General features: G+C 40.0%; 1 protein-coding gene, 3 long non-coding RNA genes, 1 pseudogene and 14 gene segments (V, D, J or C); all 19 read right to left on the reverse strand.

Moving 5' to 3' along the window:
• Window positions 1-9,058: 9,058 nt before the first annotated feature.
• Window positions 9,059-9,738, reverse strand: LOC132979609 (T cell receptor alpha variable 13-2-like). The segment is given in 2 exon segments: window positions 9,059-9,454; window positions 9,630-9,738. Coding segments are annotated over 2 exon segments (423 nt in total).
• A 150-nt stretch (window positions 9,739-9,888) lies between these two features.
• Window positions 9,889-10,781, reverse strand: LOC132979614 (T cell receptor alpha variable 12-3-like). The segment is given in 2 exon segments: window positions 9,889-10,267; window positions 10,514-10,781. Coding segments are annotated over 2 exon segments (411 nt in total).
• Window positions 10,782-20,711: 9,930 nt separating this feature from the next.
• Window positions 20,712-21,404, reverse strand: LOC132979603 (uncharacterized). Its single transcript, XR_009674071.1, has 2 exons — window positions 20,978-21,404; window positions 20,712-20,883 (listed from the first exon to the last, which is right to left on the reverse strand). It is a non-coding gene; the product is annotated as an uncharacterized LOC132979603 (long non-coding RNA).
• Window positions 21,405-32,064: 10,660 nt separating this feature from the next.
• On the reverse strand, window positions 32,065-35,313 carry LOC132978557 (uncharacterized; annotated as a pseudogene).
• Window positions 35,314-39,853: 4,540 nt separating this feature from the next.
• On the reverse strand, window positions 39,854-40,731 carry LOC132979604 (T cell receptor alpha variable 12-3-like). The segment is given in 2 exon segments: window positions 39,854-40,277; window positions 40,524-40,731. Coding segments are annotated over 2 exon segments (411 nt in total).
• Window positions 40,732-47,462: 6,731 nt separating this feature from the next.
• Window positions 47,463-48,264, reverse strand: LOC132979605 (T cell receptor alpha variable 38-1-like). The segment is given in 2 exon segments: window positions 47,463-47,929; window positions 48,015-48,264. Coding segments are annotated over 2 exon segments (435 nt in total).
• A 33-nt stretch (window positions 48,265-48,297) lies between these two features.
• Window positions 48,298-49,064, reverse strand: LOC132979606 (T cell receptor alpha variable 13-2-like). The segment is given in 2 exon segments: window positions 48,298-48,698; window positions 48,873-49,064. Coding segments are annotated over 2 exon segments (423 nt in total).
• Window positions 49,065-54,686: 5,622 nt separating this feature from the next.
• Window positions 54,687-55,380, reverse strand: LOC132979610 (T cell receptor alpha variable 41-like). The segment is given in 2 exon segments: window positions 54,687-55,072; window positions 55,317-55,380. Coding segments are annotated over 2 exon segments (426 nt in total).
• Window positions 55,381-56,106: 726 nt separating this feature from the next.
• Window positions 56,107-57,580, reverse strand: LOC132979613 (T cell receptor alpha variable 12-3-like). The segment is given in 2 exon segments: window positions 56,107-56,745; window positions 56,992-57,580. Coding segments are annotated over 2 exon segments (411 nt in total).
• Window positions 57,581-66,839: 9,259 nt separating this feature from the next.
• LOC132979611 (T cell receptor alpha variable 26-2-like) lies at window positions 66,840-67,768 on the reverse strand. The segment is given in 2 exon segments: window positions 66,840-67,262; window positions 67,459-67,768. Coding segments are annotated over 2 exon segments (420 nt in total).
• Window positions 67,769-72,871: 5,103 nt separating this feature from the next.
• On the reverse strand, window positions 72,872-73,875 carry LOC132979620 (T cell receptor alpha variable 9-2-like). The segment is given in 2 exon segments: window positions 72,872-73,399; window positions 73,644-73,875. Coding segments are annotated over 2 exon segments (543 nt in total).
• Window positions 73,876-78,202: 4,327 nt separating this feature from the next.
• LOC132979616 (T cell receptor alpha variable 9-1-like) lies at window positions 78,203-79,235 on the reverse strand. The segment is given in 2 exon segments: window positions 78,203-78,974; window positions 79,111-79,235. Coding segments are annotated over 2 exon segments (423 nt in total).
• A 4,300-nt stretch (window positions 79,236-83,535) lies between these two features.
• Window positions 83,536-84,445, reverse strand: LOC132979617 (T cell receptor alpha variable 12-3-like). The segment is given in 2 exon segments: window positions 83,536-83,921; window positions 84,168-84,445. Coding segments are annotated over 2 exon segments (411 nt in total).
• A 26-nt stretch (window positions 84,446-84,471) lies between these two features.
• LOC132979618 (immunoglobulin kappa variable 1-39-like) lies at window positions 84,472-85,373 on the reverse strand. The segment is given in 2 exon segments: window positions 84,472-85,187; window positions 85,306-85,373. Coding segments are annotated over 2 exon segments (444 nt in total).
• A 731-nt stretch (window positions 85,374-86,104) lies between these two features.
• LOC132979619 (T cell receptor alpha variable 38-1-like) lies at window positions 86,105-87,102 on the reverse strand. The segment is given in 2 exon segments: window positions 86,105-86,871; window positions 87,007-87,102. Coding segments are annotated over 2 exon segments (423 nt in total).
• Window positions 87,103-92,000: 4,898 nt separating this feature from the next.
• On the reverse strand, window positions 92,001-93,295 carry LOC132978504 (uncharacterized). The gene is made up of 3 exons (XM_061043709.1): window positions 93,153-93,295; window positions 92,718-93,055; window positions 92,001-92,494 (listed from the first exon to the last, which is right to left on the reverse strand). Exons 1-3 carry the CDS (start codon window positions 93,196-93,198, stop codon window positions 92,024-92,026), a joined length of 855 nt encoding a protein of 284 aa, XP_060899692.1. The 5' UTR covers window positions 93,199-93,295; the 3' UTR covers window positions 92,001-92,023.
• Window positions 93,296-110,904: 17,609 nt separating this feature from the next.
• LOC132979621 (uncharacterized) lies at window positions 110,905-112,112 on the reverse strand. The gene is made up of 2 exons (XR_009674075.1): window positions 111,171-112,112; window positions 110,905-111,076 (listed from the first exon to the last, which is right to left on the reverse strand). It is a non-coding gene; the product is annotated as an uncharacterized LOC132979621 (long non-coding RNA).
• An 8,402-nt stretch (window positions 112,113-120,514) lies between these two features.
• On the reverse strand, window positions 120,515-123,580 carry LOC132979622 (uncharacterized). The gene is made up of 3 exons (XR_009674076.1): window positions 123,310-123,580; window positions 121,163-123,135; window positions 120,515-120,983 (listed from the first exon to the last, which is right to left on the reverse strand). It is a non-coding gene; the product is annotated as an uncharacterized LOC132979622 (long non-coding RNA).
• A 5,544-nt stretch (window positions 123,581-129,124) lies between these two features.
• On the reverse strand, window positions 129,125-129,990 carry LOC132979624 (T cell receptor alpha variable 12-3-like). The segment is given in 2 exon segments: window positions 129,125-129,540; window positions 129,787-129,990. Coding segments are annotated over 2 exon segments (411 nt in total).
• Window positions 129,991-131,238: the final 1,248 nt, after the last annotated feature.

Consider the following 131,238-nt stretch of genomic DNA (forward strand, 5'->3'; position numbering starts at 1 on the left):
CAGTGCAGCAGAGGAGATCTCCAGATGAAACTCATTAGACTGTTTGTCGTGTCTTGTAGACAACTTCTCTGTTTTCTCTGAATATCCTCCTATGAGAAGTTGTGGAGATGAACCTGATTTCTGCTGATACCAGTAGAGGTTGGTGACAGAGCCTGAATAGTTGCAGGAGAGTCACATTTTCTCCATCAACAGCCATTATTACCTCTCTGAATGGTGTCACTAATTCCTCAGAGGATCCTAAAGAGAAATACATATATTTCACTGTGACTGTAGTTGTCTATCTGGACACACATGTTTATGTCTTAGATCTTACTAAGTCTTTTCAGTACTTACCAGTATGAAAGAATACTATCATCATCCAAACCAAAGGAAGCTGCATTGTTGTTCCTGTGATAAATGAACAGTAGAGAGAACACAGCAGCTCTTCTGTTCCAAAGTGACACTGTTCATATTCATTTGTGTAGCTCCTCCTCTTAACACTTACATCTCAAATGTAGTAACATAGGGGCATCTATGACTGGATTTAGATAAGATCTGATCATCAATAACAACAATTAAGAAACTAGACTAATTTATTTTAAATCAAATTCAACTTGGAAATAAAAAGGCCTTGCCTAGAACTAAACCCTGTTGTACACCGCGAGAAAGAACTTCCTCATCAAAGACAGAAATTGACTTTGAATTTTGTCGTGCCAACTGTTCATGATGGTGCTTTATTCTAATGATTTGATCCAGATTAAATATGATGACAAACCATCACATCATATTAACTTTTTGTATATTAAGAGCTTCATTTAAATCTGTAGTTTGCAAACTAAATTCATGTTACATTCAAACAGTTCTAGATATGTGGAGAGCGCCTGTCAGAGATCTTCTTTATCATCACTACAAAACAGTCAAGCCTACATCTCCATACCTACAGTTGAAGTTTATCAGTGTGTGACTCCCTCTAGTGGATGTTGTGGAGTATTGTGTTGTCTTCTCTCCAGAGGTTTTTGTACAGAGTTGTGGTGTTTCCTGTCACTGTGGGCTGCAGAGCACAGTAGTACACAGCAGAGTCAGTCAGCTGAAGCTTCTGGATCATCAGGGGAACTGATTTCCCGTTGATTGTTGCATTAAATCTGTCTTCTGAGATCCCAAGAGCATTTTGTGACAATCCTGCATAGCTTTTCCACAGGTACTTTGGGAAATCACCCATTTCTTGTCTGTACCAGAACAAATAGAGGGTCGTTGAAATGGTCTCAACTTTACAGTCAAGTGTGACTGTGTCTCCTTCTGAAGCAAAGACATCTTCTGTTGGCTGGATCACTTTGTCTTCTCCTTTACACTCTGAGAAGAGAACAGAAAGAGGAAGAGATACATTTTTGACAAAAATACTTACTAGGTCAGAAAAGTTACGTAGCTAGAGAATCAGACAGACAAACATGTACAGAGTAATCAGAATATGTTCTTTGTCTCTCACCTAATAAAAGAGCAGCCAGAATAATCCACAGCCAAAGTTCCATCTCTACAACAAGATTTAAACCAACAGGAGGAACTCTCTGATGTTCAACATTCAGAGTGAGAAAAGTTCTCTTCCTTGCAGCAGTTTGTATTGATAGAAAGGTTGAACTCAGTGCAGAGGTGATGAACCTCCTACCTGATAATGTCGCCCTCAAGTGGAGGAAAAACATTAAATAGATCAGATCAGTTCTTCTGCAGTGAGCCTGCTGGTTCTGTATGCTTACATAATGCATCAACCTACAACTATGATGCAAATGTGCAGAAGTGTGTCCCAGACCCACCGTCCATCCTTCACCTCTGGGAGAGACTTCCAAGTTTCCAAGCAGTCTTCTTTCCTCTGCCAGCACATACAGAAACAGTACCATTAAATCTATGTGTCATCCTGTCGCTCCTGGTTGAGGTCCGTTGTGGATCCGGAGAAGGTCTTCTTCCAGGGATGCATAGCCACTATTACAGGTTGGTTGGTTGATCTGAGTGGACTCTATAAAGATTCATCTGTTAATACATGACAGGGGACACAAATGTTCCAGTTGATGCTGTGGGGTGGCTTGGATTGTTTGGATGTAGAGGTCTAGGTCTGATCTATCAGGATATGTCACTTTTAAAGGGTTGTGACAAAAACACCATCGCAGGAGAGGATTCTGAAAAAGATGCAGATGAAATCAACCCAGCACCAACCACCATACCACATTTAACTAGAGTATCATCTTGAAGGGGTCATTAACGGACAAACCATGCTGATTTTTTTAATGGATTTCACATACCAAAATCCTTTGGGGTTTCATACACATTCATTGGTTTTAAAGTTGTTAGGACAAAATGAAAACGTCCTTCCTCAACATCACTTCATTAGGCTGTATTTAATATAATTGAAGGGTGCTGTGAATTCTGATGACATCACCGGTGGCCATATTCAAACTCATTAACTCTTAAGAACAGTTTAAGTAAATGATTGTACAGAACTAGAGTTCAGTCAGGACCACTTTGTCAAGACAAAAATACTTTATTGCAATTATTTATATTTAGCGGTTGTTCTGGGATCTCCCTGCCCGTCCACATCTTTACATGGAAAGCATTAGGCAGGAACAGCACACATTCCTGCCCTCCCCGTGCATACAAGGAAAGCTTAAGGCAGGGAGAGAAGCAGCACACCCAAACAGAGCAGGCATCAATGACAACAGCATGACACTGATTAAGTCAGAACAGAATAAAAGGAGGAGCTGGGGTGGAGGAGGTTTGTAAATGTAGCTTGCAGAGGGAGCAGCAAAGAGTAGGCAGTCTAGAGCAGTTATAATAAGGCGGCATAAGTACTATTTGGCCAATAGGATGCTTTGAAGCAAATCAGCTGATGAAGTTTGCTTGAGATCAGCTGTTACCAAAATCTCTGGCATAAAAGAAGAGCGTGACTCTGTGGCCTGCCTGAACTAATGCTACGCTACATTTTTGTGATATCTCCAATACAGAAAACCACAACAATTAGCTAGGTGGCTTTAGCATTATTTCATAAACATAATAGTAGCTGTATACTTTGATACACACAACCACACCCAAAAAATACTACTAATAATAATAATAATAAATTAGATTCATATAGCGCTTTTCTAAATACTCAAAGACGCTTTGACAGGAAACAACAAAAAAAACAACTAAGCAAAAACTAAGAACAATACAAAATAGAAATAGTGTCAAGGGAAGAGGATGAGAGTCAGTGGTTGTAGGCGGTGATGAAAAGATGAGTTTTTAGGGATTTCTTGTAGGAGGTGAGTGTGGGGGAGTATCTGATATTTTTAGGGAGAGTTCCAGAGGGTGGGAGCTGCAATGGAGAAGGCCCTATCCCCCCAGGACCGAAGGTTGGTCCTGCAGGGGGGGGACAGGAGGTTTGCATCTGCAGACCTGAGAGTGCGGGTGGGAGTGTGTCGGTGGAGGAGCTCAGACAGGTAGGGGGGAGCCAGGTTGTGGAGGGCTTTGTAGGTGAGGATGAGGAGTTTGAAGTGGATACGCTGGGGGATGGGGAGCCAGTGGAGGTCATGAAGGACGGGGGTGATGTGGTCTAGGGGATGGGGAGCCAGTGGAGGTCATGAAGGACGGGGGTGATGTGGTCTAGGGGATGGGGAGCCAGTGGAGGTCATGAAGGACGGGGGTGATGTGGTCTAGGGGATGGGGAGCCAGTGGAGGTCATGAAGGACGGGGGTGATGTGGTCTAGGGGATGGGGAGCCAGTGGAGGTCATGAAGGACGGGGGTGATGTGGTCTAGGGGATGGGGAGCCAGTGGAGGTCATGAAGGACGGGGGTGATGTGGTCTAGGGGATGGGGAGCCAGTGGAGGTCATGAAGGACGGGGGTGATGTGGTCTAGGGGATGGGGAGCCAGTGGAGGTCATGAAGGACGGGGGTGATGTGGTCTAGGGGATGGGGAGCCAGTGGAGGTCATGAAGGACGGGAGTGATGTGGTCTAGGGGATGGGGAGCCAGTGGAGGTCATGAAGAACGGGGGTGATGTGGTCTAGGGTATGGGGAGCCAGTGGAGGTCATGAAGAACGGGGGTGATGTGGTCTAGGGGATGGGGAGCCAGTGGAGGTCATGAAGGACGGGAGTGATGTGGTCTAGGGGATGGGGAGCCAGTGGAGGTCATGAAGGACGGGAGTGATGTGGTCTAGGGGATGGGGAGCCAGTGGAGGTCATGAAGAACGGGGGTGATGTGGTCTAGGGCAGTGATTCTTAACCATGGGGCCGCGGCCCACACTTGGGCCGCGAGCGCCACCTAGAGGGCCGCAAAAAACTTTCCGTTTTGCACCTGTGGGCCGCGGGGGCCGCGGCACCGCACCGCAAACCGCAGGTTGTCCATCAGATGCTCAGTTACAATACCGCTTCCCACCACTTGGTGGCGGTAATGCGCCAGTCAGTTGTTTAACAAGCTCCAATAAGCAGAAGAAGACACTCGGTGAGCCGTTAGCCTGTAGTGAAGTCAGAAAGTGATGGAGAAGTTTTTGAAAAGAAAAAATGAAGAGGAAAGTGGTGCCAAACCCCCCACAAAGGCAAGAATATTGCGCAGGTACAATCCGGACTTTATAAAGTACGGATTTGTGAACGGAGGTACCGAGGCAACTCCAAGAGCTCAGTGTGTTGAGTGTGGACTTGCGCTATCAAACGAAGCACTAAAGCCTTCAAAATTAAAGCGGCATCTTGAAACCAAACATCCAACGCTCGTGGGAAAGCCGGTGGAATTTTTCAAGAGAAAAGAGTAAAAAGAGATTATTGTTGTGACTGTTGTTATTGTTCATTTGTCAACTATATGAAGAGCAAGTTCTGGTTCTGCAATGCAAAAATGAAGACAGCTGAAGCAATTGTCAAATTATTTAGCAGTTTTAAAGCTATATTTTCGTTTGCACTTTATTTCAATTTCATTTACAGTTTATTTATTTATTTAATATTAAACTTTTATTGTTTGAATTTATTTATTTTATTACCACATGATTTTATTTATCAAATTTCCTATTTTTATTTTTATCAGTAGTAAAATCTAAAATCTAATTCTAAATTATTTTTGTGTTTTTGTGTTAATAAGCCTGACGTTAGCCTTGTTAATTGTGTTGTGAATTGTTGGCCTGTTCGTCATCTTGTTGTATGTAGAGATTGACACTACACATTACAAATAAATGTCTTTGTGATGATCACATTGTATAATGTAATTTATTTCACAAGCTTTTAGTTTGTTAAACTGTAAATTGATTTGATTTAGTTATTGAATACGAATCAAACCAAGAGTGAGGTCAATTATTATACCAATACAGTTTTAATATTTGAATGGGCCCTGGGCCACTTTGTACTGGAAAAGTTGGGCCCCGAGGTCAAAAAGGTTAAGAACCCCTGGTCTAGGGTATGGGGAGCCAGTGGAGGTCATGAAGGACGGGGGTGATGTGGTCTAGGGTATGGGGAGCCAGTGGAGGTCATGAAGGACAGGGGTGATGTGGTCTAGGGTATGGGGAGCCAGTGGAGGTCATGAAGAACGGGGGTGATGTGGTCTAGGGGACGGGGAGCCAGTGGAGGTCATGAAGGACAGGGGTGATGTGGTCTAGGGGACGGGGAGCCAGTGGAGGTCATGAAGGACGGGGGTGATGTGGTCTAGGGAATGGGGAGCCAGTGGAGGTCATGAAGGACAGGGGTGATGTGGTCTAGGGTATGGGGAGCCAGTGGAGGTCATGAAGAACGGGGGTGATGTGGTCTCTGGTGAGGGAGTGTGTGAGGAGACGAGCAGCGGAGTTCTGAATGTATTGAAGTTCTTGAGTGAGTGTGATGGTGATCTGTAGAGGAGACTGTTGCAATAGTCTAATCTGGAGGTGATGAATGCGTGGGTGAGGGTCTCTGCAGCTGAGAATGAGAGTGATGGGCAGAGGCGGGCGATGTTTCTGAGGTGGACAAAGACTGTTTTGGTGATTTGTTTAATGTGTTTGTCGTAGGAGAGGGTTTGGTCAAAGATGACACCAAGGTTACGGATGTGGGGGGAAGGGAGCACTGTGGAGCCATCGATGGTGAGGGAGAAGTTGTTGGTGGATTTGATGAGGGATTTTGGGCTGATGATAATGACTTCTGATTTGTCGTAGTTGAGTTTGAGAAAGTTGGTTTGAAGCCAGGATTTTATTTCTGTGATGCAGTCAGTGAGGATTGAGTGAGTGGCAGGAGTGATGACTTTGGTGGCGATGTGGAGCTGGATGTCGTCGGCAAAGCAGTGAAACTGGAGACCATGGCGGCGGATGATGTGACCAAGGCGGAGCATTTACATGATGAAGAGGAGGGGACCTAGTACAGAACCTTGGGGAACACCTTGGGAGAGAGGAGCAGTGGGGGATTTGCAGTGGTTGATGCTGATGAACTGGTATCTGTCAGAGAGGTAGGATTTGAGCCAGGAGAGTGCAGTGCCGGTGATGTTGAATGTGGTTTCAAGGTGGGAGAGAAGGATGGAATGGTTGATGGTGTCAAAAGCTGCGCTTAGGTCCAGTAGGATGAGGATGTTGAGGTTTCCGGCATCAGAGGAGAGGAGAAGGTTGTTGGTGATCTTGAGGAGAGCTGTTTCGGTGCTGTGGTGGGAACGGAAACCAGATTGGAATGATTCATAGAGGTCATTGGCAGAGAGGTGGATTTTGAGTTGTGAAGCAACAGCACGTTCCAGAAGTTTTGAGAGAAAGTGGAGGTTGGAGATGGGTATGTAGTTGTTTGGGATGTCGGGATTGAGTCCAGGTTTTTTTTAAATGGGGGTGACAGCAGCAAGTTTGAGGGATAGTGGAACGGCCCCAGTGGAGAGGGAGGAGTTTACTGTTGAGATGATGAGTGGGGATAGGGTGGGAAGGCAGGCCTTGACAAGACTGGTGGGGATGGGGTCCAGAAGGCAGGTGGAGGTTTTCATTCCCGTGATGAGGTCGGAGAGCTCTGCAGGGGAGACAGGGGAGAAGACAGACATTTTGTCCATGAGGGCAGATGATAGAGCGGAAGGAGAAACAGTGTTGAGTTTGCGGAAGTGGATTGAGCGTTTTTGTTTTGGCAGGGGGGTGGGAATGTCAATGTTTATGTTAATAGCTAGGTGGTCGGAGATGGTAAGATCCATGCCTGAGAGGTGATTTATGGAGAGACCAGTGGAACAGACTGGATCCAGGATGTGACCGCGGTTGTGGGTGGGGAAGTTGACATGTTGAGTTAAGTTGAAGCAGTTCAGTATTTCGATGAATTCAGTGGTTATTGTTGAGTTTGTGGAGTCCAAGTGTATGTTAAAATCACCAAGCAGGAGGATGGAGGGAGAGAGAGCACAAAGCTGGGTCAGGAAATACATGTTTAACTCTGTGAGAAACATGTATTAGCTAGTTCTAATTGACTTCACAGAGGGATTAGCTTGCTACCGGGCTAGTTACATTAGCTACCTAACTTTCAAGCATTATCTACTTTGTGATTCATTTTGAGTAGTTATTTGATGGCACTTTGAAAATATGCAGATTATCTTAATATAACATCGAGTAAGGTCTCGACCTGCTCTTTTGTAAAGTGTCTTGAGATGACACTTGTTATGATTTGGTGCTATACAAAATGTGTAGTTAGTAGCTGAGTATTTAATTCCCTCAGTGTCTCATCAGCAGCTGTAACCACAGAGACTCTGATCAAACAGGAATCATCACAATCCATCTGACATGAAGCTGTGGTTTGAATCCCACTTCCCTCCTCTTTGAAGAGTAGTCAGATATCTGTGTTCAGGTTTTTGTACAGCCTCTTCTACACTTTGTATCACTGTGTTTCTAAAGCACAGTAGTAGAGAGCTGTGTCTTCAGGGGTTAGCTTTCTAATGGTCAGTTCAGTTGAGCTGCGTGATGTTTGAGATTCATATCGTTTATCTGGAATATATTGACTGCCACTCCATGATCTGGCTCCTTTCCCGAGTATAAACTGAGGTGCCTGGAGGTCAGAATGATGTCTGTACCAGTAGAGGGAAACATAATCTGATGTTGTCTCATAGTTACATCTGAGTGTGACAGATTCTCCTTCTGTTCCACTGACTTCATCCACTGTAGGAGAGATTTTGTCTCCAGCTGTTGGTCCTGTAAAACGTAGAGAAAATGAAGCCATTAGATTAAATATTGTTCAAGAGACTGAGAAGATGAGACAGTGGAAAATACCAGTTGTTCAGTCTTACTGCAAGAACAAAATAATTCAAATGTTCATAGATTTCTGCTCAGAACTTAAAAACACTGAAGACAAGTTGTGCTTTATATCTTACCAAAGAAAAGAGCAGCCAGAATAATCCAAAGCCAAATTTCCATTTCTAAAACCAGGTTTAAACCAACAGGAGGAACTCTCTGATGTTCAATGTTCACTGTGTTGAAGTGTTCTCTTTACAGCAGCAGCTGGTATTAATATAATGTTTGAACACAGTAGTTCATTACCTGCTCAATAATGTCTCCCCCTGGAGGAATTGTAAAAATGTAGTGCAGGAATTCTAGAAGTGACATCCTGGAACGCGTCTCTGAACTGCATACTGGAACACATTTAAAATGTTCTGAACCTGATGCACATGTTAATGAATTTATATAGAATCCATTCTTACTATTATTACACAAATGAAAATAGATCAAATCATTTTTAAAATATCAAAGTCAACACATAAAGAAGAAATGAGGACACAGGGTTGAACCATGTGGTACACAGTAATCAATCATGTGTTTCTAGATGTTTACAGGGATCATTTATTCAGAAATTTGATACCAAACTATCGATGAATTGCCCTAAAGAATTAAGATGAAAAAGCAACATATCAGACGTACTGTTCAGATATTTTATATTTATGTCAAGAATTGTTTGGATATTTAGAAATACTTTAATCCTGGACAGTTCTGGAAATGTAGAAGGTGCCAAGAAAACAGTGGGTAACAAAATAACTAGTCCATAGATTTAAGCATACATTTCCATAGATATGAAGATTTTGTGTTGTATGAAAATGTAGTCTTTTTTTTTCCATTTTATGTTTCTATCCAATTTGCGAATAATCTAGACTGCGTCAACACGTGCATATAGAGTTTATCAGTGTGTGACTCCCTCTAGTGGATGTTGTGGAGTATTGTGTTGTCTTCTCTCCAGAGGTTTTTGTACAGAGTTGTGGTGTTTCCTGTCACTGTGGGCTTCACAGCACAGTAGTACACAGCAGAGTCAGTCAGTGCAGCAGAGGAGATCTGTAGATCCAGATGTTTTTTATCCTCTCTCACTGTAACAGACAGTCCAGAGACTGGATCTGATATAAGTTGTCCTGTTCCTGTGAGAGAGATGATGAACTGTGGTTGTTTTCCTGGATACTGTCGATACCAGAAGAAATAATCATTGCCATCAGCTTGTTTGGAGTAACTGTAGGACAGAGTGACGGTGCTGTCTTCTAAACTGTGCTCTTCATTCTTAACTGGAGTGAGTTCTTCACAGTTGACACCTAAAAAAAGATGAAGCCAAAGAAATTATTCAAAGTCACATGTCATTGAATCTTTTAATAAACAAACATAAATCTACATCTAACATATTTAATGTTATAATGACAGCTGTTGTCCAAACTGAAATACTCTTTATTTTCAAAATCACAACACACTGTCCATTTATTACATACATACCTATGAGAGCTGAGAAGAACAAAATAACAGTGAGTTGTTCCATGTTTGTAGAGGTGAGATGCTGTAACTGAATGTTCAGTATGATTCAGTTTTGTGAGTAGAGTTTGGTCTGATGTTCACAGCTGGAATCAAACAGTTCTCTGTCATCAAACACCTCTGCAGTCATTGGGAGGAGACTCATCTGTTGAACTAGTTTCATTTCTGAATTGAGAAACATCAAGCCTTCATCATGACATACCATAGAAGTTTATCAGTGTGTGACTCCCTCTAGTGGATGTTGTGGAGTATTGTGTTGTCTTCTCTCCAGAGGTTTTTGTACAGAGTTGTGGTGTTTCCTGTCACTGTGGGCCTCAGAGCACAGTAGTACACAGCAGAGTCAGTCAGTGCAGCAGAGGAGATCTCCAGATTTACTCGTTTCTCCGTTTTGTTAATGTAAGCTGAGAAATCAGAATCTGTTGGATGAATCGATCCTCCCTCTGTGATGTAGAGCAGGAACTCTGGTCTGGATCTCTGGTTTTCTCTGTACCACTGGATGTTCTGGATTGGACCATCATATGTACAGGTCAGGTTGATGTTTCCTCCCTCTTCAACATTTTCTTCAGTTCTTTCTGGGTTTATGCTGTTCATGGAGCCCAGGGCTGCAAAATAAGTATTATACATGTCTGTTAGTCTGCAAGAGATTCAGACATCAAGAGACTGAAAATCAGTCCTTTACTTCATCAGTCATCTTTGATCATTTTGAGATTCATGAAGAAAACAAAAGTCTTTTTCTATCAGTGGAATTTGTAGCTCCCACAGATAAACATCTACTTTGAAATAGTTGTTCAGATATCTGGTCTAAACAGCAGGTGAAATTAGAGTTTGATGTGTGTTGTAACACTCACCTATAAAGTGAGAGCAAAGTAAAAAGAGGTAAAGCAGCATGTTTTTGGAGTTGTTGAAGACAAACAGACAGCAGATGAGTAATGTTCTTCTAAACTAAACAGCCTCTGTGCTGCACAGATGTTCTCCTCTACTTTGACATGGTTTTAATTTGACTTCCTCAAACTTTTCTGCTCTGGAGATATATACAATCTCATTGGTTTGCCTCAGTGGGCGGGGCCAGAGGAACACCTTATTTAGAACTTGAACTTGTTTTTAACTGGAGGCCATTGTGAGTTTTCAGGGGCCCTGTCCGAATAGCCACAGTTCAGTAGTCAGTACTTTTCAGTGTACTGAACTCTCGTGGTCATTCAGTGGTCATTTTTTGGGTCCACCTCAGTATACTGAACATTTCAGTATGGATATTAACTTCCGGGTTTCATGCAGTATGGATCGGATGCGTGCTTTCAGGAAATGAATTGTATTTTACCCACAATGCTGTGCGAAATTAAACGTAAATCGTCACTTTACGTGCGCCTCCAAATCAAAACAAACGAGCGTGGATTAATTTAATCTATTTTTAATCTAGAGTTAAAGTCACGACTGAAATCACTACTTTAAATTAACAACAGAAAATAAAACAAATATCTACATTATTATAAAACCTTTCTCCCTCTATTTAAATAATGATTTCACTATTTAAATGAGTCTTTATTGGTTTATTTTATATTCTGTATATTACTGTCTTTCATTTGTTCTTTATGTACTGTATGTTATTTAGTTATTTAATCTTTTACTTGATTTACATTGTGATATTGTTTTTTGTTTACCTGACTTTAGATGAGCATTACTCTTCTTGAATAAAGATAAACAAAAAAAACAAAAAACGGGTGAATGCGGCCGGTTCAGGTAACGTAAATGACGTCACTTCCATACTGAATGAATCAGACGAAGTAGGAACAAATATCTGCCTACTGTGTGCGCATACTAAACAGTATACAGCAGGTAGTAGGTACTAAACAGTATACAACAGATAGTAGATACTAAACAGTAAACAGCAGATAGTAGATACTGAACAGTATACAGCAGATAGTAGGTACTAAACAGTAAACAGCAGATAGTACGTACTAAACAGTAGACAGCAGATAGTACGTACTAAACAGTATACAGCAGATAGTACGTACTAAACAGTATACAGCAGATAGTACGTACTAAACAGTATACAACAGATAGTAGATACTAAACAGTAAACAGCAGATAGTAGATACTAAACAGTATACAACAGATAGTAGATACTAAACAGTATATAGTAGATACTAAACAGTAAACAGCAGATAGTAGGTACTAAACAGTATACAGCAGATAGTAGATACTAAACAGTAAACAGCAGATAGTACGTACTAAACAGTAAACAGCAGATAGTACGTACTAAACAGTAAACAGCAGATAGTACGTACTAAACAGTATACAGCAGATAGTAGATACTAAACAGTAAACAGCAGATAGTAGGTACTAAACAGTATACAGCAGATAGTAGGTACTAAACAGTAAACAGCAGATAGTAGGTACTAAACAGTATACAGCAGATAGTAGGTACTAAACAGTAAACAGCAGATAGTACGTACTAAACAGTATACAACAGATAGTACGTACTAAACAGTATACAACAGCTAGTAGATACTAAACAGTAAACAGCAGATAGTACGTACTAAACAGTAAACAGCAGATAGTACGTACTAAACAGTATACAACAGATAGTAGATACTAAACAGTAAACAGCAGATAGTAGGTACTAAACAGTATACAGCAGATAGTAGATACTAAACAGTAAACAGCAGATAGTACGTACTAAACAGTATACAGCAGATAGTAGATACTAAACAGTAAACAGCAGATAGTACGTACTAAACAGTAAACAGCAGATAGTACGTACTAAACAGTAAACAGCAGATAGTACGTACTAAACAGTAAACAGCAGATAGTACGTACTAAACAGTATACAGCAGATAGTAGGTACTAAACAGTATACAGCAGATAGTAGGTACTAAACAGTATACAGCAGATAGTAGGTACTAAACAGTAAACAGCAGATAGTACGTACTAAACAGTATAAAACAGATAGTACGTACTAAACATTATACAACAGCTAGTAGATACTAAACAGTAAACAGCAGATAGTACGTACTAAACAGTAAACAGCAGATAGTACGTACTAAACAGTATACAACAGATAGTAGATACTAAACAGTAAACAGCAGATAGTAGGTACTAAACAGTATACAACAGATAGTAGATACTAAACAGTAAACAGCAGATAGTACGTACTAAACAGTATACAGCAGATAGTAGATACTAAACAGTAAACAGCAGATAGTACGTACTAAACAGTAAACAGCAGATAGTACGTACTAAACAGTAAACAGCAGATAGTACGTACTAAACAGTATACAACAGATAGTACGTACTAAACAGTATACAACAGCTAGTAGATACTAAACAGTAAACAGCAGATAGTACGTACTAAACAGTAAACAGCACATAGTAGATACTAAACAGTATACAGCAGATAGTAGATACTAAACAGTAAACAGCAGATAGTAGATACTAAACAGTATACAGCAGATAGTAGATACTAAACAGTAAACAGCAGATAGTAGATACTAAACAGTATACAGCAGATAGTAGATACTAAACAGTATACAACAGATAGTAGATACTAAACAGTATACAGCAGATAGTAGATACTAAACAGTATACAGCAGATAGTAGATACTAAACAGTATACAGCAGATAGTAGATACTAAACAGTAAACAGCAGATAGTAGATACTAAACAGTAAACAGCAGATAGTAGGTACTAAACAGTATACAGCAGATAGTAGATACTAAACAGTAAACAGCAGATAGTAGATACTAAACAGTAAACAGCAGATAGTAGATACTAAACAGTAAACAGCAGATAGTAGGTACTAAACAGTATACAGCAGATAGTAGATACTAAACAGTAAACAGCAGATAGTAGATACTAAACAGTAAACAGCAGATAGTACGTACTAAACAGTATACAACAGATAGTACGTACTAAACAGTATACAGCAGATAGTACGTACTAAACAGTAAACAGCAGATAGTACGTACTAAACAGTAAACAGCAGATAGTACGTACTAAACAGTAAACAGCAGATAGTACGTACTAAACAGTAAACAGCAGATAGTACGTACTAAACAGTATACAACAGATAGTAGATACTAAACAGTAAACAGCAGATAGTACGTACTAAACAGTAAACAGCACATAGTAGATACTAAACAGTATACAGCAGATAGTAGATACTAAACAGTAAACAGCAGATAGTAGATACTAAACAGTATACAGCAGATAGTAGATACTAAACAGTATACAGCAGATAGTACGTACTAAACAGTAAACAGCAGATAGTACGTACTAAACAGTAAACAGCAGATAGTACGTACTAAACAGTATACAACAGATAGTAGATACTAAACAGTAAACAGCAGATAGTACGTACTAAACAGTAAACAGCAGGTAGTACGTACTAAACAGTAAACAGCAGATAGTACGTACTAAACAGTAAACAGCAGATAGTACGTACTAAACAGTAAACAGCAGATAGTACGTACTAAACAGTATACAACAGATAGTAGATACTAAACAGTAAACAGCAGATAGTACGTACTAAACAGTAAACAGCACATAGTAGATACTAAACAGTATACAGCAGATAGTAGATACTAAACAGTAAACAGCAGATAGTAGATACTAAACAGTATACAGCAGATAGTAGATACTAAACAGTATACAGCAGATAGTAGATACTAAACAGTAAACAGCAGATAGTAGATACTAAACAGTATACAGCAGATAGTAGATACTAAACAGTATACAGCAGATAGTAGATACTAAACAGTATACAACAGATAGTAGATACTAAACAGTATATAGTAGATACTAAACAGTATACAGCAGATAGTAGATACTAAACAGTATACAACAGATAGTAGATACTAAACAGTAAACAGCAGATAGTAGATACTAAACAGTAAACAGCAGATAGTAGATACTAAACAGTAAACAGCAGATAGTAGGTACTAAACAGTATACAGCAGATAGTAGATACTAAACAGTATACAGCAGATAGTAGATACTAAACAGTAAACAGCAGATAGTAGATACTAAACAGTAAACAGCAGATAGTAGATACTAAACAGTAAACAGCAGATAGTAGATACTAAACAGTATACAGCAGATAGTAGATACTAAACAGTATACAACAGATAGTAGATACTAAACAGTATATAGTAGATACTAAACAGTATACAGCAGATAGTAGATACTAAACAGTATACAACAGATAGTAGATACTAAACAGTAAACAGCAGATAGTAGATACTAAACAGTAAACAGCAGATAGTAGATACTAAACAGTAAACAGCAGATAGTAGGTACTAAACAGTATACAGCAGATAGTAGATACTAAACAGTATACAGCAGATAGTAGATACTAAACAGTATACAGCAGATAGTAGATACTAAACAGTATACAACAGATAGTAGATACTAAACAGTAAACAGCAGATAGTAGATACTAAACAGTAAACAGCAGATAGTAGATACTAAACAGTAAACAGCAGATAGTAGATACTAAACAGTAAACAGCACGGATAGTAGGTACTGTTTACTGCCTACTGACAGATTGAGTAGGTACTTGGCAATTCGGATACAGCCACGGATTTACAGAAGTGAGGTGCTCTAAAGGAAGAACTAGTTTGAGTTGGTGCTGAGTTGTTTCAGTCTAATGTTCCCTCTAGTGGATGTTGTGGAGTATTGTGTTGTCTTCTCTCCAGAGGTTTTTGTACAGAGTTGTGGTGTTTTCTGTCCAACGAACAAAGAAGTGCTTCTGATTCAAAATCATCTTTTTTAATGAATAAAGCTCTGATATTCTTAATGACCTACCTGTTAATGTGAGCAGTAACAAAGTCACAAACTGACTCAAATATACTGAAAGCATCTTTAAACATAAAGAGTCTCCTCTTGTATAAACCACATTTGTGAAAGTTTGTCTTTTTGGTCGTTGAGTCACAGTTTGACTCCTCCCTTTAACCCCTCCCTCCACTCAACTCTACAGTCATCTTTGTTTGTCTCTTATGTAGGACTGTACTGTAGTGAGGAATCAAACCACCCTGCAACAGATCAAGAGATTTCCATTTGGAGAGACAGGACTCAAATTCAGAATTGATTCTAAAGTCAAAAATGCATATTCCCAGAAAGAGAGAGAGAAAAGTGACTGAATATATGTACTAATTTAGTTGATATGCTGTAAATTTGCATGGTTCATGTATCTGCTGCACATTTGCTGTTTATGCATTTGTCATGTCTCTCTGTTGCACAGTTTTAGATATGTTTTTAACATGTATATGTTACAGGTCTCAAAATGAGATCCCATAAGCAGATGAGAATTTCTGTATAAACAGAAGAAAAGAATGAGACAGGCAACTGTGCTTCTATTCAGTTCAGCTTCACTCGGTAGAATCTTTATGAAACAGTATTCAAAATAAATGCTTCTTTTTCTGACACTTTGTGTTTTGTTTTCTGTATTCTAATAGTGCATCATTAATACAGAATTCACAACATCACAAATAATCACAATACAAACTGTCGATCAATTCCATATCTGGTTTTCAAGATAAAACTTATATTTACGGTTTCTACAAAATAATCCTATATGCTACGGGTGTTTAACGACATAAACACACATTTAATCAGCTCTATAACTGAACTAGAGTTTACTTTTACTCTAAAACTACTTGAGGACAATATTAACCTCAGCTGTATAATTTCCCGGGCTATTAAAAGGTAATTGAATGTAACCTCACTCACAGATGTAAATAAAGGGAGACTAGCATGTTGCTCCTAGTACAATAGCTGAAGACTGACAAATATAACTCCTTATAACATTGAAACCGTACACATATGACAATAACAACAATATCCATAACCTTCAGAACACTTAATCACACTGTTAATATAATATCTGTTTTGAAATGAGATGTGCAGGAGCTCATTTAAATCAACACAAAAGACACGACGATCGCCGGCGCCATCTTGGCCCGCACGCGGTAACCTTAGCATAGTATCTACTAGTTCATAAACACATAAAGTTCAACTACCTTTACAAATGTGATGTAGCATGTTTCCTTTGTGTTTATCAATATTTATATGCATTTACACATGTGTTTTAACCATACAAACCTGTATAAACAGAAGAAAAGAATGAGACAGGCAACTGTGCTTCTATTCAGTTCAGCTTCACTCGGTAGAATGAGGAAGAAACGAGAGTCCCGTAACAAAGACAGTCCATGCATGGGAGAAGCCCAGCGCCCCACTGCCTCCTGCTGGTGACACTGAAGTGTACTGTTATCTGGCTATTATAGCACATATTAGTTGCTTTCCTGGCAATATTATTCCAAAATAAAAACATAGACACATTACATGACAACATATACTTTCTGATACGTGTGACAGCGTCTGGTGTTGGCTTCTTTTTCAGACCTGCACAATGAAAGCGATACTACCTACAGATGCATCAAACTCATTCTTCATTACACAGACTAATGAAGGCAACATTCAACAAATAATTAATCTAATACCTCTCAGGCTAAAGATATGTTTGGATTAGATACTGAATTCATAAATAAGCATTCTCCACTTGTAAAGCCCCTAACACACATCACAGGTGACGGTAAAGTTTTGGGAGCAGTATTTCTAGACCTGAAAGAGGCCTTTGATACTGTAAACCGTGACTTGATTTATAATACTCAAAAAAATCTACATTTCTGTAATCAAGCTCTCAGGTGATTTAAGTCATGTCTGGAATTTTGAAAGCAATGAGTTAAAATCAATAGTTCAATATCATCCCCTCAACACTGTAATGTTGGCGTACCACAAGGCTCCATTCTGGGGCCGCTGCTCTTTTGCCTATACATTAACCAACTACCAGACAGCTGTGAAGATGTTTGTTGCCAGTTGTATGTCGACAATCATCCACGTGTCATCAAAGACCCCATGACAGGCTGCTGAGTTGTTAAATAGGCAATTGGTCAGTGTGTCATAACAGCTAAAAAGTGACGTTTTAACTCTAAACTGTGCTCCTCCTTGAAATGTAAGAAAAGCTCAAGTTTTGATATTTCAATCAGACTATGAACAGTATGTTTGAACAGTGACTCCCTCTAGTGGATGTTTTTGAGTATTGTGTTCTCCAGAGGTTTTTGTACAGAGTTGTGGTGTTTCCTGTCACTGTGGGCCTCAGAGCACAGTAGTACACAGCAGAGTCAGTCAGCTGAAGCTTCTGGATCTTCAGAGGAACTGATGTACCATTTTTTGCAGCTTTAAATCTGTCATCTGAGATCCCAGGAGCATTTCCTGAAAAACTTCCATAGCTTTTCCACAGGTACTTTGGGAAATCACCCATTTCTTGTCTGTACCAGAACAAAGAGGGGGTTGTGTCAGTTGTCTCAAATTTACAATCAAGTGTGACTGTGTCTCCTTCAGAAGCAAAGACATCTTCTGTTGGCTGGATCACTCTGTCTTCTCCTTTACACTCTGAGAAAAACAGAACATGAGGAGGGAGAGATTAATTGTTGTCAAAAATACTTACTAGGTCAGAAAAGTTACGTAGCTAGAGAATCAGACACACAAACATGTACAGAGTAATCAGAATATGTTCTTTGTCTCTCACCTAATAAAAGAGCAGCCAGAATAATCCACAGCCAAAGTTCCATCTCTACAACAAGGTTTAAACCAACAGGAGGAACTCTCTGATGTTCAACATTCAGAGTGAGAAAAGTTCTCTTCCTTGCAGCAGTTTGTATTGACAGAAAGGTTGAACTCAGTGCAGAGGTGATGAACCTCCTACCTGATAATGTCGCCCTCAAGTGGAGGAAAAACATTAAATAGATCAGATCAGTTCTTCTGCAGTGAGCCTGCTGGTTCTGTATGCTTACATAATGCATCAACCTACAACTATGATGCAAATGTGCAGAAGTGTGTCCCAGACCCACCGTCCATCCTTCACCTCTGGGAGAGACTTCCAAGTTTCCAAGCAGTCTTCTTTCCTCTGCCAGCACATACAGACACAGTACCATTAAATCTATGTGTCATCCTGTCGCTCCTGGTTGAGGTCCGTTGTGGATCCGGAGAAGGTCTTCTTCCAGGGATGCATAGCCACTATTACAGGTTGGTTGGTTGATCTGAGTGGACTCTATAAAGATTCATCTGTTAATACATGACAGGGGACACAAATGTTCCAGTTGATGCTGTGGGGTGGCTTGGATTGCTTGGATGTAGAGGTCTAGGTCTGATCTATCAGGATATGTCACTTTTAAAGAGTTGTGACAAAAACACCATCGCAGGAGAGGATTCTGAAAAAGATGCAGATGAAATCAACCCAGCACCAACCACCATACCACATTTAACTAGAGTATCATCTTGAAGGGGTCATTAACGGACAAACCATGCTGATTTTTTTAATGGATTTCACATACCAAAATCCTTTGGGTTTCATACACATTCATTGGTTTTAAAGTTGTTAGGACAAGATGAAAACGTCCTTCCTCAACATCACTTCATTAGGCTGTATTTAATATAATTGAAGGGTGCTGTAAATTCTGATGACATCACCGGTGGACATATTCAAACTCATTAACTCTTAAGAACAGTTTAAAGGCTTTATATGTGATTTTTCACACTTAAATGTATCAGAAATCAAGTATGTCCATTGTATATAACTCTCTGAGTCATGACTGTTTCCAATGAGTGAGGACCTGCAGTCCCACTGGCTTTGTTGATATAGAAGCAATGTTTATCTAGCCGGCCCGGCCACCCCCTTCTTTAGGCCGCCCCCTTTCACTAATCTAAATAATGCTATCAGCTTGGCACTCATTATGCAGAAATCACATTAGGCTAAGTTTCGCAATGCTTTTGTTGTTGCTGTCATCATGTGATAAATACTTTACATTCTCTACAATACAGATGCATGAAAACAATGTTTTGGCTGGGGAGATCAAACTTACTGTTTCTAAGGATAATTGAATTCATGTGTGCTGTTATTTCTTTCAGATTTGAAAAGGGTCCTGCAGGTCACGATTGTGTCGAGGAGGCTCTGTTCAGGAGCAGGGATGCCCCTGAACAGGGAACAGCGTCCAGACGACCCTCGGAAGCTTGGACCATTGGCACCCATTCCCCCCCCAACCCACTGCAGAACTTGCTGAGAAACAACTCAGACCAGGTCTTGGTATGTAATTCATAAAAATGTGAATTAACTGAAGAGTATTAGATGTGAATATTTGAATTAAATTTATAATAATTTACTTACAATTTGATATTTTTGGTCCCCATTTGCAGATCCAGCACAGCCAGACAACAAGAGCTGCTGTGAAAGCACAACCTCCTTTTGTACGAACATTCATCTGCAGTTTCTGGCTACAAGTACAGCTGCTGTAATATAGGAGGACCGCATGCTGTGGTAAAACCAGCAATTTGCTCCCCACATCAAAACAAAAGTGCCTTTTGCTACGACCCTCGAACCAATCACTTCAAACGCACCTTTTTTTTTTATGCACTATGACTTTATGGACTTTGTCAAACAAATATCCATTTTGCACCAATGGTGCTGTTTTATCACAGGCTGCTTCAATAATATCAGCATGGTCTATTTTTTTATTTTCAAGATGTACGAACACATTTAGCATTTTTTGTCTAAATGTTCAGAGCATTATTTCAATAAATAAATACTTATCAACAGCTTTTTAATTGTTTTTTTCTGTAAATTGGTTGGCTTATTTAGTCTGTATCTGTAAATGATGATCTTTTATTTTTAGAAGACTGCTTCAAATGTTTTTAATCTTTGTCCCCCCAAATATTGAACTCAATTACAGTATGATAGTCACATGCTGTAATGACTATACTTGTCTGTGTAGACATGTCAAAAATATGCATACATGCTTCTGCTTTGTAAATATTAACAGCTCACTGTCATGTAATTATAAGCAAGAACACTGTGGCTTACTTCTGTGTTTTCACTAGCTAATGCATAGAAGAGGAAACCTTTTACTTCCTACTAGAAAATGTGTATGTGGTTTTCACAGATCATGATGAGGATGTTACGGTTTGTATCCAGACCCAAAAGCAGACACGGCAGCAAAGTTGAAGGGTTTGAGGTTTTATTGCAGGGTTTGGGAAAGGTGGATGGCTGACTGGCTGGCTGGTAATGACGGCGTGGAGGAGACTATGGAGTAGCTGGTTCTGTAGGCAGGCGGGTGATTGGTTGAGTTGTCTGAGAGGAGAGCAGACTGGAGGAGAAGACACTGGTGAGAATCTGGACAACAGGGGAGAAAAATCAGTTAGGATCCACTAGTAAAACACTAGGAACAAAACTCTAACAAATGTTAGGAGCAGCCGATAGTATCTACCACTTCAGTAGACTCAATAATCTGGCAATGAGTCGAGTTGAGCCCAGGGCTTTTAGCTTGAGACAGATGAGCAGATGAGCTGCAGGTGTGAGTAGTCACCCGGTGTTGATTGCAGCCACACCCTCCAGAGACACACACACAGACAGACAGAGGGGGAGGGGACACAAAGGATACACAGAAACAGGATCACAGCCAGAGCCGTAACAGAGGATATGCAAATACAATTGATCAGACCTTTTACATCAATAAATTAGATTTATTTAAAAAAATGCAACATTAAATAATTCTAACGGAATACAAAGCACTTCAAACAAACAAGTTGATGTTGGCATTTGATGCCCAAATTGTGCATGTAGCCAAATGTAAAAGAAGTTTTGCTAGTGGCCAGGAATATATCCGGTATACTGAGCATAGGGATCAGGCCACCCCTAATCCTCCACACACAGCAGCTGGGAATTACCAACCGGTTTCCAATATATAAAGCTTCAGTATGTAGCAAAGCGGTACTCCCGGTTGTCTTGCGCTGGCTCCCTTGCCCTGCCAAGTTGAGTGATGTGGACCCGCAAAACACCTGCATCAAGGCAGTAAAGGGCGAATGATGCCAAACGGCTGAAGCAATGGCCTCGGACACTCGACCGGCCCCGCGACCGGCCCCTCTTCAGGAGCCATACCGACATCCGACTGTAAAGAAATGACAAACATTCAGAGGGATTCAAGTGAGAACACTTATTCATTGCTGTTTCTAGCATTTTACAATCACCGAAATTATTCTAATGGTAAAAGATGGCTAACTAGCAGTAGCAGTGCAAACTGCAAGCTACAAATTACTTTGGCCTACTCCGGAGTAGAAAATAAAATAGCTCCTAACACAGGTGAATATCTTCGGGATATAAAAAATAACGCTTAAACAATGACATTACTAAAAACGTCTTACTTACCTCGTCACTTCACATTTTTCCATAAGAAAGCTTTTACAAGGGAAATGTTATCCACCGCTGGAGCTTGACTACTTACGAACGCGAGTTGAGCGGGGGGGACTCGGAGGTGTGTTGCTGGAGTAGAGACGGAGGCTACAGCATGGAGGAGGCGTGGCCAAACAGCCATCTGGTTTGATTTCATGCTGGTGCTCAAGGGCGACATCTACTGGATCAAAACATCACATATAAAGACTTTAAAGAAAATGATTGTACAGAACTGGAGTTCAGTCAGGACCACTTTGTCAAGACAAAAATACTTTATTATTTGTGCAATTATTTATATTCAGCGGTTGTTCTGGATCTCCCTGCCCGTCCACCTGACAACAGCATGACATTGATTAAGTCAGAACAGAATAAAAGGAGGAGCTGGGGTGGAGGAGGTTTGTGAATGTAGCTTGCAGAGGGAGCAGCAAAGAGTAGGCAGTCTAGAGCAGTTATAATAAAGCGTCATAAGTACTGTTTGGCCAATAGGATGCTTTGAAGCAAATCAGCTGATGAAGTTTGCTTGAGATCAGCTGTTACCAAAATCTCTGGCATAAAAGAAGAGCGTGACTCTGTGGCCTGCCTGAACTAATGCTACGCTATATTTTTGTGATATCTCCAATACAGAAAACCACAACAATTAGCTAGGTGGCTTTAGCATTATTTCATATTTCTTTGTACTTTGATACACATAACCACACCCAAATACATATTTAACTCTGAGAAACATTTATTAGCTAGTTCTAATTGACTTCACAGAGGGATTAGCTTGCTACTGGGCTAGTTACATTAGCTACCTAACTTTCAAGCATTATCTACTTTGTGATTCATTTTGAGTAGTTATTTGATGGCACTTTGAAAATATGCAGATTATCTTAATATAACATCGAGTAAGGTCTCGACCTGCTCTTTTGTAAAGTGTCTTGAGATGACACTTGTTATGATTTGGTGCTATACAAAATGTGTAGTTAGTAGCTGAGTATTTAATTCCCTCAGTGTCTCATCAGCAGCTGTAACCACAGAGACTCTGATCAAACAGGAATCATCACAATCCATCTGACATGAAGCTGTGGTTTGAATCCCACTTCCCTCCTCTTTGAAGAGTAGTCAGATATCTGTGTTCAGGTTTTTGTACAGCCTCTTCTACACTTTGTATCACTGTGTTTCTAAAGCACAGTAGTAGAGAGCTGTGTCTTCAGGGGTTAGCTTTCTAATGGTCAGTTCAGTTGAGCTGCGTGATGTTTGAGATTCATATCGTTTATCTGGAATATATTCCCGATTGCTATTATCTCTGGCTCCTTTCCAGAGTATAAACTGAGGTGCCTGGAGGTCAGAATGATGTCTGTACCAGTAGAGGTAAACATACTGGTTTGTTGTCTCATAGTTACATCTGAGTGTGACAGATTCTCCTTCTGTTCCACTGACTTCATCGACTGTAGGAGAGATTTTGTCTCCAGCTGCTGGTCCTGTAAAAAGTGTAGAAATGGACAACATGAGACTAAACATTGTTAGTGAGGCTGAAGGGAAGACAGTGAATAGTGTCAACTCTACAGTTATAGTCAGAACAGACACATGTCAACAGTTCAGAGATTCCTGCTCTGAACTCCAGTTTACTTATTTAATAAATAGAATCATTAAAATGTGTTGTTCTTTTTATCTCACCAAAGAAAAGAGCAGCCAGAATAATCCACAGCCAAAGTTCCATCTCTACAACAAGGTTTAAACCAACAGGAGGAACTCTCTGATGTTCAACATTCAGACTGACGTTTGTTCTCTTCTCAGCAGAAGTTATTATTCAAAGACAGGTTGAGCTCAGTATCTGGGTTTTGTACCACCTACTAGATAATGTCGCCCTCTAGTGGAGGTTGATGCTGTCTAGTTGAGGTAAACATGTCAGGAGAGCAATGTGGGAGAAGTCTTCCAGCTGTTTGTAAAGACTGTGAATGTTTGGAACAGCAGAACTTCATGTTATAAAGTGGTTGAATCTATGACTGGATTTTAATAGAATCTAAAACTGGATCAATTCTTATCAGAAACTGGATCAAGTTATTTAAGATGACCTCATTTTCTACATCATGTCTTTAGTTTTAGTCACTGTTCAGATGATGGTCTGTATCATTAAATACCATTGAAGTTTATCAGTGTGTGACTCCCTCTAGTGGATGTTGTGGAGTATTGTGTTGTCTTCTCTCCAGAGGTTTTTGTACAGAGTTGTGGTGTTTCCTGTCACTGTGGGCTTCACAGCACAGTAGTACACAGCAGAGTCAGTCAGTGCAGCAGAGGAGATCTGTAGATCCAGATGGTTCTTTCCAGACACCTTAGTCGAGAACTCTGAGTCTGATTTGAGAGAGTCTGCTGGTCTTGAAGAATTACGCCCAGAGATATACAGAATAAACTCTGGTGTTTTTCCTGGATGTTGTCGATACCAGAAGAAATCATCACCACTAGAAACAGTCTTGGAGTATCTGTAGGACAGAGTTATAGTGCTGTCTTCTGAACCGAACACTTCATTCTTGACTGGAGTGAGATCATCACAGATAACACCTGAAGAAACAATAACACATACTGTCTTTAATGTGATTTCCAGTAGGAACAAAGAAGTGCTTCTGATTCAAAATCATCTTTTTTAATGAATAAAGCTCTGATATTCTTAATGACCTACCTGTTAATGTGAGCAGAAACAAAGTCACAAACTGACTCAAATATACTGAAAGCATCTTTAAACATAAAGAGTCTCCTCTTGTATAAACCACATTTGTGAAAGTTTGTCTTTTTGGTCGTTGAGTCACAGTTTGACTCCTCCCTTTAACCCCTCCCTCCACTCAACTCTACAATCATCTTTGTTTGTCTCTTATGTAGGACTGTACTGTAGTGAGGAATCAAACCACCCTGCAACAGATCAAGAGATTTCCATTTGGAGAGACAGGACTCAAATTCAGAATTGATTCTAAAGTCAAAAATGCATATTCCCAGAAAGAGAGAGAGAAAAGTGACTGAATTTATGTACTAATTTAGTTGATATGCTGTAAATTTGCATGGTTCATGTATCTGCTGCACATTTGCTGTTTATGCATTTGTCATGTCTCTCTGTTGCACAGTTTTAGATATGTTTTTAACATGTATATGTTACAGGTCTCAAAACGAGATCCCATAAGCAGATGAGAATTTCTGTATAAACAGAAGAAAAGAATGAGACAGGCAACTGTGCTTCGATTCAGTTCAGCTTCACTCGGTAGAATGAGGAAGAAACGAGAGTCCCGTAACAAAGACAGTCCATGCATGGGAGAAGCCCAGCGCCACACTGCCTCCTGCTGGAGACACTGAAGTGTACTGTTATCTGGCTATTATAGCACATATTAGTGATGATCTTTCCTGGCAATATTATTCCAAAATAAATACATAGACACATTACATGACAACATATACTTTCTGATACGTGTGACAGCGTCTGGTGTTGGCTTCTTTTTCAGACCTGCACAATGAAAGCGATACTACCTACAGATGCATCAAACTCATTCTTGTTTACACAGACTAATGAAGGCAACATTCAACAAATAATTATTCTAATACCTCTCAGGTTAAAGATATGTTTGGATTAGATACTGAATTCATAAATAAGCATTCTCCACTTGTAAAGCCCCTAACACACATCACAGGTGACGGTAAAGTTTTGGGAGCAGTATTTCTAGACCTGAAAGAGGCCTTTGATACTGTAAACCATGACTTGATTTATAATACTCAAAAAAATCTACATTTCTGTAATCAAGCTCTCAGGTGATTTAAGTCATGTCTGGAATTTTGAAAGCAATGAGTTAAAATCAATAGTTCAATATCATCCCCTCAACACTGTAATGTTGGCGTACCACAAGGCTCCATTCTGGGGCCGCTGCTCTTTTGCCTATACATTAACCAACTACCAGACAGCTGTGAAGATGTTTGTTGCCAGTTGTATGTCGACGATGCAATCATCCACGTGTCATCAAAGACCCCATGACAGGCTGCTGAGTTGTTAAATAAGCAATTGGTCAGTGTGTCATAACAGCTAAAAAGTGACGTCTTAACTCTAAACTATGCTCCTCCTTGAAATGTAAGAAAAGCTCAAGTTTTGATATTTCAATCAGACTATGAACAGTATGTTTGAACAGTGACTCCCTCTAGTGGATGTTTTTGAGTATTGTGTTGTCTTCTCTCCAGAGGTTTTTGTACAGAGTTGTGGTGTTTCCTGTCACTGTGGGCCTCAGAGCACAGTAGTACACAGCAGAGTCAGTCAGCTGAAGCTTCTGGATCTTCAGGGGAACAGATATCCCGTTGATTGCAGCTTTAAATCTGTCTTCCGAGATCCCAGGAGCATTTTCTGCTTTGTTTGAGTAGCATCTCAACATGTATTTTGGAAAGTCCCCTGCTTCTTGTCTGTACCAGAACAAAGAGGGATTTGTGTCAGTGGTCTCAAATGTACAATCAAGTGTGACTGTGTCTCCTTCAGAAGCAAATACATCTTCTGTTGGCTGGATCACTCTGTCTTCTCCTTTACACTCTGAGAAAAATAGAACATGAGGAGGGAGAGATTAATTGTTGCCAAAAATACTCACTATGTTAAAAAAGTTATGTAGCTAGAGAATCAGAATATGTTCTTTGTCTCTCACCTAATAAAAGAGCAGCCAGAATAATCCACAGCCAAAGTTCCATCTCTACAACAAGGTTTAAACCAACAGGAGGAACTCTCTGATGTTCAACATTCAGAGTGAGAAAAGTTCTCTTCCTTGCAGCAGTTTGTATTGATAGAAAGGTTGAACTCAGTGCAGAGGTGATGAACCGCCTACCTGATAATGTCGCCCTCAAGTGGAGGAAAAACATTAAATAGATCAGATCAGTTCTTCTGCAGTGAGCCTGCTGGTTCTGTATGCTTACATAATGCATCAACCTACAACTATGATGCAAATGTGCAGAAGTGTGTCCCAGACCCACCGTCCATCCTTCACCTCTGGGAGAGACTTCCAAGTTTCCAAGCAGTCTTCTTTCCTCTGCCAGCACATACAGAAACAGTACCATTAAATCTATGTGTCATCCTGTCGCTCCTGGTTGAGGTCCGTTGTGGATCCGGAGAAGGTCTTCTTCCAGGGATGCATAGCCACTATTACAGGTTGGTTGGTTGATCTGAGTGGACTCTATAAAGATTCATCTGTTAATACATGACAGGGGACACAAATGTTCCAGTTGATGCTGTGGGGTGGCTTGGATTGCTTGGATGTAGAGGTCTAGATCTGATCTATCAGGATATGTCACTTTTAAAGAGTTGTGACAAAAACACCATCGCAGGAGAGGATTCTGAAAAAGATGCAGATGAAATCAACCCAGCACCAACCACCATACCACATTTAACATCTAGAGTATCATCTTGAAGGGGTCATTAACCAGAGAGAAGCAGCACACCCAAACAGAGCAGGCATCAATGACAATAGCATGACTTTGATTAAGTCAGAACAGAATAAAAGGAGGAGCTGGGGTGGAGGAGGTTTGTAAATGTAGCTTGCAGAGGGAGCAGCAAAGAGTAGGCAGTCTAGAGCAGTTATAATAAGGCGGCATAAGTACTGTTTGGCCAATAGGATGCTTTGAAGCAAATCAGCTGATGAGGTTTGCTTGAGATCAGCTGTTACCAAAATCTCTGGCATAAAAGAAGAGCGTGACTCTGTGGCCTGCCTGAACTAATGCTACGCTACATTTTTGTGATATCTCCAATACAGAAAACCACAACAATTAGCTAGGTGGCTTTAGCATTATTTCATATTTCTTTGTACTTTGATACACATAACCACACCCAAATACATATTTAACTCTGAGAAACATTTATTAGCTAGTTCTAATTGACTTCACAGAGGGATTAGCTTGCTACTGGGCTAGTTACATTAGCTACCTAACTTTCAAGCATTATCTACTTTGTGATTCATTTTGAGTAGTTATTTGATGGCACTTTGAAAATATGCAGATTATCTTAATATAACATCGAGTAAGGTCTCGACCTGCTCTTTTGTAAAGTGTCTTGAGATGACACTTGTTATCAATCAATCAATCAATTTTTATTTGTATAACGTCAACTCATAACAAGTGTTATCTCGAGACACTTTACAAGAAGCAGGTAAAAGACCTTACTCATTGTCATGTTACAAAAAGCAGGTAAAATACCTTACTCATTGTTATGTTACATAAAGAAGGTAAAAGACCTTACTCATTGTTATGTTACATAAAGCAGGTAAAAGACCTTAACCATTGTTATATTACAAAAAGCAGGTAAAAGACCTTACTCATTGTTATGTTACATAAAGCAGGTAAAAGACTTTACTCATTGTTATGTTACATAAAGCAGGTAAAAGACCTTACTCATTGTTATGTTACATAAAGCAGGTAAAAGACCTTACTCATTGTTATGTTACATAAAGCAGGTAAAAGACCTTACTCATTGTTATGTTACATAAAGCAGGTAAAAGACCTTACTCATTGTTATGTTACATAAAGCAGGTAAAAGACCTTACTCATTGTTATGTTATATAAAGCAGGTAAAAGACCTTACTCATTGTTATGTTACAAAAAGCAGGTAAAAGACCTTACTCATTGTTATATTACATAAAGCAGGTAAAAGACCTTACTCATTGTTATGTTACAAAGATCCGGCCTATCCATCATGAGCACTTTAGCAAAGCAGCAAAAGTTACAGTGGTAAGAAAAAACTGTCTTATTGAAAAGCAGAAATCTTCGGCCGGATCCCCGGCTCATGACGAAACAGTCTTCACAGGTCTAGACTGTGCCGGGCTTGGAAAGGGATAGGGGGAGAGATGGGATAAGATGCAGGAAGAGGGATAGAGATCAAGGGGGTGGGGGGAGGTAGACCGTCCATCAGCAATCCGGTGGGGAGGGGAGGGGGTGTGTGTGTGTGTGGGGGGGGGGGGTGGGTTGTTCTGGCAGGCCGCCAACCCACGATCCGGTGGGGAGGGGGTAGTGGTGGGGTGGGGGTTGTTCTGGCAGGCCGCCAACCCACGATCCGGTGGGGAGGGGGTAGTGGTGGGGTGGGGGTTGTTCTGGCAGGCCGTCAACCGACGATCTCGAGGAGCCTAAGAGAGCTCAAGAGCTCCCAGGAAAGTAGGTGGTTAGTGGCTGAGATTTATAGATAGATACATGCAGTAATATGATGTACTGTATATGCAGAGAGAGAGAGAGAGAGAGAGAGAGAGAGGAGCTCAGGGTGCCAGTTCCCCCGGTAGTCTAAGCCTATAGCAGCATAACTAAGAGCTGGTCTACACCAGCACCAGCCCTAACTATAAGATTTATCAAAAAGTAAAGTTTTAAGTCTATTCTTAAAAATACAGACTGTGTCTGCCTCCCGGACCCCGGCTGTAAGGCGGTTCCAGAGGAGAGGAGCCCGATAACTGAAGGCTTTACCCCCCATAGTACACTTGGAGACTGTAGGTACCACTAGTAGGCCCGATAACTGAAGGCTTTACCCCCCATAGTACACTTGGAGACTGTAGGTACCACCAGCAGGCCCGATAACTGAAGGCTTTACCCCCCATAGTACACTTGGAGACTGTAGGTACCACCAGCAGGCCTGCACTCCGGGACCGCAACGCTCTCGAGGGACAGTACGGCACTAGTAGCTCCTTCAGGTAAGATGGTGCCTGGCCATTTAGAGCTTTGTAGGTGAGAAGAAGGATCTTGAATTCTATTCGAGACTGTATAGGGAGCCAGTGCAGAGAAGCCAGGACAGGAGTAATGTGGTCCCATTTCCTGGTTCTGGTCAGTACACCAGCTGCAGCATTCTGGACTAGTTGAAGAGTCTTTAGAGATTTGCCAGAGCACCCTGACAAAAGAGAGTTACAATAATCCAGTCTGGAGGTAACAAATGCATGAACTAGTTTTTCTGCATCACTTTGCGACAGGATATTCCTGATCTTGGATATATTACGAAGGTGAAAGTAGGCTGTTCTTGAAACTTGACTGATGTGAGAGCTAAAAGACATATCTTGATCAAAAATAACTCCTAGATTCCTAACAGTGGTGCTAGATGCCAGGCTGATGTCATTAAGGACAGTCACATCACTAGAAAAAGTCTCTCTGAGGTTCTTAGGGCCTAGCACAATAACTTCAGTCTTGTCTGAGTTAAGTAGCAAAACATTTCTGGTCATCCAGGTCCTAACGTCCTTAAGGCACGTTTCTAGCTGACATAACTGACTGGTACCATCGGGCTTCATTGATACATAAAGCTGAGTATCATCTGCATAACAATGAAACTGTATGGAGTGTTTCCTCATAATATTTCCCAGAGGAATGTAAAAAGAATTGGTCCAAGCACTGAACCTTGTGGGACTCCATGGCAAACATTAGTGTGCATAGAGGACTCATCATTAACATGTACAAACTGAGATCGGTCTGATAAGTTGTTGTTGTTATGATTTGGTGCTATACAAAATGTGTAGTTAGTAGCTGAGTATTTAATTCCCTCAGTGTCTCATCAGCAGCTGTAACCACAGAGACTCTGATCAAACAGGAATCATCACAATCCATCTGACATGAAGCTGTGGTTTGAATCCCACTTCCCTCCTCTTTGAAGAGTAGTCAGATATCTGTGTTCAGGTTTTTGTACAGCCTCTTCTACACTTTGTATCACTGTGTTTCTAAAGCACAGTAGTAGAGAGCTGTGTCTTCAGGGGTTAGCTTTCTAATGGTCAGTTCAGTTGAGCTGCTTGATGTTTGAGATTCATATCGTTTATCTGGAATGTATTTGTTATTGCTCCTTCTTTTTGCTCCTTTCCAGAGTATAAACTGAGGTGCCTGGAGGTCAGAATGATGTCTGTACCAGTAGAGGGAAACATACTGGTCTGTTGTCTCATAGTTACATCTGAGTGTGACAGATTCTCCTTCTGTTCCACTGACTTCATCGACTTCAGGAGAGATTTTGTCTCCAGCTGTTAGTCCTGTAAAACGTAGAGAAAATGAAGCCATTAGATTAAATATTGTTCAAGAGACTGAGAAGATGAGACAGTGGAAAATATCAGTTGTTCAGTCTTACTGCAAGAACAAAATAATTCAAATGTTCATAGATTTCTGCTCAGAACTTAAAAACACTGAAGACAAGTTGTGCTTTATATCTTACCAAAGAAAAGAGCAGCCAGAATAATCCAAAGCCAAATTTCCATTTCTAAAACCAGGTTTAAACCAACAGGAGGAACTCTCTGATGTTCAATGTTCACTGTGTTGAAGTGTTCTCTTTACAGCAGCAGCTGGTATTAATATAACGTTTGAACACAGTAGTTCATTACCTGCTCAATAATGTCTCCCCCTGGAGGAATTGTAAAAATGTAGTGCAGAAATTCTAGAAGTGACATCCTGGAACGCGTCTCTGAACTGCATACTGGAACACATTTAAAATGTTCTGAACCTGATGCACATGTTAATGAATTTATATATAATCCATTCTTACTATTATTACACAAATGAAAATAGATCAAATCATTTTTAAAATATCAAAGTCAACACATAAAGAAGAAATGAGGACACAGGGTTGAACCATGTGGTACACAGTAATCAATCATGTGTTTCTAGATGTTTACAGGGATCATTTATTCAGAAATTTGATACCAAACTATCGATGAATTGCCCTAAAGAATTAAGATGAAAAAGCAACATATCAGACGTACTGTTCAGATATTTTATATTTATGTCAAGAATTGTTTGGATATTCTGAAATACTTTAATCCTGGGGCCTGTTTCAGTAAGCAGGTTTTTAACAAACACTGAGTCAGTTAACCATGACATGAGGGAAACTGGGTTTTCCTCATTCTTTCATTCAGTCCGTATCACGTGCGTATTAGTGAAGATTCACCGTTTTGTCTGAATAAAAATCCAGGTTGTTTTAATGTGATATGTTAGGAAGGCTATAGCGTATAAAAAGAACATTTGATAATGCACTTTCAAATGAATTAGGCTAAGTTTACTTTGTCAAATATGATTAAAATAAGGTTGGCTACCACCATGAGCCTAGTTTGTTCTTATAGCCTATTTCACTTTGAGCTATTTTAAAGTCGCTTTTCTCCTGATTAATTGCATCTTTATGTCACTAAATGTTCGTTTAAACACCATTACACCGGTTTTTACCTGCAGAACTATTATTCTGATTAAATATTAGATGAATAGACTTCATTACATGCTGATGCGAGCAGCAGTTTTCTCCTTCACCACTTCTTTCTCTCCTGTGCTGCTGCAGCAGTGTTACTTTTTCTTTCTTTCTTAAAACCTGTTTATATTTGTAGTGTGTCTGCATGAAGATGTAGTAGGTTATATTTCCAGATGGTTAAAGTAAGAGGATCTCTTTTTTCTCACCTGTTGCCATGGCTCCATTAATGTTGGCTTTTCATAGTAGTGGTGCACGCGCTGAACACCGAGTGAACCTACTCAGAGTTGATTTAACTCAAATCAGCTGATCTGGAACCCAAAACTCAGAGTTTCCCACCTGAGGGTAAATCAACTCAGAGCTCAGAGTTAGAGTTTGTTGAACCTTCTTTCTGAAACGGGCCCTTGGTCTCAGTGGGCGGGGCCAGAGGAACACCTTATTTAGAACTTGAACTTGTTTTTAACTGGAGGCCATTGTGAGTTCTCCCACATTTACAGAGGTGAGGTGCTGTAAAGGAAGAACTAGTATGAGTTGGTGCTGAGTTGTTTTGGTCTGATGCTCCCTCTAGTGGATGTTGTGGAGTATTGTGTTGTCTTCTCTCCAGAGGTTTTTGTACAGAGTTGTGGTGTTTCCTGTCACTGTGGGCCTCACAGCACAGTAGTACACAGCAGAGTCAGTCAGTGCAGCAGAGGAGATCTGTAGATCCACACGATCCTTTTTTTCAGAGAGTCGTGTCAAAAACCTTTTCTCTGATTTCAGAGGTTCTGCTGTTTTTGTGATGTTCAACCCTGAGATGAACATGATGAACTGTGGTTGTTTTCCTGGATATTGTTGATACCAGAAGAAATAATCACTGCCATCAGCTTGTTTGTAGTAACTGTATGACAGAGTGACGGTGCTGTCTTCTAAACTGTGTTCTTCATTCTTAACTGGAGTGAGTTCTTCACAGCTGACACCTAAAAAGGAGGGAGGCAAAGAAATTATTCAAAGTCACATGTCATTTAATCTTTTAATAAACAAACATAAATCTACATCTAACATATTTAATGTTATAATGACAGCTGTTGTCCAAACTGAAATACTCTTTATTTTCAAAATCACAACACACTGTCCATTTATTACATACATACCTATGAGAACTGATAAGAACAAAATAACAGTGAGTTGTTCCATGTTTGTAGAGGTGAGATGCTGTAACTGAATGTTCAGTATGATTCAGTTTTGTGAGTAGAGTTTGGTCTGATGTTCACAGCTGGAATCAAACAGTTCTCTGTCATCAAACACCTCTGCAGTCATTGGGAGGAGACTCATCTGTTGAACTAGTTTCATTTCTGAATTGAGAAACATCAAGCCTTCATCATGACATACCATAGAAGTTTATCAGTGTGTGACTCCCTCTAGTGGATGTTGTGGAGTATTGTGTTGTCTTCTCTCCAGAGGTTTTTGTACAGAGTTGTGGTGTTTCCTGTCACTGTGGGCTGCAGAGCACAGTAGTACACAGCAGAGTCAGTCAGCTGAAGCTTCTGGATCTTCAGAGGAACTGATGTCCCGTTGATTGCAGCATTAAATCTGTCTGTCCTGAACTCAGGAGCCTTTTCTGTTCTGTCTGAGTAAGATTTCAACATGTATCTCGGAAAATCATTACATCTTTGTCGATACCAGAACAGAGTGGGGCTTGTTCTAGTGGTCTCAAATTTACAATCAAGTGTGACTGTGTCTCCTTCAGAAGCAAAGACATCTTCTGTTGGCTGGATCGCTCTGTCTTCTCCTTTACACTCTGAGAAGAGAACAGAAAGAGGAAGAGATGAATTGTTTAATGATTCTATAAATGAATATTTAGGATTCTACTTGCCTGAGAATCAGAAACACAAACATGTACAGAGTAATCAGAATATGTTCTTTGTCTCTCACCTAATAAAAGAGCAGCCAGAATAATCCACAGCCAAAGTTCCATCTCTACAACCAGGTTTAAACCAACAGGAGGAACTCTCTGATGTTCAACATTCAGAGTGACGTTTGTTCTCTTCTCAGCAGAAGTTATTATTCAAAGACAGGTTGAGCTCAGTATCTGGGTTTTGTACCACCTACTAGATAATGTCGCCCTCTAGTGGAGGTTGATGCTGTCTAGTTGAGGTAAACATGTCAGGAGAGCAATGTGGGAGAAGTCTTCCAGCTGTTTGTAAAGACTGTGAATGTTTGGAACAGCAGAACTTCATGTTATAAAGTGGTTGAATCTATGACTGGATTTTAATAGAATCTAAAACTGGATCAATTCTTATCAGAAACTGGATCAAGTTATTTAAGATGACCACATTTTCTACATCATGTCTTTAGTTTTAATCACTGTTCAGATGATGGTCTGTATCATTAAATACCATTGTAGTTTATCAGTGTGTGACTCCCTCTAGTGGATGTTGTGGAGTATTGTGTTGTCTTCTCTCCAGAGGTTTTTGTACAGAGTTGTGGTGTTTCCTGTCACTGTGGGCTGCAGAGCACAGTAGTACACAGCAGAGTCAGTCAGTGCAGCAGAGGAGATCTGTAGATCCAGATGTTTTTATCCTCTCTCACTGTAACAGACAGTCCAGAGACTGGATCTGATATAAGTCGTCCTGTTCCTGAGTGAGAGATGATGAACTCTGGTTGTTTTCCTGGATATTGTTGATACCAGAAGAAAGAATCACTGCCAACAGTTTGTTTGGAGTAACTGTATGACAGAGTGACGGTGCTGTCTTCTAAACTGTGCTCTTCATTCTTAACTGGAGTGAGTTCTTCACAGCTGACACCTAAAAAAGATGAAGCCAAATAAATTATTCAAAGTCACATGTCATTGAATCTTTACATTGAATAAACATAAATCTACATCTAACATATTTAATGTTATAATGACAGCTGTTGTCCGAACTGAAATACTCTTTATTTTCAAAATCACAACACACTGTCCATTTATTACATACATACCTATGAGAGCTGAGAAGAACAAAATAACAGTGAGTTGTTCCATGTTTGTAGAGGTGAGATGCTGTAACTGAATGTTCAGTATGATTCAGTTTTGTGAGTAGAGTTTGGTCTGATGTTCACAGCTGGAATCAAACAGTTCTCTGTCATCAAACACCTCTGCAGTCATTGGGAGGAGACTCATCTGTTGAACTAGTTTCATTTCTGAATTGAGAAACATCAAGCCTTCATCATGACATACCATAGAAGTTTATCAGTGTGTGACTCCCTCTAGTGGATGTTGTGGAGTATTGTGTTGTCTTCTCTCCAGAGGTTTTTGTACAGAGTTGTGGTGTTTCCTGTCACTGTGGGCCTCAGAGCACAGTAGTACACAGCAGAGTCAGTCAGTGCAGCAGAGGAGATCTGTAGATCCAGATGGTTCTTTCCAGACACCTTAGTCGAGAACTCTGAGTCTGATTTGAGAGAGTCTGCTGGTCTTGAAGAATTAAGTCCAGAGATATACAGAATAAACTCTGGTGTTTTTCCTGGATGTTGTCGATACCAGAAGAAATGATCACCACTAGAAACAGTCTTGGAGTATCTGTAGGACAGAGTTATAGTGCTGTCTTCTGAACCGAACACTTCATTCTTGACTGGAGTGAGATCATCACAGATAACACCTGAAGGAACAATAACACGTACTGTCTTTAATGTGATTTCCAGTAGGAACAAAGAAGTGCTTCTGATTCAAAATCATCTTTTTTAATGAATAAAGCTCTGATATTCTTAATGACCTACCTGTTAATGTGAGCAGAAACAAAGTCACAAACTGACTCAAATATACTGAAAGCATCTTTAAACATAAAGAGTCTCCTCTTGTATAAACCACATTTGTGAAAGTTTGTCTTTTTGGTCGTTGAGTCACAGTTTGACTCCTCCCTTTAACCCCTCCCTCCACTCAACTCTACAGTCATCTTTGTTTGTCTCTTATGTAGGACTGTACTGTGGCTGAGGAATGAAACCACCCTGCAACAGGTCAAGAGATTTCAGGACTTTTTGCTTCATTAAGATACGTTGCATATCTTATCCGACTATATTTTGTGTATTTTTGTCACATTCTTTTGAGCCAGGTTGTGATGTACAGTTTCACCAAATTGGACTCTTTGGACTGTTGAAGTGTGGATGCTCCTTTTTGGCCATCATATAATTGTTGTTCAGAAATATTTACTATATCCATCAGAGTAGAAATAGCTGTTAACAGAACACTGATACACGTATGCCAGTGGTTAGTGGACGATAGGGAGGGAGTATAGACCTGGATGAAGGAGTTTCGATAAGGACAAGCTGTTTTTGTGACTGTTTGGTAAGCAAGCATCAGGGTTTTCAATTTGATGCAAGCAGTAACTGGGAGCCAGTGGAGGGAGATGAACAGCAGAGTAACGTGCTGTTTTGGGGAGGTTGAAGACCAGTTTGGGATCAGCTTCAGGGGGTTTGTTAGTGCATGCAGGAAAACCTGCCAGTAAGGAGTTTCAATAGTCAGTGCGTAATATCACAAGAGTTTGTACCATGAGCTGTTGTTCATGCTCTGACAGGTAAGGTCTGATCTTCCTGATGTTGTACAGGAGAAATCAACATGACCGGGTGATCAAGGCCACTAGAAGCTTAAATGTTAGCTGGTGACACCCAGGTTCCGGGCAGACTTTGTGGGCATAAGTTTGGTTGTTCCAAGCTGGGAATGATATGTGGTCGCATGGAGAGACTGGCTTGGATAACAAGGAGCTCAATCTTTGAGAGGTTGAGTTGAAGGTGGCGTTCATTCATTCATTTAGAGATAGGATCAAGGAATGAGGAAATTCTTGATGAGACTGTAAAATCATCTGGTGGGAATGACAGGAAGAGCTGGGTATCATTAGCATAGCAATGGTATGAGAAGCCATGAGTGTGGATTATTGCACCAAGCAATGTTATTCTTCACATCATTTTCTTATTTATTCATAGTCTCCTGACGAAAATGTCCTTTTTATTTAGTCAGATATTAGTCATTTGTTACTGATTAAATTTAGTCAATTAGTCACTGACTAAAATTGCACATCATTTTAGTTGACGTAATTAGAAGATATTTTAGTCAACAAAATCAGATGCAAGCTTTTATTTTTATTATCAGAAGCTCTAGGGGGCGGAGCTTCAAGGACCTGCAGGCTCCAGGCTGCACATTGTTGCACTCACCACACACGCTCACATTGGATGAAGTCTGTTATGGTTTACAATGATTTTAGAACAGCTGAGGGGGTACTTGATAATCCTCACTTGTAATGTAGTTTTTGTTTGGTCAGATTTTCATCAATTAGATGATGAAGTAATATTATTTATCAAATCGTCAAATAGCCGAGTTTCGTCTCGTCATCATCATAGTTGACTAATTTAAAAGACCTTCATCAATGAATATTTTTGTCATTTATTTTGTTGACAAGATTAACACTGGCACCAAGTGAAGAGAAGGGGACTGAGCACTGACCCTTGGGGCACCCCTGTGGATATATTGTGCATTTTGGAAACTTCTCCCTTCCAAGACACTCTAACAGATCTTCCTGAGAGGTAGGACACGAACCAGCAGAGGGCAGATCCTGAGATGCCAAGTTCAGAGAGCGAGGAAAGGAGGATTTGACGGTTAACTGTGTCAAAACTAGCCAACAGGTCTAGCAGCAATAGACCTGAGGACTGACCTGTTACTGGTTATAGACGCCTTATTCATCACTGGGACCTGTACACTAAATCTTATTGGCCATCCTTGTAGGAGCGCAGTCTTCTTTATAAAGCTCTTCTTGGTTTAGTTCCATCTTCTTTATGTTCATAGCTCCACAGAACCAGAAGCCACTATGCCTTGTGTTCCTGTGATGTTTTTAATCTGTCTGTTCTTTGTGTCCTGACTGAGCTCGGTAAAAGAGCACTTAGTTTTGCTGCCCTGTCTGTAGGAAACTTTCTCCAGAATGACATGAAACTGGCAGATCTCATTTTACTTGAAGCCGTTCGTGGTGATTGGACAGTTCTGTGTTTTTTTCCTTGTTTGGTGCTTGTGTTTTTGTTCTTTCAGAGGCTGGGTGTGGCCTATCGGCTGCTGGAGCTCTCTGTAATCACTCACCTGTTCGTCATCTGTAATCACCGGCTGCAGCATTTATACCCTGGTTCAACTCTCCCAAGCTGTCAGATTATTTCCGTCTTCACCGTGGTAGATTGGCTTCTCAGCATCAGTAAACTTTTTGTGCTTTGGATACCTGTAACTAATTATTCCCTTGTCTTCTTTTTTTCCCCCAGTGCCTCCAACTACCGAGCTCCAGCGCCTCGCCACCCAGCCTCTCATTCAAGCAGCAGCCTCACATCAATAAATACCCCTTTACCCACCACCCTGTTTTCCGGTCTTGCTTTTGGGTCCACTTAAAAACCTTTAAGGGCATAACACCGTTGGCTCAATATTAAATGACAGAACACGAGACCATTGGACAGTGCCTGTGTTTTTTAATTGTAATCTTAATCATATCATGTTCATTATGACGTGTGCTGCTGCCCTCTTGGCCAGGTCACCCTTGTAAAATGTATTTTTATCTCAAAGGGTTAATTACCTGGTTAAATAAATGTTATATTAAAACAACATTGATTTGGGTCATATTCTAGTCTCATTTTCATCAATGTGTATGTGATGCTCATGTGGATCCTCCCTCAGTGTCTCATCAGCAGCTGTAACCACAGAGACTCTGATCAAACAGGAATCATCACAATCCATCTGACATGAAGCTGTGGTTTGAATCCCACTTCCCTCCTCTTTGAAGAGTAGTCAGATATCTGTGTTCAGGTTTTTGTACAGCCTCTTCTACACTTTGTATCACTGTGTTTCTAAAGCACAGTAGTAGAGAGCTGTGTCTTCAGGGGTTAGCTTTCTAATGGTCAGTTCAGTTGAGCTGCGTGATGTTTGAGATTCATATCGTTTATCTGGAATATATTTTCTATCACTCCTTGATCTGGCTCCTTTCCAGAGTATAAACTGAGGTGCCTGGAGGTCAGAATGATGTCTGTACCAGTAGAGGTAAACATAATCTGATGTTGTCTCATAGTTACATCTGAGTGTGACAGATTCTCCTTCTGTTCCACTGACTTCATCGACTGTAGGAGAGATTTTGTCTCCAGCTGCTGGTCCTGTAAAAAGTGTAGAAATGGACAACATGAGACTAAACATTGTTAGTGAGGCTGAAGGGAAGACAGTGAATAGTGTCAACTCTACAGTTATAGTCAGAACAGACACATGTCAACAGTTCAGAGATTCCTGCTCTGAACTCCAGTTTACTTATTTAATAAATAGAATCATTAAAATGTGTTGTTCTTTTTATCTCACCAAAGAAAAGAGCAGCCAGAATAATCCACAGCCAAAGTTCCATCTCTACAACAAGGTTTAAACCAACAGGAGGAACTCTCTGATGTTCAACATTCAGAGTGACGTTTGTTCTCTTCTCAGCAGAAGTTATTATTCAAAGACAGGTTGAGCTCAGTATCTGGGTTTTGTACCACCTACTAGATAATGTCGCCCTCTAGTGGAGGTTGATGCTGTCTAGTTGAGGTAAACATGTCAGGAGAGCAATGTGGGAGAAGTCTTCCAGCTGTTTGTAAAGACTGTGAATGTTTGGAACAGCAGAACTTCATGTTATAAAGTGGTTGAATCTATGACTGGATTTTAATAGAATCTAAAACTGGATCAATTCTTATCAGAAACTGGATCAAGTTATTTAAGATGACCTCATTTTCTACATCATGTCTTTAGTTTTAATCACTGTTCAGATGATGGTCTGTATCATTAAATACCATTGTAGTTTATCAGTGTGTGACTCCCTCTAGTGGATGTTGTGGAGTATTGTGTTGTCTTCTCTCCAGAGGTTTTTGTACAGAGTTGTGGTGTTTCCTGTCACTGTGGGCTGCAGAGCACAGTAGTACACAGCAGAGTCAGTCAGTGCAGCAGAGGAGATCTCCAGATTTACTCGTTTCTCCGTTTTGTTAATGTAAGCTGTGAAATCAGAATCTGTTGGATGAATCGATCCTCCCTCTGTGATGTAGAGCAGGAACTCTGGTCTGGATCTCTGGTTTTCTCTGTACCACTGGATGTTCTGGATTTGACCATCATATGTACAGGTCAGGTTGATGTTTCCTCCCTCTTCAACTTTTTCTTCAGTTCTTTCTGGGTTTATGCTGTTCATGGAGCCCAGGGCTGCAAAATAAGTATTATACATGTCTGTTAGTCTGCAAGAGATTCAGACATCAAGAGACTGAAAATCAGTCCTTTACTTCATCAGTCATCTTTGATCATTTTGAGATTCATGAAGAAAACAAAAGTCTTTTTCTATCAGTGGAATTTGTAGCTCCCACAGATAAACATCTACTTTGAAATAGTTGTTCAGATATCTGGTCTAAACAGCAGGTGAAATTAGAGTTTGATGTGTGTTGTAACACTCACCTATAAAGTGAGAGCAAAGTAAAAAGAGGTAAAGCAGCATGTCTTTGGAGTTGTTGAAGACAAACAGACAGCAGATGAGTAATGTTCTTCTAAACTAAACAGCCTCTGTGCTGCACAGATGTTCTCCTCTACTTTGACATGGTTTTAATTTGACTTCCTCAAACTTTTCTGCTCTGGAGATATATACAATCTCATTGGTTTGCCTCAGTGGGCGGGGCCAGAGAAACATCTTATTTAGAACTTTAACCTGTTGTTAACTGGAGGCCATTGTGAGTTTTCAGGGGCCCTGTCCGAATAGCCACAGTTCAGTAGTCAGTACTTTTCAGTGTACTGAACTCTCGTGGTCATTCAGTGGTCATTTTTTGGGTCCACCTCAGTATACTGAACATTTCAGTATGGATATTAACTTCCGGGTTTCATGCAGTATGGATCGGATGCGTGCTTTCAGGAAATGAATTGTATTTTACCCACAATGCTGTGCGAAATTAAACGTAAATCGTTACTTTACGTGCGCCTCCAAATCAAAACAAACGAGCGTGGATTAATTTAATCTATTTTTAATCTAGAGTCCTGACTGAAATCACTACTTTAAATTAACAACAGAAAATAAAACAAATATCTGTATTATTATAAAACCTTTCCCCCTCTATTTAAATAATGATTTCACTATTTAAATGTGTCTTTATTGGTTTATTTTATATTCTGTATATTACTGTCTTTACTTTGTTCTGTATGTTATTTAGTTATTTAATCTTTTACTTGATTTACATTGTGATATTGTTTATTGTTTACCTGACTTTATATGAGCATTACTCTTCTTGAATAAAGATAAACAAAAAAAACAAAAAACGGGTGAATGCGGCCAGTTCAGGTAACGTAAATGACGTCACTTCCATACTGAATGAATCAGACGAATTAGGAACAAATATCTGCCTACTGTGTGTGCATACTAAACAGTATATAGCAGGTAGTAGGTACTAAACAGTATACAGCAGATAGTAGATACTAAACAGTGAACAGCAGATAGTAGATACTAAACAGTATACAGCACAGATAGTAGGTACTAAACAGTATACAGCAGATAGTAGATACTAAACAGTATACAGCAGATAGTAGATACTAAACAGTATACAGCAGATAGTAGATACTAAACAGTAAACAGCAGATAGTAGATACTAAACAGTATACAGCAGATAGTAGATACTAAACAGTATACAGCAGATAGTAGATACTAAACAGTAAACAGCAGACAGTAGGTACTAAACAGTATACAGCACAGATAGTAGGTACTAAACAGTATACAGCAGATAGTAGGTACTAAACAGTATACAGCAGATAGTTGGTACTAAACAGTATACAGCAGATAGTAGGTACTAAACAGTATACAGCAGATAGTACGTACTAAACAGTATACAGCAGATAGTAGGTACTAAACAGTAAACAGCAGATAGTACGTACTAAACAGTATACAGCAGATAGTACGTACTAAACAGTATACAGCAGATAGTACGTACTAAACAGTATACAGCAGATAGTAGGTACTAAACAGTAAACAGCAGATAGTAGATACTAAACAGTATACAGCAGATAGTAGATACTAAACAGTACACAGCAGATAGTAGATACTAAACAGTATACAGCAGATAGTAGATACTAATCAGTAAACAGCAGATAGTAGATACTAAACAGTATACAACAGATAGTACGTACTAAACAGTATACAGCAGATAGTAGATACTAAACAGTATACAACAGATAGTACGTACTAAACAGTATACAGCAGATAGTAGATACTAAACAGTATACAACAGATAGTACGTACTAAACAGTATACAGCAGATAGTAGATACTAAACAGTATACAGCAGATAGTAGGTACTAAACAGTAAACAGCAGATAGTAGATACTAAACAGTATACAGCAGATAGTAGATACTAAACAGTACACAGCAGATAGTAGATACTAAACAGTATACAGCAGATAGTAGATACTAAACAGTAAACAGCAGATAGTAGATACTAAACAGTATACAACAGATAGTACGTACTAAACAGTATACAGCAGATAGTAGATACTAAACAGTATACAGCAGATAGTAGATACTAAACAGTATACAACAGATAGTAGGTACTAAACAGTATACAGCAGATAGTAGATACTAAACAGTATACAGCAGATAGTAGGTACTAAACAGTAAACAGCAGATAGTAGGTACTAAACAGTATACAGCAGATAGTAGATACTAAACAGTATACAGCAGATAGTAGATACTAAACAGTAAACAGCAGATAGTAGATACTAAACAGTATACAGCAGATAGTAGATACTAAACAGTATACAGCAGATAGTAGATACTAAACAGTATACAGCAGATAGTAGATACTAAACAGTATACAGCAGATAGTAGGTACTAAACAGTAAACAGCAGATAGTAGATACTAAACAGTATACAGCAGATAGTAGGTACTAAACAGTATACAGCAGATAGTAGGTACTAAACAGTATACAGCAGGTAGTAGATACTAAACAGTATACAACAGATAGTAGGTACTAAACAGTATACAGCAGATAGTAGATACTAAACAGTATACAGCAGATAGTAGGTACTAAACAGTATACAGCAGATAGTAGGTACTAAACAGTATACAGCAGATAGTAGGTACTAAACAGTATACAGCAGATAGTAGGTACTAAACAGTAAACAGCAGATAGTAGATACTAAACAGTAAACAGCAGATAGTAGGTACTAAACAGTAAACAGCAGATAGTAGATACTAAACAGTATACAGCAGATAGTAGGTACTAAACAGTAAACAGCAGATAGTAGATACTAAACAGTATACAGCAGATAGTAGGTACTAAACAGTAAACAGGAGATAGTAGGTACTAAACAGTAAACAGGAGATAGTAGGTACTAAACAGTAAACAGCACAGATAGTAGGTACTGTTTACTGCCTAATGACAGATTGAGTAGGTACTTGGCAATTCGGATACAGCCACGGATTTACAGAGGTGAGGTGCTGTAAAGGAAGAACTAGTTTGAGTTGGTGCTGAGTTGTTTCGGTCTAATGTTCCCTCTAGTGGATGTTGTGGAGTATTGTGTTGTCTTCTCTCCAGAGGTTTTTGTACAGAGTTGTGGTGTTTTCTGTCCAAAGAACAAAGAAGTGCTTCTGATTCAAAATCATCTTTTTTAATGAATAAAGCTCTGATATTCTTAATGACCTACCTGTTAATGTGAGCAGAAACAAAGTCACAAACTGACTCAAATATACTGTAAGCATCTTTAAACATAAAGAGTCTCCTCTTGTATAAACCACATTTGTGAAAGTTTGTCTTTTTGGTCGTTGAGTCACAGTTTGACTCCTCCCTTTAACCCCTCCCTCCACTCAACTCTACAATCATCTTTGTTTGTCTCTTATGTAGGACTGTACTGTGGCTGAGGAATCAAACCACCCTGCAACAGATCAAAAGATTTCCATTTGGAGAGACAGGATTTAAATTCAGAATTGATTCTAAAGTCAAAAATGCATATTCCCAGAAAGAGAGAGAGAAAAGTGACTGAATATATGTACTAATTAAGTTGATATGCTGTAAATTTGCATGGTTCATGTATCTGCTGCACATTTGCTGTTTATGCATTTGTCATGTCTCTCTGTTGCACTGTTTTAGATATGTTTTTAACATGTATATGTTACAGGTCTCAAAATGAGATCCCATAAGCAGATGAGAATTTCTGTATAAACAGAAGAAAAGAATGAGACAGGCAACTGTGCTTCTATTCAGTTCAGCTTCACTCGGTAGAATCTTTATGAAACAGTATTCAAAATAAATGCTTCTTTTTCTGACACTTTGTGTTTTGTTTTCTGTATTCTAATAGTGCATCATTAATACAGAATTCACAACATCACAAATAATCACAATACAAACTGTCGATCAATTCCATATCTGGTTTTCAAGATAAAACTTATATTTACGGTTTCTACAAAATAATCCTATATGCTACGGGTGTTTAATGACATAAACACACATTTAATCAGCTCTATAACTGAACTAGAGTTTATTTTTACTCTAAAACTACTTGAGGACAATATTAACCTCAGCTGTATAATTTCCCGGGCTATTAAAAGGTAATTGAATGTAACCTCACTCACAGATGTAAATAAAGGGAGACTAGCATGTTGCTCCTAGTACAATAGCTGAAGACTGACAAATATAACTCCTTATAACATTGAAACCGTACACATATGACAATAACAACAATATCCATAACCTTCAGAACACTTAATCACACTGTTAATATAATATCTGTTTTGAAATGAGATGTGCAGGAGCTCATTTAAATCAACACAAAAGACACGACGATCGCCGGCGCCATCTTGGCCCGCACGCGGTAACCTTAGCATAGTATCTACTAGTTCACAAACACATAAAGTTCAACTACCTTTACAAATGTGATGTAGCATGTTTCCTTTGTGTTTATCAATATTTATATGCATTTACACATGTGTTTTAACCATACAAACCTGTATAAACAGAAGAAAAGAATGAGACAGGCAACTGTGCTTCTATTCAGTTCAGCTTCACTCGGTACAATGAGGAAGAAACGAGAGTCCCGTAACAAAGACAGTCCATGCATGGGAGAAGCCCAGCGCCACACTGCCTCCTGCTGGCGACACTGAAGTGTACTGTTATCTGGCTATTATAGCACATATTAGTGATGATCTTTCCTGGCAATATTATTCCAAAATAAAAACATAGACACATTACATGACAACATATACTTTCTGATACGTGTGACAGCGTCTGGCGTCGGCTTCTTTTTCAGACCTGCACAATGAAAGCGATACTACCTACAGATGCATCAAACTCATTCTTCATTACACAGACTAATGAAGGCAACATTCAACAAATAATTAATCTAATACCTCTCAGGCTAAAGATATGTTTGGATTAGATACTGAATTCATAAATAAGCATTCTCCACTTATAAAGCCCCTAACACACATCACAGGTGACGGTAAAGTTTTGGGAGCAGTATTTCTCGACCTGAAAGAGGCCTTTGATACTGTAAACCATGACTTGATTTATAATACTCAAAAAAATCTACATTTCTGTAATCAAGCTCTCAGGTGATTTAAGTCATGTCTGGAATTTTGAAAGCAATGAGTTAAAATCAATAGTTCAATATCATCCCCTCAACACTGTAATGTTGGCGTACCACAAGGCTCCATTCTGGGGCCGCTGCTCTTTTGCCTATACATTAACCAACTACCAGACAGCTGTGAAGATGTTTGTTGCCAGTTGTATGTCGACGATGCAATCATCCACGTGTCATCAAAGACCCCATGACAGGCTGCTGAGTTGTTAAATAGGCAATTGGTCAGTGTGTCATAACAGCTAAAAAGTGACGTCTTAACTTTAAACTGTGCTCCTCCTTGAAATGTAAGAAAAGCTCAAGTTTTGATATTTCAATCAGACTATGAACAGTATGTTTGAACAGTGACTCCCTCTATTGGATGTTGTGGAGTATTGTGTTGTCTTCTCTCCAGAGGTTTTTGTACAGAGTTGTGGTGTTTCCTGTCACTGTGGGCCTCAGAGCACAGTAGTACACAGCAGAGTCAGTCAGCTGAAGCTTCTGGATCTTCAGGGGAACAGATTTCCCGTTGATTGCAGCTTTAAATCTGTCTTCCGAGATCCCAGGAGCATTTTCTGCTTTGTTTGAGTAGCATCTCAACATGTATTTTGGAAAGTCCCCTGCTTCTTGTCTGTACCAGAACAAAGAGGGATTTGTGTCAGTGGTCTCAAATGTACAATCAAGTGTGACTGTGTCTCCTTCAGAAGCAAATACATCTTCTGTTGGCTGGATCACTCTGTCTTCTCCTTTACACTCTGAGAAGAGAACAGAAAGAGATTAATTGATGATAAAAAGGCTTGAGGTTAAATAACTTACCTAGCTTTAAGAACAGCCACACAAACACGTGAGGCATAAAGGAAATGTGTTATGCTATAGTTTCTCACCAAATTAAAGAGCAGCCAGAATAATCCACAGCCAAAGTTCCATCTCTACAACAAGGTTTGAACCTACAAGAGACCTGATCTGATGTTCAGCCAGAAGTGTGAGAATAGTTCTCTTTACAGCAGCTGAGGTGATCTGCCCCCTTGATAATGTTTCCTCTAGTGGAGATAAAAAATATTACAATTGTGTATAAAAGGGACATCCAGCAGGTTTTGTCCAGACTCTATGAAGGTCTTGAACAGTTTTAGAAGATCCCTTCAGCATATAATTAAAAACTGAGAGGACCCAGGAATGAACCCTGTGGAACACCTCAAGAAATAGAAGCCCACAAAGAACAAAAGAAAAACTGCTTTAATAAATATCAAGAAAAAAGAAATCAACACCAGAATCTGTAATGCAGGTTGTTTCCTGAGTTACTTTATTTGAATGATACACTTCAACAGTGGTGAAATTAAACACCAGAGTAGATATGATGACAAACAACATGTACTTAGTTTATCTTTAGAGCATGATGTGGTTTCCTCAGTTGTTGATATGTTTGATGATGAAGAAATTCGCCGTTGACACTGACTTGCTTTCAAAAAGGATTATTTGTTAACAAGCAGCATCTCCAGGCTCGCCATGGCTCAACCTGGGAGAGACCCAAAGCCAAAACTGATCTCCCCCGAACACACAGAAACTCTGGTATTTATGGACACACCCCACAGGAGAACAACATATGGACATCTGTTTGTTTTCAGGACCACCCCTCTCCATACAACTGCAGGGGTTTCTGTCTTACGTGTATGTATGTCATAAACTCAAAGGACAACAAAAGTCACAGATACAATCTCTTGTCCAGATGTGGTCTCCATACCCTTAAGGAGTTAACCTATGTCCCAGGAATTTCAGACACTTCAGACACTTCAAGCACCTGTCAGAGAGGCTCGTTATCAACACTACAAAACAGTCAAGCCTACATCTCCATACCTACAGTTGAAGTTTATCAGTGTGTGACTCCCTCTAGTGGATGTTGTGGAGTATTGTGTTGTCTTCTCTCCAGAGGTTTTTGTACAGAGTTGTGGTGTTTCCTGTCACTGTGGGCTGCAGAGCACAGTAGTACACAGCAGAGTCAGTCAGCTGAAGCTTCTGGATCTTCAGAGGAACTGATCTTAAAGTAGAATCCAGTGTGGATGAAAATCTCTCCTCAAACTCTTTCATTGTTTTCCCTTCTCCAATCTTAAAGCGGCTCAGTATGAATCTGGGGCTGTTGTTTCCATCCTGTTTGTACCAGTAGAGATAATCATTTGATGAACTGCTGTTGTATTGACAGCCAAGAGTTACTGCCTCTCCTTCAGTAGCAGTCACATCTCCTTCTGGTTGCAGCACGTTGTCTGTTTGTGCCATACATTCTGTAAAACAGTAACAAATAGTATTAGTGTGCTGTTAAAGAATCATGTCAGTGTTGGATTGATATCAAAGAAACAGAGTTCATACCAAGACACACAGCAGCCAGCAACACTGAGATAACCAGAGGCATCATATCTGCAGTGTTAATAACTCTGAGTTACAGAGAGTATAAAGAAGGCTGTGATCTCTGTGTTTAGTCCACATCAACACTAAGTTAGAGGATTAGAAGGAGGAGCCTGATCACAGAGACAGGTCTCATTCACAGCCCTGTGTTATTCCCCGACTGACAACTTTACACTGAACATCTTTTACTGACACTCTGCTCGCTTTTAATGATCTGTCTTGTAACTTCCCCTCCTGAGTGATTCCAGTTTATAGTCAGTGACTCCCTCTAGTGGATGTTGTGGAGTATTGTGTTGTCTTCTCTCCAGAGGTTTTTGTACAGAGTTGTGGTGTTTCCTGTCACTGTGGGCTGCAGAGCACAGTAGTACACAGCAGAGTCAGTCAGTGCAGCAGAGGAGATCTGTAGATCCAGATGTTTTTTATCCTCTCTCACTGTAACAGACAGTCCAGAGACTGGATCTGATATAAGTCGTCCTGTTCCTGTGAGAGAGATGATGAACTGTGGTTGTTTTCCTGGATATTGTTGATACCAGAAGAAAGAATCACTGCCATCAGCTTGTTTGGAGTAACTGTACGACAGAGTGACGGTGCTGTCTTCTAAACTGTGCTCTTCATTCTTAACTGGAGTGAGTTCTTCACAGCTGACACCTAAAAAAGATGAAGCCAAAGAAATTATTCAAAGTCACATGTCATTGAATCTTTTAATAAACAAACATAAATCTACATCTAACATATTTAATGTTATAATGACAGCTGTTGTCCAAACTGAAATACTCTTTATTTTCAAAATCACAACACACTGTCCATTTATTACATACATACCTATGAGAGCTGAGAAGAACAAAATAACAGTGAGTTGTTCCATGTTTGTAGAGGTGAGATGCTGTAACTGAATGTTCAGTATGATTCAGTTTTGTGAGTAGAGTTTGGTCTGATGTTCACAGCTGGAATCAAACAGTTCTCTGTCATCAAACACCTCTGCAGTCATTGGGAGGAGACTCATCTGTTGAACTAGTTTCAATTCTGAATTGAGAAACATCAAGCCTTCATCATGACATACCATAGAAGTTTATCAGTGTGTGACTCCCTCTAGTGGATGTTGTGGAGTATTGTGTTGTCTTCTCTCCAGAGGTTTTTGTACAGAGTTGTGGTGTTTCCTGTCACTGTGGGCTGCAGAGCACAGTAGTACACAGCAGAGTCAGTCAGCTGAAGCTTCTGGATCTTCAGAGGAACTGATTTCCCGTTGATTGTTGCATTAAATCTGTCTTCTGAGATCCCAAGAGCATTTTGTGACAATCCTGCATAGCTTTTCCACAGGTACTTTGGGAAATCACCCATTTCTTGTCTGTACCAGAACAAAGAGGGGGTTGTGTAAGTTGTCTCAAATTTACAATCAAGTGTGACTGTGTCTCCTTCAGAAGCAAAGACATCTTCTGTTGGCTGGATCACTTTGTCTTCTCCTTTACACTCTGAGAAGAGAACAGAAAGAGGAAGAGATGAATTGTTGACAAAAATACTTACTAGGTCAGAAAAGTTACGTAGCTAGAGAATCAGACACACAAACATGTACAGAGTAATCAGAATATGTTCTTTGTCTCTCACCTAATAAAAGAGCAGCCAGAATAATCCACAGCCAAAGTTCCATCTCTACAACAAGGTTTAAACCAACAGGAGGAACTCTCTGATGTTCAACATTCAGAGTGAGAAAAGTTCTCTTCCTTGCAGCAGTTTGTATTGATAGAAAGGTTGAACTCAGTGCAGAGGTGATGAACCTCCTACCTGATAATGTCGCCCTCAAGTGGAGGAAAAACATTAAATAGATCAGATCAGTTCTTCTGCAGTGAGCCTGCTGGTTCTGTATGCTTACATAATGCATCAACCTACAACTATGATGCAAATGTGCAGAAGTGTGTCCCAGACCCACCGTCCATCCTTCACCTCTGGGAGAGACTTCCAAGTTTCCAAGCAGTCTTCTTTCCTCTGCCAGCACATACAGAAACAGTACCATTAAATCTGTGTGTCATCCTGTCGCTCCTGGTTGAGGTCCGTTGTGGATCCGGAGAAGGTCTTCTTCCAGGGATGCATAACCACTATTACAGGTTGGTTGGTTGATCTGAGTGGACTCTATAAAGATTAATCTGTTAATACATGACAGGGGACACAAATGTTCCAGTTGATGCTGTGGGGTGGCTTGGATTAGGATAGGATAGCACTTTATTGCTCCCCCGAGGGGAAATTCGGGCGTTATAACAGCACAGACAAGAAAGCTCAAATACACGTTAAACAGAATAGATAAGATAAATAAAAATAAAAATAAAATCAGGGGGTATATACAGTACAAAATGAATGATGAAGTTAACTGGGGGGAATTGAGAATTGAGACAGTATTTGCAGAGAATGACAAGATAAAGTGACAAGTGATGATTAAAGTGACTTGGTGTGATCAATAGCAGCAAGTAATGTAAACAGCAGAGAAGAGAGGCAGTGTTGTACCACAGTAATGCAGAGTGCAGTTATATAATATAATGTAGTATAATATAATATAGTGCAATATGAACAATACAGTGTAATATAATGAAATGTTATATAATATAATATAGACTAGTATAATAATATAATAAAAATATATAGAATGTACAGTATATATGTATATATATATATTGATGCTAAATAATAATAGTAATACATAATACAATAATAATAATGAAGCAGGTCATGTGGGTAGTGTTTTATGGGGGGTGAAGTTTTGTGTCCAGGACGGACTGTTATTGTTGTCATAGTCTGCTGTTGTACAGTCTTATGGCAGTGGGCACAAAGGAGCCTGAAGCGCTCTGTTTTGCACCTGGGGGGGATGAGGCGTTGGCTGAAGGAGCTGCCCATCTGCCACAGCTCGTCATGTAGTGGGTGAGAGGAGTTATCCAGGATGGATAAGATTCAGCCACTGACTCCAAAGTGTCCAGATCAAGACCCACTACAGAGCGGGCCTTCCTCACCAGCTTGTTCAGCCTGTTTGCCTCACCAGTCTTGATGCCACCCCACCAGCACGCCACAGCAAAGAAGAGGGCGCTGGCCACCACAGACTGGTAGAAGGTCTTCAGGAGTCTGTTGCAGACACTGAACGATCTGAGTCTCCTCAGGAAGAACATCCTGCTCTGCCCCTTCCTGAAGAGGGTGTCAGAGTGGTGAGACCAGTCCAGTTTATTGTTGATGTAGACCCCAAGGTACTTGTATGAGTCCACCCTCTCCACTTCCTCCCCCTGGATGATGACCGGGGCAGGGGGCCTCTTCTTCTTCCGGTAGTCCACTACCACCTCCTTTGTTTTGCTGATGTTGAGCTTCAGGTGGTTGCTTTCGCACCATGTGACGAAGCTCTCTAACAGTCCTCTGTACTCCTTCTCATCGTCATCAGTGATGAACCCAACAATGGAGGAGTCGTCGGAAAACTTTTGGAGGTGGCAGGAACCAGAGTTAAACCTGAAGTCTGATGTGAAGAGAGTGAAGAGAAAAGGCACCAGAACAGTTCCTTGAGGTACTCCTGTGTTGCCCGTCACTACATCAGAGACACAGCCGTCGACTCTGACATACTGTGGCCGGCCTGTGAGGTAGTTAAAAATCCAAGCTGTGGTGTCAGGGTGCAGCTGCATATCCAGCAGTTTGTCCCTCAGGAGGCAGGGCTGGATGGTATTGAAAGCACTGGAGAAGTCAAAGAACATGACTCTCACAGTGCTTCCCTTCGTCTCCAGGTGTGACAGGGCTTTGTGTGTCAGGAAGATGATAGCATCCTCCACACCAATGTGCCTCTGATATGCAAACTGCAACGGATCCTGGAAAGCAGTGAGCAGGGTCCTCAGGTGCTGGAGAACCAGCCTCTCAAATGTCTTCATGACATGTGACGTGAGTGCCACAGGTCTGTAGTCATTGAGAGCGCTGGGACGACCTTTCTTTGGGATTGGGACGATGCAGGAGGTCTTCCACAGGTCAGGCACCATCATCAGCCTCAGGGAGAGGTTGAAGAGGTGCTGAAAGACTCCTGCAAGCTGCCCAGCACACACCTTGAGGATCCTGGGACTGATGTTGTCTGGTCCACTGGCTTTTCTGATGTGGAGTCTGGAGAGTTCTCTTTGTACCTGGCTGGTAGTAAGAGTGAGAGTGGGACAGTGAGCAGGGGAGGGGTGTGGAGTACTGTCTATTGTCATGCAGGTACCTGAAGGGAGGGAGCTGGAAGGTGAGGGGGGGCTGTCCTTTGAAGCTGCTGATGAGGAGCTGAGAGGGGGGGGGGGGAGGTGGTCAGGACCTTGATGGGAGGAAGAGCAGAGTCTCCAGCAGAGGTGTGAATGGGGGCTGAGGTGGTGGGGGGAGACCTAGACCCATTATTTGAGCTCACTGGGTCGGGGGATGTGTCAAACCTATTGAAAAATAGGTTCAGCTCAGCAGCAAATACTGGGTCTCCTTTAATTCTGGGTTCCGGCCTGCTGCAGCCCGTCATCTGCTTCATGCCATTCCACACCTCTTTTGAGTTGTTCTGTCCCATCTTGGCCTCAATCTTGTCCTTGTAGTTGTTCTTGGCCTCTCTCAGCTTCTTCTTTAACTCCTTTTGGACAGCCTTGAGCTCCTCACGATCCCTAGTCATGAAGGCCCTCTTCTTTTTGTTGAGGAGAGGTCCAGAAGGTTGAGGATGTTGAGGTTTCCGGCATCAGAGGAGAGGAGAAGGTTGTTGGTGATCTTGAGGAGAGCTGTTTCAGTGCTGTGGTGGGAACGGAAACCAGATTGGAATGATTCATAGAGGTCATTGGCAGAGAGGTGGATTTTGAGTTGTGAAGCAACAGCACGTTCCAGAAGTTTTGAGAGAAAGGGGAGGTTGGAGATGGGTATGTAATTGTTTGGGATGTCGAGATTAAGTCCAGGTTTTTTTTAAATGGGGGTGACAGCAGCAAGTTTGAGGGATAGTGGAACGGCCCAAGTGGAGAGGGAGGAGTTTACTGTTGAGATGATGAGTGGGGATAGGGTGGGAAGGCAGGCCTCGACAAGACTGGTGGGGATGGGGTCCAGAAAGCAGGTGGAGGTTTTCATTCCCGTGATGAGGTCGGAGAGCTCTGCAGGGGAGACAGGGGAGAAGACAGACATTTTGTCCATGAGGGCAGATGATAGAGCGGAAGGAGAAACAGTGTTGAGTTTGCGGAAGTGGATTGAGCGTTTTTGTTTTGGCAGGGGGTTGGGAATGTCAATGTTTATGTTAATAGCTAGGTGGTCGGAGATGGTAAGATCCATGCCTGAGAGGTGATTTATGGAGAGACCAGTGGAACAGACTGGATCCAGGATGTGACCGCGGTTGTGGGTGGGGAAGTTGACATGTTGAGTTAAGTTGAAGCAGTTCAGTATTTCGATGAATTCAGTGGTTATTGTTGAGTTTGTGGAGTCCAAGTGTATGTTAAAATCACCAAGCAGGAGGATGGAGGGAGAGAGAGCACAAAGCTGGGTCAGGAAATACATGTTTAACTCTGTGAGAAACATTTATTAGCTAGTTCTAATTGACTTCACAGAGGGATTAGCTTGCTACCGGGCTAGTTACATTAGCTACCTAACTTACAAGCATAATCTACTTTGTGATTCATTTTAAGTAGTTATTTGATGGCACTTTGAAAATATGCAGATTATCTTAATATAACATCGAGTAAGGTCTCGACCTGCTCTTTTGTAAAGTGTCTTGAGATGACACTTGTTATGATTTGGTGCTATACAAAATGTGTAGTTAGTAGCTGAGTATTTAATTCCCTCAGTGTCTCATCAGCAGCTGTAACCACAGAGACTCTGATCAAACAGGAATCATCACAATCCATCTGACATGAAGCTGTGGTTTGAATCCCACTTCCCTCCTCTTTGAAGAGTAGTCAGATATCTGTGTTCAGGTTTTTGTACAGCCTCTTCTACACTTTGTATCACTGTGTTTCTAAAGCACAGTAGTAGAGAGCTGTGTCTTCAGGGGTTAGCTTTCTAATGGTCAGTTCAGTTGAGCTGCTTGATGTTTGAGATTCATATCGTTTATCTGGAATATATTTACTGCCACTAATTGATCTGGCTCCTTTCCAGAGTATAAACTGAGGTGCCTGGAGGTCAGAATGATGTCTGTACCAGTAGAGGATAACATTCTGGTTTGTTGTCTCATAGTTACATCTGAGTGTGACAGATTCTCCTTCTGTTCCACTGACTTCATCAACTTCAGGAGAGATTTTGTCTCCAGCTGCTGGTCCTGTAAAAAGTGTAGAAATGGACAACATGAGACTAAACATTGTTAGTGAGGCTGAAGGGAAGACAGTGAATAGTGTCAACTCTACAGTTATAGTCAGAACAGACACATGTCAACAGTTCAGAGATTCCTGCTCTGAACTCCAGTTTACTTATTTAATAAATAGAATCATTAAAATGTGTTGTTCTTTTTATCTCACCAAAGAAAAGAGCAGCCAGAATAATCCACAGCCAAAGTTCCATCTCTACAACAAGGTTTAAACCAACAGGAGGAACTCTCTGATGTTCAACATTCAGAGTGACGTTTGTTCTCTTCTCAGCAGAAGTTATTATTCAAAGACAGGTTGAGCTCAGTATCTGGGTTTTGTACCACCTACTAGATAATGTCGCCCTCTAGTGGATGTTGTGGAGTATTGTGTTGTCTTCTCTCCAGAGGTTTTTGTACAGAGTTGTGGTGTTTCCTGTCACTGTGGGCTGCAGAGCACAGTAGTACACAGCAGAGTCAGTCAGTACAGCAGAGGAGATCTGTAGATCCAGACGGTTTCTCTTCTCATTCAGTTTCACAGTCAGTCGAGGGTGTGGAGGTTTTGCTGTCACTACAGTTGGATCTGAAGTGTCGCTGATCAGGAGAAGGAACTGAGGAGCTGATCCAGGATCTTGTTGATACCACTGGAGATTATTAGCTTTAACTGAGTATTTACAGGACAGAGTAACACTGTGACCCTCTGATGAAAACACTTCAGCACTGCTGGCAGTAATATCATCCTCCAAGGTGTTACCTGATGGAGACAAACACATGATGTTTCAACATCAGACATACTGTAGTTTAAAGATGTCACACAATAAACATCTTGTGTTCAAACAAACAATACTAGAAACAGTCATCAGTAAAGAAGTGTTGTTTTCTAGAAAGTGTTTTTGAAATGTTAAATTGATCTGTTGCTGATCCAAAAATTCATACTGGATCTGAAATTCTTTAAAAGCTTCTTTGTCATTTAGATTTCTTATTAAACACAAACATACCCAGGAGAGTTAAAATGAAGACAATAGTGAGTTGTTCCATGTTTGTAGAGATGAGACTCTGTAAGTGAAGAACAAGTATGAGTAAGTTTGGTGAGCTGTTTGGTCTGATGTTCACAGCTTGATTTAAAGAGATCTCTGTCATCAGGCTCCTCTGCAGTCAGGAGGAGACTCTTTAAACTACTCTAATTCCTTAAAGGTTTTATCACAACTGTATCATGAATGAAGTAATCATAGGTTTATCAGTGTGTGACTCCCTCTAGTGGATGTTGTGGAGTATTGTGTTGTCTTCTCTCCACAGGTTTTTGTACAGAGTTGTGGTGTTTCCGGTCACTGTGGGCCTCAGAGCACAGTAGTACACAGCAGAGTCAGTCAGTGCAACAGAGGAGATGTTCATGTTGATTTCTTTTTGCTCCACTGAAATCTTTAATCCTGATCTAAGTGCATTTCCTATCGTTCCTGAAGCTCCGTGACCAACAAGGAGCTGTGGTTGTTTTCCTGGATGTTGTCGATACCAGAAGAAATAATCACTAGTTGACAGTTCAGGGTAACTGTATGACAGAGTAACAGTGCTGCCTTCTGAACTGAACTCTTCATTCTTAACTGGAGTGAGCTCTTCATAGCTGAAATCTAAAAAAGAAGATATGATACAGAATCGTATGTTATTGAAATTCAACTCTTAATGCAACACAATCCATCACACCTCAAATATCTATTGTTTTAATTCAACTTCTTTTAAAATTTAGATACATATTATTTCCCTAAGCATCACACATTTTCCTTTACATACATACCTATGAGAGCTGAGAAGAACAAAATAACAGTGAGTTGTTCCATGTTTGTAGAGGTGAGATGCTGTAACTGAATGTTCAGTATGATTCAGTTTTGTGAGTAGAGTTTGGTCTGATGTTCACAGCTGGAATCAAACAGTTCTCTGTCATCAAACACCTCTGCAGTCATTGGGAGGAGACTCATCTGTTGAACTAGTTTCATTTCTGAATTGAGAAACATCAAGCCTTCATCATGACATACCATAGAAGTTTATCAGTGTGTGACTCCCTCTAGTGGATGTTGTGGAGTATTGTGTTGTCTTCTCTCCAGAGGTTTTTGTACAGAGTTGTGGTGTTTCCTGTCACTGTGGGCCTCAGAGCACAGTAGTACACAGCAGAGTCAGTCAGTGCAGCAGAGGAGATCTCCAGATTTACTCTTTTCTCCGTTTTGTTAATGTAAGCTGAGAAATAAGAAACTTGTTTATGAACCAATCCTCCCTCTGTGATGTAGAGCAGGAACTCTGGTCTGGATCTCTGGTTTTCTCTGTACCACTGGATGTTCTGGATTTGACCATCATATGTACAGGTCAGGTTGATGTTTCCTCCCTCTTCAACTTTTTCTTCAGTTCTTTCTGGGTTTATGCTGTTCATGGAGCCCAGGGCTGCAAAATAAGTATTATACATGTCTGTTAGTCTGCAAGAGATTCAGACATCAAGAGACTGAAAATCAGTCCTTTACTTCATCAGTCATCTTTGATCATTTTGAGATTCATGAAGAAAACAAAAGTCTTTTTCTATCAGTGGAATTTGTAGCTCCCACAGATAAACATCTACTTTGAAATAGTTGTTCAGATATCTGGTCTAAACAGCAGGTGAAATTAGAGTTTGATGTGTGTTGTAACACTCACCTATAAAGTGAGAGCAAAGTAAAAAGAGGTAAAGCAGCATGTCTTTGGAGTTGTTGAAGACAAACAGACAGCAGATGAGTAATGTTCTTCTAAACTAAACAGCCTCTGTGCTGCACAGATGTTCTCCTCTACTTTGACATGGTTTTAATTTGACTTCCTCAAACTTTTCTGCTCTGGAGATATATACAATCTCATTGGTTTGCCTCAGTGGGCGGGGCCAGAGGAACACCTTATTTAGAACTTGAACTTGTTTTTAACTGGAGGCCATTGTGAGTTCTCCCACATTTACAGAGGTGAGGTGCTGTAAAGGAAGAACTAGTATGAGTTGGTGCCGAGTTGTTCGGTCTGATGTTCACAGCTTGATTAAAAGAGTTCTCAATCAATCTTTATTTGTATAGCACCAATTCATAACAAATGTTATCTGAAGACACTTTACAAAAGAGCAGGTAAAAGACCTTACTCATTGTTATATTACAAAGACCCAGTTCTCTGTCATAAGGCTCCTCTGCAGTCAGTAGGAGGAGACTCATATCAAATCATTTTCATTTCTGAAGAGTTTTATCACAACTGTATCATGAGGGGAAAGAATCTAGACCAGGGGTCGGCTCAGAAGATTTAAAATCAACCATAAAAATGTCAAATTTGTTGAATGTTTATCCTGTAATGTCTAACACTTGTATTAAGTTCATGAAGATCTTAAAGTTCTTCAAACTCACAGCAAGAAACAGAAACTTATATTCAGTGTCACTAAAGACAAATCAAAGTTTTTCAGATCATCAACTGAAAGTTTTTCTCAAAAAGTGAACCGTACTTTGAGGTAAGCACCCAGGATCCCCCTTCAATAAATACAGTGGACATGACTGATTTCACTGAATGTCCCTTTAATACAAAAAAGCAAAATAGACTCGTTACCATTCAACAAAATATTCTGCCCTCGTGTTTAAAGTGGAAACCACCCGATGTAATACTAAACCACACGTTTTAATAGTTACATTTAAACGAGTGTCAAAGCGTGTGTACAAACATTTCTCATTAATTGTGAATAACTTTATCACCAATGCCTTACGCAAGATGGCAGGATATATTGTAGAGTGAATAAGACGTGTACATTTTGGTTTAATGTTATTACTCAAGTCTTACATTTTAGTTTTTGCTCAATTTTTTGATGACTTGTATCTTGGTTTGTTTGTTTGTTTTTTTACCAAAAGTTACGGTGCCTTGAATGAAAATAAACTGGATGATCTAAACAGGCTAGACACTCACAATTTTTTTTTTAAGTAATCATTACCCTACATTATACAGTCACCGTTCTCCTCACTTGTTTTAATCTGGTGAAAAGTTTTCCTGAATTGTGTTGATGACATTTTCTCATTATTTGACAGCAGTGTATTTACTCTATTGTCCAAAAGCAGCAGAGGTTAAAATTAATTAATGAACAAGCAATGTTGACATATTAACAGGCAACTGGATGATGAATTTAATAATAATAATAATAACCTTATTTATATATCACCTTTTAAAAACACAGGTTCACAAAGTGCTTTGACAAACAGCAAAAACAAGAACAAACTAAACCAAACACAGAAGAACAGAAACAACAGCAAGAACATAACAAATACAAAATACTAAAAATAATTAAATACAATTCAACAGAAAAGAACCCAAAGTGCACGATACCCAACAGACATATATAACCCGACCATCACAAGAACCATCACAAGAACCATCACAAGAACCATCATAAGAACCATCACAAGAACCATCATAAGAACCATCACAAGAACCATCATCAGAACCATCACAAGAACCATCACAAGAACCATCACAAGAACCATCATAAGAACCATCACAAGAACCATCATAAGAAACCATCACAAGAACCATCACAAGAACCATCATAAGAACCATCACAAGAACCATCACAAGAACCATCATAAGAACCATCACAAGAACCATCATCAGAACCATCACAAGAACCATCACAAGAACCATCACAAGAACCATCACTAGAACCATCACAAGAACCATTATAAGAACCATCACAAGAACCATCACAAGAACCATCACAAGAACCATCACTAGAACCATCATAAGAACCATCACAAGAACCATCATAAGAACCATCATAAGAACCCATCACAATAACCATCATAAGAACCATCATAAGAACCATCACAAGAACATCATAAGAACCATCATAAGAACATCACAAGAACCATCACAAGAACCATCACAAGAACCATCACAAGAACCATCATAAGAACCATCATAAGAAACCATCACAAGAACCATCACAAGAACCATCATAAGAAACCATCACAAGAACCATCACAAGAACCATCATAAGAAACCATCACAAGAACATCACAAGAACCATCACAAGAACCATCACAAGAACCATCATTAGAACCATCATAAGAACCATCACAAGAACCATCATAAGAAACCATCACAAGAACCATCACAAGAACCATCACAAGAACCATCATTAGAACCATCATAAGAACCCATCACAATAACCATCATAAGAACCATCACAAGAACCATCACAAGAACCATCACAAGAACCATCACAAGAACCATCATAAGAACCCATCACAATAACCATCATAAGAACCATCATAAGAACCATCACAAGAACATCATAAGAACCATCATAAGAACATCACAAGAACCATCACAAGAACCATCACAAGAACCATCACAAGAACCATCATAAGAACCATCATAAGAAACCATCACAAGAACCATCACAAGAACCATCATAAGAAACCATCACAAGAACCATCACAAGAACCATCATAAGAAACCATCACAAGAACATCACAAGAACCATCACAAGAACCATCACAAGAACCATCACAAGAACCATCATTAGAACCATCATAAGAACCATCACAAGAACCATCATAAGAAACCATCACAAGAACCATCACAAGAACCATCACAAGGACCATCATTAGAACCATCATAAGAACCCATCACAATAACCATCATAAGAACCATCACAAGAACCATCACAAGAACCATCACAAGAACCATCATAAGAACCCATCACAATAACCATCATAAGAACCATCATAAGAACCATCACAAGAACATCATAAGAACCATCATAAGAACATCACAAGAACCATCACAAGAACCATCACAAGGACCATCACAAGAACCATCACAAGAACCATCACAAGAACCATCACTAGAACCATCACAAGAACCATCACAAGAACCATCACAAGAACATCACAAGAACATCACAAGAACCATCACAAGTACCATCATAAGGACCATCACAAGAACCATCATAAGAACCATCATAAGAACCATTACAAGAACCATCATAAGAACCATTACAAGAACCATCATAAGAACCATCACAAGAACCATCACAAGAACCATTACAAGAACCATCACAAGAACCATCACAAGAACCATCATAAGAAACCATCACAAGAACCATCACAAGAACCATCACAAGAACCATCATTAGAACCATCATAAGAACCCATCACAATAACCATCATAAGAACCATCACAAGAACCATCACAAGAACCATCACAAGAACCATCATAAGAACCCATCACAATAACCATCATAAGAACCATCATAAGAACCATCACAAGAACATCATAAGAACCATCATAAGAACATCACAAGAACCATCACAAGAACCATCACAAGAACCATCATAAGAACCATCACAAGAACCATCACAAGAACCATCACAAGAACCATCATAAGAACCATCATAAGAAACCATCACAAGAACCATCACAAGAACCATCATAAGAAACCATCACAAGAACCATCACAAGAACCATCATAAGAAACCATCACAAGAACATCACAAGAACCATCACAAGAACCATCACAAGAACCATCACAAGAACCATCATTAGAACCATCATAAGAACCATCACAAGAACCATCATAAGAAACCATCACAAGAACCATCACAAGAACCATCACAAGAACCATCATTAGAACCATCATAAGAACCCATCACAATAACCATCATAAGAACCATCACAAGAACCATCACAAGAACCATCACAAGAACCATCATAAGAACCCATCACAATAACCATCATAAGAACCATCATAAGAACCATCACAAGAACATCATAAGAACCATCATAAGAACATCACAAGAACCATCACAAGAACCATCACAAGGACCATCACAAGAACCATCACAAGAACCATCACAAGAACCATCACTAGAACCATCACAAGAACCATCACAAGAACATCACAAGAACATCACAAGAACCATCACAAGTACCATCATAAGGACCATCACAAGAAGCATCATAAGAACCATCATAAGAACCATTACAAGAACCATCATAAGAACCATTACAAGAACCATCATAAGAACCATCACAAGAACCATCACAAGAACCATTACAAGAACCATCACAAGAACCATCACAAGAACCATCATTAGAACCATCACAAGAACCATCACAAGAACCATCACAAGGACCATCACAAGAACCATCACAAGAACCATCACAAGAACCATCATAAGAACCATCATAAGGACCATCACAAGAACCATCATAAGAACCATCACAAGAACCATCACAAGAACCATCACAAGAACCATTACAAGAACCATCACAAGAACCATTACAAGAACCATCACAAGAACCATCACAAGAACCATCATTAGAACCATCACAAGAACCATCACAAGAACCATCACAAGAACCATCATAAGGACCATCACAAGAACCATCACAAGAACCATCACAAGAACCATCACAAGAACCATCATAAGGACCATCACAAGAACCATCATAAGAACCATCACAAGAACCATCATAAGAACCATCATAAGAACCATTACAAGAACCATTACAAGAACCATCACAAGAACCATCACAAGATCCATCATTAGAACCATCACAAGAACCATCACAAGAACCATCACAAGAACCATCACAAGGACCATCACAAGAACCATCACAAGAACCATCACAAGAACCATCATAAGAACCATCATAAGGACCATCACAAGAACCATCATAAGAACCATCACAAGAACCATCACAAGAACCATCACAAGAACCATTACAAGAACCATCACAAGAACCATTACAAGAACCATCACAAGAACCATCACAAGAACCATCATTAGAACCATCACAAGAACCATCACAAGAACCATCACAAGAACCATCATAAGGACCATCACAAGAACCATCACAAGAACCATCACAAGAACCATCACAAGAACCATCATAAGGACCATCACAAGAACCATCATAAGAACCATCACAAGAACCATCATAAGAACCATCATAAGAACCATTACAAGAACCATCATAAGAACCATCACAAGAACCATCATAAGAACCATCACAAGAACCATCACAAGAACCATCATAAGAACCATCATAAGAACATCACAAGAACCATCATAAGAAACCATCACAAGAACCATCACAAGAACCATCATAAGAACCATTACAAGAACCATCATAAGGACCATCACAAGAACCATCATAAGGACCATCACAAGAACCATCACAAGAACCATCATAAGAACCATCATAAGAACATCACAAGAACCATCATAAGAAACCATCACAAGAACCATCATAAGAACCATCATAAGAACCATCATAAGAACCATCATAAGGACCATCACAAGAACCATCATAAGAACCATCACAAGAACCATCACAAGAACCATCACAAGAACCATTACAAGAACCATCACAAGAACCATTACAAGAACCATCACAAGAACCATCACAAGAACCATCATTAGAACCATCACAAGAACCATCACAAGAACCATCACAAGAACCATCATAAGGACCATCACAAGAACCATCACAAGAACCATCACAAGAACCATCACAAGAACCATCACAAGAACCATCATAAGGACCATCACAAGAACCATCATAAGAACCATCACAAGAACCATCATAAGAACCATCATAAGAACCATTACAAGAACCATTACAAGAACCATCACAAGAACCATCACAAGAACCATCATTAGAACCATCACAAGAACCATCACAAGAACCATCACAAGAACCATCATAAGGACCATCACAAGAACCATCACAAGAACCATCACAAGAACCATCATAAGAACCATCATAAGGACCATCACAAGAACCATCATAAGAACCATCACAAGAACCATCACAAGAACCATTACAAGAACCATTACAAGAACCATCACAAGAACCATTACAAGAACCATCACAAGAACCATCACAAGAACCATCATTAGAACCATCACAAGAACCATCACAAGAACCATCACAAGAACCATCATAAGGACCATCACAAGAACCATCACAAGAACCATCACAAGAACCATCACAAGAACCATCACAAGAACCATCATAAGGACCATCACAAGAACCATCATAAGAACCATCACAAGAACCATCATAAGAACCATCATAAGAACCATTACAAGAACCATCATAAGAACCATCACAAGAACCATCATAAGAACCATCACAAGAACCATCACAAGAACCATCATAAGAACCATCATAAGAACATCACAAGAACCATCATAAGAAACCATCACAAGAACCATCACAAGAACCATCATAAGAACCATTACAAGAACCATCATAAGGACCATCACAAGAACCATCACAAGAACCATCATAAGAACCATCATAAGAACATCACAAGAACCATCATAAGAAACCATCACAAGAACCATCATAAGAACCATCATAAGAACCATTACAAGAACCATCATAAGGACCATCACAAGAACCATCACAAGAACCATCACAAGAACCATCACAAGAACCATCATAAGGACCATCACAAGAACCATCATAAGAACCATCACAAGAACCATCATAAGAACCATCATAAGAACCATTACAAGAACCATCATAAGAACCATCACAAGAACCATCATAAGAACCATCACAAGAACCATCACAAGAACCATCATAAGAACCATCATAAGAACATCACAAGAACCATCATAAGAAACCATCACAAGAACCATCACAAGAACCATCATAAGAACCATTACAAGAACCATCATAAGGACCATCACAAGAACCATCACAAGAACCATCACAAGAACCATCATAAGAACATCACAAGAACCATCATAAGAAACCATCACAAGAACCATCATAAGAACCATCATAAGAACCATTACAAGAACCATCATAAGGACCATCACAAGAACCATCACAAGAACCATCACAAGAACCATCATAAGAACCATCATAAGAACATCACAAGAACCATCATAAGAAACCATCACAAGAACCATCATAAGAACCATCACAAGAACCATCACAAGAACCATCATAAGAACCATCATAAGAACCATCATAAGAACCATCATAAGAACATCACAAGAACCATCATAAGAACCATTACAAGAACCATCATAAGGACCATCACAAGAACCATCACAAGAACCATCATAAGAACCATCATAAGAACCATCATAAGAACCATCATAAGAACCATCATAAGAACCATCACAAGAACCATCATAAGAACCATCACAAGAACCATCATAAGAACCCAACAACACGAGCTGAGACCAAGAGGAGCAAAGATTTAAAAAGATGTAAGAAACTAAAAGAACTAAAAGCAAATAAAGAGATAACAGAAATAAGAAGGTAAGAGCAGGAAAAGAAACAGAAACAAGTGAATAAATGATCGTACGTATAGGCCTATATAAATATAAAACATAAATAGACAAAGTAAGATAAGTTAAAACATAAGAGGAGTTAAGATAAGAGGATAAATAAAAGGACAGTAAGAAGACGACATTAATACAGAGATATTCTTTCTGCTCCATAAGCATCAGTATGATACACACATCTCTAGTTTTGGGAATTTCAATAATGTTGTTCAAATGGACCCACAAAGACTGCAAACTGATTATTGATAAATATATTTATCTGACATTGAGATTACATCTTAACCTGAAAATAAAATGTTTTTCTAACTGATTAGTGGAATAAACATTCAGAAATATCTCAACTGTAAAACCTTAAATTGACAAATTCTCTGTTAGTCACTGATTAACTTGACTGTGAGACAAATACTAGATCAGGGGTGGGCAAACTTTTTGACTCGCGGGCCACAATGGGTTCTAAAATCTGACAGAGGGGCCGGGCCAGGAACAGATGGATGGAGTGTTTGTGTGAACTAATATAAATGACATGTAAAAGCCATTACATGAAAGGATTTGGCCTTTAACAGGTAGCAAAGCATGAATATGCAAGGCTCATTGTACAAATTGATTTCCAAATGCATTCATTTAATTAATTTAAATTTTAATAAACACAGTAGAGAAACTCACGTTCAGTTTCAGTGGGAACAGTGTTGTTGATCTCCCTTTTTTGCCAGTGCATTAAAGTCTGGAGTTAGTTTTGTAGTGGTAATTCTCAGGATAGATCCGAGGTGTTGGTCAGTTAACTTGGATCTGTGAGGGGCTTTGTTGATGTTCATGACGCTGAATGTCTGCTCACATACGTAGGTATATCACTTACCATTAACCATCCATTAACTCCAAAAATGCGCTGATCTCCTCTTTCTGCTCCCACACTCGTTGAAACACTTTGCCCAAACTTAACCAGCGGACACGAGAGTGGTACAGTAAGTCCTGATGATCCGCATCAGTTTCCTCCAGGAACGTAGTAAACTGACGATGCTGAAGTCCCCTTGCTCGTATAAAGTTAACAAGTTTTACAACTGGATTCACGACATGATTAAGCTGCAATACAGACTTACACAGAGATTCCTGATGGATGATGCAGTGAAGGAAAATAACATCCTGGTTTCACTTTATCCTGGATTCTTTTCAGCAGCCCAACATGTTTTCCAGTTAAATTTGGCGATCCATCCGTTGTGACAAGTTTACTCCAAGGTAGCTTCATTCTCTGGATGACAGCAGACACCTGGTTATTCAAGTCCTCTCCTCGCGTTTTTCCTTTCAGGGACTCCATGGTCAAAAACTCCTCCGTTATCTCAAAACTGTCATTAATCCCTCGGATAAAAATGAGGAGCTGAGCAGTGTCTTTCACGTCATTACTTTCATCCAGCGCTAGTGAATATAACTTAAAGGACTCAGCCTTTTTGTTTAATTCTCTGGCTATATCTTCATCAATCAGTTCCACACGACGAGTCACAGTCCTGCGTGATAAACTGATGTTTTCAAACTGGCCTTGGCTCTCCGGACACAAGAGACCTGCTGTCTCTACCACGCAGTCTTTTAAAAACTCGCCTTCGGAGAAAGGCTTGCTGGCCTTTGCTAATTTGAATGCCAGCAAAAAACTTGCCTTGGTAGTTGACTCTTGAATCGCAGTTTGTTGGTGAACAAAATGTTGCTGAGTCTGTAAATTATCCTTCAACCTCTGAGCCGCAGCCGCCCGTTCTTGCGTGGACTGCTTGCTAGCGTAGTTAGCATGCTTCATAGCAAAGTGACGGCTGATACTGTACTCTTTGAAAACTGCGACAGTTTCTTGGCATATCAGGCATACAGCCTTTGATCGGACTTCAGTGAACAAATATTTAGTTGTCCCCTCCGTATTAAACACTCTGCATTCACTGTCCACTTTTCTCTTCTTTGATCCGCTCATCTTTACAGAAGGGCTCATACGGGTTCATAGGGCAAAGGGAATAATACACCACACTCTGAAGTGCGCCATCTATTGGGGAAACGCAGGCATTACAGGGGAAAACGAACGAGGTTTAATTATAATAAAATTGTATTTAATAATAATATAATTTGGACAAGTTCGGCGGGCCGGATTAAAAAGCTCAACGGGCCGTATATGGCCCGCGGACCGTAGTTTGCCCATGCCTGATCTAGACTGTATCAACACATACAACTAAAGTTTATCAGTGTGTGACTCCCTCTAGTGGATGTTGTGGAGTATTGTGTTGTCTTCTCTCCAGAGGTTTTTGTACAGAGTTGTGGTGTTTCCTGTCACTGTGGGCTTCAGAGCACAGTAGTACACAGCAGAGTCAGTCAGTGCAGCAGAGGAGATCTGTAGATCCAGATGTTTTTTATCCTCTCTCACTGTAACAGACAGTCCAGAGACTGGATCTGATATAAGTCGTCCTGTTGATGAGTGAGAGATGATGAACTCTGGTTGTTTTCCTGGATGTTGTCGATACCAGAAGACAGAATCACCAGTTGACAGTTTGGAGTAACTGTATGACAGAGTGACGGTGCTGTCTTCTAAACTGTGCTCTTCATTCTGAACTGGAGTGAGTTCTTCACAGCTGACACCTAAAAAAATAAAACAACTGATATTTTATTTTCAAAAACGTTATTTATAAATCCCAATCGGATTTGATTGAATTTAGTCTGTATTTCTGCATGCCATCTAAAATAGCTGTTAGACATAGTTGAGAGCATGTACATGTTAAAGTGGAAGGATTGTTGTAATAAGTGAAATATGTCACACTGGCCATGTCTCACATACCTGTGACAGCTGATAACAAAAATATAGCAGTGAGTTTGTCCATGTTTGCAGAGTCGAGAAGCTGTAACTGAGAGATCAGGAGGAATCAGTTTAGTGAGTTTTGTTTGGTCTGATGTTCACAGCAGTAATCAAACAGTCCTGTTATAAAACATCTGCTCAGTCAGGAGGAGGAGACTCATCTGTTGGTTACATTTCTGAAGCTCTTCATAACAACTGTCTCATGAGAGAGGAGAATCTAGACTGTGTGATCACATACTAAAACATTTCAACAGCGTGGGACTCCCTCTAGTGGATGTTGTGGAGTAAATGTTGCTGCGAGCTCAAAGATACACAGCAGAGTCAGTCAGTATATATTCTGCTCATGTGGATCCTCCCTCAGTGTCTCATCAGCAGCTGTAACCACAGAGACTCTGATCAAACAGGAATCATCACAATCCATCTGACATGAAGCTGTGGTTTGAATCCCACTTCCCTCCTCTTTGAAGAGTAGTCAGATATCTGTGTTCAGGTTTTTGTACAGCCTCTTCTACACTTTGTAACACTGTGTTTCTAAAGCACAGTAGTAGAGAGCTGTGTCTTCAGGGGTTAGCTTTCTAATGGTCAGTTCAGTTGAGCTGCGTGATGTTTGAGATTCATATCGTTCATCTGGAATATATTTGTTATTGCTATAATCTCTTGCTCCTTTCCAGAGTATAAACTGAGGTGCCTGGAGGTCAGAATGATGTCTGTACCAGTAGAGGGAAACATACTGGTATGTTGTCTCATAGTTACATCTGAGTGTGACAGATTCTCCTTCTGTTCCACTGACTTCATCGACTGTAGGAGAGATTTTGTCTCCAGCTGTTTGTCCTGTAAAACGTAGAGAAAATGAAGCCATTAGATTAAATATTGTTCAAGAGACTGAGAAGATGAGACAGTGGAAAATATCAGTTGTTCAGTCTTACTGCAAGAACAAAATAATTCAAATGTTCATAGATTTCTGCTCAGAACTTAAAAACACTGAAGACAAGTTGTGCTTTATATCTTACCAAAGAAAAGAGCAGCCAGAATAATCCACAGCCAAAGTTCCATCTCTACAACAAGGTTTAAACCAACAGGAGACCTGATCTGACGTTCAGCCAGAAGTGTGAGAATAGTTCCCTTTACAGCAGCTGTTACATATGAATGCTTGAACAGAGTGCTGTGGTGATCTTCCCCCTTCATAATGTTTCCTCTAGTGGAGATAAAAAATATTACAATTGTGTATAAAAGGGACTTCAAGCAGGTTTTTGTGAGGACTCTATGAAGGTCTTGAACAGTTTTACAAGATTCATTTATCTTAAATCTTATCCCATATTCTGCTTTTTCTGCTTTTATATGCTCTTTAGTGTGTTTTCCAAGTGTCCTGTGCATGTTTAGACACATCTATTTGCCAAAATTCAAAGTCCACGGAAACGCGGCTACTCCTACGTCCTCTTGTTAGCTGCAGCATTAGCTGCATGTAACGCTCGGTTCTAGCCCCCCTCGGAAATGTTTTGCCAGTGTGACGTCTTGTCAGTAAGATATCACTGATCTAAGCCCATTGGCTCGTTGTGGCAAGCCCAGCAGCTCATGTTGCACGCCCATTAACTTCTGTAGCACGCCCACGATATGCCGTAGCCTGCGGTAGCACAGTAGTGCTAAGGTGCTAATGTTTATGCTCCCCTCGGACGGAGCCAGAATGGCTGCATTCCCAATATGGTAAAAGGGGCATGACATTTCCCATTGCCCATTGCAGCTGCTACGTGCTACATGCTACGGGTGAGCGTATTGCATCACTTCCTGTACTGTTCTCTGCTGTTCTGTGTTGCTCAGTGCTGATCGTTAGAGCTAAAAGCTTAATTGTTCATTTTGCCTAGTTTCTTACGACTGTTGTTTCCAACACACTGTACATTCAGACAAACAGAAGTAATCGAAAAGCACTCGTTCTCTCTAGCGACAAACCTGCTTAACAGTTTTGTTTATTTTAGCTACCTACTCTTTGCCTAGCTTAGCAGTTAGCTTCTTTTTCTGTCTCTCCCTCTCCTGCTCTCTCCTGCTCTACGTGTCATATGTTAAGTTACTCCTCGTCCTCCTTTAGTGATAATGATACATGTAAGAAATGTAGTTTATTTTTAGCTTTGGAAGCGAGGGTGTCTGAGTTAGAGAGACGGCTCCACACCATTGAGTCAGAGTCATCATATGCAGCAGTAGTTAGCCAGCCACCTGTAGCCGGTGCGGGCCGACATAGCTTGGCTTCCCCCCCGGTAGCTCCCGAGCAGCCGGGAGGCGGTGGCTGGGTTACTGTCCGAGGGAAGCATAGTCGAAAACCGAAGCACACGGTTCCCCACCAACCACTTCACGTTTCAAAGTAATTTTCCCCACTCAGCGACACACCCGCTGAGAATAAAACTCTGATTATTGGAGACTCCATAGTCTGAAACGTGAAGCTAGCGAAGTCAGCGGGCATAGTTAGGTGTATACCCGGGGCCAGAGCGGGCGACATCGCATCTCATTTAAAGTTGCTGACAAAGACTAAAGGTAGATTTGATACAATCGTAATTCATGTCGGCACAAATGACTCCCGACTACGCCAGTCTGAAGTCACTAAGGTTAAGGTGGAGTCGGTGTGTACTAAGACGATGTCGGACTCCGTAGTGTTCTCTGGACCCCTCCCAAATCAGACCAGTGATGACATGTATAGCCGCATGTCATCACTCAACCGCTGGCTGTCGAGGTGGTGTCCAGCACACGATGTGGGCTTCATAGATAACTGGCAGTCTTTTTGGGGAAAACCTGGTCTGCTAGCTAGAGACGGCATCCATCCCACTTTGGACGGTGCAGCTCTATTATCTAGAAACATAGCAGAGGTTATTAGTCCAAAACCCTGACAACAACACAGAGTTCAGACCAGGAGGCAGAGCTGCAGTCTTACACTTAGATCTGTCTCCCAGTCACTATAGCTGTAATACTGAATCGAACTGTAGTTATACTATAGGTACTGTGTCTGTCCCCCGGTCCAGACTCGAGTCATCCAAACGTAGAAAAAAAGGCATAAATCGTCAAAATCTCATTAGAATCAAAACTACGAATACGACTTTGCAAAAAAATCTGAAAATTCACTGCAGACTTTTGAACACTAGGTCCTTAGCATCCAAATCTCTTTTAGTGAATGATCTGATATCAGATCAGCATATTGATTTACTTTGTTTGACTGAAACCTGGCTGTGTCGAGATGAATATGTTAGTTTGAATGAATCCACTCCTCCCAGTCATTTTAATACTCATATACCTCGAGACACCGGACGAGGTGGTGGGGTAGCAGCTATTTTTAATTCTGGTCTTCTAGATAACCCTTTCACATCCAGTCTCAAGAACCTTTCAGCCAGTTCAAGTTGTTGTAGTTTACCGCCCTCCTGGCCCATATTCTGAGTTTCTAACTGAATTTGCAGAATTTTTATTAGATTTAGTCCTTAGCAGTGATAGAATAATTGTTGTAGGTGACTTCAATATCCATGTGGATGTTGAAAATGATAGCCTGAGCACAGCTTTCATGTCACTATTAGACTCTATTGGTTTCACCCAGGGTGTAAACGAACCTACTCATCGTTTTAACCACACCCTGGATCTTGTTTTAGCTTATGGCATTGAAATCCAAAACCTTACAGTTTTCCTAGAAAATCCTCTTCTATCAGACCATTTCCTTATTACTTTCGACTTTGTCCTACCAGAATTACCTCTGCTTAATAAAAATGTGCTCTCTAGAAGTTTATCTGATAGTGCTGTAGCTAGAAGTTGGTTTGAATCCTACTTATCAGACCGATCTCAGTTTGTACATGTTAATGATAAGTCCTCTATGCACACCAAAGTTAGCAATGGAGTGCCACAAGGTTCAGTGCTTGGACCAATTCTCTTTACATTATATATGTTTCCTCTGGGAAATATTATGAGGAAACACTCCATACAGTTTCATTGTTATGCAGATGATACTCAGCTTTATGTATCAATGAAGCCCGATGGCACCAGTCAGTTATGTCAGCTAGAAACGTGCCTTAAGGACGTTAGGACCTGGATGACCAGAAATGTTTTGCTACTTAACTCAGACAAGACTGAAGTTATTGTGCTAGGCCCTAAAAACCTCAGAGAGACTTTTTCTAGTGATTTGACTGTCCTTAATGACATCAGCCTGGCATCTAGCACCACTGTTAGGAATCTAGGAGTTCTATTTGATCAAGATATGTCTTTTAGCTCTCACATCAGGCAAATTTCAAGAACAGCCTATTTTCACCTTCGTAATATATCCAAGATCAGGAATATCCTGTCGCAAAGTGATGCAGAGAAACTAGTTCATGCATTTGTTACCTCCAGATTGGATTATTGTAATTCTCTTTTGTAAGGGTGCTATGGTGGATCTCTAACGACTCTTCAACTAGTCCAGAACGCTGCAGCTCGTGTATTGACTAGAACTAGGAAAAGGGACCACATTACTCCTGTGTTGGAAGATTTCTGCCTTTTAACAAGGCAGTTTTTTCTTACCACTGTAACTTTTGCTGCTTTGCTAAAGTGCTCATGATGGATAGGCCGGGTCTTTGTAATATAGCATAAGTAACGTATTTTACCTGCTTTTTGTAACATAACAATGAGTAAGGTCTTTTTACCTGCTCTTTTGTAATATTAAAAGACAAAGAGTAAGGTATTTTACCTGCTTTTTATAAAGTGTCTCGAGATAACACTTGTTATGAGTTGACGCTATACAAATAAAAATTGATAGATTGATTGAAATTGATTTCCGAGAACCGTGCTGAGCAACTGACCAGTTACGGCTGAGCCAACAGGCTGACCAATCAGATCAGACTTGGCACACGTGGGGACTCTGAACGTGGGCACTTCAGAGCCTTAGAGAGAGAGTCAGAAGGGAGCCGGTGCATGGAGCGGCAGTACAGAACTTTAGCTATTGTGAACGTACTTTAGAAGGTACATAGATTAAATATATGAACCCCAAAAAGGGAATAATATAGGCTCTTTAACCAACACAAAGGAAACCTGATCAAATTATTTTAACAATATCATGGTCAGCCTGTAATTAAAAACTGAGAGGACCCGGGATTGAACCCTGTGGAACACCTCAAAAAATGGCAGCCTCCGAAGAACAAAAGAGAAGAGAGAAGAGAAGAGAGAAGAACATTTCTGAATTGAGAAACATCAAACTTTCATCATGACATATCATAGAAGTTTGTCAGTGTGTGACTCCCTCTAGTGGATGTTGTGGAGTATTGTGTTGTCGATACCAGAAGAAATAATCACCAGTTGACAGTTCAGAGTAACTGTATGACAGAGTAACAGTGCTGCCTTCTAAACTGTACTCTTCATTTTTAACTGGAGTGAGCTCTTCATAGCTGGATTCTAAAAAAGAAGATATGATACAGAATCGTATGTTATTGAAATTCAACTCTTAATGCAACACAATCCATCACACCTCAAAAATCTATTGTTTTAATTCAACTTATTATTCAAATTATTTCCCTAAACACCCACATTTTCCTTTACATACATACCCTCTTGTGGATGTTGTGGAGTATTGTGTTGTCTTCTCTCCAGAGGTTTTTGTACAGAGTTGTGGTGTTTCCTGTCACTGTGGGCTGCAGAGCACAGTAGTACACAGCAGAGTCAGTCAGTGCAGCAGAGGAGATCTTTAGATCCAGACGGTTTCTCTCCTCATTCAGTTTAACAGTCAGTCGAGGGTGTGGAGGTTTTGCTGTCACTACAGTTTGATCTGAAGTGTCGATGATCAGGAGAAGGAACTGAGGAGCTGATCCAGGATACTGTTGATACCACTGGAGATTATTAGCTTTAACTGAGTATTTACAGGACAGAGTAACACTGTGACCCTCTGATGAAAACACTTCAGCACTGCTGGCAGTAATATCATCCTCCAAGGTGTTACCTGATGGAGACAAACACATGATGTTTCAACATCAGACATATTGTAGTTTAAAGATGTCACACAATAAACATCTTGTGTTCAAACAAACAATACAAGAAACAGTCATCAGTAAAGAAGTGTTGTTTTCTAGAAAGTGTTTTTGAAATGTTAAATTGATCTGTTGCTGATCCAAAAATTCATACTGGATCTGAAATTCTTTAAAAGCTTCTTTGTCATTTAGATTTCTTATTAAACACAAACATACCCAGGAGAGTTAAAATGAAGATAATAGTGAGTTGTTCCATGTTTGTAGAGATGAGACGCTGTAAGTGAAGAACAAGTATGAGTAAGTTTGGTGAGCTGTTTGGTCTGATGTTCACAGCTTGATTTAAAGAGATCTCTGTCATCAGGCTCCTCTGCAGTCAGGAGGAGGAGACTCTTTAAACTACTCTAATTCCTTAAAGGTTTTATCACAACTGTATCATGAATGAAGTAATCATAGGTTTATCAGTGTGTGACTCCCTCTAGTGGATGTTGTGGAGTATTGTGTTGTCTTCTCTCCAGAGGTTTTTGTACAGAGTTGTGGTGTTTCCTGTCACTGTGGGCTGCAGAGCACAGTAGTACACAGCAGAGTCAGTCAGTGCAGCAGAGGAGATCTCCAGATGAAACTCATTAGACTGTTTGTCGTGTCTTGTAGACAACTTCCCTGTTTTCTCTGAATATCCTCCTATGAGATGTTGTGGAGATGAACCTGATTTCTGCTGATACCAGTAGAGGTAGGTGACAGAGCCTGAATAGTTGCAGGAGAGAGTCACATTTTCTCCATCAACAGCCATCATTACCTCTCTGAATGGTGTCACTAATTCCTCAGAGGATCCTAAAGAGAAATACATATATTTCACTGTGACTGTAGTTGTCTATCTGGACACACATGTTTCATGTCTTAGATCTTACTAAGTCTTTTCAGTACTTACCAGTATGAAAGAATACTATCATCATCCAAACCAAAGGAAGCTGCATTGTTGTTCCTGTGATAAATGAACAGTAGAGAGAACACAGCAGCTCTTCTGTTCCAAAGTGACACTGTTCATATTCATTTGTGTAGCTCCTCCTCTTAACACTTACATCTCAAATGTAGTAACATAGGGGCATCTATGACTGGATTAAGATAAGATCTGTTCATCAATAACAACAAAAGAGAAACTAGACTAAATTATTTTAAATCAAATTCAACCTACAAATAAAAATGACCAGGCCTCGAACTCAACCCTGTGGTACACCACGAGGAATCACAGCCAAAGAAGAACGTGTTTATCAAAGACAGAAAAAAAGAAACTGACTTCTAATTTTGTGAAACAAACTGTTTATGATGGTGCTTTATTCTAATGATTTGATCCAGATTAAATATGATGACAAACCATCACATCATATTAACTTTTTGTATATTAAGAGCTTCATTTAAATATATAGTTTGCAAACTAAATTCATGTTACATTCAAACAGTTCTGGATATGTGGAGAGCACCTGTCAGAGATCTTCTTTATCATCACTACAAAACAGTCGAGCCTACATCTCCATACCTACAGTTGATGTTTATCAGTGTGTGACTCCCTCTAGTGGATCTTGTGGAGTATTGTGTTGTCTTCTCTCCAGAGGTTTTTGTACAGAGTTGTGGTGTTTCCTGTCACTGTGGGCTTCACAGCACAGTAGTACACAGCAGAGTCAGTCAGTGCAGCAGAGGAGATCTGTAGATCCAGATGTTTTTTATCCCCCCTCACTGAAACAGACAGTCCTGAGATGGGTTCTGAAAGTGGTCCTGTTGATATGTGAGAGGCGATAAACTGTGGTTGTTTTCCTGGATATTGTCGATACCAGAAGAAATAATCACTGCCATCAGCTTGTTTGGAGTAATTATATGACAGAGTGACGGTGCTGTCTTCTAAACTGTGCTCTTCATTCTTAACTGGAGTGAGTTCTTCACAGCTGACACCTAAAAAAGATGAAGCCAAAGAAATTATTCAAAGTCACATGTCATTGAATCTTTTAATAAACAAACATAAATCTACATCTAACATATTTAATGTTATAATGACAGCTGTTGTCCAAACTGAAATACTCTTTATTTTCAAAATCACAACACACTGTCCATTTATTACATACATACCTATGAGAGCTGAGAAGAACAAAATAACAGTGAGTTGTTCCATGTTTGTAGAGGTGAGATGCTGTAACTGAATGTTCAGTATGATTCAGTTTTGTGAGTAGAGTTTGGTCTGATGTTCACAGCTGGAATCAAACAGTTCTCTGTCATCAAACACCTCTGCAGTCATTGGGAGGAGACTCATCTGTTGAACTAGTTTCATTTCTGAATTGAGAAACATCAAGCCTTCATCATGACATACCATAGAAGTTTATCAGTGTGTGACTCCCTCTAGTGGATGTTGTGGAGTATTGTGTTGTCTTCTCTCCAGAGGTTTTTGTACAGAGTTGTGGTGTTTCCTGTCACTGTGGGCTGCAGAGCACAGTAGTACACAGCAGAGTCATTCGGTGCAGCAGAGGAGATCTGTAGATCCAGATGGTTCTTTCCAGACACTTTAGTCGAGAACTCTGAGTCTGATTTGAGAGAGTCTGCTGGTCTTGAAGAATTAAGTCCAGAGATATACAGAATAAACTCTGGTGGTTTTCCTGCATGTTGACGATACCAGAAGAAATGATCACCACTAGAAACAGTCTTGGAGTATCTGTAGGACAGAGTTATAGTGCTGTCTTCTGAACCGAACACTTCATTCTTGACTGGAGTGAGATCATCACAGATAACACCTGAAGGAACAATAACACGTACTGTCTTTAATGTGATTTCCAGTAGGAACAAAGAAGTGCTTCTGATTCAAAATCATCTTTTTTAATGAATAAAGCTCTGATATTCTTAATGACCTACCTGTTAATGTGAGCAGAAACAAAGTCACAAACTGACTCAAATATACTGAAAGCATCTTTAAACATAAAGAGTCTCCTCTTGTATAAACCACCTTTGTGAAAGTTTGTCTTTTTGGTCGTTGAGTCACAGTTTGACTCCTCCCTTTAACCCCTCCCTCCACTCAACTCTACAATCATCTTTGTTTGTCTCTTATGTAGGACTGTACTGTAGTGAGGACTCAAACCACCCTGCAACAGATCAAGAGATTTCCATTTGGAGAGACAGGACTCAAATTCAGAATTGATTCTAAAGTCAAAAATGCATATTCCCAGAAAGAGAGAGAGAAAAGTGACTGAATTTATGTACTAATTTAGTTGATATGCTGTAAATTTGCATGGTTCATGTATCTGCTGCACATTTGCTGTTTATGCATTTGTCATGTCTCTCTGTTGCACAGTTTTAGATATGTTTTTAACATGTATATGTTACAGGTCTCAAAATGAGATCCCATAAGCAGATGAGAATTTCTGTATAAACAGAAGAAAAGAATGAGACAGGCAACTGTGCTTCTATTCAGTTCAGCTTCACTCGGTAGAATCTTTATGAAACAGTATTCAAAATAAATGCTTCTTTTTCTGACACTTTGTGTTTTGTTTTCTGTATTCTAATAGTGCATCATTAATACAGAATTCACAACATCACAAATAATCACAATACAAACTGTCGATCAATTCCATATCTGGTTTTCAAGATAAAACTTATATTTACGGTTTCTACAAAATAATCCTATATGCTACGGGTGTTTAACGACATAAACACACATTTAATCAGCTCTATAACTGAACTAGAGTTTACTTTTACTCTAAAACTACTTGAGGACAATATTAACCTCAGCTGTATAATTTCCCGGGCTATTAAAAGGTAATTGAATGTAACCTCACTCACAGATGTAAATAAAGGGAGACTAGCATGTTGCTCCTAGTACAATAGCTGAAGACTGACAACTATAACTCCTTATAACATTGAAACCGTACACATATGACAATAACAACAATATCCATAACCTTCAGAACACTTAATCACACTGTTAATATAATATCTGTTTTGAAATGAGATGTGCACGAGCTAATTTAAATCAACACAAAAGACACGACGATCACCGGCGCCATCTTGGCCCGCACGCGGTAACCTTAGCATAGTATCTACTAGTTCACAAACACATAAAGTTCAACTACCTTTACAAATGTGATGTAGAATGTTTCCTTTGTGTTTATCAATATTTATATGCATTTACACATGTGTTTTAACCATACAAACCTGTATAAACAGAAGAAAAGAATGAGACAGGCAACTGTGCTTCTATTCAGTTCAGCTTCACTCGGTAGAATGAGGAAGAAACGAGAGTCCCGTAACAAAGACAGTCCATGCATGGGAGAAGCCCAGCGCCACACTGCCTCCTGCTGGCGACACTGAAGTGTACTGTTATCTGGCTATTATAGCACATATTAGTTGCTTTCCTGGCAATATTATTCCAAAATAAAAACATAGATACATTACATGACAACATATACTTTCTGATACGTGTGACAGCGTCTGGCGTCGGCTTCTTTTTCAGACCTGCACAATGAAAGCGATACTACCTACAGATGCATCAAACTCATTCTTCATTACACAGACTAATGAAGGCAACATTCAACAAATAATTAATCTAATACCTCTCAGGCTAAAGATATGTTTGGATTAGATACTGAATTCATAAATAAGCATTCTCCACTTATAAAGCCCCTAACACACATCACAGGTGACGGTAAAGTTTTGGGAGCAGTATTTCTAGACCTGAAAGAGGCCTTTGATACTGTAAACCATGACTTGATTTATAATACTCAAAAAAATCTACATTTCTGTAATCAAGCTCTCAGGTGATTTAAGTCATGTCTGGAATTTTGAAAGCAATGAGTTAAAATCAATAGTTCAATATCATCCCCTCAACACTGTAATGTTGGCGTACCACAAGGCTCCATTCTGGGGCCGCTGCTCTTTTGCCTATACATTAACCAACTACCAGACAGCTGTGAAGATGTTTGTTGCCAGTTGTATGTCGACGATGCAATCATCCACGTGTCATCAAAGACCCCATGACAGGCTGCTGAGTTGTTAAATAGGCAATTGGTCAGTGTGTCATAACAGCTAAAAAGTGACGTCTTAACTTTAAACTGTGCTCCTCCTTGAAATGTAAGAAAAGCTCAAGTTTTGATATTTCAATCAGACTATGAACAGTATGTTTGAACAGTGACTTTCTCTAGTGGATGTGGGAGAGTATTGTGTTGTCTTCTCTCCAGAGGTTTTTGTACAGAGTTGTGGTGTTTCCTGTCACTGTGGGCTTCAGAGCACAGTAGTACACAGCAGAGTCATTCAGCTGAAGCTTCTGGATCTTCAGAGGAACTGATGTACCATTTTTTGCAGCTTTAAATCTGTCTTCCGAGATCCCAGGAGCATTTCCTGAAAAACTTCCATAGCTTTTCCACAGGTACTTTGGGAAATCACCCATTTCTTGTCTGTACCAGAACAAAGAGGGGGTTGTGTCAGTTGTCTCAAATTTACAATCAAGTGTGACTGTGTCTCCTTCAGAAGCAAAGACATCTTCTGTTGGCTGGATCACTCTGTCTTCTCCTTTACACTCTGAGAAAAATAGAACATGAGGAGGGAGAGATTAATTGTTGCCAAAAATACTTACTAGGTTAGAAAAGTTACATAGCTAGAGAATCAGACACACAAACATGTACAGAGTAATCAGAATATGTTCTTTGTCTCTCACCTAATAAAAGAGCAGCCAGAATAATCCACAGCCAAAGTTCCATCTCTACAACAAGGTTTAAACCAACAGGAGGAACTCTCTGATGTTCAACATTCAGAGTGAGAAAAGTTCTCTTCCTTGCAGCAGTTTGTATTGATAGAAAGGTTGAACTCAGTGCAGAGGTGATGAACCTCCTACCTGATAATGTCGCCCTCAAGTGGAGTAAAAACATTAAATAGATCAGATCAGTTCTTCTGCAGTGAGCCTGCTGGTTCTGTATGCTTACATAATGCATCAACCTACAACTATGATGCAAATGTGCAGAAGTGTGTCCCAGACCCACCGTCCATCCTTCACCTCTGGGAGAGACTTCCAAGTTTCCAAGCAGTCTTCTTTCCTCTGCCAGCACATACAGAAACAGTACCATTAAATCTGTGTGTCATCCTGTCGCTCCTGGTTGAGGTCCGTTGTGGATCCGGAGAAGGTCTTCTTCCAGGGATGCATAGCCACTATTACAGGTTGGTTGGTTGATCTGAGTGGACTCTATAAAGATTCATCTGTTAATACATGACAGGGGACACAAATGTTTCAGTTGATGCTGTGTGGTGGCTTGGATTGCTTGGATGTAGAGGTCTAGGTCTGATCTATCAGGATATGTCACTTTTAAAGGGTTGTGACAAAAACACCATCGCAGGAGAGGATTCTGAAAAAGATGCAGATGAAATCAACCCAGCACCAACCACCATACCACATTTAACATCCAGAGTATCATCTTGAAGGGGTCATTAACAGACAAACCATGCTGATTTTTTTAATGGATTTCACATACCAAAATCCTTTGGGGTTTCATACACATTCATTGGTTAAAGTTGTTAGGACAAAATGAAAACGTCCTTCCTCAACATCACTTCATTAGGCTGTATTTAATATAATTGAAGGGTGCTGTGAATTCTGATGACATCACCGGGGGCCATATTCAAACTCATTAACTCTTAAGAACAGTTTAAGTAAATGATTGTACAGAACTAGAGTTCAGTCAGGACCACTTTGTCAAGACAAAAATACTTTATTGCAATTATTTATATTTAGCGGTTGTTCTGGATCTCCCTGCCCGTCCACATCTTTACATGGAAAGCATTAGGCAGGAACAGCACACATTCCTGCCCTCCCCGTGCATACAAGGAAAGCTTAAGGCAGGGAGAGAAGCAGCACACCCAAACAGAGCAGGCATCAATGACAACAGCATGACATTGATTAAGTCAGAACAGAATAAAAGGAGGAGCTGGGATGGAGGAGGTTTGTAAATGTAGCTTGCAGAGGGAGCAGCAAAGAGTAGGCAGTCTAGAGCAGTTATAATAATGCGTCATAAGTACTATTTGGCCAATAGGATGCTTTGAAGCAAATCAGCTGATGAGGTTTGCTTGAGATCAGCTGTTACCAAAATCTCTGGCATAAAAGAAGAGCGTGACTCTGTGGCCTGCCTGAACTAATGCTACGCTACATTTTTGTGATATCTCCAATACAGAAAACCACAACAATTAGCTAGCTGGCTTTAGCATTATTTCATATTTCTTTGTACTTTGATACACATAACCACACCCAAATACATATTTAACTCTGAGAAACATTTATTAGCTAGTTCTAATTGACTTCACAGAGGGATTAGCTTGCTACTGGGCTAGTTACATTAGCTACCTAACTTTCAAGCATTATCTACTTTGTGATTCATTTTGAGTAGTTATTTGATGACACTTGTTATGATTTGGTGCTATACAAAATGTGTAGTTAGTAGCTGAGTATTTAATTCCCTCAGTGTCTCATCAGCAGCTGTAACCACAGAGACTCTGATCAAACAGGAATCATCACAATCCATCTGACATGAAGCTGTGGTTTGAATCCCACTTCCCTCCTCTTTGAAGAGTAGTCAGATATCTGTGTTCAGGTTTTTGTACAGCCTCTTCTACACTTTGTATCACTGTGTTTCTAAAGCACAGTAGTAGAGAGCTGTGTCTTCAGGGGTTAGCTTTCTAATGGTCAGTTCAGTTGAGCTGCTTGATGTTTGAGACTCATATCGTTTATCTGGAATATATTCATCACTATTTGATCTGGCTCCTTTCCAGAGTATAAACTGAGGTGCCTGGAGGTCAGAATGATGTCTGTACCAGTAGAGGTAAACATACTGGTCTGTTGTCTCATAGTTACATCTGAGTGTGACAGATTCTCCTTCTGTTCCACTGACTTCATCAACTTCAGGAGAGATTTTGTCTCCAGCTGTTGGTCCTGTAAAAAGTGTAGAAATGGACAACATGAGACTAAACATTGTTAGTGAGGCTGAAGGGAAGACAGTGAATAGTGTCAACTCTACAGTTATAGTCAGAACAGACACATGTCAACAGTTCAGAGATTCCTGCTCTGAACTCCAGTTTACTTATTTAATAAATAGAATCATTAAAATGTGTTGTTATTTTTATCTCACCTAATAAAAGAGCAGACAGAATAATCCACAGCCAAAGTTCCATCTCTACAACAAGGTTTAAACCAACAGGAGGAACTCTCTGATGTTCAACATTCAGAGTGACGTTTGTTCTCTTCTCAGCAGAAGTTATTATTCAAAGACAGGTTGAGCTCAGTATCTGGGTTTTGTACCACCTACTAGATAATGTCGCCCTCTAGTGGAGGTTGATGCTGTCTAGTTGAGGTAAACATGTCAGGAGAGCAATGTGGGAGAAGTCTTCCAGCTGTTTGTAAAGACTGTGAATGTTTGGAACAGCAGAACTTCATGTTATAAAGTGGTTGAATCTATGACTGGATTTTAATAGAATCTAAAACTGGATCAATTCTTATCAGAAACTGGATCAAGTTATTTAAGATGACCTCATTTTCTACATCATGTCTTTAGTTTTAATCACTGTTCAGATGATCTGGAGTCTCATTTATAAAAGAGTGCGTAGAATCCATACTAAAAATGTACGTGCGCCAAAAATCCGGAAATGACGTGCGCACAAAATGATTCAGATTCATGAAACCGTTCGTACGCACACTTCCACGCAATGTTCCCTTTATAAATCACGATCCACCTGGAAATGTGCGCACGTATATTAGTCCCATGTTCTGCCCTCTACACGCCCACAATCAACCATAAACGCTCAACGCAAAGCAGCTCGTGAATGAAAATGCAAACAAACGAGGGGGCGGAGCTAAGGTTTCCAGCGCTGGATCGCGGTGAAACCCGGAACTTCAGACAAAGAAACGAAACTTTCTGATTCAGAAACGGAGGAGTTTGTGAATGAAGTGAAGGATAAAATGGACATATGGATAGTTTACTGCAGCAGGAGGATCATGAACTGAAGAACAATCAGAGAGAGACACCACGTCGCTGCTGCATTCACCCAATCAGAGAGAGACACCACGTCGCTGCTGCATTCACCCAATCAGAGAGTGACACCACGTCGCTGCTGCATTCACCCAATCAGAGAGTGACACCACGTCGCTGCTGCATTCACCCTGTCCTCCTACAGCGCCAAAACATCCACCGTTCATCATTACGCACGAGTAGATCTGCAATGTTTACATGTTAACAGGACCCACACTCACGTCTTCATATTGTCAGAGTGCTCACGTCAGTCAGCAGTCTCCCTCACTCTATCATATTAGTAATCAAAGGTTTGATCAACGAACAAAAACGTTTGATTGTTGGTCCTTTTTTTCGTGGTAAACTCCGTCTGCTCTGTGACTCATTATGAGGATATATAGACATAATGATCGTGTCAGAGACGACCTGACTTAAAGTCCACACTTGAATTATTTACAGAATAAATACGTGCAGCTGATGAAGATGTGCTGAGTCTGGAGGAGGTGAAATGTGTGAAGCCACCGCCGTGTCTCTGTGCGCTCTGTGCGTCTTTATTAAAACTAAAAACCACACTTGATGATAAATGCTCAATATTTAAAGATATTAATGAAAACTGGAGGCTCTATGGTCTTTGTGTTAGTCAAATTTTTAACTGTAATCAGTGATTACATTACATTTTAATTTTATATTTATATATTGTCATACTGAAAGTGACTTATCGGAAACGGCTCACTACATGCACGATTATAGCCTAAATAAAATCATCTGTTTGAATGATTCTGATGACGTGGATCTGTCAGTAAAGTTTGATATTTAGTTAAATAAAATGTGTTAGAGACATCAGTATGTATCTGCAGGCTTCAATTCACCACTTCACCGTCTGTGTCGATGATTTCCCCTGCCTCCAGAATGAACGTACACCTGGGTCAGTGTTTGCTTACTGGTGCACACATTTTACCGTCAGGTTTGTTTTTATAGATCACAAACTTTGTGTGGGAAAAGGCGTACGCCAGTTTCAGACCCCGTTTTGTGCGTACGCAACGGTTATAAATAAGACCCCTGGTCTGTATCATTACATACCATCGTAGTTTGTCAGTGTGTGACTCCCTCTAGTGGATGTTGTGGAGTATTGTGTTGTCTTCTCTCCAGAGGTTTTTGTACAGAGTTGTGGTGTTTCCTGTCACTGTGGGCTGCAGAGCACAGTAGTACACAGCAGAGTCAGTCAGTGCAGCAGAGGAGATCTCCAGATTTACTCGTTTCTCCGTTTTGTTAATGTAAGCTGAGAAATCAGAATCTGTTGGATGAATCGATCCTCCCTCTGTGATGTAGAGCAGGAACTCTGGTCTGGATCTCTGGTTTTCTCTGTACCACTGGATGTTCTGGATTTGACCATCATATCTACAGGTCAGGTTGATGTTTCCTCCCTCTTCAACTTTTTCTTCAGTTCTTTCTGGGTTTATGCTGTTCATGGAGCCCAGGGCTGCAAAATAAGTATTATACATGTCTGTTAGTCTGCAAGAGATTCAGACATCAAGAGACTGAAAATCAGTCCTTTACTTCATCAGTCATCTTTGATCATTTTGAGATTCATGAAGAAAACAAAAGTCTTTTTCTATCAGTGGAATTTGTAGCTCCCACAGATAAACATCTACTTTGAAATAGTTGTTCAGATATCTGGTCTAAACAGCAGGTGAAATTAGAGTTTGATGTGTGTTGTAACACTCACCTATAAAGTGAGAGCAAAGTAAAAAGAGGTAAAGCAGCATGTCTTTGGAGTTGTTGAAGACAAACAGACAGCAGATGAGTAATGTTCTTCTAAACTAAACAGCCTCTGTGCTGCACAGATGTTCTCCTCTACTTTGACATGGTTTTAATTTGACTTCCTCAAACTTTTCTGCTCTGGAGATATATACAATCTCATTGGTTTGCCTCAGTGGGCGGGGCCAGAGGAACACCTTATTTAGAACTTGAACTTGTTTTTAACTGGAGGCCATTGTGAGTTCTCCCACATTTGAGGTGCTGTAAAGGAAGAACTAGTATGAGTTGGTGCTGAGTTGTTCGGTCTGATGTTCACAGCTTGATTAAAAGAGTTCTCAATCAATCTTTATTTGTATAGCACCAATTCATAACAAATGTTATCTGAAGACACTTTACAAAAGAGCAGGTAAAAGACCTTACTCATTGTTATATTACAAAGACCCAGTTCTCTGTCATAAGGCTCCTCTGCAGTCAGTAGGAGGAGACTCATATCAAATCATTTTCATTTCTGAAGAGTTTTATCACAACTGTATCATGAGGGGAAAGAATCTAGACTGTATCAACACATACAACTAAAGTTTATCAGAGTGTGACTCCCTCTAGTGGATGTTGTGGAGTATTGTGTTGTCTTCTCTCCAGAGGTTTTTGTACAGAGTTGTGGTGTTTCCTGTCACTGTGGGCCTCAGAGCACAGTAGTACACAGCAGAGTCAGTCAGTGCAGCAGAGGAGATCTGTAGATCCAGATGGTTCTTTCCAGACACCTTAGTCGAGAACTCTGAGTCTGATTTGAGAGAGTCTGCTGGTCTTGAAGAATTACGCCCAGAGATATACAGAATAAACTCTGGTGGTTTTCCTGGATGTTGTTGATACCAGAAGAAATCATCACCACTAGAAACAGTCTTGGAGTATCTGTAGGACAGAGTTATAGTGCTGTCTTCTGAACCGAACACTTCATTCTTGACTGGAGTGAGATCATCACAGATAACACCTGAAGGAACAATAACACATACTGTCTTTAATGTGATTTCCAGTAGGAACAAAGAAGTGCTTCTGATTCAAAATCATCTTTTTTAATGAATAAAGCTCTGATATTCTTAATGACCTACCTGTTAATGTGAGCAGAAACAAAGTCACAAACTGACTTAAATATACTGAAAGCATCTTTAAACATAAAGAGTCTCCTCTTGTATAAACCACATTTGTGAAAGTTTGTCTTTTTGGTCGTTGAGTCACAGTTTGACTCCTCCCTTTAACCCCTCCCTCCACTCAACTCTACAGTCATCTTTGTTTGTCTCTTATGTAGGACTGTACTGTGGCTGAGGAATGAAACCACGTTGCAACAGGTCAAGAGATTTCCATTTGGAGAGACAGGACTCAAATTCAGAATTGATTAAAGTCAAAAATGCATATTCCCATAAAAGAGAGAGAGAAAAGTGACTGAATTTATGTAGTAATTTAGTTGAGGTGTTGTAAATTTGCATGGTTCATGTATTTGCTGCACATTTGCTGTTTATGCATTTGTCATGTCTCTCTGTTGTACAGTTTTAGATACGTTTTTTACATGTACACTTTCTGATACGTGTGACAGCGTCTGGTGTCGGCTTCTTTTTCAGACCTGCACAATGAAAGCGATACTACCTACAGATGCATCAAACTCATTCTTCATTACACAGACTAATGAAGGCAACATTCAACAAATAATTTATCTAATACCTCTCAGGCTAAAGATATGTTTGGATTAGATACTGAATTCATAAATAAGCATTCTCCACTTATAAAGCCCCTAACACACATCACAGGTGACGGTAAAGTTTTGGGAGCAGTATTTCTAGACCTGAAAGAGGCCTTTGATACTGTAAACCGTGACTTGATTTATAATACTCAAAAAAATCTACATTTCTGTAATCAAGCTCTCAGGTGATTTAAGTCATGTCTGGAATTTTGAAAGCAATGAGTTAAAATCAATAGTTCAATATCATCCCCTCAACACTGTAATGTTGGCGTACCACAAGGCTCCATTCTGGGGCCGCTGCTCTTTTGCCTATACATTAACCAACTACCAGACAGCTGTGAAGATGTTTGTTGCCAGTTGTATGTCGACAATCATCCACGTGTCATCAAAGACCCCATGACAGGCTGCTGAGTTGTTAAATAGGCAATTGGTCAGTGTGTCATAACAGCTAAAAAGTGACGTCTTAACTCTAAACTGTGCTCCTCCTTGAAATGTAAGAAAAGCTCAAGTTTTGATATTTCAATCAGACTATGAACAGTATGTTTGAACAGTGACTCCCTCTAGTGGATGTTTTTGAGTATTGTGTTGTCTTCTCTCCAGAGGTTTTTGTACAGAGTTGTGGTGTTTCCTGTCACTGTGGGCCTCAGAGCACAGTAGTACACAGCAGAGTCATTCAGCTGAAGCTTCTGGATCTTCAGGGGAACAGATTTCCCGTTGATTGCAGCTTTAAATCTGTCTTCCGAGATCCCAGGAGCATTTTCTGCTTTGTTTGAGTAGCATCTCAACATGTATTTTGGAAAGTCCCCTGCTTCTTGTCTGTACCAGAACAAAAAGGGATTTGTGTCAGTGGTCTCAAATGTACAATCAAGTGTGACTGTGTCTCCTTCAGAAGCAAAGACATCTTCTGTTGGCTGGATCACTCTGTCTTCTCCCTTACACTCTGAGAAGAGAACAGAAAGAGGAAGAGATTAATTGATGATAAAAAGGCTTGAGGTTAAATAACTTACCTAGATTTAAGAACAGCCACACAAACACGTGAGGCATAAAGGAAATGTGTTATGCTATAGTTTCTCACCAAATAAAAGAGCAGCCAGAATAATCCACAGCCAAAGTTCCATCTCTACAACAAGGTTTGAACCTACAAGAGACCTGATCTGATGTTCAGCCAGAAGTGTGAGAATAGTTCTCTTTACAGCAGCTGAGGTGATCTGACCCCTTGATAATGTTTCCTCTAGTGGAGATAAAAAATATTACAATTGTGTATAAAAGGGACATCCAGCAGGTTTTGTCCAGACTCTATGAAGGTCTTGAACAGTTTTACAAGATCCCTTCAGCATATAATTAAAAACTGAGAGGACCCAGGAATGAACCCTGTGGAACACCTCAAGAAATAGAAGCCCACAAAGAACAAAAGAAAAACTTCTTTAATAAATATCAAGAAAAAAGAAATCAACACCAGAATCTGTAATGCAGGTTGTTTCCTGAGTTACTTTATTTGAATGATACACTTCAACAGTGGTGAAATTAACACCAGAGTAGATATGATGACAAACAAGATGTACTTAGTTTATCTTTAGAGCATGATGTGGTTTCCTCAGTTGTTGATATGTTTGATGATGAAGAAATTCGCCGTTGACACTGACTTGCTTTCAAAAAGGATTATTTATTAACAAGCAGCATCTCCAGGCTCTCCAGAATTTCAGACACTTCAGACACTTCAAGCACCTGTCAGAGAGGCTCGTTATCAACACTACAAAACTGTCGAGCCTGCATCTCCATACCTACAGTTGAAGTTTATCAGTGTGTGACTCCCTCTAGTGGATGTTGTGGAGTATTGTGTTGTCTTCTCTCCAGAGGTTTTTGTACAGAGTTGTGGTGTTTCCTGTCACTGTGGGCCTCAGAGCACAGTAGTACACAGCAGAGTCAGTCAGTGCAGCAGAGGAGATCTCCAGATGAAACTCATTAGATTGTGTATCATGTTTTGTAGACAACTTCTCTGTTTTCTCTGAATATCCTCCTATGAGAAGTTGTGGAGATGAACCTGATTTCTGCTGATACCAGTAGAGGTTGGTGACAGAGCCTGAATAGTTGCAGGAGAGAGTCACATTTTCTCCATCAACAGCCATCATTACCTCTCTGAATGGTGTCACTAATTCCTCAGAGGATCCTAAAGAGAAAGACATATATTTCACTGTGACTGTAGTTGTCTATCTGGACACACATGTTTCATGTCTTAGATCTTACTAAGTCTTTTCAGTACTTACCAGTATGACAGAATACTATCATCATCCAAACCAAAGGAAGCTGCATTGTTGTTCCTGTGATAAATGAACAGTAGAGAGAACACAGCGGCTCTTCTGTTCCAAAGTGACACTGTTCATATTCATTTGTGTAGCTCCTCCTCTTAACACTTACATCTCAAATGTAGTAACAAAGGGCCATCTATGACTGGATTAAGATAAGATCTGTTCATCAATAACAACAACAAAGAAACTAGACTAAATTATTTTAAATCAAATTCAACCTACAAATAAAAATGACCAGGCCTTGAACTAAACCCTGTGGTACACCACGAGGAATCACAGCCAAAGAAGAACTTCCTCATCAAAGACATAAATTGACTTTGAATTTTGTCGTGCCAACTGTTCATGATGGTGCTTTATTCTAATGATTAAATATGATGACAAACCATCACATCATATTAACTTTTTGTATATTAAGAGCTTCATTTAAATCTATAGTTTGCAAACTAAATGGATCTGGATATGTGGAGAGCACCTGTCAGAGATCTTCTTTATCATCACTACAAAACAGTCGAGCCTACATCTCCATACCTACAGTTGATGTTTATCAGTGTGTGACTCCCTCTAGTGGATGTTGTGGAGTATTGTGTTGTCTTCTCTCCAGAGGTTTTTGTACAGAGTTGTGGTGTTTCCTGTCACTGTGGGCTGCAGAGCACAGTAGTACACAGCAGAGTCAGTCAGTGCAGCAGAGGAGATCTGTAGATCCAGATGTTTTTTATCCTCTCTCACTGTAACAGACAGTCCAGAGACGGAATTGGAAAGTGGTCCTGTTGATGTTTGAGAGGCGATAAATTGTGGTTGTTTTCCTGGATGTTGTCGATACCAGAAGAAATAATCACTAGTTGACAGTTCAGGGTAACTGTATGACAGAGTAACAGTGCTGCCTTCTGAACTGAACTCTTCATTCTTAACTGGAGTGAGCTCTTCATAGCTGGATTCTAAAAAAGAAGATATGATACAGAATCGTATGTTATTGAAATTCAACTCTTAATGCAACACAATCCATCACACCTCAAAAATCTATTGTTTTAATTCAACTTCTTTTACAATTTAGATACACATTATTTCCCTAAGCATCACACATTTTCCTTTACATACATACCTATGAGAGCTGAGCAGAACAAAATAACAGTGAGTTGTTCCATGTTTGTAGAGGTGAGATGCTGTAACTGAATGTTCAGTATGATTCAGTTTTGTGAGTAGAGTTTGGTCTGATGTTCACAGCTGGAATCAAACAGTTCTCTGTCATCAAACACCTCTGCAGTCATTGGGAGGAGACTCATCTGTTGAACTAGTTTCATTTCTAAAGCTCTTCATCACAACAGTCTCATGAGAGGAAATAATCTAGACTCTGTTACAATTCTGATAAAGTTAAACAGTATGTGACTCCCTCTAGTGGATATTGTGGAGTATTGTGTTGTCTTCTCTCCAGAGGTTTTTGTACAGAGTTGTGGTGTTTCCTGTCACTGTGGGCTGCAGAGCACAGTAGTACACAGCAGAGTCAGTCAGCTGAAGCTTCTGGATCTTCAGAGGAACTGATTTCCCGTTGATTGTTGCATTAAATCTGTCTCCTGAGATCCCAGCAGCATTTTCTGAAAATCCTGCATAGCCTTTCCACAGGTACTTTGGGAAATCACCCATTTCTTGTCTGTACCAGAACAAATAGGGGGTCGTTGAAGTCTCAAACTGACAATCAAGTGTGACTGTGTCTCCTTCAGAAGCAAAGACATCTTCTGTTGGCTGGATCACTTTGTCTTCTCCTTTACACTCTGAGAAGAGAACAGAAAGAGGAAGAGATGAATTGTTGATTAATGAAAAAAGGGCTTCAGGTTAAATAAGTTACCTAGCGTTAAGAACAGACACTCAAAACAGAAGGTTATAAACAATTGTTATGCTATAGTTTCTTTCTCACCAAAGAAAAGAGCAGCCAGAATAATCCACAGCCAAAGTTCCATCTCTACAACAAGGTTTAAACCAACAGGAGGAACTCTCTGATGTTCAACATTCAGAATAAGATAACTTCTCTTCTCTGCAACAGTTTTTATCAACAGAGTGGTTCAACACAGTGCAGAAGCAGTTGCCCTCTAGTGGAGGTTCAAAGTTTGGCATTACGGCTTTCAGCAGTTTGACAGCTTGTGTTTTTGTAGAGAGTTGTGGTTTGAGGCATAAGGAAATTATTTCTGAGACTGTAACGTCATCTGGTGAGAATGACAGGAAGAGCTGAGTATCGTCAGCATACGAGTGGTATGAGAAGCTCAGTAGACTGACCCCTCTAAAGTGTGACTGATTTGGGTCATATTCTAGACTCATTTTCATCAATGTGTATGTGATGCTCATGTGGATCCTCCCTCAGTGTCTCATCAGCAGCTGTAACCACAGAGACTCTGATCAAACAGGAATCATCACAATCCATCTGACATGAAGCTGTGGTTTGAATCCCACTTCCCTCCTCTTTGAAGAGTAGTCAGATATCTGTGTTCAGGTTTTTGTACAGCCTCTTCTACACTTTGTATCACTGTGTTTCTAAAGCACAGTAGTAGAGAGCTGTGTCTTCAGGGGTTAGCTTTCTAATGGTCAGTTCAGTTGAGCTGGGTGATGTTTGAGATTCATATCGTTCATCTGGAATATATTTTCTATCAGTCCTTGATCTGGCTCCTTTCCAGAGTATAAACTGAGGTGCCTGGAGGTCAGAATGATGTCTGTACCAGTAGAGGTAAACATTCTGGTCTGTTGTCTCATAGTTACATCTGAGTGTGACAGATTCTCCTTCTGTTCCACTGACTTCATCGACTGTAGGAGAGATTTTGTCTCCAGCTGCTGGTCCTGTAAAAAGTGTAGAAATGGACAACATGAGACTAAACATTGTTAGTGAGGCTGAAGGGAAGACAGTGAATAGTGTCAACTCTACAGTTATAGTCAGAACAGACACATGTCAACAGTTCAGAGATTCCTGCTCTGAACTCCAGTTTACTTATTTAATAAATAGAATCATTAAAATGTGTTGTTCTTTTTATCTCACCAAAGAAAAGAGCAGCCAGAATAATCCACAGCCAAAGTTCCATCTCTACAACAAGGTTTAAACCAACAGGAGGAACTCTCTGATGTTCAACATTCAGAGTGACGTTTGTTCTCTTCTCAGCAGAAGTTATTATTCAAAGACAGGTTGAGCTCAGTATCTGGGTTTTGTACCACCTACTAGATAATGTCGCCCTCTAGTGGAGGTTGATGCTGTCTAGTTGAGGTCACCATGACCAGATCCAGATGCTGTAACCAGCTTTCCTGAGAGTGACCAGCCACTCACTCTCCAGACATATGAGGTAAAGAGAGCACTACTCAACATCAACTGCAACAAAGCAGCCGGGCCTGAAGGCGTTTCAGGACGAGTACTGAAGGCGTTTCAGGACGAGTACTGAAGGCGTTTCAGGACGAGTACTGAAGGCGTTTCAGGACGAGTACTGAAGGCGTTTCAGGACGAGTACTGAAGGCGTGTGCTGACCAGTTCACTACAGTTTTCACACACATCTTCAACCTGTCACTACAGCAAGCCACTGTCCCCATCTGTCTGAAAACCGCAACCATAATCTCAGTACCCAAAACCTCAGCCATCACCAGCATGAACAATTACCGTCCGGTTGTTCTCACCCCGGTGATTATGAAATGCTTTGAGAGACTGGTACTGCCCCATATTAAAGCATGCATCCCTCCTACATCATGTCTTTAGTTTTAATAAGTGTTCAGATGATCTGGTCTGTATTGTTAAATTTGTAGTTTATCAGAGTGTGACTCCCTCTAGTGGATGTTGTGGAGTATTGTGTTGTCTTCTCTCCAGAGGTTTTTGTACAGAGTTGTGGTGATTCCTGTCACTGTGGGCTTCACAGCACAGTAGTACACAGCAGAGTCAGTCAGTGCAGCAGAGGAGATCTGTAGATCCAGATGTTTTTTATCCTCTCTCACTGTAACAGACAGTCCAGAGACTGGATCTGATATAAGTCGTCCTGTTCCTGAGTGAGAGATGATGAACTGTGGTTGTTTTCCTGGATATTGTTGATACCAGTAAAATTCATCTCCAGCTGTTGTTTGTTGTGAGTATCTGTAGGACAGAGTAACAGTACTGTTCTCTAAACTGTACTGTTCGTTCTTCTCTGGAGTGACTTCTTTACAGCTGATACCTGGAGAAAGAATGAACATTTTGTTAATTTGTGTTTTTAAAACTAGAAGATTTATTGTTCTGTAGATACAATGTGGGTTATTTTCATGCTCCTATATCCAACATACCTAATATAATGAAAATATATAGTAGTGAAAAGACACATAGATGCAGTGACTGCATACTGAATAAAGTAATGTGTCAGTGTTATGTATTGCAGTGTGCTGAATATTAAAGTTCCTTTTCTTTGTATAGTTCAGTAACAGTTTAGCTCCTCCTTTCGATCAGACTTTGAAAAGTATGTTTGAACAGTGACTCCCTCTAGTGGATGTTGTGGAGTATTGTGTTGTCTTCTCTCCAGAGGTTTTTGTACAGAGTTGTGGTGTTTCCTGTCACTGTGGGCCTCAGAGCACAGTAGTACACAGCAGAGTCAGTCAGTGCAGCAGAGGAGATCTCCAGATGAAACTCATTAGATTGTTTATCATGTCTTGTAGACAACTTCCCTTGTTTCTCTGAATATCCTCCTATGAGATGTTGTGGAGATGAACCTGATTTCTGCTGATACCAGTAGAGGTAGTTGGCAGAGCCTGAATAGTTGCAGGAGAGAGTCACATTTTCTCCATCAACAGCCATCATTACCTCTCTGAATGGTGTCACTAATTCCTCAGAGGATCCTAAAGAGAAAGACATATATTTCACTGTGACTGTAGTTGTCTATCTGGACACACATGTTTCATGTCTTAGATCTTACTAAGTCTTTTCAGTACTTACCAGTATGAAAGAATACTATCATCATCCAAACCAAAGGAAGCTGCATTGTTGTTCCTGTGATAAATGAACAGTAGAGAGAACACAGCAGCTCTTCTGTTCCAAAGTGACACTGTTCATATTCATTTGTGTAGCTCCTCCTCTCAACACTTACATCTCAAATGTAGTAACATAGGGGCATCTATGCCTGGATTAAGATAAGATCTGATTATCAATAACAACAAAAGAGAAACTAGACAAATTTATTTTAAATCAAATTCAACTTGCAAATAAAAAGGCCGGGCCTAGAACTAAACCCTGTGGTACACCACGAGGAATCACAGCCAAAGAAGAACTTCCTCATCAAAGACAGAAAAAAAAGGAACTGACTTCTAATTTTGTGAAGCCAACTGTTTGTGGTGGTACTTTATTCTAATGATTTGATCCATTTTAAATATGATGACAAACCATCACATCATATTAACTTTTTGTATATTAAGAGCTTCATTTATATCTATAGTTAGCAAACTAAATTCATGTTACATTCAAACCGTTCTGGATATGTGGAGAGCGCCTCTCAGAGAATATTTCAACCCAGTCTCATGTCAAAATGTGTAATACCTACGTTGGTCCACAGCGCAAAACGTAGTAGTTTCACAATAATGGCTCTAAAATTGTGACATGTCTACGTTTCCTTTTGTCTATTCTTTTGTATAGGCATACCTCAGGTCACGTGACTGCCCAGTTTTCCCTTGGCGAAAAAATAAACATGGCGGACATCCCTTCTATTTTAAAATGCAATATTCTAAGATAGTTTGAGCTTTAAGTGTCGTTTTGATAACCTTTCTGGCGACAAATGTACATTGTGTCTTCATAATCTTCGTTCGGTTTATATTTATGATTTTTAGTTTGTTCATTTCTACGAAGATTCTCTCAGGTCTCGATAGAGAAATGTTGGGTTGTTACGTTTTCTACTGTTGCTATGGTGGTTTCTATGGACGCTATCAACAACGAACCGGAAGGAAGTGGACGTTCGGTTCGCTGCTCTTAAGACGGGTTACATCAGACCGTAGACATCAAACTAAGCTCCTATGTAATAAATAATGATTTCTGTTACATTTTTATGGATGTCTTTCATTACAACCAAATTTAATAAAACGATTGGAACAGATCGATGCATATTAGCAACATTATAAACTATAACATGTAACAATCCTTGATACATAAAGACAATACTGTACAGTTTGTGTGATTTATATGATTTTATAATTTTATTTAACAAAATAATCCTGACGAATTAGATTAATACCCGAAAATGCAATCAATAAATTCAACGGCCGGCGATAAGAACTACAAACGGGCGCATGACACTGACATCAGATAATGACGTATTGATAATCGTCACTTGTGAGCGACCTCTTTATTCGATCTTTCAGGGGGTATTTACTGTGTTTTTTAAGGTTGGTTGCAAAAACACATTTTAAATCTGTGTTAACCAAAGATCCCATTCCAGGAATCTAAGCAAAAACCCATTCAAAAAGCCCATTATGCTACATTATGGTCTGCCAGTGTGCTGCTGACATGCGCAATCGTGCAGTCACGCCCACTGTCGGTTTAAAGGCCGAGGGCGCGTTCACTATCGATTCAACATCCCGTGAGATTGGGAACTGTCACCAAAACAAAAATCAACTTCCTAGGTCTCTTCTAAGAGATTTTGTGAGCCCACAAGTCACTTAAGGCCCCACTCTCAATTTGCCAAACCTTTCACAATTGAAACACTTTTATCAAAACATCAAAAAAAAGGGTGTTAAAAAGTGTGCAAATGTTCCAAAAGACAGAGGGTCATTCTCCACTATATGCTTTGTGAACAAGACTGATGTTAAAAAAGGTGCTTAAAAGAGCTCATTTGACCATTTGAGGCCTAGCAGAGACATGAAGCCTTTTGACCTGTTCAACCCTGTTGCTCTATGAGAGACATTAAACTGAATATTAAAACAATAAATGATGACAAATTAGATTAACTCTTCTATAAGGAAAGAAGGATTAAAAAAGTACTAGGATGAATTAATATGGACAAGAGTATAAGAGATTTTTACTTTTAGCCAATCAATCAATCTTTATTTGTATAGCACCAATTCATAACAAATGTTATCTGAAGACACTTTACAAAAGAGCAGGTAAAAGACCTTACTCATTGTTATATTACAAAGACCCAGTTCTCTGTCATAAGGCTCCTCTGCAGTCAGTAGGAGGAGACTCATATCAAATCATTTTCATTTCTGAAGAGTTTTATCACAACTGTATCATGAGGGGAAAGAATCTAGACTGTATCAACACATACAACTAAAGTTTATCAGTGTGTGACTCCCTCTAGTGGATGTTGTGGAGTATTGTGTTGTCTTCTCTCCAGAGGTTTTTGTACAGAGTTGTGGTGTTTCCTGTCACTGTGGGCCTCAGAGCACAGTAGTACACAGCAGAGTCAGTCAGTGCAGCAGAGGAGATCTGTAGATCCAGATGTTTTTTATCCTCTCTCACTGTAACAGACAGTCCAGAGACTGGATCTGATATAAGTCGTCCTGTTGATGAGTGAGAGATGATGAACTCTGGTTGTTTTCCTGGATGTTGTCGATACCAGAAGACAGAATCACCAGTTGACAGTTTGGAGTAACTGTATGACAGAGTGACGGTGCTGTCTTCTAAACTGTGCTCTTCATTCTGAACTGGAGTGAGTTCTTCACAGCTGACACCTAAAAAAATAAAACAACTGATATTTTATTTTCAAAAACATTATTTATAAATCACAATCGGATTTGATTGAATTTAGTCTGTATTTCTGCATGCCATCTAAAATAGCTGTTAGACATAGTTGAGAGCATGTACATGTTAAAGTGGAAGGATTGTTGTAATAAGTGAAATATGTCACACTGGCCATGTCTCACATACCTGTGACAGCTGATAACAAAAATATAGCAGTGAGTTTGTCCATGTTTGCAGAGTCGAGAAGCTGTAACTGAGAGATCAGGAGGAATCAGTTTAGTGAGTTTTGTTTGGTCTGATGTTCACAGCAGTAATCAAACAGTCCTGTTATAAAACATCTGCTCAGTCAGGAGGAGGAGACTCATCTGTTGGTTACATTTCTGAAGCTCTTCATAACAACTGTCTCATGAGAGAGGAGAATCTAGACTGTGTGATCACATACTAAAACATTTCAACAGCGTGGGACTCCCTCTAGTGGATGTTGTGGAGTAAATGCTGCTGCGAGCTCAAAGATACACAGCAGAGTCAGTCAGTATATATTCTGCTCATGTGGATCCTCCCTCAGTGTCTCATCAGCAGCTGTAACCACAGAGACTCTGATCAAACAGGAATCATCACAATCCATCTGACATGAAGCTGTGGTTTGAATCCCACTTCCCTCCTCTTTGAAGAGTAGTCAGATATCTGTGTTCAGGTTTTTGTACAGCCTCTTCTACACTTTGTATCACTGTGTTTCTAAAGCACAGTAGTAGAGAGCTGTGTCTTCAGGGGTTAGCTTTCTAATGGTCAGTTCAGTTGAGCTGCGTGATGTTTGAGATTCATATCGTTCATCTGGAATATATTTACTGCCACTACTTGATCTGGCTCCTTTCCAGAGTATAAACTGAGGTGCCTGGAGGTCAGAATGATGTCTGTACCAGTAGAGATCAACATAATCTGATGTTGTCTCATAGTTACATCTGAGTGTGACAGATTCTCCTTCTGTTCCACTGACTTCATCGACTGTAGGAGAGATTTTGTCTCCAGCTGCTGGTCCTGTAAAACGTAGAGAAAATGAAGCCATTAGATTAAATATTGTTCAAGAGACTGAGAAGATGAGACAGTGGAAAATATCAGTTGTTCAGTCTTACTGCAAGAACAAAATAATTCAAATGTTCATAGATTTCTGCTCAGAACTTAAAAACACTGAAGACAAGTTGTGCTTTATATCTCACCAAAGAAAAGAGCAGCCAGAATAATCCACAGCCAAATTTCCATTTCTAAAACCAGGTTTAAACCAACAGGAGGAACTCTCTGATGTTCAATGTTCACTGTGTTGAAGTGTTCTCTTTACAGCAGCAGCTGGTATTAATATAATGTTTGAACACAGTAGTTCATTACCTGCTCAATAATGTCTCCCCCTGGAGGAATTGTAAAAATGTAGTGCAGAAATTCTAGAAGTGACATCCTGGAACGCGTCTCTGAACTGCATACTGGAACACATTTAAAATGTTCTGAACCTGATGCACATGTTAATGAATTTATATAGAATCCATTCTTACTATTATTACACAAATGAAAATAGATCAAATCATTTTTAAAATATCAAAGTCAACACATAAAGAAGAAATGAGGACACAGGGTTGAACCATGTGGTACACAGTAATCAATCATGTGTTTCTAGATGTTTACAGGGATCATTTATTCAGAAATTTGATACCAAACTATCGATGAATTGCCCTAAAGAATTAATATGAAAAAGCAACATATCAGACGTACTGTTCAGATATTTTATATTTATGTCAAGAATTGTTTGAATATTTAGAAATACTTAATCCTGGACAGTTCTGGAAATGTAGAAGGTGCTAAGAAAAGAGTGGGTAACAAAATAACTAGTCCATAGATTTAAGCATACATTTCCATAGATATGAAGATTTTGTGTTGTATAAAAATGTAAAGTCTTTTTTATCCTGAGTACATCCATTTTATGTTTCTATCCACTTTGCGAATAATCTAGACTGCGTCAACACGTGCATGTAGAGTTTATCAGTGTGTGACTCCCTCTAGTGGATGTTGTGGAGTATTGTGTTGTCTTCTCTCCAGAGGTTTTTGTACAGAGTTGTGGTGTTTCCTGTCACTGTGGGCTTCACAGCACAGTAGTACACAGCAGAGTCAGTCAGTGCAGCAGAGGAGATCTCCAGATGAAACTCATTAGATTGTGTATCATGTTTTGTAGACAACTTCTCTGTTTTCTCTGAATATCCTCCTATGAGAAGTTGTGGAGATGAACCTGATTTCTGCTGATACCAGTAGAGGTAGTTGGCAGAGCCTGAATAGTTGCAGGAGAGAGTCACATCGTCTCCATCAACAGCCATCATTACCTCTCTGAATGGTGTCACTAATTCCTCAGAGGATCCTAAAGAGAAAGACATATATTTCACTGTGACTGTAGTTGTCTATCTGGACACACATGTTTCATGTCTTAGATCTTACTAAGTCTTTTCAGTACTTACCAGTATGAAAGAATACTATCATCATCCAAACCAAAGGAAGCTGCATTGTTGTTCCTGTGATAAATGAACAGTAGAGAGAACACAGCAGCTCTTCTGTTCCAAAGTGACACTGTTCATATTCATTTGTGTAGCTCCTCCTCTCAACACTTACATCTCAAATGTAGTAACATAGGGGCATCTATGACTGGATTAAGATAAGATCTGTTCATCAATAACAACAAAAAAGAAACTAGACTAATTTATTTTCAATCAAATTCAACCTACAAATAAAAATGACCAGGCCTCGAACTCAACCCTGTGGTACACCACGAGGAATCACAGCCAAAGAAGAACGTGTTTATCAAAGACAGAAAAAAAGAAACTGACTTTGAATTTTGTCGTGCCAACTGTTCATGATGGTGCTTTATTCTAATGATTTGATCCAGATTAAATATGATGACAAACCATCACATCATATTAACTTTTTGTATATTAAGAGCTTCATTTAAATCTATAGTTTGCAAACTAAATTCATGTTACATTCAAACAGTTCTGGATATGTGGAGAGCACCTGTCAGAGATCTTCTTTATCATCACTACAAAACAGTCGAGCCTACATCTCCATACCTACAGTTGAAGTTTATCAGTGTGTGACTCCCTCTAGTGGATGTTGTGGAGTATTGTGTTGTCTTCTCTCCAGAGGTTTTTGTACAGAGTTGTGGTGTTTCCTGTCACTGTGGGCCTCACAGCACAGTAGTACACAGCAGAGTCAGTCAGTGCAGCAGAGGAGATCTGTAGATCCAGATGTTTTTTATCCTCCCTCACTGTAACAGACAGTCCAGAGACGGAATTGGAAAGTGGTCCTGTTGATGTTTGAGAGGCGATAAATTGTGGTTGTTTTCCTGGATGTTGTCGATACCAGAAGAAATAATCACTAGTTGACAGTTCAGGGTAACTGTATGACAGAGTAACAGTGCTGCCTTCTGAACTGAACTCTTCATTCTTAACTGGAGTGAGCTCTTCATAGCTGGATTCTAAAAAAGAAGATATGATACAGAATCGTATGTTATTGAAATTCAACTCTTAATGCAACACAATCCATCACACCTCAAATATCTATTGTTTTAATTCAACTTCTTTTAAAATGTAGATTCACATTATTTCCCTAAGCATCACACATTTTCCTTTACATACATACCTATGAGAGCTGAGCAGAACAAAATAACAGTGAGTTGTTCCATGTTTGTAGAGGTGAGATGCTGTAACTGAATGTTCAGTATGATTCAGTTTTGTGAGTAGAGTTTGGTCTGATGTTCACAGCTGGAATCAAACAGTTCTCTGTCATCAAACACCTCTGCAGTCATTGGGAGGAGACTCATCTGTTGAACTAGTTTCATTTCTGAATTGAGAAACATCAAGCCTTCATCATGACATACCATAGAAGTTTATCAGTGTGTGACTCCCTCTAGTGGATGTTGTGGAGTATTGTGTTGTCTTCTCTCCAGAGGTTTTTGTACAGAGTTGTGGTGTTTCCTGTCACTGTGGGCTGCACAACTGCGGTCAAGCCAGCCTCTCCTCGAGTTTACCTGGTGAAGTGAGCCGCCCCTAAATCTGAAGTGCCCACGTATTCTGATCTTTATGGTAAATGCTCCGGACTCCAGAGCGAGCAGAGAGAGAGAGCGATGAAGTGAAGTGCTAAATGTCTAGGTCTTACCATAAAACTGACTATGAGAGACACGTGTATGAAACGGGAGCAAACAAAATACTGTTCAGGGAATAGCTTCGGAGGTCGGTGAAATTAGTTTGAGAATAATACTGCGAGTCTGCGATAACTTCCGTTTTTCAAAATAAGATGTTTTCCTGGGAAAAAAATATAAAAATATATGTTCTTCCATAAGTAGAAAATGATTCTGATATGGTTGGACTTAGTACTTCCTAGACTACATGCACCTGTACTATGAAGTACTTTTACTGTGTACTTTTTGTGAAATCCACTGTCAAAGTCCATTATGAATCAATGTCAATAAAATAAATCTTTGTCAATGGATTTCACAAAAAGTACACAGTAAAAGTACTTCATGTTACTTGTGCACGTAGTCTAGGACGTACTAAGTCCAACCATATCAGAATCATTTTCTACTTATGGAAGAATTTTATTTTAAGATAAGTGTGCCATACATTGAAGCAAAACCACATAGGAGCTCATAGGCGTATAGCGTTTCTGTGTATCTGCTCGGTTCACGGTCTTCGAGCCGAAACCACATATGAACTTGGTATTACCTATGTCATGAGCTTAGCATGACCTGTGGATGCATCACGTTTCTGCGAACGTGCATTGTTCAGGATCTTGAAAAAAGAGAAACTTTTTGGCTATAAAAACTCTGCAGAAAATCTGATCGAGGTTCCTTTTTGCTTTGCTAAACGAATCCACGTCACTCTGACTTTTGAAATATCATTTTGGATCTTTTAAAACCTCAAGTGTCTACACTCACAGGTTTAGACTTTGGTCTTTGAGTTTTGCTTTTCTTTTCCATTTTTTATATTTTTCTTTTACTGTTTTGTATTTGCATTTGGAATATCATTTAACATTTTTAAATACATTTTCGGAAACTTTTTAAAATCGTTTTCTGACTGAAATCATTTACACCACAAAGACTGGAAGTTCCCCTTAAGGACCCCGTGTACCTCGGAAGGTAAGTTTTGAGCAGTCACACTACGGCACACTTGTCTTACTGATTTATATTACACACTTCATACACACCTAACATCCTAGCGAGGGGAGTTCACAGTTATTCCCTCTCTGGGGGGTAATCTAGAGTCCTATACCAGGGGTTATCCTTGAATCTAATTATTCTAGAAATGAATGTTAGGCAGATAATCCTGGGGCTGTGATTATAACTTGTTCATCTGTCCTCAAAGGGTGTTAGAGGAGTAATTGAAGTGTCTTAAATATCTAGGACAGAGATATTATAGTGATCTTTAAGTGTATACTGCACACATCTGTTAAAGGGGTTTCCTTCAGTGGAAAGTTTGTTTAGAGGTGTGGTTCGCAGGATGAGTTATGAGTGTCAGGAAATGTTTAGAGCAAAGCTAGGATCCCCCGCAGTGGAATGTGAACAAATGGACCCTTATGTCCAGAGGGTTTCCCGGGGACATCTAGACAGGAGATTGTACCTGTGACCTGTGTTGGCCTTTAAGTTTATGACATACATATAATTGCAGAGGCTGCTGTTGGAAAAGAGGGGTTGTCCTAAAAAACAGATAAACAGATGTCCTCATGTGCCCTGTAACATTGTGTATAAATAGCACTCTCAATGTATGTTCAGGAGAGATCACTTTTGGCTGTGTCTCTCCCAGGTCGAACCACGGCGAGCCTGGCGATGCTGTAACTTGTTTGTCAATAAAATGATCATTATGTAAGCAAGTCAGTGTCAACGGCGAATTTCTTCATCATCAAACATATCAACAACGGGAATCCACATCATAATTTTACACAGCTCCTTCCACTAGGAAAGAGTAGACTAGCAGGTTGGTAGGGAGTGAGATCTCATTTAGTTCAATAATTAGTTAACTAACTAACTGTGTGGTGAGCTTCCGTTAGCTATAGTGACCCCTTTTTGCATGTCCAGGACATGCTACATGCAGCATTAAATCTGTCTGTCCTGAACTCAGGAGCCTTTTCTTTTCTGTCTGAGTAAGATTTCAACATGTATCTCGGAAAATCATTACATCTTTGTCGATACCAGAACAGAGTGGGGCTTGTTCTAGTGGTCTCAAATGTACAATCAAGTGTGACCCAAAGGTTGGCTACCACCATGAGCCTAGTTTGTTCTTATAGCCTATTTCACTTTGAGCTGTTTTAAAGTCGCTTTTCTCCTGATTAATTGCATCTTTATGTCACTAAATGTTAGTTTAAACACCATTACACCGGTTTTTACCTGCAGAACTATTATTCTGATTAAATATTAGATGAATAGACTTCATTACATGCTGATGCGAGCAGCAGTTTTCTCCTTCACCACTTCTTTCTCTCCTGTGCTGCTGCAGCAGTGTTACTTTTTCTTTCTTTCTTAAAACCTGTTTATATTTGTAGTGTGTCTGCATGAAGATGTAGTAGGTTATATTTCCAGATGGTTAAAGTAAGAGGATCTCTTTTTTGTCACCTGTTGCCATGGCTCCATTAATGTTGGCTTTTCATAGTAGTGGTGCACGCGCTGAACACCGAGTGAACCTACTCAGAGTTGATTTAACTCAAATCAGCTGATCTGGAACCCAAAACTCAGAGTTTCCCACCTGAGGGTAAATCAACTCAGAGCTCAGAGTTAGAGTTTGTTGAACCTTCTTTCTGAAACGGGCCCTTGGTCCCAGTGGGCGGGGCCAGAGGAACACCTTATTTAGAACTTGAACTTGTTTTTAACTGGAAGCCATTGTGAGTTCTCCCACATTTACAGAGGTGAGGTGCTGTAAAGGAAGAACTAGTATGAGTTGGTGCTGAGTTGTTTCGGTCTGATGCTCCCTCTAGTGGATGTTGTGGAGTATTGTGTTGTCTTCTCTCCAGAGGTTTATGTACAGAGTTGTGGTGTTTCCTGTCACTGTGGGCCTCACAGCACAGTAGTACACAGCAGAGTCAGTCAGCTGAAGCTTCTGGATCATCAGAGGAACTGATGTCCCGTTGATTGAAGCATTAAATCTGTCTGTCTGGAACTCAGGATCTTTATATATGTCTTTTGAGTAGCATCTCAACATGTACTTTGGGAAATCACCCACTTTTTGTCTGTACCAGAACAAATTTGGATATGGGTCAGTGGTCTCAAATGTACAACCAAGTGTGACTGTGTCTCCTTCATAAGCAAAGACATCTTCTGTTGGCTGGATCGCTCTGTCTTCTCCTTTACACTCTGAGAAGAGAACAGAAAGAGGAAGAGATTAATTGTTGATTGATGAAAAAAAGGATTGAGGTTAAATAATTTACATAGCCTTCAGAACAGACACACAAACAAGTGAGGAGTAAAACAAATGTATGATGCTATAGTTTCTCACCAAAGAAAAGAGCAGCCAGAATAATCCACAGCCAAAGTTCCATCTCTACAACAAGGTTTAAACCAACAGGAGACCTGATCTGACGTTCAGCCAGAAGTGTGAGAATAGTTCCCTTTACAGCAGCTGTTACATATGAATGCTTGAACAGAGTGCTGTGGTGATCTTCCCCCTTCATAATGTTTCCTCTAGTGGAGATAAAAAATATTACAATTGTGTATAAAAGGGACTTCAAGCAGGTTTTTGTGAGGACTCTATGAAGGTCTTGAACAGTTTTACAAGATTCATTTATCTTAAATCTTATCCCATATTCTGCTTTTTCTGGTTTTATATGCTCTTTAGTGTGTTTTCCAAGTGTCCTGTGCATGTTTAGATACATCTATTTGCCAAAATTCAAAGTCCACGGAAACGCGGCTACTCCTACGTCCTCTTGTTAGCTGCAGCATTAGCTGCATGTAACGCTTGGTTCTAGCCCCCCTCGGAAATGTTTTGCCAGTGTGACGTCTTGTCAGTAAGATATCACTGATCTAAGCCCATTGGCTCGTTGTGGCCCAGCAGCTCATGTTGCAGGCCCATTAACTTCTGTAGCACGCCCACGATATGCCGTAGCCTGCGGTAGCACAGTAGTGCTAAGGTGCTAATGTTTATGCTCCCCTCGGACGGAGCCAGTGGCTGCATTCCCAATATGGTAAAAGGGGCATGACATTTCCCATTGCCCATTGCAGCTGCTACGTGCTACATGCTACGGGTGAGCGTATTGCATCACTTCCTGTACTGTTCTCTGCTGTTCTGTGTTGCTCAGTGCTGATCGTTAGAGCTAAAAGCTTAATTGTTCATTTTGCCTAGTTTCTTACGACTGTTGTTTCCAACACACTGTACGTTCAGACAAACAGAAGTAATCGAAAAGCACTCGTTCTCTCTAGCGACAAACCTGCTTAACAGTTTTGTTTATTTTAGCTACCTACTCTTTGCCTAGCTTAGCAGTTAGCTTCTTTTTCTGTCTCTCCCTCTCCTGCTCTCTCCTGCTCTACGTGTCATATGTTAAGTTACTCCTCGTCCTCCTTTAGTGATAATGATACATGTAAGAAATGTAGTTTATTTTTAGCTTTGGAAGCGAGGGTGTCTGAGTTAGAGAGACGGCTCCACACCATTGAGTCAGAGTCATCATATGCAGCAGTAGTTAGCCAGCCACCTGTAGCCGGTGCGGGCCGACATAGCTTGGCTTCCCCCCGGTAGCTCCCGAGCAGCCGGGAGGCGGTGGCTGGGTTACTGTCCGAGGGAAGCATAGTCGAAAACCGAAGCACACGGTTCCCCACCAACCACTTCACGTTTCAAAGTAATTTTCCCCACTCAGCGACACACCCGCTGAGAATAAAACTCTGATTATTGGAGACTCCATAGTCCGAAACGTGAAGCTAGCGAAGTCAGCGGGCATAGTTAGGTGTATACCTGGGGCCAGAGCGGGTGACATCGCATCTCATTTAAAGTTGCTGACAAAGACTAAAGGTAGATTTGATACAATCGTAATTCATGTTGGCACTAATGACTCCCGACTACGCCAGTCTGAAGTCACTAAGGTTAATGTGGAGTCGGTGTGTACTAAGACGATGTCGGACTCCGTAGTGTTCTCTGGTCCCCTCCCAAATCAGACCAGTGATGACATGTATAGCCGCCTGTCATCACTCAACCGCTGGCTGTCGAGGTGGTGTCCAGCACACGATGTGGGCTTCATAGATAACTGGCAGTCTTTTTGGGGAAAACCTGGTCTGCTAGCTAGAGACGGCATCCATCCCACTTTGGACGGTGCAGCTCTATTATCTAGAAACATAGCAGAGGTTATTAGTCCAAAACCCTGACAACAACACAGAGTTCAGACCAGCAGGCAGAGCTGCAGTCTTACACTTAGATCTGTCTCCCAGTCACTATAGCTGTAATTCTGAATCGAACTGTAGTTATACTATAGGTACTGTGTCTGTCCCCCGGCCCAGACTCGAGTCATCCAAACGTAGAAAAAAAGGCGTAAATCGTCAAAATCTCATTAGAATCAAAACTACGAATACGACTTTGCAAAAAAATCAGAAAATTCACTGCAGTCTTTTGAACATTAGGTCCTTAGCATCCAAATCTCTTTTAGTGAATGATCTGATATCAGATCAGCATATTGATTTACTTTGTTTGACTGAAACCTGGCTGTGTCGAGATGAATATGTTAGTTTGAATGAATCCACTCCTCCCAGTCATTTTAGTACTCATATACCTCGAGACACCGGACGAGGTGGTGGGGTAGCAGCTATTTTTAATTCTGGTCTTCTAGATAACCCTTTCACATCCAGTCTCAAGAACCTTTCAGCCAGTTCTAGTTGCTGTAGTTTACCGTCCTCCTGGCCCATATTCTGAGTTTCTAACTGAATTTGCAGAATTTTTATCAGATTTAGTCCTTAGCAGTGATAGAATAATTGTTGTAGGTGACTTCAATATCCATGTGGATGTTGAAAATGATAGCCTGAGCACAGCTTTCATGTCACTATTAGACTCTATTGGTTTCACCCAGGGTGTAAACGAAACTACTCATCATTTTAACCACACCCTGGATCTTGTTTTAGCTTATGGCATTGAAATCCAAAACCTTACAGTTTTCCTAGAAAATCCTCTTCTATCAGACCATTTCCTTATTACTTTCGACTTTGTCCTACCAGAATTACCTCTGCTTAATAAAAATGTGCTCTCTAGAAGTTTATCTGATAGTGCTGTAGCTAGAAGTTGGTTTGAATCCTACTTATCAGACCGATCTCAGTTTGTACATGTTAATGATAAGTCCTCTATGCACACCAAAGTTAGCAATGGAGTGCCACAAGGTTCAGTGCTTGGACCAATTCTCTTTACATTATATATGTTTCCTCTGGGAAATATTATGAGGAAACACTCCATACAGTTTCATTGTTATGCAGATGATACTCAGCTTTATGTATCAATGAAGCCCGATGGCACCAATCAGTTATGTCAGCTAGAAACGTGCCTTAAGGACGTTAGGACCTGGATGACCAGAAATGTTTTGCTCCTTAACTCAGACAAGACTGAAGTTATTGTGCTAGGCCCTAAAAACCTCAGAGAGACTTTTTCTAGTGATTTGACTGTCCTTAATGACATCAGCCTGGCATCTAGCACCACTGTTAGGAATCTAGGAGTTCTATTTGATCAAGATATGTCTTTTAGCTCTCACATCAGGCAAATTTCAAGAACAGCCTATTTTCACCTTCGTAATATATCCAAGATCAGGAATATCCTGTCGCAAAGTGATGCAGAGAAACTAGTTCATGCATTTGTTACCTCCAGATTGGATTATTGTAATTCTCTTTTGTAAGGGTGCTATGGTGGATCTCTAACGACTCTTCAACTAGTCCAGAACGCTACAGCTCGTGTATTGACTAGAACTAGGAAATGGGACCACATTACTCCTGTGTTGGAAGATTTCTGCCTTTTAACAAGGCAGTTTTTTCTTACCACTGTAACTTTTGCTGCTTTGCTAAAGTGCTCATGATGGATAGGCCGGGTCTTTGTAATATAGCATAAGTAACGTATTTTACCTGCTTTTTGTAACATAACAATGAGTAAGGTCTTTTTACCTGCTCTTTTGTAATATTAAAAGACAAAGAGTAAGGTATTTTACCTGCTTTTTATAAAGTGTCTCGAGATAACACTTGTTATGAGTTGACGCTATACAAATAAAAATTGATAGATTGATTGAAATTGATTTCCGAGAACCGTGCTGAGCAACTGACCAATTACGGCTGAGCCAACAGGCTGACCAATCAGATCAGACTTGGCACACGTGGGGACTTTGAACGTGGGCACTTCAGAGCCTTAGAGAGAGAGTCAGAAGGGAGCCGGTGCATGGAGTGGCAGTACAGAACTTTAGCTATTGTGAACGTACTTTAGAAGGTACATAGATTAAATATATGAACCCCAAAAAGGGAATAATATAGGCTCTTCAACCAACACAAAGGAAACCTGATCAAATTATTTTAACAATATCATGGTCAGCCTGTAATTAAAAACTGAGAGGACCCGGGAATGAACCCTGTGGAACACCTCAAAAAATGGCAGCCTCCGAAGAACAAAAGAGAAGAGAGAAGAGAAGAGACAAGAACATTTCTGAATTGAGAAACATCAAACTTTCATCATGACATATCATAGAAGTTTGTCAGTGTGTGACTCCCTCTAGTGGATGTTGTGGAGTATTGTGTTGTCGATACCAGAAGAAATAATCACCAGTTGACAGTTCAGAGTAACTGTATGACAGAGTAACAGTGCTGCCTTCTAAACTGTACTCTTCATTTTTAACTGGAGTGAGCTCTTCATAGCTGGATTCTAAAAAAGAAGATATGATACAGAATCGTATGTTATTGAAATTCAACTCTTAATGCAACACAATCCATCACACCTCAAAAATCTATTGTTTTAATTCAACTTATTATTCAAATTATTTCCCTAAACACCCACATTTTCCTTTACATACATACCCTCTAGTGGATGTTGTGGAGTATTGTGTTGTCTTCTCTCCAGAGGTTTTTGTACAGAGTTGTGGTGTTTCCTGTCACTGTGGGCTGCAGAGCACAGTAGTACACAGCAGAGTCAGTCAGCTGAAGCTTCTGGATCTTCAGAGGAACTGATTTCCCGTTGATTGTTGCATTAAATCTGTCTTCTGAGATCCCAAGAGCATTTTGTGACAGTCCTGCATAGCTTTTCCACAGGTACTTTGGGAAATCACCCATTTCTTGTCTGTACCAGAACAAAGAGGGGGTTGTGTAAGTTGTCTCAAATTTACAATCAAGTGTGACTGTGTCTCCTTCAGAAGCAAAGACATCTTCTGTTGGCTGGATCACTCTGTCTTCTCCTTTACACTCTGAGAAGAGAACAGAAAGAGGAAGAGATGAATTGTTGACAAAAATACTCACTATGTTAAAAAAGTTACATAGCTAGAGAATCAGACACACAAACATGTACAGAGTAATCAGAATATGTTCTTTGTCTCTCACCTAATAAAAGAGCAGCCAGAATAATCCACAGCCAAAGTTCCATCTCTACAACAAGGTTTAAACCAACAGGAGGAACTCTCTGATGTTCAACATTCAGAGTGAGAAAAGTTCTCTTCCTTGCAGCAGTTTGTATTGATAGAAAGGTTGAACTCAGTGCAGAGGTGATGAACCTCCTACCTGATAATGTCGCCCTCAAGTGGAGTAAAAACGTTAAATAGATCAGATCAGTTCTTCTGCAGTGAGCCTGCTGGTTCTGTATGCTTACATAATGCATCAACCTACAACTATGATGCAAATGTGCAGAAGTGTGTCCCAGACCCACCGTCCATCCTTCACCTCTGGGAGAGACTTCCAAGTTTCCAAGCAGTCTTCTTTCCTCTGCCAGCACATACAGAAACAGTACCATTAAATCTGTGTGTCATCCTGTCGCTCCTGGTTGGTCCGTTGTGGATCCGGAGAAGGTCTTCTTCCAGGGATGCATAACCACTATTACAGGTTGGTTGGTTGATCTCTATAAAGATTCATCTGTTAATACATGACAGGGGACACAAATGTTCCAGTTGATGCTGTGGGGTGGCTTGGATTGTTTGGATGTAGAGGTCTAGGTCTGATCTATCAGGATATGTCACTTTTAAAGGGTTGTAACAAAAACACCATCGCAGGAGAGGATTCTGAAAAAGATGCAGATGAAAACAACCCAGCACCAACCACCATACCACATTTAACATCTAGAGTATCATCTTGAAGGGGTCATTAACGGACAAACCATGCTGATTTTTTTAATGGATTTCACATACCAAAATCCTTTGGGGTTTCATACACATTCATTGGTTTTAAAGTTGTTAGGACAAGATGAAAACGTCCTTCCTCAACATCACTTCATTAGGCTGTATTTAATATAATTGAAGGGTGCTGTGAATTCTGATGACATCACCGGGGGCCATATTCAAACTCATTAACTCTTAAGACCAGTTTAAAGGCTTTATATGTGATTTTTCACACTTAAATGTATCAGAAATCAAGTATGTCCGTTGTATATAACTCTCTGAGTCATGACTGTTTCCAATGAGTGAGGACCTCCTGTCCCACTGGCTTTGTTGATATAGAAGCAATGTTTATCTAGCCGGCCCGGCCACCCCCTTCTTTAGGCCGCCCCCTTTCACTAATCTAAATAATGCTATCAGCTTGGCACTCATTATGCAGAAATCACATGAGGCTAAGTTTCGCAATGCTTTTGTTGTTGCTGTCATCATGTGATAAATACTTTACATTCTCTACAATACAGATGCATGAAAACAATGTTTTGGCTGGGGAGATCAAACTTACTGTTTCTAAGGATAATTGAATTCATGTGTGCTGTTATTTCTTTCAGATTTGAAAAGGGTCCTGCAGGTCACGATTGTGTCGAGGAGGCTCTGTTCAGGAGCAGGGATGCCCCTGAACAGGGAACAGCGTCCAGACGACCCTCGGAAGCTTGGACCATTGGCACCCATTCCCCATTCCCCATTCCCCCCCCCCCCCCCACTGCAGAACTTGCTGAGAAACAACTCAGACGAGGTCTTGGTATGTAATTCATAAAAATGTGAATTAACTGAAGAGTATTAGATGTGAATATTTGAATTAAATTTATAATAATTTACTTACAATTTGATATTTTTGGTCCCCATTTGCAGATCCAGCACAGCCAGACAACAAGAGCTGCTGTGAAAGCACAACCTCCTTTTGTACGAACATTCATCTGCAGTTTCTGGCTACAAGTACAGCTGCTGTAATATAGGAGGACCGCATGCTGTGGTAAAACCAGCAATTTGCTCCCCGCATCAAAACAAAAGTGCCTTTTGCTACAACCCTCGAACCAATCACTTCAAACGCACCTTTTTTTTTTAATGCACTATGACTTTATGGACTTTGTCAAACAAATATCCATTTTGCACCAATGGTGCTGTTTTATCACAGGCTGCTTCAATAATATCAGCATGGTCTATTTTTTTATTTTCAAGATGTACGAACACATTTAGCATTTTTTGTCTAAATGTTCAGAGCATTATTTCAATAAATAAATACTTATCAACAGCTTTTTAATTGTTTTTTTCTGTAAATTGGTTGGCTTATTTAGTCTGTATCTGTAAATGATGATCTTTTATTTTTAGAAGACTGCTTCAAATGTTTTTAATCTTTGTCCCCCCAAATATTGAACTCAATTACAGTATGATAGTCACATGCTGTAATGACTATACTTGTCTGTGTAGACATGTCAAAAATATGCATACATGCTTCTGCTTTGTAAATATTAACAGCTCACTGTCATGTAATTATAAGCAAGAACACTGTGGCTTACTTCTGTGTTTTCACTAGCTAATGCATAGAAGAGGAAACCTTTTACTTCCTACTAGAAAATGTGTATGTGGTTTTCACAGATCATGATGAGGATGTTACGGTTTGTATCCAGACCCAAAAGCAGACACGGCAGCAAAGTTGAAGGGTTTGAGGTTTTATTGCAGGGTTTGGGAAAGGTGGATGGCTGACTGGCTGGCTGGTAATGACGGCGTGGAGGAGACTATGGAGTAGCTGGTTCTGTAGGCAGGCGGGTGATTGGTTGAGTTGTCTGAGAGGAGAGCAGACTGGAGGAGAAGACACTGGTGAGAATCTGGACAACAGGGGAGAAAAATCAGTTAGGATCCACTAGTAAAACACTAGGAACAAAACTCTAACAAATGTTAGGAGCAGCCGATAGTATCTACCACTTCAGTAGACTCAATAATCTGGCAATGAGTCGAGTTGAGCCCAGGGCTTTTAGCTTGAGACAGATGAGCAGATGAGCTGCAGGTGTGAGTAGTCACCCGGTGTTGATTGCAGCCACACCCTCCAGAGACACACACACAGACAGACAGAGGGGGAGGGGACACAAAGGATACACAGAAACAGGATCACAGCCAGAGCCGTAACAGAGGATATGCAAATACAATTGATCAGACCTTTTACATCAATAAATTAGATTTATTTAAAAAAATGCAACATTAAATAATTCTAACGGAATACAAAGCACTTCAAACAAACAAGTTGATGTTGGCATTTGATGCCCAAATTGTGCATGTAGCCAAATGTAAAAGAAGTTTTGCTAGTGGCCAGGAATATATCCAGTATACTGAGCATAGGGATCAGGCCACCCCTAATCCTCCACACACAGCAGCTGGGAATTACCAACCGGTTTCCAATATATAAAGCTTCAGTATGTAGCAAAGCGGTACTCCCGGTTGTCTTGCGCTGGCTCCCTTGCCCTGCCAAGTTGAGTGATGTGGACCCGCAAAACACCTGCATCAAGGCAGTAAAGGGCGAGTGATGCCAAACAGCTGAAGCAATGGCCTCGGACACTCGACCGGCCCCGCGACCGGCCCCTCTTCAGGAGCCATACCGACATCCGACTGTAAAGAAATGACAAACATTCAGAGGGATTCAAGTGAGAACACTTATTCATTGCTGTTTCTAGCATTTTACAATCACCGAAATTATTCTAATGGTAAAAGATGGCTAACTAGCAGTAGCAGTGCAAACTGCAAGCTACAAATTACTTTCGCCTACTCCGGAGTAGAAAATAAAATAGCTCCTAACACAGGTGAATATCTTCGGGATATAAAAAATAACGCTTAAACAATGACATTACTAAAAACGTCTTACTTACCTCGTCACTTCACATTTTTCCATAAGAAAGCTTTTACAAGGGAAATGTTATCCACCGCTGGAGCTTGACTACTTACGAACGCGAGTTGAGCGGGGGGGACTCGGAGGTGTGTTGCTGGAGTAGAGACGGAGGCTACAGCATGGAGGAGGCGTGGCCAAACAGCCATCTGGTTTGATTTCATGCTGGTGCTCAAGGGCGACATCTACTGGATCAAAAAATCACATATAAAGACTTTAAAGAAAATGATTGTACAGAACTGGAGTTCAGTCAGGACCACTTTGTCAAGACAAAAATACTTTATTATTTGTGCAATTATTTATATTCAGCGGTTGTTCTGGATCTCCCTGCCCGTCCACCTGACAACAGCATGACATTGATTAAGTCAGAACAGAATAAAAGGAGGAGCTGGGGTGGAGGAGGTTTGTGAATGTAGCTTGCAGAGGGAGCAGCAAAGAGTAGGCAGTCTAGAGCAGTTATAATAAAGCGTCATAAGTACTGTTTGGCCAATAGGATGCTTTGAAGCAAATCAGCTGATGAAGTTTGCTTGAGATCAGCTGTTACCAAAATCTCTGGCATAAAAGAAGAGCGTGACTCTGTGGCCTGCCTGAACTAATGCTACGCTATATTTTTGTGATATCTCCAATACAGAAAACCACAACAATTAGCTAGCTGGCTTTAGCATTATTTCATATTTCTTTGTACTTTGATACACATAACCACACCCAAATACATATTTAACTCTGAGAAACATTTATTAGCTAGTTCTAATTGACTTCACAGAGGGATTAGCTTGCTACTGGGCTAGTTACATTAGCTACCTAACTTTCAAGCATTATCTACTTTGTGATTCATTTTGAGTAGTTATTTGATGGCACTTTGAAAATATGCAGATTATCTTAATATAACATCGAGTAAGGTCTCGACCTGCTCTTTTGTAAAGTGTCTTGAGATGACACTTGTTATGATTTGGTGCTATACAAAATGTGTAGTTAGTAGCTGAGTATTTAATTCCCTCAGTGTCTCATCAGCAGCTGTAACCACAGAGACTCTGATCAAACAGGAATCATCACAATCCATCTGACATGAAGCTGTGGTTTGAATCCCACTTCCCTCCTCTTTGAAGAGTAGTCAGATATCTGTGTTCAGGTTTTTGTACAGCCTCTTCTACACTTTGTATCACTGTGTTTCTAAAGCACAGTAGTAGAGAGCTGTGTCTTCAGGGGTTAGCTTTCTAATGGTCAGTTCAGTTGAGCTGCGTGATGTTTGAGATTCATATCGTTTATCTGGAATATATTCCCGATTGCTATTATCTCTGGCTCCTTTCCAGAGTATAAACTGAGGTGCCTGGAGGTCAGAATGATGTCTGTACCAGTAGAGGTAAACATACTGGTTTGTTGTCTCATAGTTACATCTGAGTGTGACAGATTCTCCTTCTGTTCCACTGACTTCATCGACTGTAGGAGAGATTTTGTCTCCAGCTGCTGGTCCTGTAAAAAGTGTAGAAATGGACAACATGAGACTAAACATTGTTAGTGAGGCTGAAGGGAAGACAGTGAATAGTGTCAACTCTACAGTTATAGTCAGAACAGACACATGTCAACAGTTCAGAGATTCCTGCTCTGAACTCCAGTTTACTTATTTAATAAATAGAATCATTAAAATGTGTTGTTCTTTTTATCTCACCAAAGAAAAGAGCAGCCAGAATAATCCACAGCCAAAGTTCCATCTCTACAACAAGGTTTAAACCAACAGGAGGAACTCTCTGATGTTCAACATTCAGACTGACGTTTGTTCTCTTCTCAGCAGAAGTTATTATTCAAAGACAGGTTGAGCTCAGTATCTGGGTTTTGTACCACCTACTAGATAATGTCGCCCTCTAGTGGAGGTTGATGCTGTCTAGTTGAGGTAAACATGTCAGGAGAGCAATGTGGGAGAAGTCTTCCAGCTGTTTGTAAAGACTGTGAATGTTTGGAACAGCAGAACTTCATGTTATAAAGTGGTTGAATCTATGACTGGATTTTAATAGAATCTAAAACTGGATCAATTCTTATCAGAAACTGGATCAAGTTATTTAAGATGACCTCATTTTCTACATCATGTCTTTAGTTTTAGTCACTGTTCAGATGATGGTCTGTATCATTAAATACCATTGAAGTTTATCAGTGTGTGACTCCCTCTAGTGGATGTTGTGGAGTATTGTGTTGTCTTCTCTCCAGAGGTTTTTGTACAGAGTTGTGGTGTTTCCTGTCACTGTGGGCTTCACAGCACAGTAGTACACAGCAGAGTCAGTCAGTGCAGCAGAGGAGATCTGTAGATCCAGATGGTTCTTTCCAGACACCTTAGTCGAGAACTCTGAGTCTGATTTGAGAGAGTCTGCTGGTCTTGAAGAATTACGCCCAGAGATATACAGAATAAACTCTGGTGGTTTTCCTGCATGTTGACGATACCAGAAGAAATGATCAAGACTAGAAACAGTCTTGGAGTATCTGTAGGACAGAGTTATAGTGCTGTCTTCTGAACCGAACACTTCATTCTTGACTGGAGTGAGATCATCACAGATAACACCTGAAGGAACAATAACACGTACTGTCTTTAATGTGATTTCCAGTAGGAACAAAGAAGTGCTTCTGATTCAAAATCATCTTTTTTAATGAATAAAGCTCTGATATTCTTAATGACCTACCTGTTAATGTGAGCAGAAACAAAGTCACAAACTGACTCAAATATACTGAAAGCATCTTTAAACATAAAGAGTCTCCTCTTGTATAAACCACATTTGTGAAAGTTTGTCTTTTTGGTCGTTGAGTCACAGTTTGACTCCTCCCTTTAACCCCTCCCTCCACTCAACTCTACAATCATCTTTGTTTGTCTCTTATGTAGGACTGTACTGTAGTGAGGAATCAAACCACGCTGCAACAGATCAAAAGATTTCCATTTGGAGAGACAGGACTCAAATTCAGAATTGATTCTAAAGTCAAAAATGCATATTCCCAGAAAGAGAGAGAGAAAAGTGACTGAATATATGTACTAATTTAGTTGATATGCTGTAAATTTGCATGGTTCATGTATCTGCTGCACATTTGCTGTTTATGCATTTGTCATGTCTCTCTGTTGCACAGTTTTAGATATGTTTTTAACATGTATATGTTACAGGTCTCAAAACGAGATCCCATAAGCAGATGAGAATTTCTGTATAAACAGAAGAAAAGAATGAGACAGGCAACTGTGCTTCGATTCAGTTCAGCTTCACTCGGTAGAATGAGGAAGAAACGAGAGTCCCGTAACAAAGACAGTCCATGCATGGGAGAAGCCCAGCGCCACACTGCCTCCTGCTGGAGACACTGAAGTGTACTGTTATCTGGCTATTATAGCACATATTAGTGATGATCTTTCCTGGCAATATTATTCCAAAATAAAAACATAGACACATTACATGACAACATATACTTTCTGATACGTGTGACAGCGTCTGGTGTTGGCTTCTTTTTCAGACCTGCACAATGAAAGCGATACTACCTACAGATGCATCAAACTCATTCTTGTTTACACAGACTAATGAAGGCAACATTCAACAAATAATTAATCTAATACCTCTCAGGCTAAAGATATGTTTGGATTAGATACTGAATTCATAAATAAGCATTCTCCACTTGTAAAGCCCCTAACACACATCACAGGTGACGGTAAAGTTTTGGGAGCAGTATTTCTAGACCTGAAAGAGGCCTTTGATACTGTAAACCATGACTTGATTTATAATACTCAAAAAAATCTACATTTCTGTAATCAAGCTCTCAGGTGATTTAAGTCATGTCTGGAATTTTGAAAGCAATGAGTTAAAATCAATAGTTCAATATCATCCCCTCAACACTGTAATGTTGGCGTACCACAAGGCTCCATTCTGGGGCCGCTGCTCTTTTGCCTATACATTAACCAACTACCAGACAGCTGTGAAGATGTTTGTTGCCAGTTGTATGTCGACGATGCAATCATCCATGTGTCATCAAAGACCCCATGACAGGCTGCTGAGTTGTTAAATAAGCAATTGGTCAGTGTGTCATAACAGCTAAAAAGTGACGTCTTAACTCTAAACTATGCTCCTCCTTGAAATGTAAGAAAAGCTCAAGTTTTGATATTTCAATCAGACTATGAACAGTATGTTTGAACAGTGACTCCCTCTAGTGGATGTTTTTGAGTATTGTGTTGTCTTCTCTCCAGAGGTTTTTGTACAGAGTTGTGGTGTTTCCTGTCACTGTGGGCCTCAGAGCACAGTAGTACACAGCAGAGTCAGTCAGCTGAAGCTTCTGGATCTTCAGGGGAACAGATATCCCGTTGATTGCAGCTTTAAATCTGTCTTCCGAGATCCCAGGAGCATTTTCTGCTTTGTTTGAGTAGCATTTCAACATGTATTTTGTAAAGTCCCCTGCTTCTTGTCTGTACCAGAACAAAGAGGGGGTTGTGTCAGTGGTCTCAAATGTACAATCAAGTGTGACTGTGTCTCCTTCAGAAGCAAATACATCTTCTGTTGGCTGGATCACTCTGTCTTCTCCTTTACACTCTGAGAAAAATAGAACATGAGGAGGGAGAGATTAATTGTTGCCAAAAATACTTACTATGTTAAAAAAGTTATGTAGCTAGAGAATCAGAAACACAAACATGTACAGAGTAATCAGAATATGTTCTTTGTCTCTCACCTAATAAAAGAGCAGCCAGAATAATCCACAGCCAAAGTTCCATCTCTACAACAAGGTTTAAACCAACAGGAGGAACTCTCTGATGTTCAACATTCAGAGTGAGAAAAGTTCTCTTCCTTGCAGCAGTTTGTATTGATAGAAAGGTTGAACTCAGTGCAGAGGTGATGAACCTCCTACCTGATAATGTCGCCCTCAAGTGGAGTAAAAACATTAAATAGATCAGATCAGTTCTTCTGCAGTGAGCCTGCTGGTTCTGTATGCTTACATAATGCATCAACCTACAACTATGATGCAAATGTGCAGAAGTGTGTCCCAGACCCACCGTCCATCCTTCACCTCTGGGAGAGACTTCCAAGTTTCCAAGCAGTCTTCTTTCCTCTGCCAGCACATACAGAAACAGTACCATTAAATCTATGTGTCATCCTGTCGCTCCTGGTTGAGGTCCGTTGTGGATCCGGAGAAGGTCTTCTTCCAGGGATGCATAGCCACTATTACAGGTTGGTTGGTTGATCTGAGTGGACTCTATAAAGATTCATCTGTTAATACATGACAGGGGACACAAATGTTCCAGTTGATGCTGTGGGGTGGCTTGGATTGCTTGGATGTAGAGGTCTAGATCTGATCTATCAGGATATGTCACTTTTAAAGAGTTGTGACAAAAACACCATCGCAGGAGAGGATTCTGAAAAAGATGCAGATGAAATCAACCCAGCACCAACCACCATACCACATTTAACATCTAGAGTATCATCTTGAAGGGGTCATTAACCAGAGAGAAGCAGCACACCCAAACAGAGCAGGCATCAATGACAATAGCATGACTTTGATTAAGTCAGAACAGAATAAAAGGAGGAGCTGGGGTGGAGGAGGTTTGTAAATGTAGCTTGCAGAGGGAGCAGCAAAGAGTAGGCAGTCTAGAGCAGTTATAATAAGGCGGCATAAGTACTGTTTGGCCAATAGGATGCTTTGAAGCAAATCAGCTGATGAGGTTTGCTTGAGATCAGCTGTTACCAAAATCTCTGGCATAAAAGAAGAGCGTGACTCTGTGGCCTGCCTGAACTAATGCTACGCTATATTTTTGTGATATCTCCAATACAGAAAACCACAACAATTAGCTAGGTGGCTTTAGCATTATTTCATATTTCTTTGTACTTTGATACACATAACCACACCCAAATACATATTTAACTCTGAGAAACATTTATTAGCTAGTTCTAATTGACTTCACAGAGGGATTAGCTTGCTACTGGGCTAGTTACATTAGCTACCTAACTTTCAAGCATTATCTACTTTGTGATTCATTTTGAGTAGTTATTTGATGGCACTTTGAAAATATGCAGATTATCTTAATATAACATCGAGTAAGGTCTCGACCTGCTCTTTTGTAAAGTGTCTTGAGATGACACTTGTTATCAATCAATCAATCAATTTTTATTTGTATAACGTCAACTCATAACAAGTGTTATCTCGAGACACTTTACAAGAAGCAGGTAAAAGACCTTACTCATTGTCATGTTACATAAAGCAGGTAAAAGACCTTACTCATTGTTATGTTACATAAAGCAGGTAAAAGACCTTACTCATTGTTATGTTACATAAAGCAGGTAAAAGACCTTACTCATTGTTATGTTACATAAAGCAGGTAAAAGACCTTACTCATTGTTATGTTACATAAAGCAGGTAAAAGACCTTACTCATTGTTATGTTACAAAAAGCAGGTAAAAGACCTTACTTATTGTTATGTTACAAAAAGCAGGTAAAAGACCTTACTTATTGTTATGTTACATAAAGCAGGTAAAAGACCTTACTCATTGTTATGTTACATAAAGCAGGTAAAAGACCTTACTCATTGTTATGTTACAAAAAGCAGGTAAAAGACCTTACTCATTGTTATGTTACAAAAAGCAGGTAAAAGATCTTACTCATTGTTATGTTACAAAGATCCGGCCTATCCATCATGAGCACTTTAGCAAAGCAGCAAAAGTTACAGTGGTAAGAAAAAACTGTCTTACTGTGCCGGGCTTGGAAAGGGATAGGGGGAGAGATGGGATAAGATGCAGGAAGAGGGATAGAGATCAAGGGGGTGGGGGGAGGTAGACCGTCCATCAGCAATCCGGTGGGGAGGGGAGGGGGTGTGTGTGTGTGTGGGGGGGGGGTGGGTTGTTCTGGCAGGCCGCCAACCCACGATCCGGTGGGGAGGGGGTAGTGGTGGGGTGGGGGTTGTTCTGGCAGGCCGCCAACCCACGATCCGGTGGGGAGGGGGTAGTGGTGGGGTGGGGGTTGTTCTGGCAGGCCGTCAACCGACGATCTCGAGGAGCCTAAGAGAGCTCAAGAGCTCCCAGGAAAGTAGGTGGTTAGTGGCTGAGATTTATAGATAGATACATGCAGTAATATGATGTACTGTATATGCAGAGAGAGAGAGAGAGAGAGAGAGAGAGAGAGAGAGGAGCTCAGGGTGCCAGTTCCCCCGGTAGTCTAAGCCTATAGCAGCATAACTAAGAGCTGGTCTACACCAGCACCAGCCCTAACTATAAGATTTATCAAAAAGTAAAGTTTTAAGTCTATTCTTAAAAATACAGACTGTGTCTGCCTCCCGGACCCCGGCTGTAAGGCGGTTCCAGAGGAGAGGAGCCCGATAACTGAAGGCTTTACCCCCCATAGTACACTTGGAGACTGTAGGTACCACTAGTAGGCCCGATAACTGAAGGCTTTACCCCCCATAGTACACTTGGAGACTGTAGGTACCACCAGCAGGCCCGATAACTGAAGGCTTTACCCCCCATAGTACACTTGGAGACTGTAGGTACCACCAGCAGGCCTGCACTCCGGGACCGCAACGCTCTCGAGGGACAGTACGGCACTAGTAGCTCCTTCAGGTAAGATGGTGCCTGGCCATTTAGAGCTTTGTAGGTGAGAAGAAGGATCTTGAATTCTATTCGAGACTGTATAGGGAGCGAGTGCAGAGAAGCCAGGACAGGAGTAATGTGGTCCCATTTCCTGGTTCTGGTCAGTACACCAGCTGCAGCATTCTGGACTAGTTGAAGAGTCTTTAGAGATTTGCCAGAGCACCCTGACAAAAGAGAGTTACAATAATCCAGTCTGGAGGTAACAAATGCATGAACTAGTTTTTCTGCATCACTTTGCGACAGGATATTCCTGATCTTGGATATATTACGAAGGTGAAAGTAGGCTGTTCTTGAAACTTGACTGATGTGAGAGCTAAAAGACATATCTTGATCAAAAAGAACTCCTTGATTCCTAACAGTGGTGCTAGATGCCAGGCTGATGTCATTAAGGACAGTCACATCACTAGAAAAAGTCTCTCTGAGGTTCTTAGGGCCTAGCACAATAACTTCAGTCTTGTCTGAGTTAAGTAGCAAAACATTTCTGGTCATCCAGGTCCTAACGTCCTTAAGGCACGTTTCTAGCTGACATAACTGACTGGTGCCATCGGGCTTCATTGATACATAAAGCTGAGTATCATCTGCATATCAATGAAACTGTATGGAGTGTTTCCTCATAATATTTCCCAGAGGAATGTAAAAAGAATTGGTCCAAGCACTGAACCTTGTGGGACTCCATGGCAAACATTAGTGTGCATAGAGGACTTATCATTAACATGTACAAACTGAGATCGGTCTGATAAGTTGTTGTTGTTATGATTTGGTGCTATACAAAATGTGTAGTTAGTAGTTGAGTATTTAATTCCCTCAGTGTCTCATCAGCAGCTGTAACCACAGAGACTCTGATCAAACAGGAATCATCACAATCCATCTGACATGAAGCTGTGGTTTGAATCCCACTTCCCTCCTCTTTGAAGAGTAGTCAGATATCTGTGTTCAGGTTTTTGTACAGCCTCTTCTACACTTTGTATCACTGTGTTTCTAAAGCACAGTAGTAGAGAGCTGTGTCTTCAGGGGTTAGCTTTCTAATGGTCAGTTCAGTTGAGCTGTGTGATGTTTGAGATTCATATCGTTTATCTGGAATGTATTTGTTATTGCTCCTTCTTTTTGCTCCTTTCCAGAGTATAAACTGAGGTGCCTGGAGGTCAGAATGATGTCTGTACCAGTAGAGATCAACATAATCTGATGTTGTCTCATAGTTACATCTGAGTGTGACAGATTCTCCTTCTGTTCCACTGACTTCATCGACTGTAGGAGAGATTTTGTCTCCAGCTGTTAGTCCTGTAAAACGTAGAGAAAATGAAGCCATTAGATTAAATATTGTTCAAGAGACTGAGAAGATGAGACAGTGGAAAATATCAGTTGTTCAGTCTTACTGCAAGAACAAAATAATTCAAATGTTCATAGATTTCTGCTCAGAACTTAAAAGCACTGAAGACAAGTTGTGCTTTATATCTTACCAAAGAAAAGAGCAGCCAGAATAATCCAAAGCCAAATTTCCATTTCTAAAACCAGGTTTAAACCAACAGGAGGAACTCTCTGATGTTCAATGTTCACTGTGTTGAAGTGTTCTCTTTACAGCAGCAGCTGGTATTAATATAATGTTTGAACACAGTAGTTCATTACCTGCTCAATAATGTCTCCCCCTGGAGGAATTGTAAAAATGTAGTGCAGAAATTCTAGAAGTGACATCCTGGAACGCGTCTCTGAACTGCATACTGGAACACATTTAAAATGTTCTGAACCTGATGCACATGTTAATGAATTTATATATAATCCATTCTTACTATTATTACACAAATGAAAATAGATCAAATCATTTTTAAAATATCAAAGTCAACACATAAAGAAGAAATGAGGACACAGGGTTGAACCATGTGGTACACAGTAATCAATCATGTGTTTCTAGATGTTTACAGGGATCATTTATTCAGAAATTTGATACCAAACTATCGATGAATTGCCCTAAAGAATTAATATGAAAAAGCAACATATCAGACATACTGTTCAGATATTTTATATTTATGTCAAGAATTGTTTGGATATTCTGAAATACTTTAATCCTGGGGCCTGTTTCAGTAAGCAGGTTTTTAACAAACACTGAGTCAGTTAACCATGACATGAGGGAAACTGGGTTTTCCTCATTCTTTCATTCAGTCCGTATCACGTGCGTATTAGTGAAGATTCACCGTTTTGTCTGAATAAAAATCCAGGTTGTTTTAATGTGATATGTTAGGAAGGCTATAGCGTATAAAAAGAACATTTGATAATGCACTTTCAAATGAATTAGGCTAAGTTTACTTTGTCAAATATGATTAAAATAAGGTTGGCTACCACCATGAGCCTAGTTTGTTCTTATAGCCTATTTCACTTTGAGCTATTTTAAAGTCGCTTTTCTCCTGATTAATTGCATCTTTATGTCACTAAATGTTAGTTTAAACACCATTACACCGGTTTTTACCTGCAGAACTATTATTCTGATTAAATATTAGATGAATAGACTTCATTACATGCTGATGCGAGCAGCAGTTTTCTCCTTCACCACTTCTTTCTCTCCTGTGCTGCTGCAGCAGTGTTACTTTTTCTTTCTTTCTTAAAACCTGTTTATATTTGTAGTGTGTCTGCATGAAGATGTAGTAGGTTATATTTCCAGATGGTTAAAGTAAGAGGATCTCTTTTTTCTCACCTGTTGCCATGGCTCCATTAATGTTGGCTTTTCATAGTAGTGGTGCACGCGCTGAACACCGAGTGAACCTACTCAGAGTTGATTTAACTCAAATCAGCTGATCTGGAACCCAAAACTCAGAGTTTCCCACCTGAGGGTAAATCAACTCAGAGCTCAGAGTTAGAGTTTGTTGAACCTTCTTTCTGAAACGGGCCCTTGGTCTCAGTGGGCGGGGCCAGAGGAACACCTTATTTAGAACTTGAACTTGTTTTTAACTGGAGGCCATTGTGAGTTCTCCCACATTTACAGAGGTGAGGTGCTGTAAAGGAAGAACTAGTATGAGTTGGTGCTGAGTTGTTTCGGTCTGATGCTCCCTCTAGTGGATGTTGTGGAGTATTGTGTTGTCTTCTCTCCAGAGGTTTTTGTACAGAGTTGTGGTGTTTCCTGTCACTGTGGGCCTCAGAGCACAGTAGTACACAGCAGAGTCAGTCAGTGCAGCAGAGGAGATCTGTAGATCCACACGATCCTTTTTTTCAGAGAGTCGTGTCAAAAACCTTTTCTCTGATTTCAGAGGTTCTGCTGTTTTTGTGATGTTCAACCCTGAGATGAACATGATGAACTGTGGTTGTTTTCCTGGATATTGTTGATACCAGAAGAAATAATCATTGCCATCAGCTTGTTTGTAGTAACTGTATGACAGAGTGACGGTGCTGTCTTCTAAACTGTGTTCTTCATTCTTAACTGGAGTGAGTTCTTCACAGCTGACACCTAAAAAGGAGGGAGGCAAAGAAATTATTCAAAGTCACATGTCATTTAATCTTTTAATAAACAAACATAAATCTACATCTAACATATTTAATGTTATAATGACAGCTGTTGTCCAAACTGAAATACTCTTTATTTTCAAAATCACAACACACTGTCCATTTATTACATACATACCTATGAGAGCTGAGAAGAACAAAATAACAGTGAGTTGTTCCATGTTTGTAGAGGTGAGATGCTGTAACTGAATGTTCAGTATGATTCAGTTTTGTGAGTAGAGTTTGGTCTGATGTTCACAGCTGGAATCAAACAGTTCTCTGTCATCAAACACCTCTGCAGTCATTGGGAGGAGACTCATCTGTTGAACTAGTTTCATTTCTGAATTGAGAAACATCAAGCCTTCATCATGACATACCATAGAAGTTTATCAGTGTGTGACTCCCTCTAGTGGATGTTGTGGAGTATTGTGTTGTCTTCTCTCCAGAGGTTTTTGTACAGAGTTGTGGTGTTTCCTGTCACTGTGGGCTTCAGAGCACAGTAGTACACAGCAGAGTCAGTCAGCTGAAGCTTCTGGATCTTCAGAGGAACTGATGTCCCGTTGATTGCAGCATTAAATCTGTCTGTCCTGAACTCAGAAGCCTTTTCTGTTCTGTCTGAGTAAGATTTCAACATGTATCTCGGAAAATCATTACATCTTTGTCGATACCAGAACAGAGTGGGGCTTGTTCTAGTGGTCTCAAATGTACAATCAAGTGTGACTGTGTCTCCTTCAGAAGCAAAGACATCTTCTGTTGGCTGGATCACTCTTTCTTCTCCTTTACACTCTGAGAAGAGAACAGAAAGAGGAAGAGATGAATTGTTTAATGATTCTATAAATGAATATTTAGGATTCTACTTGCCTGAGAATCAGAAACACAAACATGTACAGAGTAATCAGAATATGTTCTTTGTCTCTCACCTAATAAAAGAGCAGCCAGAATAATCCACAGCCAAAGTCTCATCTCTACAACAAGGTTTAAACCAACAGGAGGAACTCTCTGATGTTCAACATTCAGACTGACGTTTGTTCTCTTCTCAGCAGAAGTTATTATTCAAAGACAGGTTGAGCTCAGTGTCTGGGTTTTGTACCACCTACTAGATAATGTCGCCCTCTAGTGGAGGTTGATGCTGTCTAGTTGAGGTAAACATGTCAGGAGAGCAATGTGGGAGAAGTCTTCCAGCTGTTTGTAAAGACTGTGAATGTTTGGAACAGCAGAACTTCATGTTATAAAGTGGTTGAATCTATGACTGGATTTTAATAGAATCTAAAACTGGATCAATTCTTATCAGAAACTGGATCAAGTTATTTAAGATGACCTCATTTTCTACATCATGTCTTTAGTTTTAATCACTGTTCAGATGATGGTCTGTATCATTAAATACCATTGAAGTTTATCAGTGTGTGACTCCCTCTAGTGGATGTTGTGGAGTATTGTGTTATCTTCTCTCCAGAGGTTTTTGTACAGAGTTGTGGTGTTTCCTGTCACTGTGGGCTTCACAGCACAGTAGTACACAGCAGAGTCAGTCAGTGCAGCAGAGGAGATCTGTAGATCCAGATGGTTCTTTCCAGACACCTTAGTCGAGAACTCTGAGTCTGATTTGAGAGAGTCTGCTGGTCTTGAAGAATTACGCCCAGAGATATACAGAATAAACTCTTGTGTATTTCCTGGATGTTGTCGATACCAGAAGAAATGATCACCACTAGAAACAGTCTTGGAGTATCTGTAGGACAGAGTTATAGTGCTGTCTTCTGAACCGAACACTTCATTCTTGACTGGAGTGAGATCATCACAGATAACACCTGAAGGAACAATAACACATACTGTCTTTAATGTGATTTCCAGTAGGAACAAAGAAGTGCTTCTGATTCAAAATCATCTTTTTTAATGAATAAAGCTCTGATATTCTTAATGACCTACCTGTTAATGTGAGCAGAAACAAAGTCACAAACTGACTCAAATATACTGAAAGCATCTTTAAACATAAAGAGTCTCCTCTTGTATAAACCACATTTGTGAAAGTTTGTCTTTTTGGTCGTTGAGTCACAGTTTGACTCCTCCCTTTAACCCCTCCCTCCACTCAACTCTACAATCATCTTTGTTTGTCTCTTATGTAGGACTGTACTGTGGCTGAGGAATGAAACCACCCTGCAACAGGTCAAGAGATTTCAGGACTTTTTGCTTCATTAAGATACGTTGCATATCTTATCCGACTATATTTTGTGTATTTTTGTCACATTCTTTTGAGCCAGGTTGTGATGTACAGTTTCACCAAATTGGACTCTTTGGACTGTTGAAGTGTGGATGCTCCTTTTTGGCCATCATATAATTGTTGTTCAGAAATATTTACTATATCCATCAGAGTAGAAATAGCTGTTAACAGAACACTGATACACGTATGCCAGTGGTTAGTGGACGATAGGGAGGGAGTATAGACCTGGATGAAGGAGTTTCGATAAGGACAAGCTGTTTTTGTGACTGTTTGGTAAGCAAGCATCAGGGTTTTCAATTTGATGCAAGCAGTAACTGGGAGCCAGTGGAGGGAGATGAACAGCAGAGTAACGTGCTGTTTTGGGGAGGTTGAAGACCAGTTTGGGATCAGCTTCAGGGGGTTTTTTAGTGCATGCAGGAAAACCTGCCAGTAAGGAGTTTCAATAGTCAGTGCGTAATATCACAAGAGTTTGTACCATGAGCTGTTGTTCATGCTCTGACAGGTAAGGTCTGATCTTCCTGATGTTGTACAGGAGAAATCAACATGACCGGGTGATCAAGGCCACTAGAAGCTTAAATGTTAGCTGGTGACACCCAGGTTCCGGGCAGACTTTGTGGGCATAAGTTTGGTTGTTCCAAGCTGGGAATGATATGTGGTCGCATGGAGAGACTGGCTTGGATAACAAGGAGCTCAATCTTTGAGAGGTTGAGATGAAGGTGGCGTTCATTCATTCATTTAGAGATAGGATCAAGGAATGAGGAAATTCTTGATGAGACTGTAAAATCATCTGGTGGGAATGACAGGAAGAGCTGGGTATCATTAGCATAGCAATGGTATGAGAAGCCATGAGTGTGGATTATTGCACCAAGCAATGTTATTCTTCACATCATTTTCTTATTTATTCATAGTCTCCTGACGAAAATGTCCTTTTTATTTAGTCAGATATTAGTCATTTGTTACTGATTAAATTTAGTCAATTAGTCACTGACTAAAATTGCACATCATTTTAGTTGACGTAATTAGAAGATATTTTAGTCAACAAAATCAGATGCAAGCTTTTATTTTTATTATCAGAAGCTCTAGGGGGCGGAGCTTCAAGGACCTGCAGGCTCCAGGCTGCACATTGTTGCACTCACCACACACGCTCACATTGGATGAAGTCTGTTATGGTTTACAATGATTTTAGAACAGCTGAGGGGGTACTTGATAATCCTCACTTGTAATGTAGTTTTTGTTTGGTCAGATTTTCATCAATTAGATGATGAAGTAATATTATTTATCAAATCGTCAAATAGCCGAGTTTCGTCTCGTCATCATCATAGTTGACTAATTTAAAAGACCTTCATCAATGAATATTTTTGTCATTTATTTTGTTGACAAGATTAACACTGGCACCAAGTGAAGAGAAGGGGACTGAGCACTGACCCTTGGGGCACCCCTGTGGATATATTGTGCATTTTGGAAACTTCTCCCTTCCAAGACACTCTAACAGATCTTCCTGAGAGGTAGGACACGAACCAGCAGAGGGCAGATCCTGAGATGCCAAGTTCAGAGAGCGAGGAAAGGAGGATTTGACGGTTAACTGTGTCAAAACTAGCCAACAGGTCTAGCAGCAATAGACCTGAGGACTGACCTGTTACTGGTTATAGACGCCTTATTCATCACTGGGACCTGTACACTAAATCTTATTGGCCATCCTTGTAGGAGCGCAGTCTTCTTTATAAAGCTCTTCTTGGTTTAGTTCCATCTTCTTTATGTTCATAGCTCCACAGAACCAGAAGCCACTATGCCTTGTGTTCCTGTGATGTTTTTAATCTGTCTGTTCTTTGTGTCCTGACTGAGCTCGGTAAAAGAGCACTTAGTTTTGCTGCCCTGTCTGTAGGAAACTTTCTCCAGAATGACATGAAACTGGCAGATCTCATTTTACTTGAAGCCGTTCGTGGTGATTGGACAGTTCTGTGTTTTTTTCCTTGTTTGGTGCTTGTGTTTTTGTTCTTTCAGAGGCTGGGTGTGGCCTATCGGCTGCTGGAGCTCTCTGTAATCACTCACCTGTTCGTCATCTGTAATCACCGGCTGCAGCATTTATACCCTGGTTCAACTCTCCCAAGCTGTCAGATTATTTCCGTCTTCACCGTGGTAGATTGGCTTCTCAGCATCAGTAAACTTTTTGTGCTTTGGATACCTGTAACTAATTATTCCCTTGTCTTCTTTTTTTCCCCCAGTGCCTCCAACTACCGAGCTCCAGCGCCTCGCCACCCAGCCTCTCATTCAAGCAGCAGCCTCACATCAATAAATACCCCTTTACCCACCACCCTGTTTTCCGGTCTTGCTTTTGGGTCCACTTAAAAACCTTTAAGGGCATAACACCGTTGGCTCAATATTAAATGACAAAACACGAGACCATTGGACAGTGCCTGTGTTTTTTAATAGTAATCTTAATCATATCATGTTCATTATGACGTGTGCTGCTGCCCTCTTGGCCAGGTCACCCTTGTAAAATGTATTTTTATCTCAAAGGGTTAATTACCTGGTTAAATAAATGTTATATTAAAACAACATTGATTTGGGTCATATTCTAGTCTCATTTTCATCAATGTGTATGTGATGCTCATGTGGATCCTCCCTCAGTGTCTCATCAGCAGCTGTAACCACAGAGACTCTGATCAAACAGGAATCATCACAATCCATCTGACATGAAGCTGTGGTTTGAATCCCACTTCCCTCCTCTTTGAAGAGTAGTCAGATATCTGTGTTCAGGTTTTTGTACAGCCTCTTCTACACTTTGTATCACTGTGTTTCTAAAGCACAGTAGTAGAGAGCTGTGTCTTCAGGGGTTAGCTTTCTAATGGTCAGTTCAGTTGAGCTGGGTGATGTTTGAGATTCATATCGTTTATCTGGAATATATTTTCTATCACTCCTTGATCTGGCTCCTTTCCAGAGTATAAACTGAGGTGCCTGGAGGTCAGAATGATGTCTGTACCAGTAGAGGTAAACATAATCTGATGTTGTCTCATAGTTACATCTGAGTGTGACAGATTCTCCTTCTGTTCCACTGACTTCATCGACTGTAGGAGAGATTTTGTCTCCAGCTGCTGGTCCTGTAAAAAGTGTAGAAATGGACAACATGAGACTAAACATTGTTAGTGAGGCTGAAGGGAAGACAGTGAATAGTGTCAACTCTACAGTTATAGTCAGAACAGACACATGTCAACAGTTCAGAGATTCCTGCTCTGAACTCCAGTTTACTTATTTAATAAATAGAATCATTAAAATGTGTTGTTCTTTTTATCTCACCAAAGAAAAGAGCAGCCAGAATAATCCACAGCCAAAGTTCCATCTCTACAACAAGGTTTAAACCAACAGGAGGAACTCTCTGATGTTCAACATTCAGAGTGACGTTTGTTCTCTTCTCAGCAGAAGTTATTATTCAAAGACAGGTTGAGCTCAGTATCTGGGTTTTGTACCACCTACTAGATAATGTCGCCCTCTAGTGGAGGTTGATGCTGTCTAGTTGAGGTAAACATGTCAGGAGAGCAATGTGGGAGAAGTCTTCCAGCTGTTTGTAAAGACTGTGAATGTTTGGAACAGCAGAACTTCATGTTATAAAGTGGTTGAATCTATGACTGGATTTTAATAGAATCTAAAACTGGATCAATTCTTATCAGAAACTGGATCAAGTTATTTAAGATGACCTCATTTTCTACATCATGTCTTTAGTTTTAATCACTGTTCAGATGATGGTCTGTATCATTAAATACCATTGTAGTTTATCAGTGTGTGACTCCCTCTAGTGGATGTTGTGGAGTATTGTGTTGTCTTCTCTCCAGAGGTTTTTGTACAGAGTTGTGGTGTTTCCTGTCACTGTGGGCTGCAGAGCACAGTAGTACACAGCAGAGTCAGTCAGTGCAGCAGAGGAGATCTCCAGATTTACTCGTTTCTCCGTTTTGTTAATGTAAGCTGTGAAATCAGAATCTGTTGGATGAATCGATCCTCCCTCTGTGATGTAGAGCAGGAACTCTGGTCTGGATCTCTGGTTTTCTCTGTACCACTGGATGTTCTGGATTAGACCATCATATGTACAGGTCAGGTTGATGTTTCCTCCCTCTTCAACTTTTTCTTCAGTTCTTTCTGGGTTTATGCTGTTCATGGAGCCCAGGGCTGCAAAATAAGTATTATACATGTCTGTTAGTCTGCAAGAGATTCAGACATCAAGAGACTGAAAATCAGTCCTTTACTTCATCAGTCATCTTTGATCATTTTGAGATTCATGAATAAAACAAAAGTCTTTTTCTATCAGTGGAATTTGTAGCTCCCACAGATAAACATCTACTTTGAAATAGTTGTTCAGATATCTGGTCTAAACAGCAGGTGAAATTAGAGTTTGATGTGTGTTGTAACACTCACCTATAAAGTGAGAGCAAAGTAAAAAGAGGTAAAGCAGCATGTCTTTGGAGTTGTTGAAGACAAACAGACAGCAGATGAGTAATGTTCTTCTAAACTAAACAGCCTCTGTGCTGCACAGATGTTCTCCTCTACTTTGACATGGTTTTAATTTGACTTCCTCAAACTTTTCTGCTCTGGAGATATATACAATCTCATTGGTTTGCCTCAGTGGGCGGGGCCAGAGAAACATCTTATTTAGAACTTTAACCTGTTGTTAACTGGAGGCCATTGTGAGTTTTCAGGGGCCCTGTCCGAATAGCCACAGTTCAGTAGTCAGTACTTTTCAGTGTACTGAACTCTCGTGGTCATTCAGTGGTCATTTTTTGGGTCCACCTCAGTATACTGAACATTTCAGTATGGATATTAACTTCCGGGTTTCATGCAGTATGGATCGGATGCGTGCTTTCAGGAAATGAATTGTATTTTACCCACAATGCTGTGCGAAATTAAACGTAAATCGTTACTTTACGTGCGCCTCCAAATCAAAACAAACGAGCGTGGATTAATTTAATCTATTTTTAATCTAGAGTTAAAGTCCTGACTGAAATCACTACTTTAAATTAACAACAGAAAATAAAACAAATATCTGTATTATTATAAAACCTTTCCCCCTCTATTTAAATAATGATTTCACTATTTAAATGTGTCTTTATTGGTTTATTTTATATTCTGTATATTACTGTCTTTACTTTGTTCTGTATGTTATTTAGTTATTTAATCTTTTACTTGATTTACATTGTGATATTGTTTATTGTTTACCTGACTTTATATGAGCATTACTCTTCTTGAATAAAGATAAACAAAAAAAACAAAAAACGGGTGAATGCGGCCAGTTCAGGTAACGTAAATGACGTCACTTCCATACTGAATGAATCAGACGAATTAGGAACAAATATCTGCCTACTGTGTGTGCATACTAAACAGTATACAGCAGGTAGTAGGTACTAAACAGTATACAGCAGATAGTAGATACTAAACAGTGAACAGCAGATAGTAGATACTAAACAGTATACAGCACAGATAGTAGGTACTAAACAGTATACAGCAGATAGTAGATACTAAACAGTATACAGCAGATAGTAGATACTAAACAGTATACAACAGATAGTACGTACTAAACAGTATACAGCAGATAGTAGATACTAAACAGTATACAGCAGATAGTAGATACTAAACAGTATACAGCAGATAGTAGGTACTAAACAGTAAACAGCAGATAGTAGATACTAAACAGTAAACAGCAGATAGTAGATACTAAACAGTAAACAGCAGATAGTAGATACTAAACAGTATACAACAGATAGTACGTACTAAACAGTATACAGCAGATAGTAGATACTAAACAGTATACAGCAGATAGTAGATACTAAACAGTATACAGCAGGTAGTAGATACTAAACAGTATACAACAGA

The sequence above is a fragment of the Labrus mixtus genome, chromosome 8, assembly GCF_963584025.1.
Source record: "Labrus mixtus chromosome 8, fLabMix1.1, whole genome shotgun sequence".
In the NCBI taxonomy this organism is placed as follows: domain Eukaryota; kingdom Metazoa; phylum Chordata; class Actinopteri; order Labriformes; family Labridae; genus Labrus; species Labrus mixtus.

Bases quoted from the DNA above. Each gene is read 5' to 3' on its own strand.
- LOC132978504 (XM_061043709.1), bottom strand. From the start codon at position 93,198: ATGCAGCTTCCTTTGGTTTGGATGATGATAGTATTCTTTCATACTG. The intron at 93,056-93,152 runs GTAAGTACTGAA...CTTTCTCTTTAG, and splicing joins GATAGTATTCTTTCATACTG to GATCCTCTGAGGAATTAGTG. The intron at 92,495-92,717 runs CACAACATCCAC...TGTTGGATATAG, and splicing joins GAGAAGACAACACAATACTC to GAGCATGAAAATAACCCACA.